Source organism: Euleptes europaea, chromosome 3 (genome assembly GCF_029931775.1).
Source record: "Euleptes europaea isolate rEulEur1 chromosome 3, rEulEur1.hap1, whole genome shotgun sequence".
NCBI classification, from domain to species: domain Eukaryota; kingdom Metazoa; phylum Chordata; class Lepidosauria; order Squamata; family Sphaerodactylidae; genus Euleptes; species Euleptes europaea.
This window is the reverse complement of record NC_079314.1, coordinates 72,015,809-72,159,987: the sequence shown is the minus strand read 5'-3', so window position 1 is coordinate 72,159,987 and position 144,179 is coordinate 72,015,809. Positions and strand designations below refer to the sequence as shown.

At 41.3% G+C, this 144,179-nt stretch overlaps 5 protein-coding genes across 5 annotated transcripts; 2 read left to right on the top strand and 3 right to left on the bottom strand.

Annotated features, from left to right (window-relative positions):
• The first annotated feature begins 3,136 nt into the window (after positions 1-3,136).
• BEST3 (bestrophin 3) lies at positions 3,137-28,207 on the top strand. The gene is made up of 9 exons (XM_056846289.1): positions 3,137-3,301; positions 5,122-5,216; positions 10,591-10,824; positions 13,791-13,945; positions 14,322-14,399; positions 15,225-15,377; positions 22,328-22,408; positions 26,330-26,481; positions 27,261-28,207. Exons 1-9 carry the CDS (start codon positions 3,150-3,152, stop codon positions 28,201-28,203), a joined length of 2,043 nt encoding a protein of 680 aa, XP_056702267.1. The 5' UTR covers positions 3,137-3,149; the 3' UTR covers positions 28,204-28,207.
• A 2,930-nt stretch (positions 28,208-31,137) lies between these two features.
• Positions 31,138-50,792, bottom strand: LOC130474810 (cathepsin E-like). Its single transcript, XM_056846506.1, has 9 exons — positions 50,737-50,792; positions 49,574-49,751; positions 44,601-44,718; positions 41,483-41,601; positions 39,873-40,072; positions 37,803-37,925; positions 36,310-36,454; positions 32,545-32,643; positions 31,138-31,335 (listed from the first exon to the last, which is right to left on the bottom strand). Exons 1-9 carry the CDS (start codon positions 50,790-50,792, stop codon positions 31,138-31,140), a joined length of 1,236 nt encoding a protein of 411 aa, XP_056702484.1.
• Positions 50,793-54,117: 3,325 nt separating this feature from the next.
• Positions 54,118-54,969, top strand: LRRC10 (leucine rich repeat containing 10). The gene has a single exon (XM_056846505.1). The coding sequence runs from the start codon at positions 54,139-54,141 to the stop codon at positions 54,967-54,969; it is 831 nt and encodes a 276-aa protein (XP_056702483.1). The 5' UTR covers positions 54,118-54,138.
• A 4,628-nt stretch (positions 54,970-59,597) lies between these two features.
• Positions 59,598-69,376, bottom strand: CCT2 (chaperonin containing TCP1 subunit 2). The gene is made up of 15 exons (XM_056847061.1): positions 69,292-69,376; positions 69,089-69,154; positions 68,887-68,998; positions 68,377-68,453; positions 66,677-66,789; positions 65,549-65,751; positions 64,749-64,849; positions 64,146-64,273; positions 63,945-64,048; positions 63,359-63,478; positions 62,819-62,947; positions 62,629-62,732; positions 60,485-60,584; positions 59,933-60,074; positions 59,598-59,678 (listed from the first exon to the last, which is right to left on the bottom strand). Exons 1-15 carry the CDS (start codon positions 69,358-69,360, stop codon positions 59,648-59,650), a joined length of 1,599 nt encoding a protein of 532 aa, XP_056703039.1. The 5' UTR covers positions 69,361-69,376; the 3' UTR covers positions 59,598-59,647.
• Positions 69,377-83,953: 14,577 nt separating this feature from the next.
• FRS2 (fibroblast growth factor receptor substrate 2) lies at positions 83,954-131,975 on the bottom strand. The gene is made up of 7 exons (XM_056846256.1): positions 131,944-131,975; positions 96,680-96,780; positions 92,990-93,081; positions 92,297-92,483; positions 86,636-86,797; positions 85,514-85,677; positions 83,954-85,237 (listed from the first exon to the last, which is right to left on the bottom strand). The coding sequence occupies exons 3-7, from the start codon at positions 93,053-93,055 to the stop codon at positions 84,248-84,250; spliced, it is 1,569 nt and encodes a 522-aa protein (XP_056702234.1). The 5' UTR covers positions 93,056-93,081; positions 96,680-96,780; positions 131,944-131,975; the 3' UTR covers positions 83,954-84,247.
• Between the last annotated feature and the right edge of the window lie 12,204 nt (positions 131,976-144,179).

Here is a 144,179-nt window from a genome sequence, read left to right as displayed (position 1 = left end):
CTTGCGATGCAGCACTTCCGAATGTAAACACATTGCAAGGGGCCTTGAGAGTTTGAGTGGTATAAGGCCCCTTGCGAGGCAGCACTTCCGGTTATAGTGACATGCCGCGGTGAGTACACCGGTGTGCACATTTGCCCACCCGCCCTCAGCTGGTTGGCGGGCAGAGGGGTAAATTGCCGGGGGTTTGCCCGCCACCACCGGGCACTTGGCAACCCTAGATTCCTCTGATCTCAGAAGCTGGTAGAAACATGCACTGATCAGGAAAAAGAAAGTGGGTAAGGCAAATATTTTGCAATATTGGTCAAATTTCCCTTAACCAGATTGCACAAGTTTTTCAGCCTTGCAGAGTTGTTTAGGTCATGACCAATGAAACCTACCCTTGAAGCATGAAGCATGCACTACCTCTTCACACATTATAATACACAGATTTAGTCTGGATTCTCACTCTGCATCAGTCATGACACAATTACATGTGAGCTTTGGGTTCTCCTAAATTCTTGCATTGTGGTGCCTGATTTGGACCAGGATCATTGTGCACTTGGAAAAGGGGCTTCCCCGATGCATTTTTGCAGCCTAAACAGTTCTATTGTGCCTGTTGGGGAACCAGCGAACATCTGAGTTTCCCAAAGAGCCCCCTCCAAGAATATGAAGAGGTAGTGCATTGTCAGACCACCAGTGTTTCAAGCCGGGGGTGGGGGGTGGGGGGATGTTGCTATCTTCTTTTGCACCATACAAAGAGCAGAAGAAACAGCCAAATTCAAAAGGTTTGAAGCTAATCATTTCAACGATTCCTCATTCAAACCAAAGGGGTCCTCCTTTAGATAAGCAGTGCAGTGATAATTATAGATTAGAAAAGAGCTAGATCAGCAGCTGCTGCTTGTGTTTGTTCCTGGCTGTAACTGACAGCCGTCAGGAACTTGGCATAAACAGGCTTCCAGAAGTGGAAAGACACGTTAACCCCTGTGCTTGTCAGTCCACTCCTCTGAGAGCTCCGGAGCAATTGAATCCCTGATAGGCCGGGTGCCTAAGGTGAAGAGGGGAACAAAGTGACCTGAATGCTCCTTTGCTAGAACCACTTGAGGTCCATAGAAGACCTACGATCGTCATCTGTGTTTGAATGGCCCAGTCAGAATTGTAGGTGAGTGCATATGGAATTGGAACATAGTTTTATTTTGCTGCACCTGAGTTAATCTCTATCTCATTTTGTAAAATGACATTTAGAATGTACAAATTTAATTTTGACAGATTCTATTTCATGGAAGAGCCTTGTTTATGCTGTTCTGGCAGATTCTGGTCCTTCTGTGCTTAGATATAATTGATGTCCTTCCATTTCTCTATAATTTTTCCATCGCTTATTTGTTACATTTTTATCCCACCTGTTTCCAAAGGAGCTTGAGGTGGTATACATGATCCCCCACTCATTTCATCCCCATAACTCTGTTAGGTAGGTTTGGGTGCAAGCAGCCAAAGCTCAACCAGCAAATTTCATGGATGAGTAAGGGGGGGCTTAAAACTGGGTCCCCCCAAGACACTTTAAACATCACTCCCCAGTGTTAAAAAAAATTAGGTAGATGCCAAGGAAAAAGAAACTACGGTGGGCAGGGATACAATATAAGCGCTGTACACGTGCTCCTAACCTTATGCATCAGCTCATTTAGCATGGCAACTTGCCGATAATGTTTGCATTTGAAAACAAAATTCTGATTGTATATGCATTCTTGGTGACTATTTTTCATAATAAAAACATACTTCTATCAGGAATGACAACCTCTCAAATGCTTTTCAAAAACAGTGCATGACTGTTTCATTAGGGTGGGTTGATTTGGTAATCAGGTCTAAGGTGTGTTTTTATGCTATCTCATGTAATTGATCACTTTTGCTTTTAAATCCTTTGTTCCCTAAACCCTTGAGATGCACTGAGTTACAAACTCAATAAATAAGTGATCCACTGCTAATACTCTTGGGGGGCGGTGTTATGTGGACTGATGCCCAAGGGGCAATCCTGCCATCCATTATGTGTGTCTAAGTCACTTTAGTGTGACTTACACATGAGTAACTAGAATAAGCTTGCAAGCAACTGTGTTAGTCCACAGATGAATTTCAAAAACAAATGTCATGCTACTCCCTTTATTGAGACCAATTAAAATACCACAAAACGCATGCATAAAATACTGTGCAAGCTTTTGAGTTCTTTTCATCAGGCTAGGTGTTCAGAACTAATACAAAAAAAAGAGAAGGGAGAGAAAAAATGTTTATTGCAAAGCCTAAAGTTTGTTATAAGAACTGCACTTCATAGCCTTATTATGTGGTTCCTTATTTATTTATTGAGGTTATGTATTAGCTATTCCTCTGTGACCCAGGCTCCAGTATATTGCCAATAACAGTCAAAGTCATACACTTTCTCACTCTGGAACTCACTTAGCATAGTCATTACTCACAAAATGTTTCACCAAAAGGACCAATTGGTGGGGTGCCTTATATTGAGAACCACCTGTTCCTCCTCCTGCTGAGTCTACCTTGCATGTAGGAAATCACATTCTGAGCACATAAAAAAAAAAAGATCACCAAAACGTATATTGTGGCACAGCTGCTAAGAGATTGGTAGACTGCTTTTACTTGAAGTTGAGTAAGGCTGTGTTGAATACATGAAGCTGGCAGGGGTCAGATCATTGGTCTATCAAGGTCAGTCAACTCTAGCTGACAGCAGCTCTCCAGGATCTCAGACGGAGGTCTATCACATCACCTGCTCTCTGATCCTTTAATCTGGAGACTCCAAGGATTCGACCTGGGACCTTCCGCATTCAAAGCAGATGTTCTACCACTGGACCAAAGCTCCTTCCACATTCTGTGTGCATACTTTGCAAGCAGAATTACTACACACATGGAGAATTTGGTGTCATCAATCTGGGGGGACTGTAATTTTTTATGCCACATGTTTAATATCATATAGCTATGGAGAACAGCTTGAGAAAATGTAAGATGAAATCACAGCAGCGTATTCAAGTGGCCAGTTGTGAATACTATGCTAACCCAGTTCATACTGGCAGCCAATACTATGTATATGTACCAGTCAACAATCTACATAAAATGTGATTGGATTCCTGTTGTGTTTTGGCCTTCTGTTTTTCCAGAAGCAATCATCAGAGAAGATGACAGTCACTTACTCCAGTAAAGTTGCAAATGCTACCTTCTTTGGCTTTCATAGACTGCTTCTCAAATGGAGAGGAAGCATCTACAAACTGCTATACAGGGAATTCCTTCTCTTTGCTAGTCTTTACACAGCAATAAGTATATTATACAGGTACATCTTTTTCACTCTTGTGAAACATGTTGCCCATCTGGTGTCATATGTGATACTCATTGTGATCTCTCCTTGGATTGTGATTGATGTGCCCAAAGTGGTGAGATTTTGTTCAATAACATTTCTACAATAACTCGCTAATCATCTAATATTGCTACCACAGTCAAGCAAATTGTGAATCTACATGAAGCTCTGGGTATGGCGAGTTGTTGTGAGGGTTCTGGCTGCTTCAGAATTGAACGTACACATTAGCAGTGCAATCCTAAGCAGAGTTACATCCTTCTGAGCCCACTGATATCAGTGGACTTAGAAGAGTAGAACTGACCCTAGAAGCTAAAATGACTAAACTGAGGCTATCGTATTTTGGTCACGTCATGAAACGACAAGAGTCATTGGAAAAGACAGTCATGCTAGGAAAAGTTGAGGGCAGCAGGAAAAGAGGAAGACCCAACAAGAGATGGATTGACTCAATAAAGGAAGCCACAGCCTTCAGTTTGCAAGATCTGAGCAAGACTGTCAAAGATAGGACATTTTGGAGGACTTTCATTCATAGGGTCGCCATGAGTCGGAAGCGACTTGACAGCACTTACACACACAGAAGAGTAGAGCTCTGCTTTGGATTGTACTGTGAACCAACTCGGTGGAATGAAGGAGCTATAGCTCATGAGAGAGCTGTCATTGTAGCCACTGCTATGGACACAGTGAGGCACCAAACATCAATAAGAGCTGTGGAGAGGACTTTATCCATTAGAGCAGAGTTGTCAAACTCAATTGTTACGAGGGCCGGATATGACATAAATACCACTTGGTCAGACCAGGCCATGCCTCGCAGCTCCGATAGAGAGTAGGGGAGGGGGTGGCTGGCTCGCGTGGCGGATAAGAGCTCTCAAGGGGCCAGATTTGGCCCATGGGCCTTATATTTGATATCCCTGCATTAGAGCCCTCCCAGCACCTCTAACAAGGCCTATCATTGAGTGTTCTGGAAGCTGTTGATGCCATTTGCTCAGAGAAGCAGCAACAGTAGTGGTGGCAGGAAGATCAACTTCTTATGTTGGGGGTGAACAGCAGCACTCAGTCATCAGCCTGAGTTCATCTGACACAGTAAACAACGCCTGGTATCCCAAAGACAGATAGCTTAAAGAAGACATTTCTTTCTCTTGGCTTTTTCTCAGACCAGCAAAATAACATGGCTCAGAAAGTATCTTCTCCAGTGCTCAGAAATATACTTCAAAGGGTTCCATCATTATCAAAGCAAAGTGTTGTACCTGTCAATTGATTTTATACAGTGAACCACTTTGAGAACTATCAGGGTTGAAAGCAGTATGCAAATACTATAAAATAAACAAGTTGCATTATAAGAAGTGAATGTGTTTGAATCGAGGTTGATATGGATTTGTAGTTTGTGGCAATCACAATTCCCAGTATTACACCCTGCATAGTTTATTGTTCCTGTTCCTCTATTTTTCATAAGGGGATTGCGTAAATGTGCTTCTGTTTTGGATAGTCTGTATTACTAATGCTGTATGGATAGCATACTGGTGTTGAAATGTTGCTATAACACATTGAAATTTTGCTTTTCTAATGATGTTGTTTCTAATGTAGTTTTTATACTACATTTGATTTTGTGTATCATAGGGTTTCCCATTCAATTGTCCGTCTTAGACTTTGTTAGAACAACAAAGCCTATCAGCTTCCTTATCACCTGCTATGTTAGGAGTTAATGCTGCGTTATCCAGGTTTCCCGTATCATATTTTTAACATTTAACCATTTGCTCCTTTTATCAAACTAATTAAAAAGCCTGTATTTTTTTTCCTTGCAGATTTTTTCTTACAGGAAGCCAAAAAAGATACTTTGAAAAACTTTCATTATACTGTGACAAATATGCTGAACAAATCCCAGTAACTTTTGTGCTTGGTAAGCATATGTTCTGTGATGACTAAACCCACAACATACCTCCATTTAGAACTTTTCCACTGACTTTTCTGGAGACTCTGGCCATTTATGCTTGGTTATTAGCTGTGTGATCCCTGCGGAACTTTCCCAGAGCTTCTTTTGTTATTCATGATTTTTCCATCCTTCAGAGGTCACCTTGTGGACATCCAGCACAGTTTCAAGAACTTGTTTTATCGCGAATTTAAATTTTGCCTCGATCTCAAGGTGACACTAAGTGAGGCAATTTCCATGGACTGGCTCAACTGCGGGTTTCTCTTTCCCGCCTGTTTTTGCTTCTCCCGCCCTTATTCAAGCCCTCCCAGAGAAGCCATTTTTGTCTGGAATGTAAAGATCTCAGGAAGGGAGCCGGATCCCACCCCCATAGGCATCCTCGCTCGTTAGTTTCAGCAATGTCTTAACATTTCAGGGAACTAAGAAAATCAAATGAAAGAATCCAGCTGCTGGGCTGTTGACATCTGGACAGGCTGCTGGGCTGGTGAGGCAGCAGCGCCCTTGGGGCAGGAAGTCTCCAGCAGGGAGCCACAGCGGGCTTTCTGTTTGTTTTATGGTGCTATTTTAACGATAAAACGGTTAATTTATTAATGTTTTAGTGATAAAACACTAAAATATTAATAAATTAAGCATTTTATCGTTTTTCAGACCTGGCTCTGGTCTGGTGGAATGCTCTGCCTAGTACCATCAGGGCCCTGTGGGATCTTAAAGAGTTCTGTAGGGCCTTTAAGACAGAGCTTTTCTGCAAGGCCTACAGTTGAGGACAGCCCCGGGTATCATCTTTACTGGCCTCCCTACTCCTTCCCCCTCCCATTTATTATACTGGTATGGATCTGGAGTGTGGCTGTGTGTTATCTCAGCCAGCACAATGAGAATCTGTATGCTATCTCTGTTCTGATTGTTAATTGTTAATTTTAATGATTTTATGCTATAGTGTTTTATATAGTGTTTGTGATTTATTGTATGGTTTTAATTGTTGTTATCCACCCCAAGCCAGCTGTGGCCAGGGAAGGTGGGTTAGAAATGTGAAAAATAAATAAATAAAATGTGAAAAACGAATAAATAAAAGAGCACCGTGAAACAAAAAAAAGTGCCGTGGCGGCTCCCTGCTAGAGACTTCCCACCCCATGGCCGCCGCCACTGCCTGTTCCCCCCCCCGCCCCACCTCATAGGCATCCTCTATGGTGTCCAGGAGTGACAAGGGGTGCTGGGTGACCGCCACTGCAGCTCACCACCTGCCAGGGATGGGCACCCCTTGGCAGCCAACTAATCAGAGTAGCCAATTAATCAGAGTAGGGGGGAGGGACTCTGACGGTCCGCATTTTTGTGGTGGCTTCTTCATTGATAAAATTTACTCCTTCTACTTCTGGAATTTCTTCAGGGCAATAAGCTCCCATTCATAGGGATTTGAAGATTCGGATCAGAAAACCGTGGGGCATTTTTCACGGTAGATTTTGCTTCTGTTTTGCCACGGACTAAAAAAAAACACAATTTAAATGTTTTTTTCATGGCCGCAATTTATCCCTGTCAATCTCGATGTAGTTTTGGTTTTTCATGGGAACAAAGCACGCTGTTTTTGACAACAGTTTGGTCTGTCCCTTTTGCAGGAGGCCTCCCCTTCCAACAGGCTCATTGTTTATGCCTGCCCCCAGCTCCGCCCCAACTCTGCCCAGCAGATTACCTCGTGCGGTTCACCAGCCCCAGCGCAAAAAATAAGCACCAGTCCCTCTGGTCTCCTCCATTTTTCTTCCACCCTCGCTCTGTTCTGCTTTTGGAACAGTTAGATTCCAAATTGGGGGGGGGGGCAGGCAGCGCTTTCCTCAAAGCTTCCCTCTATTTTCTATAGGTGTGGAACCCATTGCCCTTTAATGATAGACAGGATGGGGGGGGCAGGGAATCCATGTGCCCAGAGAAGTGTTTAGCTGAAAGTGGGAATGGCAGGGGGGGGAGGAAAGAAGGCCCCTGGATTGCGCACCGGCCATGATCCGGCCACATTGCATCATGAGAGAGAGGAGGGCTCCTAGCTTGCGCGCCAGCCCCGATCCAGCCAGTGTGCATGGCGGGGGGGGGGAGAGGAAAGAAGGCCCCTGGATTGTGCGCTGGCCATGATCCGGCCACAGTGCATCGAGAGAGAGGAGGGAGATAAGAGCAGGCTGGCCGCCCCTCTTCAGAAGAGTGATGGGAGGGAGTTTTGCCTTGGGTTTTCCGCTCTCAGGATGCACATTTTTTCCATCCGATTTCTCAAAAATCCCCCCTCCCCACTGGGGTACAGGGGCCAACAGCCCCTTCCCTTGAACATCCCCCCCACGGGTCCAGCTGCCCTAGACCGAGCTGCCACCACCACCACCCCCAGCGCGTGAGGAGCACATGGTGTGGCCCCACCAGTCTCCCCCTGGAGCCGTCCATCCGACGTCCCCTCGGCTTGGAGGTGTGGGCCCAGCTCCAAGGCCCATCCCGGGCGAGGGGCGGGGAAGGCGTGCCGCCTGCCCGCCTGCCAGCCTCCGGGACGGAGGGAGAGAAGTGCCAGGACTCTAGGCAGGCAGGCAGGCAGGCAGCAAAAGGGGCGGTATTCTTGTCCGAGCACGAAACTCCCCCAGCCAATCACCATTCTTGGGGGGAGGAGAAAGAAGACGTCACAGGGAGGGACAGCGGAACCGAAGCAAACATTTTTTCATGGGCATCCGAGCAACAAAACGCGCTTCTACTGGAAAGTACGGCTCAGAAGTGGTTTGGTTTGCCGCTGACATAATGCGGCTTTTATACCTCTATCAGGGAAAATCCCGATCTGCAGTGAATAACCAAAATTTGACTCCGACGCAAATCAGTGTTGAAACAGCAGCAAATCTCCGTGAAAAATTCCCCCGTGTGTCTGCAGAGCAGCAAATTCTCCAAAGCACAAATGGCCAGTGTCTCAGGGGAAAACTACCCATAAACTCAGCAAACGCATGCAGGAGAGAATCAGCAGGTGGGACAAGAGGGTACTTGAGCCTTCTTAAATCTTTCTTACAAATGCCTCACAAGGCTAATAGAGGTGGGAATCCCATATTTCCTTGTGTTGTTGAGCTCAAATGTAAAAGGCATATTAGGAACTAGTAATTTGCAGTTAATCATCAGCATTGTTTAATATTAAGATACCCTCTAACCTGAAAGGAAGACCAGGAGTTTCATAAAAAAAAGGGGCATTATCTTACATTTGCAGTTATTTCTTTGATTTATTTATACATTAATAAATTAATACATTATCTATGCCACCTCTTGAAGCAGTTTACAAGTAAAACATTAAATATATCAATTTAAAAATAAATTTTATAGTTTATATCAATATAAAAAGAACAAGCCAATAAAAGCCAGGAACATAAACAGCACAACACTACCCATAAAACTGTTTTCAGACCAGAAACAGACCATTAAAAAGCTGGAAAGGTTTAAAAGAAACCTGAATAAAAGGCTCTGTAAATAGCAGGTGGGACCTGGAAATCCCCCAGAATTACAGCTCATCTCGTGACTACAGAGATCTGTTCCCCTGGAGAAAATGGATGCTTTGGAGAGTGGACTCTGTGGCATTGCACCCCACTGAGCTCCCTCTCCAGATCTCCAGGAGTTTCCCATCCAGGATCTTGCGACTCAACCCCCATCCACTGCCAGTAGCTGGGGGAACCTGGCAACCTTAGTAAAAAGATATGTTTTGGCCTGGTGCCTAAAAGACAATTAAGCAGTCACCAGACAAGCCTCAAAGGGGAGAGCATTCCAAAGACAAGACGCCATCACAGAAAATGCCCACTCAGGATTTAGGTTGTAGTGCAGAGCTAGGAATGTAGCACATTGTGGAGGTTGCACAAATCCTGCCCTGATCTCCCAGTTGTTCATCCTCAAACATATGAAGCAGCAGCTTAGGGCTGGCTGAAGCCACTATGAAACAGCACATACAGCACCCTGACTTAAAGTTCTATGAGACTGCACCAGTCTCATATTGATTGATTCAGCTATGCATCCGATGCATCATGAGTATCAGATGGCTGCTTGGAGTCCTCATGCAATCACAATGCCCATGGTTGCTCTAGGGACTGGAGGTGTCAACACTAGATTGCCTTAGGTTGCTTCCAGACAGGGGTGTGAAAACATGCCCCCAATCGCAGCAGCAGCAACAACAAATGGCATGGGAACCTCCACATACAGCATCCACATACACCCCATTCCCATGCCATTCACTGCTGCTCCCACGTTCACTCACTCCTCCCCTTTTTCCTACTGTTTGCACCTGACAAATGTGCAAGCTCAACAGCAATTCCACCAAGGTCTCCTGAATCCTACAAACCCCCCCCCCTTTCCGCCTCACTTTTCTTTTTCCAACCAAACTGTAGAGGTACAGCACGGTTTGGCAGGGAAAGGAAGAACAAACTCCCTTTAAAGGGCTGGGAGTAGGAACAGCACATGACAGTGAGATTCTGTACGCCATTTTGAGACTGAACTCCAACCCCTTCCCCCTAGCGGCAACAGGGAGAGTGTCTGCATGGACACTACCCCATAGATTTCTTCTTTGATCTGGAGACAGAGGCTTCCCCGCCCTCTGCAGTTAAGGGGAAAGGCCCAGGAACTGCATGAACTCTAACTGAAATCAACATACTGTCATGTGAACATTCTCCCTTTAATACGGGACCTTTCTTCTTTCCATGATGGGAAAATCCCCCCCGAGGAACCAGCCTTAGAGAGTGGCCGTAGCGCCTCCGCGGTGCCTCCAAAGAGGTTTGGCTGCTGCAGCAGGGGGGGTGGAAAGGGGGGGTTAAAAAGGAAAAAAATTAAAGGGGGGAACCCATTGAAAACAGTGATGCTGCGCCATCAAAAAGCTGGTGCAGCACCTCTGTTGCTAAAGGGGGCATTCCCGGGCTGATAGGGGTTAGGAAGCTGCCTACCAGCAGTTCCACCCACCAGAACACCCCAGGAACACCTCCCAGGACACCACCAGGAGGCTGAGCCGGCATCCAAAGGCTGCTCTGCCACGCCAGTTCTGGGGGGCTGGCGCAAGTGGCACTGTTGGTGTCTGTGCCAGTTTGCATCGTGCATGTGGCACGGACGCTGGCATAGGGGTCACAGCGCCTCCTAAGCCCATCCGGCCCTCAGGCTCAGGAATGAGCTGCTAGTTTACATTGTCCCATTTCCTCTTCAAACAGGTCTGTTGTGTCAAAGGTCATTTGGCCTCACAACGGAGCTATAATTACAGAGAGTATTCCAAGATAAAGAAGTTGTAAGTACATATGTATGTTTAACTGGGCACATTATTAGAATACCCACAAGTTTTATCGCAAGAACTGTGAATTATTGTTTTGTTTTGTTTTTTAATCTCCAGGGTTCTATGTTACATTAGTAGTGAACCGATGGTGGAACCAATTTGTCAACTTGCCATGGCCAGACAGAATTATGTTCTTGATCTCCAGTACTATTGAGGGAAGAGATGAATATGGCCGCTTACTTAGAAGAACTTTAATGCGTTATGTGAATTTAACATCCCTCCTCATCTTTCGTTCAGTGAGCACAGCTGTCTACAAAAGGTTTCCAACCACGGACCACATAGTAGAAGCCGGTAATGTCCCTTCTTTTGCATTTATTTCTCCATTCCTGCCCAATTTAGGCGGCAATAACTGAACCATCTTTAATGTGTACAAGTGGGTCAATAAGGCATAGGTTTCTTCACAGATGACCCCATTCTGAGAGATGCTCAACCAGAAAATGGGTGCTTTAGAAAGTTACTCTCACCAGCTACACAGCCATAATAATGACCTAAGATACAGCATTGGTAGACATTAACTCCACAGGCAGATGCAGTTTCTTAAAAGCCTAGATTCAAAATGCTGGGAAACCGTCTGTTTTATTTAAATGGAACCCTACATAATACCATGCCCCATGGCGCCCTAAGCCTAAGGTTGCCAACTGTGAGTTATGAAATTCCTGGAGATTTGACAGTGGAACCTGGGGAGGGCAGGGGTTGTGGAGGAGAGGGATCTCAATGCGGTATAATGCCATAAAGTCCATCTTCCATGCAGCTATTTTTCTCTAGGGAAACTGATTTCTGTAGTCTAGAGATCAGTTGTAATTCCAGGAGCTCTCCAGGACCCACCTGGAGGTTGGCAATCCTACCTAAGCCTTCTGTACCACATTGTTGATTTGGGGGCCAGCAGCAGCCCAGTTCTCCAAAGCATGGCTTTTGCCTTCGTTGTGGACAATAGGTGACCAAGATGGTTTACAGTTCCAGTTAATATAACTTTTGCCAATGGATAGCCTGGGAAATAAGCTGGGGATTTTGAATGGAAAAATGGCTTCCTGCCTCCTGGTGGTACTCTGGGGAAACACATAGTCACACACCATGGCTGTAATTTGGAAAAAAACAAAAACATGGTGGGAGCCTGTTCTATATCTCTGCCTCTCAGCTAATTTGGCCCTTTGTTGTGATTACCTTGTCCCATTGATTTCAGTGGGACTAGAGCTCTAACAAGCTCTTCTGGGGTTTATTTAGGGACAACCAAGATCTGTGTTCTTAATGACCATTCTATTTTCAATCACTGATCTGGGGGGCTTAAACTATCTGAAACACACACACCGTTTAGTCAGGTATGCTGTATAATAAAATTAGCATCTCCTAGCAACAAAAGCTTCACACAGAGCACATGCCTGGTTTTTATGAGGTCATTGGCGGGGTGGTGGTGAGAAATTAATATGAATGGCAGGGGTATTTGACTGTCCCAGAATGCCATGAGATAGCAATGTGATAAAATGTATATGAAGTCCACATTGCATGTTTTTGCTGCTTTTTCATACAATAGAACTCTTTAACCATGCCTTGTTTAAAATTTGAGAGGGCCCTCAAGAATAAGATAAAACTGTTTCAAATAAAATTGTTTCCCAGGTCACCAGCCCCCAAAGATCTTATCTGGTGCAGAGGTTGGCTTGTTAGACTTTGAAAAGGGACACCCAGATTCAAACCTTAATTGATGAAACTCACTAGGTAGGGTTGCCAGCTCTGGGTTGAGAAATACGTGGAGATTTGTGGGGGGGGGGATGGAAGCTGAGGAGGGGAGGGCTTGGGGAGGGGAGGGACTTCAACGTGGTATAAGCCATAGAGTTCATCTTCAAAAACATCAATTTTCTCCTGGTGAATTGATCTCTGTCACCTGGAGTAATCCCAGGAGATCTCCAGCCACCTGGCAGTTGGCAAACCATATTATTGGGTGACTTTTGACTAATCATTCTTTTTCAGCCTAACCAACCTTACAGGGTTACTGGAGTGGGCAAGAGGCCATCCTGAGATTCTTGGACAAAGAGAAGGATAAAATGTAACTGATTAATTTTTCATTAGCTACCCCTGATTTAAGCACTGGTTTAATAAGTATGACTACTTGAAGACCTAGTATGTTCTCATGGGGATGTTAAAAAAGGAAGCTGAAAAGGAGGGTAAAGAGGACCACATCCAGGATGTATAGAAATTATTTAAATCCACCACGATGGAAGCTCAGATGGAATAAATACTACAGATTAGGAATAGTGTTGCCAACATCTAGGTGGCACCTGGAGATCTCCTGCTATTACAATTGATCTCCAGATGACTAAGATCAGTCCCCTTGGAGAAAATGGCTGCTTTGGAGGGTGGACTCTGGCATTGTACTCTGCTGCGATCCCTCCCCTTCCCAAACCCCGCCCTTCCCAGGCTCCACCCCCAAAATCTCCAGGTATTGCCCAGCCCAGAGCTGGCAACCCTAATTAGGAAAGGTACCATCAAATATAAGAAGAGGCCTGTGTGATCAATGACCAAAATCAAAGAAACCGTAAAAGGCGAGAAGGCTCCTTTAAAAAGTGGAACCCTTGCCCAAATGAGGTAGACAATAGGAATCATAGGTTTTGTCAAAATAAATGTAAGTTAATAATAGATTTCCCTATGAGGAAAGGCTAGGCAGTAAGTGTGTGGGGGGTGTTTAAAGAAAGGACAGATGGGGGCATGACAGAGGTTTATAAAATATAGATGGATTTTTAGGGATAGATGGATTTTTTATTACTCTCCCATTGTACTAGAATTCACAGGTACCTAATAAAATGGATGGGCAATAGGTTCAGGACAGACAAAAGGAAGTACTTTTTCACTCAAAGAATAACTAATTTGTGGCTATAAGATATAGTGATAGCTGCTATGTTACTTGGCTTTAAAAAAGGATTAGCCATATTCATACTGGGTAGGTTCATCAATTACTAAATGAAACTTCTGCATTTAGAGGCAGTAACTCTCTCAATATCAATGCTAGGAGTCAACTAAAGGAGGAGGCTTTGGCCTCCATTTCCTATTTGTAGGCCTGGTTGGCCACTGTGAAATAGGATGCTAGACTAGATGGACGGTTGGTCTGATCCCACACAGCTATGTTTATGTTGTTAGTATTTGTGTATATGAATACTTACAAAGCTTCAGAAGATATCCAATCAATGCTCCATAAGCAACTGTTTCAAAGCATGTACTTTCACAAGAAATAAAATAACAGAAGTCAGCTATATTTCTTTTTTAAACAGGTTTTATGACAGCAGAGGAAAGGAAACTATTTGATAATCTTCAATCTCCCCATCTTAAATACTGGGTCCCATTTGTCTGGTTTGGAAATTTAGCATCTAAAGCACGAAAAGATGGAAGAATCAGAGACAGTGTAGATTTACAGACACTGTTGAATGTAAGTAATAAAAAACAGCAGAACATTATGAAAAATACTTGATACCCAAGGCTGGAATGAAAGGCATAGTAGTGGACAAGGACTAGGTAAATCATGGTTCAAACCTCCACCCAGCCACGAAGCTTGCTGGGTAATCCTGGGCCAGTCACTCAGTCAGCCTAACATGCCTCACATGGTTGTTGTTGGGAGGACAAAATGGAGGAGAGGAGAACAATGTTGTAAGCCTCTTTGGGTCCCCATAGAGGAAAAAAGCAGGGTATAAATATCTTTATTAATTAAACCCCATCATGCCATCAGAGCAGATCAGCCAATAATATTAATAAATGTAATTATTTTGGATAATGCATCATACATTTTCTTTTCTTTTTTAATTTAGGAGATGAATAGATACCGGTCATGGTGTAGTCTGCTATTTGGTTATGACTGGGTCGGAATTCCACTAGTGTACACACAGGTACTGGTTGCAAACCTCCATGAATTCCAAAGTTCAAGATACATTTTTGAAAACATCTTGGGTGCTGAGAAATAAAAATTTAAATCAGTATTCAAACATTCAAAGTGATACATGTCTCCCCCTGCCCTTCAAATTCCAAGAGGTTTTTGAGAGGGAAGGGGAATGGAGAACCATTCAGCTGGGCCAAATCACTATTGTCCAACTTTGGAGCTGCCCACCATTTCCCGTGATGCATTTGCCTCAACTAGCATGAGAGTTATGGTTGCCAGGTCCCTCTTCGCCACTGGCGGGAGGTTTTTGGGGCAGAGCCTGAGGAGGGTGGGGTTTGGGGAGGGGAGGGACTTCAACGCCACAAAGTCCAATTGCCAAAGTGGTCATTTTCTCCAGGTGAACTGATATCTATTGGCTGAAGATCAGTTGTAATACCCGGAGATCTCCAGCTAGTACCTGGAGGTTGGCTACCCTAATGAGAATGGATTGCATTGTATGTGGGTAACAGGAGAAACAAGAGATATGAAAAAATCTGTAGCCCTCAAATAAGAGCTATGAGAATCTGCACTAGGCAGGTGCTTAATTGATACCCCCCTCTTTTGTCTTGGGCTGATAAAATAACATCTGTCCTGTTCAAGTTATATTTGATGGCAATCCATTGGGATACATTTGGGGAAAGTATTTTATAATATTAAATATATCTGTTTGCATCATGTTCTGTATAACCACTGTTTATCTTTAAAAATGTTCAAAATGTAATGGCTTTTGGATAAAAGGTGTATTAAATATGGATTTATTAATAGCAGTATTTGAATGTGGTTTTGTTTATTTTAGGTTGTCACACTGGCTGTCTATACCTTCTTCTTTGCATGCCTGATAGGACGTCAGTTTTTGGAGCCTGACCAGAACTATCCAGGTCATGATTTAGATCTTTACATTCCAATCTTCACATTGTTACAGTTTTTCTTCTATGCAGGATGGCTAAAGGTAAAGTGTCTTTGCAATTATAGGTGACTTGGAATTTTTTCATAATTTTGCTCAGAAACCTGATGAATGAAAGTCACCCGAGTAAACAGAAGTAAAAGGGCTCTTAGTTAATGCTGTTGTCTATGTTATTACTGTGATGTATACAGCTGAAATAACATTGAGTTGGATCCTACAAGTGCTTGAGCAAAAGAAGCACATGCGACAGTTCTGAGGGAAAAACAAGGGTGAGGGTTGCCTGATTCCCCTTGCTCGCTGCAGCCCATATGTCACTTCATCCAAGAGCCCTCACCCAACCCTCAACAGAGTTTTTGGGGAAACCAGGAGCCACTGGGAGAAGTAGGAGGCAAGGAAGATCCTGTTGTGCAAATTCTTTCTGCTTACAAAATCATCATCGTGTCTAGTAGCATACCCAATGGACATCAAATGCTCGTCTGCACAGGAATGCCAGGACACCTCTGTACCAACCATGCTTGTTACAAGGGGTTGAACACATTTATACTGCTGATAATGGGCACTACAAAATGTTTGTCATTTGCAGTATTTCTGGTTCACTGCTTTTGTCTCAAGCACTCTGCTTGTGAATTCCAAATGTTTTGTACGCTGTCCAGTATCAGCAGTATAAATGTGTTTCAGTCACTTGTAACCTTGCTTTCCAGACAGCTCACTATCAGCAATATAATTTTTTCCAGCTTTATATATTGCCTATTATCATCACTGCAACTTTGTTTCCTGTTGCATGTCAAACAACGTAACTATGAATGTGTGTACATAAATAGACTTCCTTCCATTCTGCCCAATGGAGAGTTCTGTGAAATGCAAAGCAGGCAGATTCTTGTACCAATCTAAGCCAGGGCTACTTCACATGGTAGAGTCCCCACAGCGGAAGCCACCAGAAATTGCTTCTATGAAATGGTGCTCTGGCCCATGACATTTGTAAACCTTTCACCACATGTGGCAACTCAGTTGCATAGAGAGTCTTCATAACTTGGAGGCCACCAAGAATGTGTGGCACAGGTGTGCAGATTTCATCCAATCCAGAAGAAAACCACAGTGCAGAGTCTGTACAGGTTATGTATTGCCATAGCACTTTTTTCTTGCTTATTCTCAAAAGCAACCAAATGTGTTCTACATTTAGTGAAAATAAAAGAGTATTAGTAAATGCCATAGAGGTGTTCAAGAAGAGGAAGCAGTAATGACTGCCCCTCGATTGCACAAAATGGCCAATTACAACAAGCAAAAATAGTACAGCAAGCTGGATGTTTTCTAATTAATATTGATTGTCAGCTGACTTATTTACTGTTCTTCATCAAGCTTATAATTAGGCTATTAACCCAGTATAAACGCCATATTGATTCTTTTTTCTCCAGTGAATTTGAACTCAATTAATTAAAAGAAAAATTAACTTAAATTAAGAATGACTAAGACGAGCAGGAAGATACATTGAATGGCTTCTGTTAGATCTGTGGATCCAGTTAGCATGACCACTGTTTGTTTTGTAAGCTACCTAGTCATCATCAGCAACAATAGCCCACTTGTCTTGTCAATTTTACGTCAAGTAACAGGGATGAGCTAACCATGATTCTAAATATGCTATAGAGAAGAGTATTGTTAGGGTAAAGATATATCAGATGGTTCAAAATCCAGATCAAGGGTCAACATACATTCAGAAGACTTCACTAGAGTAGGTGAACTAAATATGTTGACCTGTACATACATCGATCCACTGACAAGACTACATAAACATACAGATTCAGCTTGGTTGACTAAATAAGCATTAATAACTGATGGGGGGGAAGTAATAAAATGTACCGGTATGTGTGAATCCACCCTACAAAGTTCTTGCAGTACAAGGCTGTAATAGATAGAGTGGACATGCCTGCAAGGGAGATCATTGTGGTTCAAAAACAAACAAAAATGGGATGTGCGGTTCTTTAAGAAAAGGTGCTAGTGTTCACATTTATTGCCTTTGCTATCACCAATGAGAGACAGTTTTGAGATGCAGGGTTTGGATGAAGAGTGTGGGAACGAGCACAGAGACAGAATGCTCTTTGGTTTCCTGTATGATTTGAGAAATCCATCTCCCTCTGCCTGATTTGCCTCCCAGCAGCAAAAGAAAAGTGGCCCAGGACTCTGAGTGGGACCACTTGTGATTGGTAGTGTTCTTGGTAGTCCAAGGGCATTGACAGGCACTGTGGTATGCTCTCCCCTGAAGGAAATTTAGGGCCAAACTGGATAATACAGCTGAACCAGTTGTATTTTATTTATTTATTTATTTATTTATTTATTCGTACGTCTAACTTGCACTCCCCCGGCCAGGCCGGGCTCAGGGCACGTAACAACATTAAAATTTACAATATTTAAAACAGATGCTGTTTTAGCCAGAATCTGGAAAATGTGGGCCAAACACGTGGGGAGAGTGAGGCCATCTCTGACGGGTGGAAAAGGCATGCATAATCAAAAGGAAGCCCCGAAGCAGTTGGTGGGAGTGACTGTGGGGAAACGTCCCTGCATAAAAAGCCTGTCATTCCCAAGTGCTCTGTGATGCAATTCAGTTTAGGAGCACAGTGGGGAGGAGGAGTTTCTGCCTTCCTGAGCCAAAAAGGCCATGGGGCCATTTGCTTCACTGTGGGGCTGCATGTTTATTGGATTCAGCATGAGGAACCCCACAGCGGGGCAAAAGGAGCCGCTTGCAGCAGTCTCCGCTCAGGAAAGCAGCTCTGGCGGGAAGGCTGCCCATCCTCTCCTCATGCCATGCTCTCAAGCCAAATCAAGCCCCAGAGTGCTTGGAAACTTGAGTTTCCCAATGACACATGTGGACTGCAAGTTGGATCAGGGGAAGTCCCACACAACTTACGTTACATGTACTGTCTAGTTTGACCCTGTTTCAGCAACAGAAAAGGAAATGATTCAAACTGTATGTTACTTATTATTACGTATATGTTTCTAGATTGTGACAAATATACATGCTATGAAGGGGCAGACTTGAAATTTTAACCATAGTTTGGACTTATATCAAGAAAGGTGGAATATCAGTATTGTAAATAAAACAATATATATGCTGGTGGACATTTTAAGAGAGCAATGCTACCAGACAACCTAAATAAGTTTCTAGCATCTCAGAGAGAGCCAGCGTGGAGTAGTGGTTAAGAGTGGCCAGACTCTAATCTGGAGAACCATGTTTGATTCCCTACCCCTCGATATGAGGCCTGCTGGGTAACCTTGGGCCAGACACAGTTCTCTCAGAGCGCTCTCAGCCCCTATCTCACAAAGTGCCTGTTGTGGGGAGAGGAAAGGAAGATGATTGTAAGCTGCTTTGAGGCTCCTTACAGTAGAGCAGGGGTGGGGAACATAATGCGCGGGGGCCATATAAGGCCCACGAAGTCATTTGGTCTGGCCCTTCATGGGTCCTGGCAGATCTCTAGCTCAGAAGGATCTAAGACTGGCGATCCACCCCCTCCTGCAGACAGGAATAGCCTCTGTTCAAGGCGGATGTGAGTTTGTTTTGCCAAAAAAAGGAACCTTATTTCCCCCTTGCAGAAGAGTCATTAGCTATGGAGCTGCTAGGACCGCCCAAGAAACTGTGTTAACCCTTTCCCACCTGAGCCGTGGAGAAACGTATTCCCTCTGTACTACAAGAGGACTGGGGGCAGAAGTGGCGACAATGGAGGGGTTAAAGGGGGCAGGGCCAGAATGCACATGGGGGGGACAGTTCTTAGCCAGTGTGTCCTCATTTCATCCCTGAAGGTGTAGGTAGCAGGAGCCGGCTGTAGAATCCGGCCCCAGCCATGCAGAGCAGGAGCAACTCTGGCATGCGGCTGGACGGCTACACTCGGCTAGTGCAACAGACCATCCTGTGCCACCAGGTGGATGAGTGCGCCACCGATTGGATACCTGCCTGCTTCCCCACGCCAGGGGGGTCATCTGGGCAGCTGCCTTCTTGGGGCTTGGTCGGTATTGCCTTTCCCTTCTCGTTCTTTCCCTTATAAGTCCTGCAAAAGACTCGTAGAGAGGGAAAGTGCCGGATTGGGATGTTACTGGACCGGGCTCCTTCGCCTACAAGCCCCGAGCGGCTTGTCGCTCACTCCGTCTTGTGTTTGCTGCCCTGCCTGAATCTCTTGGGCCCAGCTGGGGACAGCAGAGCTCAAAAGCAAGTCGCTCTACGTGGCAGACACTTGGAGCCGTCTCCGGTCGTACCTCTTGGCTAAATGTTTGACCAAATATAGCAGGCTAATTTTTAAGGTGATAATTTTGTATGGCCCATGAATGATGCTATAAATATCCAAATGGCATTTGTCAGAAAAAAGGTTCCCCACCCCTCCAGTAGAGAAAAGCAGGGTATAAAAACAAACTCTTCTGTTTTATTCTGTCACCCAGTATGACTAACAAAGGCATACAACTTTAAAATCACAAGAGCAGTTGACTTAAATCTAAGATTCTTCATAGAATAATATCCACAGCCCTATATAACTTGGCCATTAAAAAACCAGCATAAAACCACAATATGAGTAACCAGCAGCAGCCCTTCAGGTCTCTGCATAAGAAACAGAAGCACATACCATAGATCCTGGCTGGCAGGATATTCAGTCAAACTGCTAGTTCACTCTGACAGTTTCGACAGCACAGAGACCTTGTCATAGAACAAACAATAGTTTGAATATGTTGTAAGCTGATTTTATATTAAAACAGGTCTAGATATGCTACATAATGAGGTAGTAATTAGGCGACAGAGTACTGAAGTGGTAAAATGGATTTTACAAATTCAGACTACAGATGAGGGATTTAATTCTCCTACATATCATAAAACTAGCACAGTTATATAAAGATAACTCTTTTCCAGATGTGCTAGATATTTTAGGCAGGGAGTCTTTACATGGTGGGGAACTAAAAATGTAATTTTCTCCCACCTGCAGCCTGAAGAGCCTATTCTACCACCTCTGCAACCTTGGTCCATGCACAAGTGGGCCATGCCTTAAGCTTCACTATAATGATATTAAAGTGGACACTTCATAGAACTGCAAGCTTCAAATGGCGCTGCAGAATATGAGAATGTTGTATTTGGGGGGAATTTTTCATCTGTCTCACCAAAGAAAAGGGGTTTAAATGTTCAAATTCACCTTCTCCTTCGTAAGCACAGTAAAACAGACAGTGTGAAATCATTCATTGACTACCAGTCATATATATAGGACAATGGTTCACTCACATGAAGAGCTTTTAATCCTGTTCTATGTTGTCCTGGTTTAGAGTATAATCCTTTTCGTTGTTGCAGCCAAGAATCCCAAAATAGCACTTAATTGTTCTGCGTGGCATTCCTTTTGGAGAATGACACCACGTGCCCCATGACAGGCTAGCCAGACCTCGAGCCAGTGCAAAGTTTCCTCCTGTAGTCACCCATGAATATATCTTTCATATTTCATTTCTCTGGCTGGGTGCTTGTTTGTTCACTGGCATCTGGCAAGCGAGTTGGTTCAAGGAGTCTTGTGGTTCCACTTCTATGTTCAGTGATGTAATTCGACATGAAATCACAGTTCTTCTTAAAACCAGAACCATCCTGGTTTGGCTGGTGAGAAAACCAGATCTAATTCCTCATTCTTTTTTAAAGGTTGCCTCCATTCAGATATAAAGCAGGGAGGTCTATTGTTTAAATTTTAAACAACGTGCAAAAGCCTCTGCCCTCTCCTTCCCAGCCTTTTGTTGTGTTTGATTGCTTTAAGCCCATTTTTCCACAACTAGGCTGGAAAAAAGCATGTTTCAGGCAACAAAACACTGCGAACAAAACACATCTAGTTTGGCTTATCTAGCTACAGATGACAACCATTCACTTCCATGGGAAAAAGTAAACACGTTTGCTCAGGGTCTCCACTGAGAAGAAAGGTATACCTGCTTCCTACTTTTAGTGATCCTCGCCATTGAAAAGCAAACCTGTATCTACCTTCATAGTCCTGCCCCTGCATGTGCAGCAGAATGTGGTTGGTAGGATTCTGTGGTGGTAGAATGCACTGCGCCATTATGGACTGCAAATGCAGGGGGTCACTGTCTTAAAAATGCTCCTTCTGTAAAAAGAAGTCACAGTCAATGGAAATCTAGCATGGCAGAAGTGGACTGGATGAAACTCTCTTTATTGTGCTAGTGTTTTACCTACAGGAAGTTTTGTACATGGGAGAAGCATGCAAAATAGCATTGCCCAACCTACATTTCAGTTAGGGTAGTCCAGTTTATCACATCATTTTGCCATTTATATCAACCAGGAGTTGAATCCAACCAGCTTCTCTGCTGGTGATAAAGGGAGAAGGGATCCCCCATGATAGAATTTGCCAGCCCTGTATTGGGAAATGCCTGAGGATTTGGAGGCAGAACCTGGGGAAGGTGGAGTTTGGGGAGGGGAGGGAACTCAGCAGGGATGTGATGCCATAGGGTCCACCCTCCAAAGCAGACATTTTTCCAGGGGAAATGATCTCTGTAGTCTGGAGGTCACTAGTAATTCTGGGAGATTTCCAGACCCCACCTGGAGGTTGACAGCCCTACTCCCCACCAAAAAAAGGGGGGGAGGAGATGGCTGGATCTCAGCCGTAGGCCAAGTTCCAGGTTGTTTCTTTCTCACACTAGAATGCAATAGAATATATGGAAATGGCTTTGAGACAGAGTGTGAATACCGATGCAATAGTTTATCTACTGTTGCCCGACTCTCATCTTTCATGCCTACTACTGGCAAAATCTCAGTCCAGCTTGTGCCTCCAGCCTGTTCACATGCTTTCTATCCCCCACTCCTGAATGATGCAAGAGATCAGAAATCCACTTTAAGAAATCCATTTAGAGGTGGCACCTAGCAAAAGCACTGCCCTTGCCTTGGGACCACTTGCTATTACCAATCTGCAAGAGTGAAGAATTGATTTTCATTGGTTGCAGCCCTAGACAGTGCACCCATATTTTATTCTGTGTGATTCTGACTACAGGTTGCTGAGCAACTTATCAATCCATTTGGTGAAGATGATGATGATTTCGAAACAAATTGGTGCATTGATAGAAATCTGCAGGTAAGATTACCTTGCTTCCTTTCTTTTGTTATTCAAGTGCTATGGACTTTCTTTTCTGTAACCATGTGACTTCTGAAATGGATCATTATATAAAACACACACAAAAGGTTCCATTTTCTCACCTTGACCATCTTTAATTTACTATAAAATATGTTTTCTATAATTGATAAATATATATTATATAGAATGAAATATATAATCAGAAATTTACTGTCATTTAATTAATTCCTGGTCCTCTGGCGGGAAAACCAAGTCAAATCTAAATCATGTCTGATATCTACTTACCTAGCCTGGTCTTTGAGCACATTATTGACAGAGGATATCCTTCTTGTTTCACTGCTGACTCATGGACATGAGTCAAAGATCTATGATCTCTCAGCTTGGAGGGTTTTATTTTAGATAAAAGCTATCAGGGAGGGGGAGGGAAAGAGAATCAAGGGAGTTTAGCAATCCCCCCCCCATATCATTTCCCCAATTTAAATTGCTCCTTGAAAGCTGCTATTTTTTTCCTGCAGGGCAAATAGCAACTGGGGGCTGCTTTGTATTGAGAAAACAGTGCAGAGGGGAAGGTGTTAAATCCCTTGTGTTCCCCAGCAGAATGTTGCCAACCCAATTCCTGATCCTTGACCTATGGCTGCTTTGATTTAAAAAAAAAACGTGTACAAAATCTTGATCTCTGGTGTCATGTCCAGTTTGACCTTCAGGGTTCAGCATCCAGTCAATGGATTGTATCAGTTACCAACCTGATGTAATTAATCCATTATCTAAAGGATTAATCAAGTTGCATCATCACACCCATGTGTCAGTCTTTACTCTGTGCCATCACTCTACCTACTTTCCAACCCCACCTTATCTTCAAAAATAATTTTGATCTTCATCACATTGATTTTGCTTCCTAACATCATAACTAAACTGAGTGCCGAGTCATTAGAAAAATTGATATAAAATCAGAGAAGTTGGATGAATTTAATTAATTAACCAGAATACCTGTATTTTGTTCTTTACATGGCACATGCCCAAAACAGCCTACACTGACCCCATTAAAACATTTCAAAGACAAAACATACATAGAATAAGAGATACAGCTATAAAGAAGTAGGTAGCAGCTAAAACATAAAAGAGTCAGGAAAGATTATAAAAGCAGGAAAACACAAGAATATCTTGGCTCAAGATCAGGTACAACAGCATCATTATATGATCACCAATAAGGGTAAAAAGCGGGAGGGGGAATATCAACAAAGGTTTCAGAATTGAGACAATGGTTAATAATTTAAAAGTAAAGGTAGTCCCCTGTGTAAGCACCAGGTCGTTATTGGCCCATGGGGTGACATCACATCATGACATTTACTAGGCAGACTGTGTTTACGGAGCTCTTAATTTCAAGTGACTGAAATAGTCACATAACATCATAGAATCACAGAGTTGCTTATTTCACTGTGTCCAGTTAATTGCAACAGCAAAGCTTATGAGATTCTTTTGAGGTTCCAACCACAACAAAGTCATTCTCACTGCAGCTATTAATTCTGAAGCATCTACTGTAGCAAGACATGCTTCTCAGCACATTTCAAAGATGGGAAGATAAATACTGTGATCAAAATAATGTTACTGTCTTTGTAGTCATTGTTACCATAACTACAGACATTAGTGCGTTCATTAAGATGCTTTCCAAGCTATGCTAAGGATTCAGAGTGGGCTACCCCATCATACCTTCCACCATTTCACAGATGAAAATAGGGAAAGTCTGATGACACCCCTGTTTTCACACCAAGGATGATCATCTTCATTAATGCACAAATAAATGCACACACACATAACAAACAGGAGCGCACCCACTGGGTTGTATCCAACCAGCTGTTCTGCTGATGAAAAAGGAAGGAGAAATTATTTTTGACCACCCAAGGTAATCCTGAGATCCATGGGACAAGCATGTACAAAAGCCAGGTGGGATGGGGACTGTGAATGTGGAGGAATTATATGACATAGAGGAAGTACATGATACACCCATAATTGAGAACATAACTACACAATACAGCTGACATATGTCAGGTCACAAGTGCATGACTGGACTCACACTTCAGATGTACTTCAGGAAAACTCACCTAAAGAAGCACCTGTTTGTTTGGCACTGTGAGGGAGTTTGGTGAGCGAGGAAAAGGAGTTTCCTTTTTCCCTCCCATCCCACTTTCACCAGTGGAAAGAGTAGAGGGGCTTTTTGCCCCTTTTCGGGCTCCACGTATCCTTCCTAGAGCATATCATGTCATTCAGCAGTGAGTTGAAAAGCTGACCGGATCCAACCCATTACTTACTACATATTATTGAAGTCTCTTCTCTACCCCTTGTATTCATTTACTCTGCAATTCATTTATATTATATTCTTTCACTCTGCATAGCCTCTTCCGTACTGATTTTGGAAGCAGGTCTGTTAGTAAACTGATCGTAACCATTTCTTTTTATTTCAGAATGTTCAATAGGATGTTTAATCTCGTACAATGGATCTGCTCATGTTTATTATAGATAAGGTGAAAAGAAAAAAGAGGGAGGAATCCCTTCAAACCAACAGAGACAACAAAAGTACAGAAGTCCAGAACAGTGTAACATATAGGTGGGGAAATGTGCAATAAATAATCATAATATAATAATACATAGAATAAATAATAAATAGAATAATAATAATAAATATATTCAAATACTAGCAATGTCAATTGTCACTACTTTCACAGTACATAAATAGAATAAGGCACATAAAAGAAACTGTAGCCTAAGGCCAGGCCCAGCAAGAAATTCCCCACTCTCAGCCTCAGCCCTTGAGAAATTGAGAAGCAGGAGAAAAAATGGCCTGGATACTGTCACTCTAGGAATTTCCCCTAATCTCTATAAGTCTTTACCTTAAAGATTAGCCTCACCCAGAAGTTTCATCACAATCACCCTGGCCAGACACCGCCAACAAAATATTTTGATATTTACCTAGGCAGGGTTGGAAACCCTAGCCCAAACCCTAGCTAGAGGTTACATGTAACATGTGATCACCATGGGGACTTGCAGCACTATGGCAGCTGTGATATCCCTGTGAGAACTCAATTGGCTTGGGGAGCCAATTCAGATTAGAATTGCAGAAAGGGGGAGAGGAGTGTTAGCCTTCCCAGTGCCATTTTTCCAACCCAAATCAGCACCAGGAACATTACTTGCCCCTTGAGAAGCCTGTACATGCAAATTCACACACACACCGATAGAGCATTATCTGCCCCCAGGGGCATTTCAGACAGGGAAAACAGTGCAAGGGGGATTGCTGAAGGCCATCCTTTCCCCGTGCTGCATTCCTAATCTAAACTGGGTTCCTGTGGCACTTCATAACTGAGTTCCTACAGGGACCTCACAGCTGCCATCTAGTTGCAACTCCTGATGCTGTATGGAACCTTCAGCTTAGCTCTAAGACTACAACGCAGAAAGCTCCTTTTAATATGCTTAAGGTCTTGCATGCAACTACTGGAACTGATTTTTCTTCCTTGAACCAGAAGCACAATTTAAACAGCTTCTGAAACTCCGAGATATTTCAAATGAAATTTGATACAGGAACTGCTGTTTAAAGGAATCATCAAAGGCTGTTTGGAGAGTGCTGAATTAGTAATGGTGTCCTCTGGATTGTTCCTAGAGTTGCCAGCCTCCAGGTACTAGCTGGAGATCTCCTGCTATTACAACTGATCTCCAGCCGATAGACATCAGTTCACCTGGAGAAAATGGCCACTCTGGCAATTGGACACTATGGCATTGAAGTCCCTCCTCCCCAAACCTTGACCTCCTCAGGCTCTGCCCAAAAACCTCCTGCCGGTGGCAAGGAGGGACCTGGCAACCCTAATTGTTTCCTAAACATATTATATCTTAAACTATGTTGCAAATATTTCTAATTCATAATCATTATCTTAGGTATCACTTCTGGCTGTTGATGAAATGCATATGAATTTACCAAAAATGAAAAAAGATATTTACTGGGATGATTCTGCAGCCCGCCCTCCATATACACTTGCAGCAGCAGATTACTGCATTCCATCTTTCCTTGGATCTACTATTGAAATGGGGTATGTGATTCTAAAAATTCCTTCCATACATGGACAGAAATGATTCTTCACCAGCCCAGCATATCAGATCATTAACATGCATTCCTATGAAGAAACTTTTGTTAGACTTTAAGGTGCCACTGGACTCCTGATTTATTTGGTGTAGTTTGAAGGAGTTGGCAAAGGCCATATTGAGTGTCATGTTTTCTGGAATGTTTCTGGTTGTTACATCTCAAACTATGTGGCAAACATTCTAATTCATAATCACGATCCTATAAGGTAAAGGTCCCCTGTCCAAGCACCAGGTCATTCCTGACCCATGGGGTGACGTCACATCCCGACATTTACTAGGCAGACTTTGTTTACGGGGTGGTTTGCCAGTGCCATCCCCAGTCATCTTCCCTTTACCCCCAGCAAGCTGGGTCCTCATTTTACCAACCTTGGAAAGATGGAAGGGTGAGTCAACCTTGAGCCAGCTACCTGAAACTGACTCCTGTTGGGATCGAACTCAGGTTGTGAGCAGAGCTTGGACTGCAGTATTGCAGCTTACCACTCTGCACCACGGGGCTCATTCAATCATGATCCTAGGTATCACTTATTCCAGAATAAGCTTTCATGAGTCAGAGCTAACTTCAGCAGATGCATGAAGCAATGTATACATACATACAGTAAGCAAACTTTTTTTCTGCTGTTAATATTCTGATGCTTGGATCAAATCACATTTCATTTATGTTGCAAGTGGCTTCTGTTGGTAAAATAAAGGTCAAAAGTAACAGATGCTTTCCTAATTTATTTTGTAGTCTGGCTGATAGCCAGTTTCTCCGTGGAGACAACTGGATCTATGATGATGATAAACCCAAACGGCAGCATTCTATGCTGAGAAAAGTGAAGAGATTTCTGAGTGTCCGTGAAGAATCCCCCACACCAACCAGGAGGGCCTACCAAAGGCAGTCAAGTGAGAATTCCGTTTTTTTCCCATCTCATGAGATGCGGCACATTGGCAATTTACAAGAAATGCACTCTAGAGCTAGACTTTTAAGCTCACACAATAGGAAAGACAATGAATGGCCTGATAAGCATGCCAGGATGCCTGAAGGCATTGATCTAGGGATCATCAGAGAAACTAGCAAGAATGAACCCACGGAGATATGCTATCAGTCCAGTCTGGATGAGAACGAATCCAAAACGGACTCATCAGTCTCAGAAAATATTTTTATTGTAACAAAGGACAATGAATCCAGATTGGATTCACAAAGAGACAATAACACTAATGTCCTGACAGAAGAGGATTCTGGAAGTCAAAGTGAATCAGACCCTGACTCAAAAGGAATGACATTGATCCTTTGTGGGTCGCACACCACTCCTGCAGATTCTCCAGTGTCTCCTTCAGAAGTGGTTTCACTTCATATGGACCCAGAACCAGAGGATTCATCCACAAGCATAACAGACAGAAAGCCATCGGACTTATTTCAAAGTACAGCATCTGGCAACATCCCAGATAATCAAATATGGAGATTTCCCCATTTTCAGATATCCCCTATGGTATCCAACACAAAAACTGCACCTGTTTTAACAGAGTCTGGAACACCCTTTGGAAAAAGTCACATAAACACTGAAAGCAATCCAATATCTACTCCTGTTGCTATAAATAAATCTGACATCTGCAATTTACTTGAAGAACTAGATACTAAAGAAACTGATATAGTTGAGTTTAGTAATGAGAAAAATAAAGGAAATCTCTGACAAATCAGGAAATACCTATGTCTTTTACTATGGATTCATGGCATTCAGAATATTTATTTTAACATCTCACTTATCCTATCATTCCCTTCTATAATCACAAAGCACATAATGTTATATGTTTTCTGTTTCTGAATTTTGATACAGCAGTTTAGAAATGTTGACGCTTACTGTTACATACTCCCTCAAAGCAGTGGTTCTGTTGTGGGAAAATTCCTCCTTTTCCACAGTTATTAATATTCATTCTGATTCCAACACCTACCCATCAGTCAAAAGTCTAAAGATCAACAACAGTTTCTCAAATGCATCTTGAAGCATTTTTGCTTAGGATGTTCCAGCCTTTCACTTCAAATTAGTTTCTTTCACTACAAAATCGTAGTTTGACATTTTATAAGTTGATAACTGCTCAGAATCAGAGCCAGTTCCTTTCTATCTGATCATCTTTAATTAATTCCTGGATTTTAAAATAGAAAGCAAGCCACAAATCTCTTTTCATGGCCTTCTTCAATGGAAGAAATTCCAGTCTGATTCGAAAATATGTTCAGAAACTTTAGTTGGCTTCATTTTTCTTGGATTATCCTTTGACCTGCCATTCTTATCTTTTTTTTTCCCATTCTCGTTTAGGACCAAAAACCAGAATACCCACGATCAATATCCTGGCTTTTTAATTTTACTAAATGCAGTTATGAGAAAGAACCCCGCTAATCTGATCATAGCAAGCAGGGCAGAAACTGGAGATGTTCCTTCACACTGTTTTCCTGATCTAAATTATCCCCTCAAGATGCTATTTTCTTAGGAGGAAAATACAGGAACATTCATCTTGCCGATATGTTTTTCTTCCTTTTGGGGGAAGGAGCTTTTACAGGGCAATTCTAAACAAAGTTATGCCCTTCTAAGCCCACTGAAATCTATAGTACTAAAAAGGTGTAATTCTGTTTAGGATGGCACTGCAAAACTGAGAACATTATTGGAAAAAAAGAGTAAACAACCACATTCCTCCATGATCAAATTTATCAGGTCCCCACAGCTGCATTAAGTTTAAAAAGTCTGGAGATCAGTCATGACTTTCCCAACTTAATCCTTAATAGTAATTAAAGAATTGTAGAAATCTTCTAGGAAGGAAAAATAATCCTAATAGTTTGTCATGTTATTCTAGCATAAACCTTTGCGGTCTAGGGAGTAAATAACATTTAACATTCCTTCCAGTTCTGTGTGTTGACAATGTTCTACTGTCATCAAAGGGTTAAGAGGACTGTGTCACAGAATAGAATGAGAGCCTACAGCTTTCACTGTTTGGGGGTGGAATACATCTAGGTGCTGACGGTGTGCGTATTTGTTTGCACTGGGGCAGAGAGGCTGGATAAATCAGTTCTCAAAGCTGTAACACCACAAAAGCCTTCTATCCCTAGATATCTCTTTTGGAGTACACCGAGGATCGAGCTCAATCTCTTTACACTCAGGAATTCCATCCCCAAACCAGAGAATCTTCCCAAATTTTATTTAGCAAAACCAAGGGAAGCAAATCGATTCATTAACAAGCTGCTGTTCTGAAGAATGCTGGGCTGAACAGCCACAAAGACTGCGCTAGTTATTTTTCTCTGGCTACCCATTGACAAGATTTATTAATCATTTGTTTATCTGATTCTTTTGAATCTGAATGCAAACATGGTAGGTTGTCAGGCAGCTAAAATAATGAAGCTCTGACTTAAGCATACAATACAGGAAGATAAATGAGAACAGGCTTTTATATAATTTGGGAAGATCTTGTAGCATGCTTTCTTTCTTCTTTAAGTAAGACTGTCCTGTATACAATGATAATTCCTTTTGCTATGCTTCCTGCCTCACCAGAGATCCCAAGTCAAACCAAGCAGCCACACTGGGGAATTCTGTGATGTTGGGACAGAAAGAGGTGTAAATCAGAGTACATAGCAAGGGCAGTATAGCTCCTCACAACCCCTTTGGAGATTTCCACTCCATTACATTGGATTTGCGCCTTTTAAGCCTCACAACAAAGAGCACTTCCTTTGTATAGCTCAGTTAAGGTCTTCCATTCCCCTTTCCCACAGAATAAATTCATAAAGGAACACAGACCAAAGCAAAGTAATTTGCAGCTGGAAACAACCTGGTCAAACAAAGTGAAAACAGGACAATTCCAAAGGCGGTTTTCTTGATCAGTTTTAATTCATGTGTACAGCTGAATATAGAAACAGATCTAACAAGCAAAGAAGACATTGATGAGAAATGCAACGTTTGTGAATTGGTCTAGGATCATGATATTTCTGAACAAGTTTGACCTGGTGAAAAAGATCTTCCCAGAGGGAAAACTCAAATCTGTAGTTGCATATGGGAAGCGGATATAATGTTCATAAATGACTCTTAATTTGGTTTAAGTGATGAGCACGTCCAAAATTTAAATTTAAAACCAACATTAGCCTGAATGTACAGGTTGGTATGTGTGTGTTTTTTTAATTGCCTCTCTTCCATTTTCTATTTTATCAGTTAACAACATGTGCAAGTGTTAAATTCTGGATCAAAAAACATTTTTATCATATGAAAAGTTGCCCTTGCCTGCTCACAACGCAACACAGAAAATTGTTCCAGACAAACCAGCAGTGATGAGAGCAGAACGGGGGTGCAGAAGACACCTCAGTTACACTGAATTCAGTACAACTGACTTCAAAATTGGCTGCATGATTTCATAATTGTTCATTGTTGCAGTTGTTGGTTCAAGAGGTCATTGTTCAAGGAGCTCTGGAGCTTCTAGTCACTGATTTAATCATACATGGACATATCAACTACAAATGCAGAGAAAGAGCACTACAAAAGCGGACTCCAGAAGGTCAAGCCTTCTTAAATTCCCTCTCCCTCAAAAGATTATGTATTACATATAAAGCAAAGTTGAAGGTATCAGGAAAATTTCTATTAATTCATATATTTCTAGATGGTCCAATAACTCTTCAGCAAGTTTCTTTTATGAACAGGTTTCGCAAACCCAACTCTGTCATTTCCACGATCAAAAATACAATAAAAGCTTGACATAAATACATCTCCCAGAATCCACGTTGGTACATTGCCTTTGCCAACTGCCAAAGCCTGAAAACCAGAGATACACACCAGTTCTTCTCTTGTGCCTTCCTGTGGTACAAAAACAAACATTTTACTTTTGTGATTAATTTTCCTGCACTGAGCCAAAACTGGGGGCTTGTGAACATATTTAGCCTGCCCCTTTTGGGTGACATTTCACAAGAATTTGAAATGTGAAGGTGTTTGAAATGTGAAGGGGGAGGGGGAGTCTTGGAAAGAAAAAAGAATTTGTCCCTGATGCTGAGGCAACCGAGTCAACATTTCTTTTCCCAGTCCAATTGTGCATACTTAACTGATTAGGGCAGACTGATTATGAATGTGCATACAGATACACAACCAATTGAATGTAGTACAGTGGCAAAGGACAACACCAAATGCAGATGTTGTCCATCCTATCAATTTCAATGGGATGTACATTTGGATGCACATCTGAATGTGTATCTCCATTCTCATTCTGCCCCAATTAGACACTTGGAATCATGCAAGCTGAAAGTCTTGACATACAGTAGGACTTCCCCTACTGCCATCATGTAGCTGAATCTGATTAGCTAGGTGGTTCTGTGATGACATCATGCTCACTATGTTATCCTTGATTGGCTAGCATCAATCAGGGCCAAATTACATGTTGACATGTGTTGGACACCAGTGCCCGACCCAACTTGTAGAGGAACATTAGAGTGGGGACAATCCTTTAAAAACTGTTAAAAACATATTTATCACCCCACATGGCTCCAAACACTGCAAAGGGGAAGGAGGAGCTTCATGTTTCCCTCCTGCACAATTTTCACCAGCCGAAATGTGCCCTAGGAATGGACACATGGCGCAAGAGGAAGGGGCAAACAGCCCCCTCATGGCGGTTTTTACTGGCAAAATTGTGCAGGAGGGAAGCAGGAAGCCCCTCCTTCCCTCTCACGGCATCTGGAGCTGTGTGAGGCAACATTTATAAAGGTTTTTAAAGGTTAGTCCCAGCTCTATCATTTTTTACAAGCTAGGTCAGGCACCAGTGTCCCAATAAATGTCAAACATACCACATATTTTGACTATGAGTCAATAAAGAAGCCCTAAACATGACTTTAAAACAACAATATTTGGGGTCTGCAGTGAGGCATTTAAATAGAAAGACCACTACACTTTTAGGGGACATTTTTCACCTTTTTAAAAAAACACATTTCAAGTTGAAAAATCACTAAGAAAATTCAGCTTGGAACTAATCTCGGTTGCATTCAGGAGATGGCCAGTTGTGAAAATTTAGATACATACCTTGATTATATACTGCTCTGACGTTAAAGTGAATTCTTTCCCTGAGATGGTAAAGGTTATCTGAGGCAGGCTGGATAGTCTTCTGCAGTCTACAACATACTGAAACACAAACAAATTTGTTCCTTGTCTTGAGGGTTATGTTGCTATTTGAATAAAAGCATCAACCTTATCAAATACACTACTTTTGGGCATTTGGGGAACTCACAGTCAGGGCACTGATAAAGCTGTCCTCTGTGATAAGCCTGTCCTCTGCGGTAGAGAGATTTATAGTGCAGTCCTATGAGCCAGTGAGCTTACGCAAAGAGCATCCCAACATTGGTGCACTGTGCAAGAATGATCTAATCTGTGTAGAGTGCTTTCACTCAGGACCTCACTCTTCAGCACCTGTCTCCCCCCAACACTATTTTTAAAAACCAAATGCTCTCAGGTTTGGGCTCTTGAAAACAGTGGGGGAACAGAACCCCCCACATCACCACACACACAAACTATAGTCCCAAGGTGAATCTGGTCCTGTGGCATTTGTAGCGTGAGCGATTTCTATCATGGTGATGATATCTCCAGGATGTCCCCAGGTATGCTGTATTGCCTAGTTTGGCACTGAAACTCTGGGCAGCACAGCTGTGCCAAGCAAAGTCCGTTGTTCCAATTTAGTATGTACATGGAAGTGGCAGTAAAGGGATAGCCTTCCTACCTTGTTTTAACCTACAGGAGCTGTAGGTGTTGGCACAAAACTGAATGGGCCAGACAGAATTCACAGGCTGGGGATCCCATCACAGTCATACAAGACTTGTATGTTCACCTCTCTTCCTCTCACATGTTGCCACTACATGAGAGCCATGGTATAGTGTTTAAGAGCGGTGGTTTGGAGTGCTGGACTCTAATCGGGAGAACCGGGTTTGATTCCCCACTCCTCCTCGTGAGCTGCGGAGGCTAATCTGGTGAACTAGATTTGTTTCCCCACTCCTACACATGAAGCCATCTGGGTGACCTTGGGCTAGTCACACTCTCTCAGTCCCACCTACCTCACAGGGTGTCTGTTGTGGGGAGGGGAAGGGAAGGTGATTGTAAGCCGGTTTGATTCTTCCTTAAGTAGTAGAGAAAGTCGGCATATAAAAACCAACTCTTCTTCTTCTACTTTGGTTGTGGCCCAAGCAGTGTGCTGAAGGGGTTTTCACTCCCTCCCCCATTGTGGGGGAGGTAGTTGTTAATTTCCTGCATTGTGCAGGGGGTTGGACTAGATGACCCTGGTGGTCCCTTCCAACTCTATGATTCTATGATTGTTATCCTGAACAGAAATGATTCAAAGAAGGAGCTATTTGGCCCATTTCAACACGTCAAGCAACACACACCCCCAAGGTATTTGTTTATGGAATTCACACGTTGGGTCAGGGGTCCAAAACATCTAATACCCTGTGAATTCCATTGACCCTAACAAGAGTGAGTGGAAAGAGCCAGCAAGGCATTCTGGCCCTTCAGAATCAGATCAAGCCAGTTCATAGGGCTAAGATGCCAAATATACAGAGATTGGTGGTTAAAAGAAAAGTCACCAGTGAATATGGATAAACATAAATGGAATGGCTTCTTGAGAGATAGTTTATAACTTCAGAATTCAGTTCCTGGCTTTGTTTTGTTTTTCTGCAAAGCACTTGGAATTTGTGAAATGCACTACAGGTCAAAACTCCAGCACTGAAACATTCTCAAACACATTACTTTTCTTCAAATGATACCCCCAATTTGAAAGCAATTTCAGTGGAACGGGCAATCAGGTCTGTATGCTTAAGGTCACAACAGTCTGAAACATGCCACAAGATGGCAGCATCTTCTTGCACCACAACTACCGGTATATGTGCACTCAAAAGATGTCCATTCTGGAGCACAGAGAACCACTTTCCATTAAATCAAAAGGCTAGCAGGAATTATGAAGCCTACTCAGTCAAATGAGGAAACTAAAAAGGTTGCAGGAAATTGTGAGGAAACAGACTATGTAGAAGCTGAAGGTGGGACTCTTTCTCTTACTGCTGACCAAAAACTTGCTGTCATATCTCTCCAGCAACCAATGCAAGGATGAGCCAGTGATGTAATTGAAGGTCACTGCACACAGGAAAAACATCTCTCCTCCTAGCCTCCATGCTAGCTTCCAATTCATGACCACCCCCAATGATCTGCATCCATCACCACTCTAAGCATGCCTTTGGCCATGCCACTGATAATGTCATTTGTCGAGGATTTGCAGCGGTGTTCCAAAAACCTGAATCCTGCACATGGTGAAATACACCTGAGCAGTTGCCACAGACTGGGAGAGGACATGTGTGGGATTCTGTTATTTTCTCTTATGTATAAAAGAAGCCTATGTAGATGTATCCACACATGTTCATACACTGCTAAATGTTAGGAGGAATGTCTCTACAGATTAAAAACTGGTTAAATGACAGGAAGCAAAGAATAGGAATAAATGGACAGTTCTCATAGTGGAGGGGAGTAAGCAGTGGGGTCCAAGGATCAGTATTGGGGCTGGTACTATTTAATTTGCTCATAAATGATCTGGAACGTGGGGTGACTAGTGTAGTGGCCAAGTTTGCAGATGGCACAAAATTATTTGGGATGGTGAAAACCAAGGATGAATGTGAAGAGCTCCAGGAGGATCTCCACTAACTGGGTGAGTGGGAAACAATGTGGCAGATGAAGATCAATGTTGGTAAGTGTAAGGTGATGCACATTGGAACAAAAAATCCCAACTTCAAGTATAGAGGTCTGAACTTGCTGAGGCTGAGAGGGGGACAGATCTTGGGGTTGTAGTAGATAGATCAATGACAGTGTCAACCCATTGTGCTACAGCAGTGAAAAGGGCAAACATTATGTTGGGGATTATTAGGAAAGGGATTGAAAATGAACGGCCAAGTATGGATCTACGGTGCAGCCTCATTTGGAATACTGTGCGCAGTTCTGGCCACCGTATCTCAAAAAGGACATTGCAGAGCTGGAAAAAGTAAAGAAGAGGGCAATGAAGATGATTGGGGGGTGGATAGGACTGCCAACCTTCAGGAGGTACCTGGAGATCTCCCACTATTACAACTGATCTTCAGATGACAAAGATCCACTCACCTGGAGAAATTGGATGCTTTGGAGGGTGGACATTATGGCATTATACCCTGCTGAGGTTCCTCTCCTTCCTAAACCCACCTTCCCCAGGCTCCACCCCCAAAATCTCCAGGTATTTCCCAACCCAGAACTGCCAACCCTGGAGTTGGAGCACCTTCCCTATGAGGAAAGGCTAAGGAGTCTGGGACTTTTCAGTTTAGAAAAGAGACAACTAAGGGGGGACATGATAGAGGTTTATAAAATTATGCAAGGGTAGAATGAGTTTACAAAGATAACTTTTCTCCCTCTCCCAAAATACTGGAAGTCAAGGGCATCCAATGAAGCTGATTAGACAGATTCATAGAGGATAGGTCTATCACTGGCTACTAGCCATGGTGACTAAAGGGAATCTCCACGTTCAGAGGCAGTAACCCTCTGAATCCCAGTGCCAGGAGGCAACATCAGGGGAAGGCCTCAGCCTTTATGCCCTGTTGTTGGACCTCCAGAAGGACTGTTTGGCCATTGTGTGAGACAGGAGGCTGGGCTAGATGGACCACTGGTTAGATCCAGCAGGGCTTTTCTTATGTTCTTACAGGATGCAACCCAATATGTATCGGTTCATCCATCATTAAATCATCAGATCTTATTTTTCCTGTGATCCCCAGCTCCCTCCACAGGTATGTTTACCTCTCCATACGGGGTCGGTCTGGCTCCAATATACTGCTGCAGTTTGATTATTTCTGTGAGTGGGCCAGTAATGAGAGAAGTACCCGAATCTACAATGGCTTTACAGCCATCCAAACATAGTGCCAGTTGTCCTTGGACTTTCACACTGTATTATGGGGGAAGACAAGAAAGGAATACATAGGAATATACTTTAAATGGGCTGTAAATTTATGGGAAACTGCATTTTTAAAAGCAAGCAAAACTATGCAGTCAACCAAAACATCTTTATTCTTCAAAAATAAACAGGAGTCTTATAGCACTACAAGAACTAACACAGTTTTATTCCAACATATACAAAATAAACAGTGGAATCAAATTGCCTTGGAATGCAGGCAGCACAGGGCAAAACAATCACATAAAAGGCAGAGCTAATCAATAAAAATATAAAGACCAATTACAAGCTATGCTGAGCTAGTTAACACCTGCAAAGGGGCCATGAAATGCAACCATGAAAAATATAAATCTCATCAAGAAAAATACAGACACCAGTTATGCTATCTTAGTTAATACAAGTTATGCAAGGTTATTTATTCCTAGATAAGAATTGTAGGGATTGGGGCAGAAAATCTTCAAGCAAATTTATTGACTGAATTTTTTTTAAGGGCCTGAACTACATAGAGAAAGGGAAAACAAGGGGTTTGTCAATTGCTCCCCTAAAGCTTAGTAGGAGGAAGGAAACTGGAGCGGTGGAAGGGGGTCCTCATCATATAAGCATCACCCAACCCCAAATTTCACTACCACACTGACAGCATCCTTCTAGCTGTTCAAAGGGTTGCCCTCTTTGCAATTTAAATGACTCTTTGGAGGGTGCTAATTAGGATGAGAGGAAACTGTCCTCCAGCACTAATGACTCCTTCTCAAAGGCTCATTAAAGCTGTGTAATGGGCTGCCTCCCTTACCCCCCCCCCAGTGGGGATTGAGGAGACAGCACAATCTCTCATTACAGCACAATCCCTATTCCCAAATCCCTTTTCCCACTGGACTGAAGGGAATTGTCGGGAAACCCATTTGCTTTCCTTCATCTGAACGACTAATGTGGGCACAAGATATTTTTCTGCCAGAGGCCATTCTTGCTGCCACCTCTGCAGCTGCTGCCTCCTCTCCCACTCAGGTGCTGAAGCAGTTGCTTCTCCTCACTATCTCCAGCCCAGCCCTTCTTTCTTCCTAATGGCCACCATTTTGAACCTATTGGAGCTGACAAAGTTCCTGCTGATTTCAGTGATTTGTGACTGAATTCTTTGTCTATTATCACATGGAAGAATTCCTTCTTTCAGGATCTGTTTGTTTCTTCAAATAGTTGGCTGATGCATACATGTAACCTTCTGTTCCTAAACGTACACTCAATTGGAGGTAGGACATGCATATGTCCGTCATTGCTGACATATCTAAATGGGATGAGGATATGCTCCCTTTTCTGCAATCTGACCCCAAGGTTTTTGTTTAAGCAGACTTACTTGTCAACTTCAACTTGCCAGTATTTTTTCTCAGTGACTTCAGCCCAGTGAATGGGCCCTTTGTAGAGAGAATGGTCGATGCCCCCTAGTATCAATTCACCACCATCTTCATTGTCGTCATCACTAAAAACAAAGACCAAGGTCTGAATCCTATGGGAAAAGCTTGTGGAAAGAGTTGGCAAAGCAGACCTTCTCTCTACCTTGCCTTTCTCCTGGCAGCCCTCTGTACATCCTAACAATTCTTTGAGGGAGATCCTTGCAACCAAAATGTTCCATGGCATGGGAAGGGGGCTAGAGTGAGGGCTGAAATTGGGTGAAATCACCACCAACAGTGGAGCAACCTCTCTTTCAGTTGATGAGGGAGAAGGAGGAGGGGAAGCTGCCTGATCCTCCTCCACTGCAGTCCCCTGTGCTGCTGTGTGTTACATTTATGAAGATCCCCAGGCCCTCAGCAATGGAGTTTCAGATCATACTGGGAGTGCTGTGAAAAGGGCATGATGAGCACAAGCCAACCTGCCAACTCCTTCTGTAAGCTTTTCCATAGAATCCAACCCATAATATATACATCAATTGATTAGATACACAAACAAAACATGCAATCATGGTGTCACATGGAACTTAGTAAAAGTGAAATCTACTTTGACCTTCTTAGATATCGATATTAAGTCTTCATGTATTCTAGTAAACAAAATATAATAGATGATTAGAGATGACAAAAGAAACAAAACATTAGCCAGGACAATTAATATTTGGGATTACAGATGGATTTATTTTAAGATTTGAATAGCTAGTCCTGAACAAAATTGGTGATACTGGATGAAATTACAATGGAATGACTTAATTTGTCTGCCAGCACATCAAAGTTATCAAATCCATACCTAGAATGCAACAGTCAGATGACATCAACAGGTATGACAACAACAATGGCAACACATTTTAGTTGGAACTGCATTGTGACCTTTTGTTAAAGACTTACAGAAAATTCTTTAGAGAATATGTCCTTGATCCATAGATTCTAGTGCCCACAGGTAAGTTGCACATGTGCCATAGGAGCTGTGCATAGTCATAGTGACAGTGCTGTTACCTTGTTAGTATAGGGGGTGGGGCATGGATCCAATTTTTCACAACAAGTGACCAGTGCTGCTAGTTGTGATGGAAGATTTGAACAGGGGGATGTAGGACTTTCTATCCCCTGCAGCATCATTTGGGGTTACTAATGGCATCCAGCAAAGTGATCCATGGATGGGAACCAGCTTCCACGCATGGACCACCCGGATGAAAAGTGGAAAAAACAGGCATCATGAAATAAATACAGAATTAAACATATCCTTCCTGATTAAAAGTTTTGTATACAAGGAATGCCTGCAAACAAGGGCTTCCTTTCCTCTTGGGCTCCCTCAGTGAAGTGAATGAGGTGGAACTTTGTGATCAGAGATGCTTGGTTTCAATCAGGGAGGATAGTCTTGAGATACACCTGCCATTGCAAGAAGATCATGACTGAACTTTGGTTTCCCATCCTGCTATAAGTATTTAAACCTCAGTGTGGCCAGAGGCACAAGATTTTGGGCAAGAACTAAAGGGGTCTTGCCCATGACTCACAGCCTGAATGAAATAGCTGGGACTAGCCTGGCAGTTGGAGGTGCTCAGTGTATTTTGTCGTCGTTGTCTGGCTAAATTATATTTTGGCGTTACTTATAAGCCACTTTAAATCCCCAGTGAGGAGAAAAGTGGGATAAAAATGCATAAATAAATTGGAGTCCCTGCCTACATTCAATTTTCATCCTCTGTCAATGTTCTTGCCAACCTCCAGGGTTCTCCCAGAATTATAACTGATCTCCAGACTACGGCTATCAGTTCCCCTAGAGAAAAAGGCAGCTTTGGAGGGTGGACTCCACAGCACCACATCCCTGCTGAGCTCCCTCTCCTCCCCAAACTCCACCCTCCCCAGGGCTCTTTCCCCAAATCTCCAGGAATTCCCCAACCTGGAGGTAGCAACCTTATCGGTCAAGTATTTCCTTTAAAACTATACTGAGAAAACAATAACTGTTCTTTTCACTGCATACTACTGACCGGTTCAAGAAGAACGAAAACAGAGGTTCCTCTAACAGCTCTTGTTTTATCATATTATCAAATACGGGAAGTCCACTCCCAACAGCCAAGGATGGATAGGCCAAGCCCAGGACCCCATCAAACTGGGCATAGACAAAGGTCATGCCAGGCTCAAAGATCGACTCGCCAAAGTCCTGGGCCTCGACGGAAATGTTGCTGATCTGTTCATTTATTTGCCAAAGAGAAACAATTCAAAAGTGAGCAATCACATTGTTGCTTTGTGATAGGTTATTTATATAGTTCAAGGCAATTATTTTTACAATTAATATTGTATTTAAGCTCCAAAGAAATGACAAGCATAATCTATTTTCATGCCAATTCCAACCCAGAAGAGCTGCTCACACAAAAGGGGGTGAGCTCTGCCTGTGCCCCCTTCCAACTGTAGCTTCCCCCCCACCCCCATGCCATATCCCACGCTTTTCTAAAGTGTCCCCTGACTCTGAGTGGCTTTTCAGGGGAAACAAGAGGTTGCAGAAAGGGAAGCCAGTAAAAATCCATTCTGCAGACCACAATTTATTATATTTTGTCCCAGTCATGCTCTAAGGGTCCCAGGACAACATACAACTTTGAAAAGGGGCTTTGTTACTACTGGAAATGAAGGACTATACAATGTCATTTTGTACAGAGCATACCAGTATTCCAGACAGGGGAAGCAGAGCTAGAAACCTAGCTAGTTTCCTCTGTATCCTTCCTGTTGTTGGCTCTGCTGCTTTTTGTTTACTAGGGTTGCCATCTCCAAGATGGGAATTTCCTGGGAATTAAGGAGTGGAGCCTGAGGAGGGACCTCACCAGCATTTAATGCCATAGCATCTACCACCCAAAGCATCCATTTTCTCCAGGAAATTGGTCTCTGCCACCTGGAGATTAAGTATAATTCCCAGAGATCTTCAGGAGGTTGCCCACTGGAGGTTGGCAACTCTATTGTTTACCCAGAATGCTACTCTTAGGGACCTCCTTCCTTCCATCTAACTCCTTCTCTTCCCACTTCGCCTAACTTCCATAATGACAAAATGCGCTCTCAGCTTCTCTCTCTCCATCCTAGCCTAGAAAGATAGCTAGAAAGCTGATTCTTCCTTTCTTATCACAGTATGGAAAGGGCATCCATTTCTTTCCTAAAGCAACTTTGTGTGAACTTTATTCCTAAGGCAGCCCCGCCTCTTCCATTGTATATATCAGCTCTAAGCTTAACAGTTTCTCATAGAACTAACGTAATTCATTCCCTTTCAGATAATCTATTTATCTGAAAGAAGACTATGGTTTTATCCACATATGCCATCAAGAAAAAGATGGGGAGGCGGGATCATAAATTTGCATACAAGTTATAGCTGTCTACATTAACAAAAAAAACCTTTGGTGTATAAACTTTTTGGCCTGTCACATAAGCTGTCTTTCCCCACTTGCTCCAATGGTTGCCATTTCAAGTCACTTTTCACCTGAAAGAAATGGTCATGATTCTGTCCAGCAGTTAAGTCTGAGAATTACTAGTTAATGCCATCACCTGTACTTCCAAGAAACCAACAAGTTACCAAAAGACAGAACAATTGAAAGTAACGATTAAGAGTTTCACTCACCTTTACTGTCTCTTTGGCAGAGAGGCCCATCAGTTGCCCAGTACCATATTGTAAAAAAAAGGGTTGTCCAACATGTACATAGGTTTGAGAAAGAAATGACTTGAAATTTGGACGGTTTCCTGTGAAAACAGAGCCCAACGTGGCATGATTTCCCCCAATGAAAGACGTAACTTTTAGAGGCCTGTGTTTCAAATGCTCCTCACAAAAAGGAAAAGGAGAAATGCAGGTTCAACCTTACCTAGACGCAAACGACACAATGTTTCTTCACTCGTATCTTGGAATGGTGCTGTGGGGAAGGGGGGAGAAGGTCTCCTGCCTCCCCCCCAAGCAGTTTTCTTGCACAAAAACCATGCAGGGGAGTTATTTTGCTGGTCCATGTGCACAGATACTCCTCATGAAGCAACAAAATAACTCTCCCTGCACAGTTTTTGCTCAGAGGAGGGGGGATTCAGTAGACCTTTCTTTTAGGAGCAGTTCCTCACAGCTGCTGCAGATACGAATGAGGCAAATGGATGTGCAAATATCAGCCTCGCTATCATAGTGGACGATGTCTCTTTCATCCCTATTGCCTTTCCATTTCTTTATGCTCATACTATGACTTTAGGACAAAACAGGGACCATTCCAACACATTTGGCACTGTGTCACTTTTTGAAGTGATTCATTGTGTACACACTGGGGAGGTTACATCACAGTCACATCCTAAGATCCTAAGATTCAGATCCTGAATGCTCACCCAATTGCCCTGTAAAATATTTTGCACTGCAGTTAAAATCATCAGGAGAGGGGAATGCCCTTACCAAATGTTTTATACAGCTATGGAGTTCCCATGGGTAACCATTCCACATGTGTGTCCTCATAGATGCCTTCAAAAGTCATCCTGTGATAAACAGCATGTTGGAATTAGTCCCTTGTCCATCACAGCATGCCAAGAACAAAGGACTCCATTTAACCTGGAGGACTCAAGTCAATCCTGGAGTTAAAGGTGGACATTATGTGGAAACTACTTTTACTATTGCAAAAAGATTGATCCAGGAATCTTCCCCACCCACCCGAAGGACAGCATCAAATCTCCTTAACTGAAGCCCTAAAGTAGAATTAAGGATAAATGTATGTAAATTCCTGCCTAAGTTTTACACTCATCTTTGGTAGCTCTGTAGAAGTCCTCACTAAAGGTAAGAATTCCTTATCTATGAGAGTCTTGCAAGAATGAGTGCAATAACAAAGCCAATAAAGAAGATCCGATTAGTATTTAGATTAAATGGATTGGATCCAACCAGCCTTCCTACTGATGAAAAAGGAAGGAAGCATCCTCTTTAATTAAACAAAAAGGCTATGCTGGGAACCATGGGACCTGCATGTAAAAAAGCCATGTGAGATGGGGGCTGTAGTGGAATAGGGTAAAAGTGAGTGAAAAAGTTAGCTGAATCCATCCGCGTATCTATATATCAGATGCTGACTAACAAAATCTGCTTAGCTTACAACTGTACAGAGCCAAACTCCAGCACTTTGTACCAGGTATTTATCTCTGGGCAGAATATAATAGTGGTATTAATGCAGCATTACAGTATTATGAAAACTGGCAACCCTGTAGATCCAAGACAAATGGGAGGATGGGCTGAGTGAGGGGGTGAGTGTTAATGTGACACAGTGACATCATGGGTGCATTCAGACACCACAATAAACTGTGGTTTGTTTAAACCACTGTTTGTGGAACAAACTCTGCTCTGTCTTCCAGCTTAATCTCTCTGTGTGTTAAGTGCCGTCAAGTCGTTTCCGACTCATGGCGACCCTATGAATGAAAGTTCTCCAAAATGTCCTATCTTTGACAGCCTTGTTCAAATCTTGCAAATTGAAGGCTGTGGCTTCCAGCTTAATACAGATTCCATTTTGTTGGTGTGCTCTTTATTTTTTAGGAGGAAGGTAGTGTGGCCTCTCCAGCTGCCTCTGTGGCCAGGTGGCTATGAAGAGTGATACTCCAACTGACACACAGCAGATTACCTCATCCTAAAAAACTAGGCTCAAATTGACACCTAAACACTGAATATTTCAAATTGGATATCTCTTCTATTCAGTCTCCCAGTCAAATTCAACACATCATCTCTCTCTTTTAAGTGCTGTAAATGCTAAATTCCAGGCATGCCATATAACTGTGTAGAACTTCTTATTGAGCAGTAATAATAATAATAATAATAATGATGATGATGATGATGATGAATTTACTTCAGTTGCTCAATAGCAATGACTTCCTGTTTGGGATCACCATTCAGAGAAGTGTGTCTCTCTCCGAGTCACAAAATTATTAAAAGTACCAAGCAAAGTTTTCATTTTCTGCAAATCTGTTACGGAAATGCAAACATGCATTCCCATGCAACATGCACATAGAATTCCTATGGGGGTGGGTTTCCCCTTTCACTTCAGTGTGTGGGACAGCTGCAGGCATGTATTCATGTGTGGAGCTCCAGTGAAGCTGAAATTAGCACATGAAGAAGCTACGTGTTTGCCTCGGAGCTCAAATGCCTGCAAGAGATTACAGAAGCAAGGCAATACATTTTGGTGCAGAATTTGGCAGTTTCTTGATCTCAGTGATAAAAGATGGTTAATATTCAGTCATCTGCTGAAGATACAAACTGAAAGTGAGATGGACAGCACTGGCAGAGATGAGGGCAGCCCCCCCCCCCCACATATACACACACCAGTACCTTCATAGCTCTTCACTCCTTTCCCTGGGTTAGATCCAGACAAACCTTTTCATTAATGGAAACTTTTGTCAATTCCCCCTCCTACTGCAGACCACCTCAGAGTCCCCTATCCCTCAGGTATGGCATTTTGTGGAGGTCAGTGGGCTGTAGTGAAAGGGGAGGGGCATGAAAGTTCTGTTACCACTAATGAAAAACCTAGTCAGGATTCAACCCTCTGGTAAATATTCTGTGCTACCTCCCCATATTGGCTGTCTGTACTCGGTTGGCAAGCTCTTCCATTCCTCCAGTCTATATTTTCACTCCAGTTCTTGAGAACAACACTCCAAAATTGTCTTTCATTTGTGTTTACTCAGGACAGAATTAGTTATAATTGAGGGTTCTGCTGCTTCAAAACATTAAATGATATCATAATTCTTACTGCAAGCCTCGCTGGTACAATAACAGGATGGAACCCAAAAATTGGAGGAGCCAGTGTCAAACACCACGGTGAATGGCTGAGGTGGAGTGCCGATGCTCACAACTCCATAATACTGAGCCTAGAGTGGGAAAAAATCAGTTCAATATTCAGTTCCCTCCCTGCATACAACTGAAGTCAATGCTCATTGCCAGCACAAAGAAAATCACTGGTGCAAGTAATAAATCAATATAAATGTGAAAACTCTGCACAGCTCTATAGATGTGGTCTAACTTGTCTGCACCAAATTTTTAGGTTCAATTTAAACATTCACATTAGAAATATGCACTGATGATTATCAGTTAGACCATCTTGAAATTATCAGGAAAATGGTAAGGTGGATCAGAAAGGTGGATCACTAGCAGTTGTACATGATCAGGCCCTACTGATAAAAGAGAACATTCCAGATTTCAAATGTGGTTTGATCAGCATATAGAGAGGGAAATGCACAAGAAAGAAACATTATTTCCTCAGCATTACCTGATTGAATTACAACCTGCATGGAGATACATGGGACACAACTGTTGACTTCTGATCTCTAGATTATTTTATTGAATCAGGGAACATTAATCTGTGAGAGTGGATTTAACATTACATTATGGGTTGAATGGCAGAGACCCTCTCCCATCAATTGAAGGAATACAATTAAAGAAAATGTATCATTTTGGAACAGCAGGGCAAATCCCTCCTCTCAATCCCCATTCCAAGGATCCTACTTGCTTATTGTCAATGTTTAACTGTCCCCAAATATAGAATACTTTCCTCCAAGGCACTACCATTGGGGGAGTTAGGAGGCAGGTTTTCAGGGGTCTGCCCGACCCAGTCCATAATATCCCTTCCCTTGGCTCCACCCCTCATCGTATGTCGGGCCTGACGATGCCCAGCGCTTGGCTCTCATTCTCGCGACTGCAGCCAAAATTCGCCCCACCCCTTACTTCTTTCGAAGGTGGGCTGGGGCAGTCTGGGGGAGTTAGGAGGCAGGTTTTCAGGGATCCCTTTTTCTGAATGATTTTGTGACTGTAAATCAGGGAACATGGACACTGTTTGGCATTTTTTAATTGAAAGTATGATCTCTCCAGAGACAAATGGATCACAGTATACATCCAGAAGTGGAGACCCTGCTCTAAAGCAAGAAATAGTTGTAAAGCTATTGGGTGATACTGATCCAAATGTAACCCTTGCCTTGGCAAAAAAATTATCTATGGCTTTTAATGATACTCCCTTTTAATTGTATACTTTAGATTTTGTATTTCTGCATGTTTGGTTATTTTTGTATTACTGAATTTCTTGAATTTATTTTGCTAATGACCTGCTGGTCCGCAAGCATAAAGAACAGAAATAAAGGGGAAATAAAGGGATCCCTTCTGTCAATTAGTCAATTTTTTTTCTAGCCCAACCTTTGCAGCTAGAACTGTGACTGTTCATTGGCTACCACTTAGCTCCTTCTTCCATCACGCCTGCAAAGGCAAACACAGTAGCCCATCTGATCAGGATGAGAAAAAAACCCCACTGAAAACCCATTGCCTGTTCATTGAAGCTGGTTGTGAGAGCAGTCCACATCCTCTTGTGGGCCAGAACCCAATAGGCCTCTGACCATCCAGAAGAGGTCTGCAGGTCTATGCTGTGCAGATGCAATGGTGCCAGAAAGTTATTATTTCTTTGCCACCATCACCACCATGGGGCAGGCTTTCAAATGAGCTCTAGCCCCTGCCTTGTCAGATTCATCCCGAGTCTTTCTCCACCATCGCTCTAGCCCATCTCCCCTTGTCTTTTTGTCATCTGTAGCCCATCAGTAAACCATGGGGCTGCCCAGGCTTTTTTGACCTGAGAGAGGGAGCATAAGTGCAATCACGTCAATTGCCCGGGTCATGTCCCCATTCCAGAGGTCACCATGCCATTGACAGGAGTGCCAACATATCAGTAGGAAAATCCCCCTAATGCTGTCTGAAAACCTATTGGATACATTAGGCTATGGGGGTGAATCATCTTAATCATACAACATACAACAAACTTGGCTGCAATCCAGAAGCTGAGGCAACCTGAGTCATCATTTGACTTACTAAAACCATGTAAAGCTTGGCATTTGTATGATTCAACTTCGTTTGTCTTCTACAATATGCATGTGTGCACCTCTAGAATACATGACTTTAACTTAAACCATATAGTTTCAGTTATAAATGAGAAGTTACGGGGCTCATCTTTATCAAGAAATCATTCTTATGCCTTGTTACATGGAAATTATTTCCATGCACAGAGAGAAGTTGTAAGATGTAAGTTGTAAAATGGCAACTGGAGTGGTTGTAGTTAGGAGGATCTCTTCTAGGCCAAGATTAAAACAAACACATTCCTTCATGAGAGATGGGGATCAGTTCTGGAAACTGGAGAATTTTTTCTAAACCCCATTATGATAAGTGGAAATGAGGATGGAATCCTACCAGCTATCCCACCCTGGCAGGAGGGAGAAGGAGCTCCTTTTTGTCATAATAGGGTTTAGAAAGATCCACAGTTCTTTGGGTAATCTGGAGGACCTTTTTAAACACCATTGTTTCAAAAAGGATCCCCTCCCTCCTGCCCAGGTGGAAAAGCTGGTAGGTCCAGCCTGAAGTACAGAAGGGGGTCAAAATACAAAACCACTATCCCTTGGACCACCAGGACAGAAACCCCCTGTTTCCATGTTCCCTTTCAGACTATCCCCCATGCTTTTTAAACTATCCCCCATGCTTTTTAATCTCTATGTAGAGTCCTTAGGACAAATCATTCATAGTTTGGGGGCTGGTATCATCAATATGCTGACAGTACTCAGCTCTATATATTTTCTTATCCAAGTCTCCAGATGCTGCAGTAGAGTTCCTGAATCACTGCCTGGCTGCTGTGGTTAACTGGCTTATAGTGAACAAATTGAAATTAAATTGTGATAAGACAGAGGTAATGTTAGTTGGGAAGATGGAGGTCCTGAAGGTCATTATGCTCCCCTGTTCTGATAGCGTTCAACTGACCCTTGGTGACTCAGTTAAAGGTTTTATTCCTGGAGAAGCAAGTTAATGGAGCTGCAAAAAAGAGTTTCTACCCACTCAGCCTAGCCCATAAAATGGCCCCTTACCATGACACAGCTGACCTGGCCACCTGAATCCGCGCCACAGTAACATTGAGACTAGACTACTATAATGTACTGAACACTGGGCTCCCTTCAAAATCAACCCAGAAACTCCATCTGGTCCAGAACACCACAGCTCGACTGTTAGCGGGAACTAGACAGGGCATTCATGTTACTCCCATTCTGCAGATGCTCCATCAGCTGCGTACTTGTTACTGGGCTCAGGTTAAGGTATTGGCTATCATATACAAAGCCCTACATGGCCTTGGCCCCTCTTATTTGCAGAACAGCCTCTCTTCCTATGCTCCACCTCAACGACTTCGCTCAAGTCAGCAGGGGCAAATGGACAAAATCAACAACTGCCTGTACACGTGCTTTCTCCATTGTGGCTCTTGCCTTGTGGAATGGCTTGCCCAAGGAAATCAGGAAAGCTGTCATTCTCCTGGCTTTCTGAAAACTATGCAAAACTGAACTATTCAAGAGGGCTTTTCTGCACAATAGGGCTGTGAGAAAGGCGGAGCATAAACCAACCAACCAACCAACCAACCAATAAATAAAAGAGCTTAATGCTGTAGAATTCAGGACCATATGTTGTATGAGATTCAGCAGTGTTCATGTGCAAATATGTTTCTATGGTAAATATCAATAAGACTGAGAAATACTGAAACTGCCTAAAGAGCTTCTGCTTCGTGGCTTTGTTGTACTATGTTAACTGTCTGAATGTATTCAGAAGCCAAACAAAAAATACCTTACACCAAGAGCTAATCTGTGCACTAGTGAACTTTGAGGGAAGGACTCAATCAGTTTCCACCTCCATATCAGACTGAGGAGCCGCTCAGCAGCGTCTCACATTCTATTTTAGGAAAGGCCATTTCTGGACCCCGTTGCAGACTATGAAGTGACATTTTGTGCCCAAAGCAAATGCAGTGTTGTCACTATTGATGTCTGGTTGATATTTTCATTGTCTTTCTGGATAATTTATGCTTTGCACATTTCATTGAATCAGCAAAGTCTAAAACAAACACACAACAAAATCACCAGGTCAAAGAGGAGACTGTGGGGCTGCCCCAGGTGTGATTTCCACCCTCCTCTACATGAAGCAAGAGATTATTTCCAGCTTCTAAACAGAAGGGCTGAGCAATCAGGGGAGCAAGTCACTTCTGCAAAGATGCTTCCAGACAGCTTCCCCCCTCCTTTCCAGTCCCCTCTCATCTGAAAGGATGTTGTTTCCCATTTCTTTGTGTTCTTCCACACCAGTAAGGGGAAAGACCAGAAACCTGATTGATATGCACTCAGATCGAATCTCAGTGCCGTCCCCCCACTAAGCCCCACTGTCTTTCTCTTTCACTGTTTACATTTTTAAAAATATAGGATTAAACATTTCCAGATTAAGTTTGTTATTTTTAAGAAACATTAAAAACAAAACAAAAACCCATCTCCTTTTAATCCATTTCCCAGCCCTTGGAACCCCACTTTGTCCAAGGAGTGAATTGACAACCTTAATAGAACATAAATTTACAGCATGATAAAATTGCTTCAGGTGAGTTCAGTACTGTTTTTTCTTGGCATAAAATGGGTGGCAGCCCACCAGCTATCTCTATGTGGACTTTGTTATTCAGATAAAGAAGAATCTGGCTTCATTATCAATTCCAGTAGAAAAATTGTAGGTGCCAATTCTAATTTTGTTTAAGGTTCTTGGATGCTTATTTGGGAAATGGAATGTGGACGTGCCGAGCATACATGTTTGTACAAGCACTCATATCTTCTAAAGTTCATAGCAAAGGGCAGATTCATCAAGCTACTTTGCATTCTTTTCCATTGTATTATGGAAGAACATACTCACATTCATGTAATCATAGAGTTTTTCTGTTGCAAATCCCAATAATGAATAAACATCCGGAGGGTAGCAATGCAGGTATCTCCGTGCAAAAATGTCAAGCTGATGATCTTTCATGAACTGATAGAATTCTCCTCTTGCTCGAAGCTGTTGCTTGATAGATGGAGATCGAACCAGAGGGATCCTGAGGCATAAATACATTTTGGTGTGGCATGCAGTGCTTACCAGATGCCAGGATTTGTACTGTTCTCCTATTTTGAATGTTAATAGGCAAAAGGGAAACAACTCACCACATGTGTCTCCTGCACAAGCCTCACTGAAATGAATGGAAGTCATCCAAGTGCCTGAATGTGGCCTTATATGGTTTTATTCATTTAAGTGGGACTTGTGGTAGAAATGTAAATGTACTTAGTGGATTTTTCCAAATCTTTGGATCTAGGACCATTCTGCAGCAAACCTGTACGTCTTGCAAATACCACAAGTATGTTTAACTATGATTTTGAAGTGGCAGACAGGATGCCTTCACAAAATCTTTTTGTATTAATCCATGCCCTAGTTACAATTAGACTGTCATGTACTGCAGTACACTCGGTGTGGGCCTGCCTTTAAAGATTTCTGAGAAATTGCAGCTGGGTGAGAATACAGCAACTGGTGTATTTGACAGGGGCTAGCCATTAGAAACATGTTTCTCCAATCGTGAAAGCTCTTCCTATAGTTTATAGTTGGTTTCTAAGCACAAATCAAAAGCTGGTATTGACAGTAAATCCATAAACAGCTTAGGACCACTCGCTCGCAGATGAACCTACCCTACAGTGAAGATCATCTGCTTCTCCATACGCCCCTGGCATCAGAAAAGGGTATTTTCTGTGGTGGCACTGTAATGATGGAGTTCCATCTTTCTTTAAATTTGCCTGATGCCTCTGTTAACATCATTGAACCAAGTAAAGTCCATCCTGTTCATCTATGCTTTTAAAAATGTTGGTCCTTTTGATATTTATAGTGTTTTATTGCTAGTTTGGTTTTCCTTGTTTTATTTTGTTTTGCTCTTTTGCTTTGTTTTATTGTAAGTTTCTTTGTATAAAATCTTTGCCGAAAAGCAGAGTAAAAAAAAACTTAAAACAGTAGATACCCCACCAAGAACACTTGAGATACTTGAAGTTCTTTCTTACCTTACTAGAGCCGTGATGGATGGAAGATAAACCAGAACTGCTAATAGGACCTTCATGACTTCAGTTGACTGGAAAGAAAAATAAGGCTGGTTCCCCCCTATAATCTCTTTTATACTTCACTGGATCACAGCCAGCTGCTTGCCAGGTCAATCAATGGTTGGCGGTCAGTAGTTTGGCAGAACATTTTGGAAAGTGCTCTAGAGGTAATTCCTGATTTATGTAAATACTGCAACCCATTATAACATATAACAATAGGGAGATGGAGACCTGAAGTGAAATATAAATCTATCTATCTCTCTACACACACACAAATATACATCATAGACATAGGGCATTTTTATCTTTCCAAGGGCAGAAGAGGGAAATCCAAAGAGACAACAGTTCATATAATTATTTCACCTTGCTCCCTCAGAATGCAAACCTCATCCAATGCTTCAAACATTTGTATTATATCTATTCCACTGTTTTTAAAAGTATAGCTAGAATGCTGGGAAGCAGCAAGTCAGAGGAAAGGAAACAGGGAACAATCAACAATCATAAGATTCTTGTGGCTGGTTTACCCCAGGTAGCAGAATGCAGGTTTGCGTCTTTCGACATTATCTTCTTTGGTGACTATTATTTTAGGCAGCTGCTTCCTCCAGCAAACATAATGCTGTCCTGAACATCAGACATGCTTAATTTGTTCTTATCCCTCCAGGCATCAAACCAGCCTCTGCCTTGCTGACCTCAGCTCTCAAAAGCATCTCTTCTTTAATGAGCGACTTCCTGTTGGACATCCTATGTTGGTGTACCAGTTGCTGGAGGAGTTGCCATCCAGAAATGCCCTGACTGCTTCCACGCCATTGCCCTTTTTGTTTTCTTTGGGGTCATGCCTACATCCCGATTTAGTTCTGAGATATATTTTGCCAGTAGCACAAGCACAGATGATGACTGGTGGGGGTGGGATAATGACATGGCAGAGAGTGTGTGTGCGCTTTTGTGAGTGGGTGTATCTCTAAACCGAGTTCTGTTGGCTTGTTCCTTCTAGCTGTAGAATAAGAGTCCTCAGCTTATATTTCTGGCTATTACTGTTTTTTGTCACATGACATAATGTGGCTATGGTGTCATGTAGCTTCCCATGACATGCTTTCAGCTGAATGGGTACCAATTCTGGAAAGGTTGAAGACTGCTGATCTTGCAGGTACTAAGAGGGCCAAATTATGATGATGTTCCAGGAGAAGAGAAACATGGCTCTTCACTAGCTTGTACTGATGTTGTTCTCAGAAGATATTCTGGGACATTCTTTAATGCCTGGATCTCATTAACTCAGCTCAAAAACTCAGCTCAAAAACATGATATATAGCAATCTAAGGTCATATTAACTTATTTTGATAAACTAGATTAATGATTAAACTGGAAACCAGATCCTCTATCTCATACACTTTATTGTTCAGCACAGTATTTAGGACTGAAGATCTTTGGTGGGTGGGGAAATGAGAGAATAAAAGAAGCATAAAGTAAAACTGCACCCCATAAAATCTATATTTCACATAACAGAAAAATTCTGGTTGCCCAATTTTCCTGATCTTGCCAAGGAATATATATTTACCTGAGGGACGATCACCACAGAGAAGACCGCCAAACAGAAATATGGGGTCAACACCTTTCCTAGTGCCCACCAGGGCAGGGCTGGATGCTTTTACCTGGCAGGGTTTCTGATTCACCACTGGAGATCTGATTGGCTGAGCAGATTTTTTTTAATGTTGCTTTAGGAGCTGTGGCGATAGTTATATTGCTATCAGAACACAGAGATCGCTGATGTCATGTGAAACAGATCACTAATTGTGTACTAGTGTGATTGTTTCTTTTTTATTGTTATGCTGGTCAATGTCCATATTTAATAAACGAATGAGCTTTAGGAGCAGCTGCCACCGCAGCACAACGATCTTCACTGAGTTAAAGAAGGTAAGCAGTGTATATATGCAAGAAACTATTTTAAAACAGTATGCTCGTTTTAAAAGGCATCCTGTTTAAACAGAGTTTCTGCCTGAAATGTTGAAGAGTTACTATTATACGCTCTCTGACATTCTGTGGTTGGGCCTGCCTCCCATGGTGGCCATTTTGTGGTTGTGCCCCCCCATACCAGAATTCCAAAGGCACCCATAGGATGGAAAAGATGGGGGACTCCCACATCAGATGATACAGGTAAAGCACACTCAGCTTTATTTAGCCAGAGGAAATGAGATGAAGTACAGATCAACTATTTCTTACAGACAGACGTGTCCCGCAGTATGACAAAAACATACAAATCATTTTTTTTTAGTTGGCCATGAAATCAGCAACTCTCCTTACTCCATACATCACACAAAGCAACACCTGTTTACCTGGGGGATGCAGACCCAATGATTCCAGCTCCAACTTCAAATTCTTAACTTGATGCTTCCTATCTTGCTATGAAGCAGCTAGTTTTCACTGCCCTGGAATCGGCTAGAGGCTACAGCTAACCACTGTTCTGTTAGCCACAGGTGGTAATATGACAAACTAATATTAAATAGGGCTGACCCCACCATGGTTTTAGAGACACTGCTTTCTCTACATGGTCGATGCACATTTTTGGTAATTAAAGATGTCAAGTTTCCATTTTTGGACTTCTTCCATCACTTTGCCCTACAGTACCACTGGTTTCCTTCTCCCACCTCTGTGCTTACAACCATGCTTTCCCCTTTGCCTCCCTTTTCCATTTATCAGAGCACCTGCTTTCATGCTCCGCCTTTCCATACGGCTGATATAAAACCCTTTCCTGAAGCACCATCCTAATCTCATCTCACCTGCTACTCCTTGGTAACCTAACTCTAACCCCACCAATAACTACCATCCCTGGCCTCTCCCTGGCCTACCTACAAGCCTATCTAAAGACCCTCTCACTTCTAGTTCTGGAAGTACCTAGAGTGTTATTGGTCGTAAATATGCACTTCATGTACGAGATGACATGCTAATTACTGAGCATATGACTGAATTCTCTTGACAATACAGCTACTATTACTAATATAAGGCCACAACATGCACAGTGCCTTAAAAGTGGGGCTTTTTTGTTTGTTATTGAGGGGGGGATTTTGGAAAATATTCCAAATCAACCAGAGTACAATTTTAAAACTTCACAAAGATGGTTTTGCTTCCTTTATGTCTGAGACCTGTCCCAAAGTCAGGTCTCTACTTCTCATCAACAGACACCCCTTCGCTTATCAGAACATTTCAGGGCTCTTGAGATTAATGATTGTTGCTATGTAGACGAGTATATATTATAGCAGGATGGAAGAAGTTGCCAGAACATTACACAGGGTTTTTAAAAAAGGCAGCTTCCCCAACCCACAAGATTTATTCTTGTAGCAACAACAGCCCATTTCGTGTTGTGAAGTTTTCAGGATGGGTAACGTTTTCAGAGCAGCTGTTGCTTTTATTCCTTCTGACAACTGCCAGAAATACCTCCTAGGGGACCTTGAAGAGATGCCAATTGATAAGATGTTGGACCTGAGCAGCAAGCAACTGAGGCGATTTCCTTTGTGTGTTTGTTCTTTCAGGGAGCTGGTCAAGCTGTACCTGAGTGACAACAATCTAAACTATCTACCCCCTGAACTAGAACAGCTTCAGAACCTCCAGATTCTTGCACTGGATTTCAACAACTTTGAAACGCTGCCCTTAGCCGTGTGCAGCCTGAAGCAACTGTGCATTCTCTACCTGGGAAACAACAAACTCTGGGACCTGCCTATGGAGCTCCACCTTCTGCAAAACCTCAAGACGCTATGGATTGAGTCCAACTGCCTGTACCACCTGCCTGATGTGGTGTGTGAACTGAGGCACCTCAAGACCTTGCATGTTGGATCCAACGCACTACGCTCCCTCCCTGGACAGCTCCGGTATCTGCAGGAGCTTCGGACCATCTGGCTCTCAAACAACCTTTTGGCTGATTTCCCACCTGTGCTGCTCCACATGCCCTTTCTGGAAGTTATTGACGTGGACCGCAATGCTATCCGCCACTTCCCCAATCTCAGGCAACTCAGTGGGTTAAAGCTGGTAATCTATGACCACAATCCCTGCAGAAATGCCCCCAAAGTGGCTAAGGGGGTGCATCGGGTAGGGAGGTGGTCTGAAGAGAGCCCCGAGCCTAGGAAAAGATCTGGTCTGGACATGGGGAAGGGAGCTGAGGATATCACTTCCCTTCTGCCTCTGCCTCTCCCCTGCAAATTGTCTGTCTGATTAATGAGCAACATTGCTTTCCTGTTGCTCAAGACTGCAGCAGGGACAGCCTCCCACAGAAAACAGCCGAGCAAGGCTGGGACTTTTGCATCAAAGAACGGCCCTGAGAACTGCACAATTAGGTGCAGTTTTGCTTTTAGAGACCATGATCTTGCATGTGCTTACCTCTACAAACCCTACAGAAATGTAGTAAGTAATGTCAGCAATTATAGAACTGCCTAGGATTAAAGAAATAACCCTTTCAACTTTACTAACACTCCATAGATGGCCACAAAGCTTCTTTGAAAAAAGAAAATCTATCATGAGCAGTAAAAGCAAGTACTCAACAAATGAAGTATCAAGCAAGATAAATCCATCTTGGAGAATTGGATGCCCAGTTGCTTCTCTCTCTCTCTTTTTATACAAGGAAAACCGAAGGTTTAGCACCTGGCATGATTTTAGAGCTGTCTAGAAATGTTTTGAGAACATTATTATTTAAAAAAAATTCATTCTGCAAATATTAACTACCGCAAAAAACAGCTTCCCTCAATTCTGCAGTAGTCTAAATGAGAGCTTTCAAGGCCACTGCAGAATGCTACCAAAGCACAGTTACGGCATCTGTATTTCAGCCTTAAACTGGTTTATTGACCACTTCATTTCACAGGGAAATGTAGGTGTGCGAGTGGATCTAGTCAAGGGTTTCTTTCCAGCACCGTCACCTAACTATGGCTATCTAAATTCTTTTGAGGAAAGCGTGACAGTTAAAGCATTAGGAAAGCAAAATATTATTAGTGTGTATTTACTGTGATTAACAGTCACAATTGCTTTTTATATACCGTTTTGCCATGTATGACAAGATAATTTGCAGTAATTTTTCTTTCCCTTTGGAAATACATCAGGGAAAAAGAAAATCAGTGCATCATAGCATTGTTTTCTGACCCAGGTTATTTTTTTCTGTTTACTGAAAGAAAACTGGCTGTTTCTTTAGGGGCTGTTTACTAACGCACAAGTGACAATGTCCTAAAAGGAGAGAAGTGACTTCTCTGTGTATTTGGCTAAAAAAGTGCAGCCACCGCTAGATGTTTACCTCACAATTTCCAAAAGTATCTTGACTTTTGACAATAAGTAGGCTTACTTGATACAGATTTCACTCACAGGTTTCCCAATTAAGTTGTCTTCACAATAAAATGAATACATTTTTATACAAATATTTGTTCAAGTTATGCCCTGACAAGAATGAACTGTAGTAATTTTCAAGGTATTTAGCACAGCAATGCCACAGTTATTCTGGACTTATTGTAAACATTGTTTTAGTATAGAATGTGTACCTTAATTCTGATCTAGTATAGAACATGTATATTAATTCTTATCTAGTAGCAGCTGTGGTTTATACATAAATTAAACCTGAAGGTGGCCTGACAAATTAATATTATAGCTATATCAACCACCAGTAGAGAGTGGTTTCCACCATTTTCCCCAGAGGAAGATTTCCATCAGGTGAGTCCTCATTTGCAGGCTGAAGTGGTATTATTATGAATGAAAGAAAATAATGTCATTCTTATTCTAAGAATAAATCCAAAATCTAAGCAAAAGCTTATGCAGAAAAGATATCTTCACTGAATGTAGACTGAGAAGTTCCTATGTCACATATTGCTGGGAGCTTACACAGTGCATGAGAAAAAGCCATGCTTCAGCAAAATTGTCTATTCCAGGGGTCCCCAACCTTTTTTAGCCTGCCAGCACCTTTGGAATTCTGATACTATGTGGTGGGTGCAGACACAGAATGGCTTCTGCAGGAGGTGGAGCCAGCCACAAAATGGCTGCTTACCTTCAGTCATATAATGAAGATCCTTGTGCTGTGGTGGCAGCTGCTGCCAAAGCAACATTTTTCATGACGTTCATCTAAGCATACAAATAATACTTTTGCACAACTGTGAAGGCTAAATATGGGTTCCCAATTACAGCACCAGTATTCTGTTTTCTGGAATTTCTGATAACAGCTATAAATACAAGGACTGTAAGAATACATACATTCTGCATACTGTGCATGATTTATATTAAGAGCCCAAGACAGTATGAAAATAAAGACTTAGGAAGCAGAGAGTAGGAATCAATGGTCAGTTCTCACAATGGCGGGATGTGAGCAGTGGGGTGCCTCAGGGATCTGTGTTGGGACCGGTGCTTTTCAACCTGTTCATCAATGACCTGGAGTTGGGGTTAAACAGTGAAGTAGCCAAGTTTGCAGATGACACCAAATTATTTAGGGTGGTTAGGACAAAATCGGACTGTGAAGAGCTCCAGAAGGATCTCTGCGTACTGGAAGAATGGGCATTAAAATGGCAAATGAGATTCAATGTGAGCAAGTGTAAAGTGATGCATATTGGGGCAAAAAAATCCCAACTTCACATATACACTGATGGGATCTGTGCTGGCAGCAACAGACCAAAAAAGGGATCTTGGGGTGGTAGTGCATAGCTCAATGAAGATGTCAACCCAGTGTGCGGCTGCTGTAAAAAACGCAAATTCCATGCTGGCCATAATTAGACGAGGAATAGAGAATAAAACTGCTGATATCATACTGCCCTTGTACAAATCTATGGTGAGACCACTTGGAATACTGTGTACAGTTCTGGTCACCACACCTAAAAAAGGATATTACAGAGCTTGAGAAGGTGCAGAAAAGAGCAACCAAAATGATTAAGGGACTAGAGCAACTGTCCTATGGGGAGTGGTTAGGATGCTTAGGGCTGTTTAGCTTGGAAAGAAGGCGGCTAATGGGAGGCATGATAGAGGTCTATAAAATTAAGCATGGTTTGGAGGGAGTGGACAGGGAGTTTTCCTCCCATAATACTAGAACACAGGGTCATCTAAAGCTGGAGAGCGAGAGATTCAAAACAGATAAAAGGAAATATTTTTTCACACAACGCATAGTTAAATTGTGGAACTCCCTGCCCCAGGATGTGGTGATGGCTGCCAGCTTGGAGGGCTTTAAGAGGGGAGTGGACATATTCATGGAGGAGAGGGGTATTCATGGCTATTAGTTAGAATGGATACTGGTCATGCTGCATACTTATTCTCTCTAGTATCAGAGGAGCATGCCTATTATTTTGGGTGTGGTGGAACACAGGCAGGATGGTGCTGCTGCACTCGTCTTGTTAGTGGCTTCCTAAAGGCACCTGGTTGGCCACTGTGTGAACAGACTACTGGACTTGATGGGCCTTGGTCTGATCCAGAAGGACCTTTCTTATGTTCTTACTTATTCCATTCTCCTGTTTGCGTGAAGTAGACCTCAATGTCAAAGACAGGTAGTACAAATAAGCATACTCCAGGCAGTGATGTCCAGCCCCTGGGCAGCTGCCAGCATGCCCCCCCCCCCCAACACACACACACCAATTTTCCTGCTATAGCTTTCCTGGAACCTTAGAAGGTAAGAGCCAACCAGAACAGGAGGCAGATGCTCTACCTGCATAACACACTATGGTGAGCCCTCTATTCAATCCGAGACACTGCAGAATTACTACTGTTACTGGACATTCTACATGCCTTCCTTACTAAGGTCACAGATACTACACCCTGGGAGATTGGAATAGTCAAGCAGAGACTAGTAAATGTGTCCATTTTCATGTTTAATTTGCACATTTCTTTTTATCATTTTCTATTTATCATTACATTTCTATTTTATCCCATCCTTTATCAGATGAGCTCAGGGCAGAGTACATTGTTCTCTGCCCTTTCCTTGTATTCCCAGAAGACCAATCAGTTAATTTCATCATTCAGTGGAGATATGAACTTGGACCTTCCAGTCCTAAAGCGCTAATCACTATGCCACACTGCACTATACTAGGCAAATCAAAACGGAATGACGTGGTTTAAAGGCATCAGCAATGTTAGAGAATATTCAAGTGAATCAACACTGAAGGGAACAGCTGATGAAGCTTGGTCCATAATACTTCCCAAAGTGACAGTAAAAACCTATGCTAGGATTCAGATGTGTTTTTGGGTTTGAGAAGCTGGAACTCTGATTTTCAATTGTTTCTTGCATTCCCTGTGATCTGCTACTCCTTCATTATACATAACCTGTGAGATTCATAAGCTACTCTCCAAGTTCAGTGAAAAATGCGAAGGCAGCATCTGATAGTTGACTGCAGCCTACAAGCACTTATCCCACCTCACTTTGGTTATGGTACAAGAGGTTGTATAAATTTTGCTCCAACACTCATAGGGCTACCTCTCTAGGAATTTGCAAGAAAATAATACACCATGTGGAAATTATCATTTTTTCTTGAAAAATATGGGCATCTCAGCCAGATTTAACAGCAATTGTATTATCTTAATTGTAATGATGCATTTTAGGAATTCAAAGTAAACAGTGGTTGTGTGACCAGCTGTCTGTGCATCTTCCTCTTATTCAATTTCTAACAATTTCTACAAAAAACACATACTTAGAGGTACCATATTAAGGAAAGAAGTCAATTAATATATTTGAAATTTTTATTACAGAGTACTAACCAAGAAATTGAGGAGAGATATTGATGTTGTCCAACTGAAATGAATTGGTCTTTGAAATAATATAAGTTAAATCAACAAAAGAATAATCACAGGCCAGTGCTAGATATGCTGACTCTTTACTCCAAAAAAATTACACGATGAAGTACTGTGTAATGTTGTGGTCCACATGGTCTTACTGACTGCAGAATACTTAACATGGGTAACGGTCTGGTACTCGTTTCCTGAAAGAAAAGCCGGAATTTAGTACATGGACGTTGAAGAAGAAAACTGTCTTCCACATATTTGCTAAACATTCTCACGACTGAGAGCCTACAATGTAGATTCTGAGCAAATAATCTTAGCTGGCAGCACTGAGCGTACAACTAGAAAATCAAATCACAAATGTCTATATAGTTATGAGACATCTGGTACGATATCTTTTAAAGCAATTATTCTTTCTGCTATAGCTTAAAAGTGTTATCTTATAAGGCTGTACCTTGGAGCTGCTTTGATGATGTCATCCACACGGAGAATCACTTCCGCTGCTTCTGCGGCACTCAGCAGCACTTGTCGCTTCACTTGGAAGCTTTCAATTACTCCCAGACTTCCCATGTCTCCAATGGTACCCTCCTTCATGTCTTCAACAGATTAGAATAGTGATAATTAGCTGCCCAATAAGCACTTGATATACATTTTCCACTTCACATGTTCTTTACCTCTTTTAAAAGTCCTGCATAAGTTGTTTGGGGCAATAGTATTTAATGGAATCTAGTCAATTAGTAAGTCTTGATTCTGCATAGTTTTGACAGTTGTCAAAATATTGTCGAAGGCTTTCACGGTCAGAGTTCATTGGTTCTCATAGGTTATCCGGGCTGTGTAGAATACCACGACCACGGTTACACAGCCCGGATAACCTACGAGAACCAATTTGCCAGTTGTCGTTGGACAGACCCTATATCACAAGACATTTTCTACACTCATGCCTAAAAAGCCCCAGAAACACAAAAGCATAAATTTCACTGTAGAATCGATCTGTAAAAATCCTCACCAAGTCCATAGGTATTTTTCCCTTCGATGTGAGCAGCTCGCAGCTGGGCAACTAGATCTGCACTGTCATAGCCAGCGTTATCGGCTATGATGGTTGGGAGCTAATAAAATAAGAAGGTTATTAAAGAGCTTCTGAAGGAACATGCAGGTCATTTACAATTTTTTAAATATGAAAAATAGTCAAAAATCTTCTCATTTTACATGCTTTTCTATCCATAATACACATTTTCAGACCCACTGGGTTTTCTGTGAGAGGGGAAGGGGCAGGGAACAGGGCTATAACTAACATTTTTTTTAAGTATAACTTAGGATGAAGGTTTTTAAAAAAAAACACCCAAAGAACTACAAACTAGTCAGCTAAATCAGAAAAAAAGAAATTTAAAATATTCTCCTAAATATGAAACTCAGGCATCTTGGAAAAACTCAATTGATTGTGACTGGTCTCTTGCCATGCTCACTGGCTAGCTCCCTCCTCTCGCTCATGCAGAAAGCATGACTATAGGCTCCATAATTTTAAAAGCATTCAATCAAACCAGTATTCTTAAATTTCGGTTTAATCCTTCTGAAAGCAGGTAAGGAGGGAGGGAACACACAAAACAGGCACAGCAACAAGCCAGGCTTGTGCCTGTTATGAACAGGGGTTTGCTCGCAACGTCTGAATGCCACCACAGCATGTTCACAATTTTGATTACTCGGGTAAACAGCATTACTATTAGAAGCCAACAACAAGCAAAATTCTGCTGTTTGAGGAACAAAACATTCTCGCCTCTTCCCTACCGTGGCCTGTCTGCCTCAGAAAGTCACTTCTGTATGGCCAGATTTGATGCGTGGGGGAATGTGGGGGCGGGGGGGGGGGGAACAACATCAGCGATCAGGACATCATCTTCCTACTGTCTTCTCATGTGAAGTATTCCTGTAGCTCCACTGCTGTGCTATCCTACATACGGCAAGCATATTTTCATTCGCCGGTACTGCCTCCCCACACTCAGATAGTAATTAGTATTGTGGTTCTTGAAAAAATGCCACATTTTGCAGCAGGAAGGGAAAGTGAGGGAAGCTGGCTGCCAGCCTGAAGCATCCAAGCTGAGAGTTTCTCTCACTCCTGCAACAGGTGTTTAAAGCCAGGGCTCTTGGCCAATGGCTTTGGCTTGATGGATTCATCTGGTGGACAACCACTCAGGGTCTCATCTACTTTTGGGTCTTTGGTTTTTTATTTTGTGATGTAAATTTATTAAAAAGTGTGTTTTTGTACATCATTTGGCTCCCCATCAGGGAGAAAGGTAGGATTTAAATATACTAAAATAAATAAGTGCAATGACCACAGTGATTTACATAAAGTTATTTCCAGACATACATTACTTTGCTACAGAACATACTTCACCAATACTCTGTGTGTGTGTGTATCTGACAATCCCTCAGCTTACTTAATAGAACAGAAACAACTGTATAAACAGGCAGTCAGTGCAAACAGTAGAAAAGAAACTGAAGACCACAGTCAAATATAAACAGTCAATGGTGATTTGGCTACAATCACTTATCTCACAAGGCACAAATGGCTGAGTTTCTGTTACTATATAAATTTAATAATATAACCAATGACTTAAAAATGGATACCAGAATACTGCAAAGAGCGTGTGTGTGTAAAGTGCCGTCAAGTCGCAGCCGACTTATGGCGACCCCTTTTGGGGTTTTCATGGCAAGAGACTAACAGAGGTGGTTTGCCAGTGCCTTCCTCTGCACAGCAACCCTGGTATTCCTTGGTGGTCTCCCATCCAAATACTAACCAGGGCTGACCCTGCTTAGCTTTTGAGATCTGACGAGATCAGGCTAGCCTGGGCCATCCAGGTCAGCTTAGGCACTAGCAAAAGACAGAATTTTAGCAGTGTTTTTAAAGAATGCAGATGTGGAAACAAAATAGCAGCAACTAAGACAACACCACAGGTCTAAATAGGAACGGCCAAGATTGTTAATGAGGGACTCACAGACGAAAAACATGGCATGAACTACAAACTTGGAAGTGAGAAAAAAAATCAACAATCCAATTACATTAACCAATAACACAGCAGAAAGCTAAAATTTATGTAAACCACCTGGCCTAGTTTAGTTCTATAGACTTGCTCAATAATTAACTGAACACTAACTTACCATTCTCAGGGCCTTAGCAAAAGACTCCATTGCAACAGACTCTTTGCCTGGTGTTCTGTTTGCTAGCTCTGTGACAGCATTAGCCATTAACATCTCAGAGCAGCCTATAAGAAGAAACCAGAAACGTTAACAAGCAAGCAACAATTAAAGATATTTACATTTCCTTATTAAAAGAAGGTTGGATATTCACCTCCACCATATACTGTTCTAGTATCTTTTACAGTCTGGGCAAGAACACAGAGCGCATCATGTAAAGATCTTTCTGCTTCATCTATGATCTGTTGAGTAGCACCACGCAGAACTATGGTACAAGCTTCACCTAGAGTCAAGATTACAAAACAGCAACAAATGAAATAAATTTCTAGTTAGATCGACCGCTCAGAAATTTTAGTGTCCCAGTATCTACAATGACCCAATTCAAATGTTATTCTTGCTGCATAGTTGGTGTCCCACAATGACTGGGTTTTCCATTTGTTCTGAAAATATGAGAAACACTGCCTCATGGATTGCCTCCATCATGTAACAGAGCCCCATGTCCACCCCCACTCTTAAATTAGCTGATTCTGTCATGGAGAAATATCTACACAACCTGGCCAACCCGTAAGGGAAGAGGTGGAACTTCAAGAATTCACAGTGGATTTGTGATGAACTCCTTCCAATGGAAGGAGATCTTGGTCTTCCCTTCTCACCCCAGCAACCCAGATGAAGCCACCCCAGTGGCACAACCTACCCATAGCAACTCCAGAGAAATGAATAAGTTTGTCTTCACCAATCATGACTTCTTCAATAAGACTGCAGGTCCCTAGCTTCACTAGCTCTGGGTGATCAAAAGTTGAAGCAATTTCACCACCTGTGAATATAAGTTCATATAGCTTTTGATGAGTATGAAACTTCTAAAAATTTGATTCTTTGTAGGATAAAAAAATTATTTCCCTCAGTACGATAAAAAGTATGGCTTTGATCCATGGAGAGTTTTCACCAATTCTCTCCACCAGTACATGGAACTGCACTCTGTTAAACAATAGGAAGAGTAGGAAAACCACACTGCATGAGTGGAACTTGAAGTTATCTGGATTCAAGTCTGTGTCTCTTCAGTCTTAGGACACAGCCCAGTGCATTCAGTTAACAGACAAGCTGAAGGAACACTATTGCTCAAGTCATTAAACCTCTAGATGCACACAACCTTCAAATACTACATTTTGCAGCAATTTCATCCACTGTCCTTGCAGCAATTTCTCAACTTAATGTCTGCAAATATAAAGGTAAGATTCAACAATGTGCCGTTCAATACAAATTCTTGTAATTTTTCATGGTACCTGTAACAAGAGCCAAGCGTTCAACTCCAGCAAAATCTGCATGTTCAATAGCCATAACACCCGCAGCGGCAAACAACTGTTCTGGGTAGTTATAGATCAACTGCCTGCAATTAAAATGTATGGATTATAATGTGGCAGCAAGCAAGCTTATTTCTAAATTTTCTCTCTTTACAGAAAGTTTTCATAAAGGAACACACATACCTGTTAATAAAACAATTTATTCCATGTTTCAGAATACGTTCAACCTTCTCCTTCATTTTCTCTTTTTCAGCTTGTTCTATTTCTGCCACCTTTGCTGTAGAATCCACTCGTACACGGGAGCCAAATATCTAAATCCAAGAACAGGTAACAATATTCATTAATTTTTTTATACACTCACACTACATAAATAAAATACATGAACACATGCAGCTGCCTTCTACTGAATCAGACCCTTGATCCTTCAAGGTCAGTACTGTCTATTCAGATTGGCAGCAGCTCTCCAGTGTCTCAGGTAGTGGGGTCTGTCTCATCACCTACTGCCTGGTCCTTTTAACTGGAGATGCTGGGGGATTGAACCTAGGACCTTCTGCATGGCAAGCAGATGCTCTATCACTAAACCACAGCCCCTCTCCTCTTATAGTAATTTAATGTGTTATTTTGTGCTAGTATTTTAATTGTTTATATTGTTTTACTTGCATGTAAACTCTCTTGAGCTGCTTCAGTGGAAAAGAATAAAAATATGTAATTTCTGGTGTACTTATGTATCACGCTCTGGTAGATCAAGATGGATTACACTGAAGTACCCACCCCCCAATCACTTACCTTAATTTTATCAGTATCCATGCCAGTATTTGCAATAAGTATCTTTGCATTTTCAATTCTTTTTGGCTGGTTTACTCCAATTTTTTTATCCAACAGAAAACCTGAAATGGCAGACAGACTTACTTTACAATAAGGCCATTAGAAGGTATGGATTCTCATAAAAGTTTGAAAACCAGTGTTAGAGTTTCCATTTTGCAATTACTTATATAACATGCATTTAGAAGATAAATCAAAACAGGAAACGTTTCCTAACCCACTGCCTGAAAGAACATTAAATAGGTTTTAGACCATAAGAAATTAAAATGCATATACTCTAGAAAAAGCCTCCCAGTGAAAGAATAAGACTTGATAGAGTTACCCTTCAACTGCATAAATGTAAAAATGGATTTGCTGGAAAGGGCGATGCATTAAATTATGTATATAGTCCTTCAAGTTAAAACCATTTAGCAAGTGTTGCAAAGAAGACACTTCTAATAGAAACGGAATTCTAGATATGTTTCACAGCCAGGGGAATTAAGAGCATTCTCTTCATGGAATATATCATGTTGGGAGTGATCTTGCAAGTAATTTGTCTTTATACTTCTTTAGTGACAAACTTGCTATTACAAAGAAAGACGATGGGGCAGGGGAAGAGCACACTCCTAACATCTCCAATTAAAGGATCTCTGTTCTGACTCTGTATGAAGTAGCTTCATACATTCACATTAGTTTACTACAATAAACAGTGACAAGGTTTGCATAGATGCCTCTTGCTCTCACAAGCAGTCCACTGAAATGCTTGTCAATAAGTGAAATAATACCTTCATCCAAATAAGAGTCTATCATGCTTCCTCCTAGCTTCCTGATGACATGAATAGCTTCCAGGTTCCCAGATCCCTTCAGTCTAAGGACAGCATCCACTGCAAGTTTTGCAAAATGTTCTTTATGATGAGTAAGTAGTTTTGAAGACAGTGTTGTTTCTGCGATGTTCATTAGATCCTTATGAAACTGGACTTCGTTAGCACTGAAAAGCAAGAAAAAAATATCAACTTAGAATACATTTTATTTAAAAAGTGGCCACTCATCAAGCTATACATGTAAACAACAAGGTGTCTGAGTCTCCAAGAACAGATACCCCTGCGACCAAGCCAGCCATTCCCAAAGCTTGGAGAAACTTCAACACAATGCAAAAAGCTAGGTTGGAAGCAAACAATACAAATTTGCGTGCACTCCCTCTCTCTCATACACCGAACTTACATATACTTAAAAGGCTAACGTCTGCCCCTAAAATCTTCAGATGGACTTTATAGCATTACACTATATACATTCCAGAGAAAAGAATTTAAAGTAATGTCTTATACACAGGCAGGCAACAGTATCATGCTCTTTTCTGAGAAACCATGCTTTTCCTTGCAAACATGAAAGACTTCAGTAGCTTGTCAGTTAACAGAAGTCAGTAAGCAGTGCAAGAGGCCATTAATATATCTAAGTCGTATGCTGGTAACTAAATAACACAATGTATTGCAGGACGGTGTTCTCAAATATTGAGCTTTCCAGAACGCCACAAGGTCTATGCATCACTGGCAACAGGCTTTGTCTCTTTAACAAAACTCTTTTTTCTGTCCTATTTACCAAGGTTCAAATTCTGACATATGCCAAACTTTTGAAATTTAAGATAATATTATCCTATATACTGTCTGACTTTCTACAAAGCTCTCAAGTGTCTACTGCAGATTTTGTAATGTTTTATCCGCCAAACATTTAACACTCATAAAGCAATTATTTCACACCTATATGATCTCAAGTAATACAAAATTCCATCTTTCCGGAATGCAAGTAGCAGTCAGCTCTTAATGCTGCTTGCCTCCCAGGTACAGATGTAAAACATCTACGCATAAGCATGGCAGCTAAAGACAAAAAAAAGCCACAAGTCTGAAACACCAACTAACCCATGATCCACTGCAGATTTCACCAAGGCTTCTCTTGCTGCTTTTGTGGCTTCTCTCCAACCAGCAATGATGGTTTGAGGATGAATCTTTCTTGCAACCAGTAATTCTGCCTCCTATTAACAAACATATTCGGTTTACTTTAATACCTACAACTTGTTCTTCAACAAGTGTATATCATTTCACGGCATATGAAGTTTTGTGAGACTATCTGCTCAAATGCCATAATAACAAAGAGAAATCCATATTTACAAGTCTGACAAACAGAACATGTGAAGAGTTTAGGGGTATATTTGGATTCAGCCTTGCTGCTTAAGATACAGGATGACAGTGTGGCAAAAAGTTGCTTATCTTAATTACATCTGCAAAAATTCCAAAAACCTATCCTTTCTAGACTCTGCTAATCGAGCTATATTCATCTAAAGTTTTTATATGTAATGTTTATAAATGCGCTCTATGTGGGGCTAGGAGCCCCGTGGCGCAGAGTGTTAAGCTGCAGTACTGCAGTCAAAAGCTCTGCTCACGACCTGAGTTCGATCCTGACAGAAGTTGGTTTCTGGTAGCCGGCTCAGCCTTCCATCCTTCCGAGGTCGGTCAAATGAGTACCCAGCTTGCTGGGGGTAAAGGGAAGATGACTGGGGAAGGCACTGGCAAACCACCCCGTAAACAAAGTCTGCCTTGGAAACGTCGGGATGTGACGTCACCCCATGGGTCAGGAATGACCCGGTGCTTGCACAGGGGACCTTTACCTTTTACCTTTATGTGGGGCTGCTTTATTTAGTACAAAATGCACCAGATCTCTTGACTAGGACAACCCATTATGAACATATTATATAACACCCATGAACATATTAAGCCCTACACCCTTCACCAATTGCCTATTTGCTTCCAGATTTAACTCAAGGACCTTACTTTTAAAGCCCTCATGACCTGGGATTCACACCTGAAAGATCACCTCTCCCTATATGTATCTGTACATCAGGTGCACTACCTCTCATCAGAATGTTCTTGTTCTGCCATCAAGCTCTTCTTTGGCTTGATCACGGGTTTTTAATGATACGACTCAAACCCTTTTGGAAAAGCCTCTCAGAAGAAGTCAGGAGGCCATCATTATCAATGCTCAGAAAAGCACGTAACAGTTAAAAACCACCTTTTTAAAAGTTTCACTGGAGAAAATACATATTGTTTATTAAGGCTAAGGTTATACTTGTCTGGACTGACTAAGTGGTTATTGCAAATTTTGCTGCTGTAAATTGTTTTAACTTTAATTATATGCTTTAGAGCACACATTTTATAAGCCTCCTTGAGCACAGAGAAAAAATGTGTGTAAATGTTTTATTAATAAACATTACATATTTAGGATTGTCCCTGAAAATGGACCGGACGTTTGGAATAATCTAAATTATTTATTTCAAGTATATAATGCATACCGATTTATATTTTGCAATATAACAGATTTTTATTTAGTAGTGCATTTTAGCAGAAAATTTTCCACTTAAGCTGTACAGTACCCATTTGTACTGAACAGAAGAAGAAACTAACTATTTTAAATTTAGGAATAAAAACATGGAGAATAAAATAACTTTCAGCACATTAGACCATTCTCTATATTATATCAACATAATGTATAAATATATTAGGATAATTTCATTAAGTGCTTAATTTCAAGATACGATTAGAAATATCATTAAGTATTTTATTACCCTCAGTAGTTCAGCAGCTAGAACAGTTACCGAAGTAGTCCCATCACCAACTTCATCATCTTGAACCTTGGACATATCTGTAAGGAGAATGTTATCTTATAAGCTTTATTACTGAAATATCATACACCACTAAAAATTCTAGACAGAAGCTGAATCAGAAACAGAATTCCTTTGCCTTTTATAGACTGGTACAATGCCAAACTACAGGCAGGGGCTGTGCAATTTATTTTACAAGTGCCCTGGACATGTCCTTTCCTCAACCCAACCCTCTCCTCTCATGAGCATCAGGCAAGTAACTTTGTAAAGCAAGTACAAATTGACTTAACAGTCATAATGTTGAGCTTTTTCTTGGCACAGAATATCAATTAATTTTGGTGCAGAGATAAAGTATGATTTAGTGGGTAAAGTGCCAGAGCCGGACTGTATTTGTTTCATTAGAGACAAACTATAAATAATAAAAATCAATCTCAATGCAAAAGAAATGCTTATAATATATTTTGTCAAACATACCAACCAAAACCTTGGCAGCAGGGTTGTCAACTCCAATAGCTTTTAAGATGGTTGCGCCATCATTGGTTACTGTCACTGTGCCATCTCTCCCAGTACTGAGAAGAATCTTGTCCTGTACAATCCAAGTTTGGGGGATTATTAAATATTTGACAGCGATAATAGTGACAAAGCCAACGTATTTCAGAATTTAGAAATATCTTACCATTCCTTTAGGCCCCAAAGTGCTCTTAACTAGGTCTCCAATGGCAATAGCCCCAACGAAAGATGACTAGAACAACAATAAAAACAACAACTAGTTTTACAAAGTATAGTAACTAGAATGGTCTCAAGCTTGCACCTATTAAAAATTAAATGTGGTTAAGTCTTACTCACTGATGCTGGAATTATACTTATTACTGAACTCACCAGTCGGGCTGTCTCGGCTTTCTCTTCATCAGCACCAGCTTTGAAAATGTTCACAGGTGCTAGGGACATGGATGCCTGAAATAATGGTAATCATAGCAAAATTTACCATAGCATAAAGAACTATGCATTTCACAGTATCATTGCTACATGAATTTTGCAGTACCTACTGCCTTCATTTTACGGTGATGTATTCTTAAACGTACAACTAAGTTTACCAGGCTCAACTGGGAGCATATATCTGAGTGAATTACATCTTACCCACACCTTTTTAAAGCTGTAACAAATCTTATTTTAGCCTCAATTGTATCACCCATTCCCTATTGTAATTACACTATTCCTTAATATATAGTAAATATATAGAATACAAACCAGCTTTTTCAATGCTTTCCTTACTACCATTCCTTCCCCCATGGCTTTTGCCTTGCAGGTCCCATGAACCCATGCAAATAGAACCCCACGCTTTTTAGGAGTATAAAAGTTGGTTGGATCCAACTCACAAACCAGATGTCTTTGTCCTGTCTTGCAAAGCTGCCTATTAAATTTAGAGTTTTCACCTGCAGCAGGTACTGGTTAAAAGGCGGATCTAGATAATTTTAAATGGATCTTGATGAATTCATGATTTACATTGAAACAAAATGGATCCTCATGAATTCATATGATTTTTATACTGAAACAAAATTAAAATCATGGATACACTACTTCGTGGTGCTGCCATGGCACAAAAACATGGATCCAAAGCACGGATCCTCATGGGTCCTTGGGATTTTTACATTTGGTCACCTTAAATTCATATCAAATCACATATCATATCCATGGCCACAGACCGCACCACAAAAATAATATATCCACTACTTCGTGGCCCCACCACAGTGCAAAAAACTTGATTCAAACGAATGCATTCTCAGGATTTCACCATCAAATCACATATCATCTCCATGACTACAGATAGCACCACAAAAATCAAGGATCCACCACTCTGTGGTGCCGCCATTGTGCAAAAACATAGTTCTGAAGCACGGATTCTCATGGATCGTCAAGATTTTTTGCATTGGAACACCCTAAACTTACCATAAAATTACATATCATGGCCACTGATTACACCAGAAAAATCACAGATTCACTGCTTTGTGGCACCGCCACAGTTCAAAACAGTAGCACCACAGAACAGATCCTCATGGTTCCTGAGAATTTTTGTATCTGGTCACCCCATATTTAAAGTCCCATCACATATGGACTTGATAAGTAATTTTACAGTGAATTTGGGGTGACCCTGATGATCCATGGTTTGGATTTGTGTTTTTGCATCATTACAGTACCACGAAGCAATGGACTGATGAATTCTGTGGTGCAATCCATGGCCATGGATGTGATAAATGATTTGATGGAGTTTTCCCTGACATCACTTTGAAATCACGGGGATCTGTTCTTTGGATCTATGTTTTTGAGCCATAATGGTACCGCAAAGCGGTGGAACCATGATTTCTATTGTGTGATCTGTGACCATGGATGTGGTGAGTGATTTGGTGGTCAGTTTGGAGTAAAAGGCAAAGGTAAGCATCAGGTCATTACTGATCCATGGGGCGACGTCGCATCACAGCATTTACTAGGCAGACTATGTTTACGGGGTGGTTTGACATTGCCTACCCCAGTCATCCACATTTTTATCCCCAGAAAACTAGGTACTCATTTTACCATCCCTGGAAGGATGGAAGACTGAGGCAGCTTTGAACCGGCTACCTAAAACTGATGTCGGTCAGGATTGACCTCAGGTGGTAAGCAGAGTTTGGGGTAACCCAATGCAAAAATCCTCAGTATCCATGAAGATCCATGCCTTGAAACTGACCATCAAATCACATATCCTCTTCATGGCCTCACATGGCAGCACAAAAAACACAGACTGATTGTTTTGTGTCACTGCCACAGTGCAAAAGTATAGTTCCAAAGTACAGAGCTTCATTATTTTTGTGTACGTTGTGTACACCAAACTGACCATCAAACCAAATATCCTGTTCATGGCCACTGATTGGACCACAAAACCCACAGATTTACTACTTTGTGGCACAGTCATGGCACAAAAACATGAATCCAAAGCAGGGATCCTCATAAATTTATGTGGTTTTTATGTGGGGTTACTCCAAACTCACCACCAAATCACTCATCACATTCGTGGCTACAGACGACACTACAGAAATCACAGAATAAAGCCACTGCTTTGTGGAGCCAAAAACACACATCCGAAGCATGGATACTCATGATTTCAAAATGAAGTCATGCAAAACTCACCATCGAATTATTTATCACATCCATGGCCACAGACTGCACCATAAAATCAATGCATCCATTGCTTTTTGGATGCCACAGAACAGGGAATCCATGTGTTTTGCGATTCAGTCCATTTACATTGAGATGATATGTGAATTTACAGTCAGTTTTTGTGGTCCTAACTCTGCTTAGGATTGTACTCAGACATGTGAAAGCCTGGGGAGGGGTAGCCACAAAAATTCAGACCTGTCCTCAGTTTCCCTGCAATTTTTTTCACTGGAAATTTTGGGCAGTGCTAGGGAAAACTTTTTTATGAAATATTATTCTTTTAAATGAGTTGGGATGCTTTTTTAAGACTGGGTTTTACCAATACATAACCTATAGAAGCTTTCCAGCCCTATTATTTTTTCTTTTGAATTTAGTGAAATTTGCTAAAAATAATTTAGTACACTCTAATTTATTTCTATTTTACTGATTATTTAAAACCTATTTTTTTAAATTCTATAAATACTCCAATTAATACAATTTTATATGCCAAGTTATAAACTATGTATAATCTGCCTTGAGTGAGTCCCTGTGGAAAAAATGGACTATAACAAATGTAAATAAATAAAAATAAATTATGTTGCTATTGTTAAAAGAGCCAAATAAGATTAGATTTGATATTTTAATTTTTCCCATAATTTTGGAGGGCTTTTTTCTGGACTTTCCCCCCCCCCTAGGGCTTCTACACTTCCAAAAATTTACATATATAACCGTATTGTCAGTTTCATGGGTGGAACTAAATGTAGAGCCTGTTTCCGAGATCCAGTTCAACAAGGAAGCCATTTATGCCCCTGAAAAATATATGGGGGTGGGGAGGAGGACAAGAGAGACCAAGAGATCAAATCCATTCACATACATTAATCCTTTTCATCTTTACAACAACCCTGTAAAGTGGGCCAATATTACCCTCAGTGACAGGTGGTTGAACTGAGGCTAGCAGCGGTATCCATTTAGTCGCAATGCTGTACAATCTAAGGGACTGCAGGAATAGGCGAGGAGAGGCAGAGGGCCGAAGGCAGCCCAGCGCGTCCGCCGCTTTTACTTCCAGGACCAGCCGCACGTGGAGGCGCAGCCGGCCACGGACTAAACGAGGAGAGGGGGAAAGAACAGCAGCGCAGGCACGTCAGGCACCGTCGGAGAAGCTTCAAGATCCAGGCATGTCCTCCACAGAGAAGCAAGAAAGGCTTGCGGGCTGCAGCACCGACTGTGTCTGAGGGGCGTGTTGGCGCCGCCATTATACCACCCCTACTCTTTCCCCTTCCTCCACCGCCCGAGTCGAACAATTCTGGAAGCTTCGACCGCTACGAAGCCCTCCGCCAACACCCCGAAAAAGGAGACAAGCAACGGCTCCAGAACCCATCGGAAGGCTCGAACTCGCCCCGCCACCCGACTCACCATGGCGGCGGCGATGATCTCCGAGCCTCTCCTCGAGCCTTTCCAACAGTCTCGTGCCCGGTCTTACGGCAGCGCGCGGTACCACACGGCCTCCCTCAACGGACGGCGGAAGTGACGCTTCCCGACGGCGCCTCTGATCCGCCGGAGGAATCGCTTTAGACGTACAAAATGTTGCATGCTGGGAGATGTATTTTCTCCGGTATTAATAATATAGTAAAAGGACTCAGTCCTCGATACAATTTAAAGGGAGTTTTGTGGTACGCTAAATATCTCGTGGGTTAGAGTTGACTTTTTCAGGTATAATGCCTGGGTCCGCACTTTTTACAGCCAGGTGTTAACTAGCTGAGCATAACAAATGTTCTCTTTTTGTATTGCTCCTTAACTCTTCTGCTTCATACATGCCACTGGTTGTATCTCATAATGTAGGCTAAAATCCACAAAAAACTTATTTTGAAATAAAATGTTAGACTTTAAGGTGCGATATAGAGTTGCAGGCTGGAGGGTTGGGGTGGAATGCGATGCTTTAAAGTCCACCTTTCAAAGTTGCCACATCCTCCAGATGAACTAGTCTTTGCAGTGTGATTATCAGTTGTCATTTTAGGAGAACTCCAGGCCCCACCTTGAGGTTAGTAACCCTAACAAGACTTTTGTTTTTTGTTGCAGCAAACTAAATAGAGCTACCACTCTGGAGTTAGTACAGCGACAACAGTTTCGCCCTCATTGTCTTTCCCTTATTATGTCTTTTCTGAAAATGTGTTCGCATCCCTATTTTTAACCTGACAATTATCTGGAACCATTAAAAATGGTTGTTAGATATTGTAGATATTGTATAGCTGCTAACAAAGCCATCTAGGTGGAGTGATAGGTCTTGAGCAAACATAAAAACAGTACACTCAGTTTTATTTCTGCTTGCGCCTTACTGACTCCAATCCATTATTCATTGTTTATTCTTCTTTGGCGACTGGGTAAAAGTCGGATTCAGATTATTTTAAATGGATGCTCACTAATTCATATGATTTTTTTTCATTTAAACAAAATAAAACCATTGCCATATTGTAGATCATGTTTTAGTCTACAAGCAGCACCAATAAATCACGCATCCATTGCTTCATGGCACTATGATGGTGCAAAAATGTAATTCCAAAGCATGGATCCTCATGATTTCTGCATTAACTCACCCTAAATTCACCATCAAATGACAGATCATGTCCATAGCCACAGACTGCACAGCAAAAATAATAGATCCACTGCTTTGTGGAACTACCACAGCACAAAAACATGATTCCAAAGCACAAATCCTCATAGATCCTCCTATTTTTTAGTTAGACCATTCCAAATTTACCATCAAATTAGGTATTGCATCCATAGCCACAGATTACATAACAAAAGTCATGGATCCGTTGCTCTGCGTCACCACCACAGTGGGGGGGAAATGAGTTCTAAAGCTCAGATCCTCAGGATTTTTTGCATTGGGTCACCCCAAATTCACTATCCAATTACATATTGTGTCCTTTGACACAGATTACACCAGAAAAATCACAAATCCACTGCTTCGTGGCACTGCTACAGTGTAAAAATGTGGTTCTGAATCACGGATCCTCATGTATTCTCAGGATTTTTGCAGTAGGTCACTCCAAACTCACCACCAAATCACTCATCGTATCTGTAACCACAGACTGTACCACAAAAATCATAGATGCACCACTTTGTGGTGCCATCATGGAGCAAAGTATGGATCCAAAGCACTAATCCTCATGAATTCATATGATTTTTATGTGGGGCTACCCCAAACTCACCACCAAATCACTCATCATACCCATAGCCACAGATTGCACCACAGAAATCACAGATGTATCACTTTGTGGCACAACCAGGGCATAAAAACCTGGATCCTAAGGACAGAGCCTCATGGTTTTACATCCATGGTGACATATTGCACTACAAAAAGCATGGGTTCACCTCTTCCCGACACTTCCATGGCTCAAAAACAGTGATCCAAAGCACTGGATCCTCATGGATCCTTGGGAATTCTATGTGGGCTCACTCAAAACTCATTAGGAAATCACACATTACACCCATGCCCACATAATGAACCACAAAAACACAGATCTTTGTGGCACTGTCATGGAGCAAACACTGCATTAAATACTTGGAACCTCATGTATCCTTATGATTTGTAAATGAACTCCACCAAATTAAATTCTAAGATCACACATATCATTAATGTCCATGGAGTGATCTACAACAACAACAGATCTAACATTTCATGGTTTCATAACAGTGTGAAAACTACATTAAAATGTATGGAGCCTCATGTTTTTTATATGGAGTCTCATCAAATTCACTCTGATATCATAGTGTGATATCACTCTGATATTATATCTGTATGTTAATATCCAAGGAAGGGACTCGAAAAAACAGAGACATGGTTCTTTATGGGATAATCATGGCAGAACAATTGCATTTGAAAATGTGTTGTCATTGAGTCGTGTGATTTTTATATGGAAAACACAGAAATCACTCTTGTCTTCTCATAATGTGACCAAAGTACGATAGCCTCAGTTTACTCATTTTAGCTTCTAGGGTCAGTTCAGGCCTGACTTGATCTAAAACCCACTGATTAGTTTTTTTGGCAGTCCACGGTATCCGTAACACTCTCCTCCAACACCACATTTCAAAGGAATCAGCTTTCTTCATTGTCCAGCTTTCACACCCATACATTGTAATAAGAAATACATTATTATAATAAACTTGTATAATTCAAAGAAATGTATAAACCAGCTTCAACATCCAGGCCACGACAGCCAGTAAAAGTGTAATGCGTGTGCTGCATTAAAAATGTTTAAATAGGTTCAACTGCAAGAACTCAAAAAGACAAAACAAACACTAGATCAGAAAACCAAGAAACACTGCACACGCTTACATAGTAAAAATCAATATTTTATTGCCATGCTACAATTCTTATGAAGCTGGCACTGGTGAGGGGACAATGTTGTCAATATTACATAACACATTTTAAAATGGAAATCTGGTAAGCTCAATGACAATGCAAGCCAAAATTAAATGGTAGTACATGGTGGTTGAAAATAAAAACATACTATGCATAGTACAATATAATTTTGTCTTAAAAGGAAGCTTGGAATGTTCAACAAGAACTGAGGGGGGAAGGGAAATGCAAACAGTTTGAGAGATTTGTGTGTGAGAGATTTGGCAATGGTAATACCCAACTCTTTAGACTTTTTTTTATAAAATAAACTCTAAAAAGCTACCTTTATACAAAGTTGCTATATTGATGCCTTTATGTAGGAAAACATTTTTATAATGCAAAATTAGGACATACAACAACTTTACAGAATTTTACAATGTAATGACAAAGTAACAAACACATACAGTTTTGGCTTTTATAGAAATGTGTATTTATGCATTTCATAAATGCATTTGTGGCACACTGGTGATTACTGGACTATTGTTGTCTGTTTTCATGCTAAGACTTGAGATCAGTTGTACCGTAACTTCAGAACCACAGTGTGGTTAAAGAGGCAAACAATGTTTCAGAAGACGTGGCTGTAGATGATGCTACAATGGAATGAAATCTTATGCTTAAAAAAATTATTTAAAAAAAGAAAGGCACCATACTTGCTGGTTGGGACACACCATATTATGGTATATGTTACACACACTATTTCCTTTTGCAAAAATGGAAGCATTTCCTATACATTCAGTAGCAATCAATGTCTTACAACCAAGACAACTGCCTGCGTTCAAGGTTTGGCAAATATCAGGGAAAATACAGAATTAGTACCATATATATGCATTTTATATAATATATTTTATATATTTATATATATTGCATTGAAAATTAACAGGGAGTTAAGGTTGTTGACACCCATTATTAAAAACAAAAGCAAAGTATACAGAAATTCCTGAGTGAAGGGACGTCTCCATTTAAAAAATTTGTTTCACACAGAGAAAAGGCCTTAAAAAAATCAATGCACTTAAGAAAAGCAAAATTCAGACAGTAATCTCATTCTGCCAATTAATAAAATTAAAACGATCATTTGTGAAGTCTACCAACCACATCATATTGTTTGACAGATATTTCATACTCTCTTCTAACAGAACATGCAGGCTATACATTGGAAGACTTTACTTTTCTGCCTTAGGGAGAGAACTGAGATCCAAGTGATTGACTGGGGTAAACACTACTCTTACTTCTATTCAAATAACTCCCTTCTTCACAAGCACAAAGGAAAATGGTAGTACTAGTCCTGGTTTGTGGCTAATTTTATAACATTAAAGGAGTCATCAGACTGTCCTAATATTGCTCAAGGCTCATCCTATGCCCTTGAGACACTTCAAGCAGGCCAACAAGGGCATGTTTATGCTTTAGTTAGAATGCTATCTAGGCTGTTCGTAAACTGTAGATCTGGCCCTATGTCACAAACTCTTCTGTGGTAGGTTTCAAAACCAGGGAATCAAGGAAAGATGCCTTTCTTGTGGCAGCTCCTTTACGAACATATAAGTCTACTCTCTGCCACGAAACCTAACCATCCAATTGCTAATGATGGTCATATTTTCCTATTTATATGAAAAAGGTACAATGTAATGGATATAGTAAAAACATGTACTTTATGAAATATATAATTTACCAACAGGAAAACAGTATAAGTACTTTAAATGCCCTTTGCAAATATACTGTTAAAAGTAAACACACACTGTGTGAACTATAAAGGCAATGCTGTATTAAATTTAAATCTACTTCCACACAAAATACTGTGTTAATATGGAATAAAGTGTATTAGGATAGCAGCCTAATAACAATAAAAACCATGGCCATACTTCAAGAGCAATAACTATGAAGACCTTTTAATATTTGTGGCCAGAGCCATTCTGCACATTGGATTATCTCGGTTAATGCTGGCCTGTATTATCAGAAAGAAGAGATGTAGGACTGAAAAACAATGTAAAATGAAGTTATCACTTGTTTGTACATATACCATGAAACAGATATCAGAAACCTTAACTCCATATTAACATCATTCTTTTCTGTAGGAATTTCCTTAAGGATTTCTTGGGCCCTATGGGATACGAAGCACATTGTTTGCAAAGGAGAACAGAATGCCTGCACCTTTAACAAGTTTAAGAGATGAGATTGACAGGTGAGAAAAGCTGAACCTAAAATCCCCACTTCTTTGCAATTACTGAAGATACAAAAGCTCTCTCTCCTTTTGTATTCAAGAATGCCAGCAAAATTAGAACTTAAATACAGTCTCTGATTCTTCTGTTACCATGGAAATACCGTGAGATATCACTATGCTACTATTCACAAAGAAAGTAAGAACCTAGAATTGAAGTTACTAATGATTTATGAATTAACAATTAAAACTCCTTATTGCCTAGCTGTAGTGGTGGAAAAGAACAGTATTACAAAGTTGAAATGTTTGTCTAGCCAATATTGCTAATTCGGAAGTATGCAAATATAATTCAGGGCTTCATTATTTTCTTTTAAAAGAAAGCCTTATGTTTTAGATTTAAAGGGATGGGCATCTGCTTGAGTCTTTTGTGGATAGACAGAATAAGTCTAAAATCCTATCAGAATTCACAATTGGCGACTGTAGAATGAGATCCCTCCCATATAATACTGCTTAGGTCTAGTCTATTACCAGTTTGTACATAAAGACATACATATTTTTAGTTAGAAAAACAATCCATAGTACAGTAGAAGCATCAATACTAGTGACAAATCGAAGTCCAGGCTACTCATGTCCATACTGTCAGTATGATAAACTACATGCAACCTGAACTCTTAGGCTTTATCTGCACCAAACCTTAAAAAAATTCATTTTACTTTCCCTTCCTGACCCAGAAATACATTTTGACAAGTTTCCTGTATGTGCGTACTCCCCCACTCTTGGAATTTATGCACTCTTAGTCACACACATTCTACCTTCGGCAGTGTTTGAGAGTCCTTTAAGTCTAATGGAAGAAAAAGATACAGGAAAGGGGGAAGTAACACACACATGTGTGTGTGACAACGTTGAACCTGGAATATTGGTGATTCATGGGATTATGAAATATAAGCTGAAAACCTGGCTGTTTGCAGCCAAAATGCATTAGGTATATAAGTGAATGGGTACAATAGTGCAAATTCATTGAAAATTAGTGAAAGAAAAGGAAAGACAGAAAGACCGTGAATGAGGAGGAGAGGTGGCTATGAACAGAGACAACATAAAAGATTCAATCCACAATCCAATGTTGAAAAACACTTGCACCTTTTCAAATGTATGATTTTGTGCAAGAAAACCACGCTCTCTTCTCTGCACAAGTATCAGTGACACACTGTGAAAAAATATTAGTGAAGCAAACACAGCCTTTGCTGTAGTTTGTTCCAAAGTAATCTGCCCTCCAGTGATACTACCAGGGTGGCCAGCTCCGGGTTGGGAAATTCCTAGTGATTTGGGGTGGAGCTTGGGGAGGGCAGAGTATAACATCATGGAGTCCACCTTCCAAACCAGGCATTTTCTCCAGGGGAACTGATCTTTGTAGTTTAGAGATAAGTTTTAATTCCAGGGGCTCCCCAGACCCCACCTAGACATTGCCAAGCCTAGATACTACCCCAGTTTAGCCTCTGCATTTTCATGTGACAGTTTATTCAGCTTCACTGTAGAATTATAACAGCAAGCAGTATCATCTTCACATTTTGTTAGGATGTTATTCAATTGAATTTATGAGGTCACTGAAGCCAACAAGGCCCCTTCCCCCACCCCCGGTTTGGGTGATGGATTGTAAGGCTGTGCATTACCCAGTAGAGAATCTGGTAACCTGAGCATCAGTGCCAACTCATTTTTTTCCTGTTTAAAGCCCGTTTGTGGCAGACGTTTAGAAATATATCAATACTTGATGAATCTCTGAAGCAGGGGTCTGTAGGACTTCCTGTAATGAAAGAACAGGATTCCAGTAGCATAATTTAATTTTATTTGTGGGAGGGGATGCAGCTCAGTTGTAGAACATCTGATTGGCATGCAGAAGGTCCTAGGTTCAGTCCCTGGTGTCTCCAGTTGAAAGGACCAAGCAGTAGGTGATGTGAAAGAACCTCTGCCCGAGGCCCTGGAGAGCCACTGCCAGCCTGAGTAGACAATACTAAGTGTGATGGACCAACGGTCTGATTCAGTATAAGGCAGCTTCGTGCATGTATTTCAGCCCTTCTTCCAATCTGCTACTAATTGCCCTGTTCTAGTTTTCTTTGAGAGAACATACAATGTAAGATCAATATACAGATATGTTTGCAAGATGTAATATGATTCGGGCTGGCAACATAATACAGCCCTGAGGATGATATCTATGATTTTATACAGATGGCTTGCAGGATAGCATAGCATATCCCTGTTATTAATCCTGATGAGGTTTTTTTCTTGTGAATGTGATAACCTGTCACAGAGGCTCTGATACTTTTTTATAAAAACCTACAAAATTATATCATAAAGACCTCAAATGAGTAAATATTAGCACACATTTTTACCTTTTTATGATAATGAAATAAAGATTCTCTGACTACTAAAGTTATAACAGAAAGGAGCCAGAGAGACTGCATGCATTCTTTCAGGGCATCATATGGATGAACAGTATTGCCATTTTTTCACAGGATTTTGTGAATTTCTTCCTTATGCTGGTTATTTCCCCTCAAAGTATTTGGTGCTTTCCTCCTATGTACATCTGCAAGTCCAATGCAAATATTAATACTAATGACAAAGTAAAAGGAGCCCTAGATCTGCAGATGATGAACCTCTTGCCACAGCTTTGATGAGTCTCCAATAAAGTGCGTAACTTGTGATTTCATAGCAGCTAATTAGATAAATAATCTGATTCTACTGAAAAGACAGGGAAGAAGCTATGAAATCATCTTTAGCCAATCGAAAATCAGAAAGGAAAGAACCATTCTTATTTCTTTCCAATATACATGCAAACAGGTGGTGTTCAGGTTCAAAAGAAGCAAAGACAAGTTAAGACATTTCCTGGGGAAACTAATGAAACAGAGGATTTGCATAGATAAATAAAATGGTAGCCACATCCTCCTACCTAGCCTACTCTAGTGTACACTTGCAATATCCATTTACTTAAGCAAGATCCTGGCCCTGAACATCACGGAGAATTGGCAGTCATGGCACAGCTTGCTATAGTACAGGTGAAGAGACTTTTGTATTTTTAAGATATTTTCTTTGCTGTTGGTTTGAGTGTCAGTAGTCCCTTGCATCCTTGGTCATTCTTTTTTTAATACCCAAACTTCCCCCACAGATGGATAGAAAATATAGGGTTTTAATGTTCTCTCAATATTTGGCAATGGACTATTCCTTTTATTATTTCTACTTGCAAAAGATTATAGTTAGCAGTATATCTGACGTATTCTATATAATATGATCAGGGAGCAAGTTCAGGCAGTATAAAGGCTCGTCACCTATTATGGAAACAAAGGCCAGAAGTTTACAAGTGAATAGAAAAGTAGCTTTTCTAGGAGGCTCTCCAATTTTGTTTTTTCTCAACTGCTGCAGAAAGACAGCTTAAAAATGGGGGGATCTGCTGCACATAGTTTTATTCAGTACTCAAGGATATGTATCCCAGATTATTTAAAATTATTTATTTATTTGCTGTCAAGTTGCAGCCAACTTACGGCAACCCCTAGTGGAGTTTTCAAGGCAAAAGAAGTTCAGAGGTGGTTTGCCATCACCTGCCTCCATGTAGCAACCCTGGACTTCCTTGACAGTCTCCCATCCAAATACTAACCAAGGCTGACCCCTCTTAGCTTCTGAGATCTGACAAGATTGGGCTAGCCTGAGCTATTCAGGTCATGGTCACAATAATTTACAATACCTAGTACTTCCTTGACAGTTGAAGGTTCAGTTTGGCTTTGTTATTTGGAGCCTTGTGCTGAACCAGCAGCCCTACATGCTGTATCATAAAACTGAGGGATTTTTGAACAGAACACCAGGAAAGATCAGCAGATGCTTGATGTATAGGGAATATTCAGCAGTAGTAAAGGTATAAGCCATTGACAGAAATATTCTTTTCAGGGATTCTGTGTACTGTTAGCAGCTACTCAGGTATCAAGACTTGCTGTGCCAACAAGCATGATGCTCAAGATACTGCTAGCAGCCCAGCTTCAGAAAGGAGGACATTATTGCAACACTGCAAGGAGTTTTTACTGGCATCCTGGACAGATGTGCTGATGCAGATGGAAGAGGACCAGGCTCTCTGTCTCACAAAAGCCAAGAGTGCTATTTACAGAATATGCTTCAGTACACCACATGATGTATTCAAATCCAGCTTTAAAACTATGTCACTGACCTGTAATTATTTGCCTCTAGAAGAAACCAAGGCATGAAAGCTCATACCAGTTATTTTTTAAGGTGCCACAGCACTGCTTAACCTCAACTACTGATAATTAGTCTTTCCTTGTGCAGTCAATAAAAAAGATCTTCCTGTTAGCGACAATATTACCAACAGGCCCTCAAAAAGCTTTTCCATGGCAATGTGGAAATTGAACAAGATGAAATGCACATAATATTTTGAACACAGGCTATATACAAAAGTAATAGTTGCAATCTAGACACTGTACAGACACACAAATGAAAAGTGAGGAAAGGAAGAGTAAAGTAAAACTTAAAGGATCTCACTATAGATACAACGTAATTGTGAACTACATCACAAATGTTTTCTTAATATCTGTACAAGTGTACAGAAAAACTTGAAGCTGCCACTTGAAAATCTGTAGTGGGCCTAACACAAGGCTGATTTCAAATTCTGATGAAAGGGAATACTGTTGTGATGTCTCACATGCCAACAGTGACAAGCTCTTTTCTCAAAATTGCCAAAAAATAGTCTAGCAGAAGCACATGGGCTGAGATCAACACCTGAGCAAATTTTTCCCCCTTATGTATGCGTGGGAGCAGGGCAAGGGATTGCTTGTTTTTTCTTCCAGTTGCAAGGAATTATTTATTTTTATTTCTTTAATATTCCACCTTTCTTTCATCATGGTACTCCAGGCGGTATAAATAGGATTCCAAAGATCTCCCACCCATGCATTGATCAGACTCTTAGTATCAACCAAGGTTACAGCGTCATGTGTGCTATATCCTGGGCGATTACCCTGATCTTCAGGAGTAACTTTAAGGGGTAGAAAGGGGTGGGAAACAGAGAACACCCATTGTACATGCAGAACATTGCACATGAGACTTTGGATTCCAGCTAAAGAACTTCTAGCCCTTCAGCACAGTACAAACTCTATTTTTTTTTTGCCAGCCATGCCAACTTGCCAAAAAGTAGAATTTATCCAGATGTATCCCATTTTCCTCTGGATTGGATACCTGCTTCACATTAATCACTGCTCATTTCAATCTTATAGAGACAAAGAAACAAAACTGCAGCATGGACTATTTCTGAAATGCAAACTGCAACAGAATATGTCCCTCAAACAGTAGCTGCTGCATTTATTGTTGGTGGTTTTAAAGTGCATCTGGTCATTAATTCATGAAGTGTTTAAAACTGTGCTAAATGATCCTTGTATGTTTAAAATGTTGCTGATTTCATCAGTTTTTCTCCCTCTCAAGCCAGTCACTCTGAGAAATGGCACCATATACACTATTAATTTTTTAAATTTACTACTTGGCTTTATAAAGAGTTGCACTCTTCAGTACTGTGACAAGCTATCTGGAGGGCTTTAGAGAATGACAGTTGCTGTCAATTCTTTCCTATCAACTAAAGTTCTGGTTTCTGCCAGAGTAATTCAGTCCGAGACTTCTGAATAGAGGAATTTGTACTGTTTTTTGATTCAATTAAAAAAGACCAGATAATTTCTCATTTATGCCACAGGATGTTCAACTGGAAGATGTGAGTCTATGAAACACTATAGTTGTCTGCTAACAATGCAAGTTTTAGGAGGCATAAAAAGTCATGCCTTTAGGTTCTTCAGGCACATGACCGGTTTGTCAAAATTGGCACGTTAATCCAACTCTCAGTCAATAAAATAGGCACTATAAAAGATGGCAATGCTGTCCAAAAGCTGTTACTACAAATGTACAATGAAGAAGTGTTATTTAATACTCTACCTTAAATTCCCTTTCGTTAAACAAGCACATGAAATATTAAGAAAAAAATCTATTGAATCTATGAAAGGTGATATTTAAAAATCAAAATGGAGCACTCATTCATTTAAAAAAAAACTTCACAAAGGTGCAAACAATTTAACTAATGCTTTCCAGGCTCACATAGGCAAGTCAGTACTGTTATGTCTAGTTTTCCGAGAAGTACCGTCGTCTCGTGGCAGTGCTTTCTGCAAGCTTGACATAGCAGCTGTTCTTTCAATGTCTATCACAGCATACAGCTCTGTGCGCCTAGTTGGAGTCTGTGGAAGAGGAGTGGTAGGAGTTTTGGGGGTCTGAGGGTTATCAGAGTCACTGCCACCTTCCAGATCAACCTGTATATAGTTGAGCTGCCTGTGTTCTGAACTCGGACGCCTAATATCAAAATTAAAGACCGTAGGGGTACAGTCCCGCCGTCTTGCATATTCTACTTTGTGAGCACTTGATGGCACTGTTACGTTTTCTGTATTGACATAATTATGCATGGGATCTAAGTTGTTGTGGTAGCCATTCAGAGAAGGGGTCTTTGGTCCTAAACTGTCATCATCCTCTTTACTTAGCTTGTGGGCTTCCCAAACAGGAGGCAAAGATGGCAAATTTTCATAATTCAGCAACGCAGTTCTCCTTTGAGCTGAATTGTTGATATTCTGGGTATCAGAGGTACTGGATGATATGAGACGACCTCTCCTGAGCCCTGGAGCGCTAGGTATAGACAATCTATTTACATTTTCGTATGCTAGTTTATTACCAGAAGAGGCTTCTTTACGTTCATCACTGTCGTATCCAGTGTCCCATTCGCTGTTACTACTCCCACTAGCTTGAGTGCTGCTCGCACTAGTCTCAGTACTGTTCCCACTAGCTTGAGTACTGTTCCCACTTGATTCCAGTTTTTCTTTTTCCATTAATTGTCTCTGGACAGGTGTTGGGCCCAAAATAAATTTAACTCCTTCAGGTTCCAGTACAACCTGGGCATCTCCGTCCTCAGAACAATTTTCTTCTTCCTTTGCCTTGCTTGATTCTGCATTAGAAACCCTTCGTTCCAGAGGTGTACGCACACTCGGCCTGTTTTTTCTTTCCTCCTGTACACCAGTGGTATTCACATATGTATGGACCTGCAAAGGACAGATTGAAGTGTCAGCTGTGGTATCACTCGACTCCTTATGATTTGCCTTACTCCCTTTACTGCTCATGGCCAATGACCACATAATTTTGTCATGTCCTAAAGCAGTCCATGTTGACACGTACATATGCTTGCACATGAAACCATTTTCATAGCACACCACAGAACATAAGAGTAAAACTCAGTACAAATATGTATCATGGTAACACTGGCCATGAACATAAGAATTCGATTAAAACGTAAAAAATTGAAGCTCAACATTCCTTACCTGCTCCTCTGCTACGAGCAAAGGATGTGTTGACTCTTCACCTACTGAAGGAAGACGTGCACTCCCTACAGAGGGGTGCCTGCTGGAGGGATGGGATGAAGCATCTCCATAGGAGGGATATCTTGGATACCCATTAGGTAAACTCTGACCACTCAATCCAGGTGCTGATTAGAGAGAAAACCAAGTTATCCTATTGGTATGAAATGTTGTTTTTCTTTGAAAAATGTTTCATAAAAACATATATTAAACATTAGGTCATTATAGGTTTTGATGGTAAATTAAGGGAAGACAGAAAGGTGCTGTAGGAAGGCTCCTTACTCAACAGTTGGGAACCACAGGATCCAATCTCCAGAGAACAATGAAAATAAGAAAGCCCAGAACATTTTTATCCTGAAAGGTACTTTCTTCTGCACCGAATCAAGATTAATTAAGGCTGCATCATACTTTTACACAGTAAAGCTAAAACGCAAATGCACTGTTATCCTATACAGCACCAAAATTTGAAATTTTTAAAACAAAAAATACGTAAGATTTAAGTTTAATCTCCCTTATTTTTTCTAACAGAGGGTAGTCCAGCATCATAAAATCCTGGAGGAATGAACCTTTTCAACGTCATTTTTACTTCCAAATTACTATTTGTTTTCTTCTCACTTCCCATGTGCACTATGATCTCCTAAATTACAATAAGGTAAGAAATCAAGAGAAATTTGCACAGTCACTAATGAACGTCTCCTGATCCAGACTTAAAAAAGCAAGGATTCCATGATCACCACAAAATTCATTAAAACGTCCCAAAATAACATTTTTCCAAGCAGATATCATACTACTATAATTAATAATAATGCCTTAAACCATTTCAGTGACTTCAAAAGAGATTTTTCATTTTTTCTTTCTGTAGGGGGATGATGAATTGGAGGAGCGAGATGTCCCCTCATTGTTATTTCTTTTTTTCACCTATCTGGGACTTCATATCTCTAGCCTCTTTCCTATATCATTATGTATGAGTCTTCACCACACATGGGAAAATTCACAAGAAATATTAATAATGGAAACTGATGAGGTAAGATTTTGTTTGGACTTTAGCAGGTCAAAATTAAACCTGGTAACAGGAGAAAAACTTACTGGTAGGTGTTCGGGGAGTTCGGGGAACTTCCATCTCTGTTTGATGATGCTGGTTCCTTTCTACTACCGGCTCTTCAACCACATTTATGCTGTTATTCTGCATGATCTCTTGCAACATGTTAAATAATTCTTCAGCCCGGGCACACTTGAATGCAAATATTCCTACAACAACAAATTATACATTAGATAGTTTTAATAAGGAAAAAGGACATTTTCCATTTTAAAAATGGCTGGAGTCCTTTTAAGTGCATACCTGTGAAAGAAAGAGCATCAAATTAACCACAAAGTTAAACCTTAAAAAAAGTTTTTAAACCTTTATGCACACATTTAAACAAAGGGTAAAGTGGGTGTTTGGTATGCACTTCAGGAAAGAAAAGTTTCTTGGTAAGCAGTAGCCTGTGTAGGAACAGAGTTTTGGTGTAGCAAAGATATGCTTTTAAAGTTTCTGCTCAATTACCAACACAAAGCCAAAAAAGTTGACATAGAATTCCTGCACAAGTAAGTAAGAAGGGTTTGACACAGGGAGTAGGCCCGGATTAATGTAAGGGTTTAGGATAAAGCATTCTAAAACGGATCTGGGTGAAACAGACCAAGCCAGTTTGGTTTTGGTCTGGTGGATAGACACAGCAACAAAGTAGCCAATACCATAGATTCTCCTGTAGTATTGTTCAACTTTGCCTTTCAACAGCAGAGGGAGACCAACTTACCATCGTCGACAGAGAACCCATGGAGTTGTAGCTTTGGATTTTTCTTCCATTGAAAGCATGAAGTTAAAGTTGACATTCTTGTTAACAAGTGTGTGTGCCTTTGCTGAACTTCAGCTTATCTAACATGCTAGAACTACTGCACCTACTCTATTTCAGACCATGCAACCAGGAGCACAGAAAAGGGGCAAGCAGTAAATAGGCAATAAACGAGAATCCTCTGATTCTAGTTTATTGCCTAATTGTCAATTGTAATGACAGGAATGTTCTAGGAAGTAGCAGTTAGGTCAGTTTTATACATACATTTATAATATTCCTAATTTTAGCACAGTGATTCTTCATCACCCTACAGCTTCATTTGGTCTATACTGCCAGTCCACAATTCTCTTATCCTAAAATATGATATTTCAATATATGCTAATGCTTCAGATTAAGAGGCTGTTGATTGTAGTCTTGGTCATTCTATAAAAAGGCCCATGTTTTTCATGTCTAGCTTTTGTAACATATGGCACCATTTTCCAACCCTTTCTACTCTAAGGTACCACTGTCCACATAGCCATTTTATCTTAGGAACCCCCCAAGTGTCTATCTTGAAACCAATGTACACTGCAGAGGATTATGGAGTAAGTACTAGGGCAGAGTTTTTGCTAAGTACTAGCCAAGCATGGACCAAGTATATGTCCTACAACACATACAAATACCCTTGTTACTGTGAATTTTAGGGAATGATTAAAAAGGTCTCTTCACAAGTTGAGAATCACCATCTTGGTAGACAAAGCACATGGTAATTAAGACAGCAATTCAGGAGAAATGTAAGCCTTTTAAACTACAGGGCAACTAATAATACTATAAATTTGTTAGAAGCAAATTCCAAGAAACAGACTTCCACCCATGTTTATGATGCCACACTGATTTCTCAGCTGTAGGTACCTGGACCTAGGGAACAGAAAGCCCATAAAGGAAAAACTAGATTTGTATCCAACAGTATTAATGAACCCCACATTGTGAAAAAGGAAACAATGTGTATACTGAACTGATTGGAAAGGTGCTCAACAACTCCCTAGCAATTCTTTGTATCTCCTCAGAGTGAGTGAGGCAGAATTGAAATGTGCAGAATGTTTAATTGCAACTGTATACAGACTAAAATATCAGTGCAACTTTTGTGGCTTTTCACAGGAATTTGTGCCTTTTTTTGGCAAACACCCTTTCTTCCTTAGTGACCTCCTTAGGGAGGCCTACTCCATGTTTAAAGAAAATTGATTCTGATTTGACCTCCACCAGCAGAGACGACATTTTGCAGCTACTTGTGGTGAGCTGAATATGCACATCTGACATGTAGCGGAGACTGGACTAACAGCAGCTATTGTACCTAATAATATTATTTTTTTAAGTAAATCAACACACACAAACCTCACAGAAGGGAAAGCTTTACACAAAAGACTGGAGATTAAGATAATATTTGGTAATTATACCAGACAAGCCATACATTTCAGTCACATTTAGTCATTTTATGGGGAAAAATTACATCTGAAATGCTGATAAGTATATGCTTCCAAGTATACACACTTGTTTTCAAACATTAAGTAAAAAAACTAATGAGTCACTGAAGGACTGGATAAAGATTCCTCTCGATACAGCTTTATTCTGACATTTTTCAGCCACAAAAATGTCATCAATAATGTTATTACATTTTTAAGGTTATAAAGTGTGTACATTCGGCATTACCCACACAAGAATATTGGAGAAAGGTTATAAAAGCAATTTTCTAATATCCTCCACTGCAACACCTATGCTCATCTTAACAAAGTCTTCTAAAAGTCCCAGCCAGTAAATGCATATCAGCAGCAGCATCTACCTGAGCATTCTCTGTGGTAGCTCCCCTTTTGTAAAAACGGCCTGCATGACATGATCAGGAAGGCTCCTACACTTCTATAGGTCTGCAGAATGTGTAAAACTGATTTGTTCATGAGGGTATTTTTATAAAGACAATAAGACAGTAATAAAATAGAACTGTTCAGGATGACTTCTTTCCTTTTTTTACAGAGAGACTACGGAAATACTTTATGGCACTGTTCACTGTATTGTTTGCTGATGTCTGTAATCCAATTTTTGGATTGCTTATGATATACCATGTCATATACTATTTCATTGCATTGTTTTCCAGTTCTCTAACCCAATTTTATTCCATTGTTTACTGTGACTTATACTGTCCTGTTGCACTGTCTTTAAATTTTCTAATCCACCTTGAGTCTCAGCAAGAAAGGTAGACTATAAATAAAGTAAATAAATAACATGGATCAGACAAAGAGTCTGGCATCTTGTTTCCAACCAGTTAGGTGAGTCAGGAAAGCCAACAAGCAGGGCATGAAGACTACTGCTGTTCTTCAGGGCTGCTCCTTCTCCCCCACCCCCATCAAATGGCATTTATAGGCCTACTGCCCCTGAAGACAGAGATTCTATTTAGCCATTATGGCTAACAGCTTCTAATAGACCAATCATTCATTCATCTTATGTTCTTTTAAAGCTATCTAAACAAATGGCCGCTAAACACGTTAGCCATTCCATGCTGAGAAGGTGTTCCAGCCTGTTGATCAGCCATTTTAATCTGCCGCAGCAAACACAAAACAGGAGCATGACACCTTAAAGATCAACACATTGTTATTCTAAATTTCACAAGACTTCATGAACAGCCCAGTTTGTCAGAAGCATAAGCATATATGGACAAGTGGTCTCTAGTCCCTCAAAGTGTATGTATTTGTCTTTAAGGTGTCACAAGACTATAGACTCCTATAGGTTTTTGATAGTTCTGGATTGCCATTTCTGTATTTGCTTTTCCCATTTAATAATATCCTTTCTAAGATGAAGCTAACAGTACTGTACCAAGTATATGAATACCAAAATGGCTGCCCCTATACAATAATGCTAATTTTATTTTCAAATTCCTTTCAACAACCACTGATGCAGGAGACTGACCTTTTCACTGTCTGTACACTGAGCTGATAATTTGATTGAACTATTCTTCATAACCTAACAGCTGGATAATCATGGCCAGGTCAATCCTCACCAGTGTAAGTGTGAGGTTAGTTTTCTGCTCCACTATGCATTGGTTTTTATTTGCCACTTTTACAATGTCTATTTATTCAGTTTGAAGCAATCATACAGGAGCTCTTCACTGTCTTCATGTGTTTTCACCATCTTGAAAAATGTAACATAATCTCTAAACCTGGCCACTTCACTACTCACACAGAATTCCAAATCAACTGGGAGTGGGTTAAATGGTGCTGCCACCAAAACAGATCCTTGGAGGAACCCACCATTTATCTCCCTTCATTGGGAAAACTGTCCATTTTTCCCCAACTCCCTTGAAGAGAGAGGACATCTAGACAACACCTTACATAGTGCAAAACAATGCAGAGTTACAAAAGGATGGCATGGCAGTCAGTTACTCAAGACCAAGAATTCTACTAAGATACTATAAGCTCTTTGTATAACCCTGAGCAGATCTTTTTCATGCATTGTGTGTATTCTTCTAGGCCAGAGGTCTCAAAACTGCGGCTCTAGAGCCGCATGCGGCTCTTTGGCCCATTGAGTGCGGCTCTCCGAACTTAGTTCAGAGCCCCTGCTCTTGCGCCTGCTCGCGCCGGCAGCCGGGCTGCAGAGCTGGTGAGCCTGAGAGAGAGCGAGAGCGGGCGTGCTGTCTGCCCCCACCCCCGCCGTGGAGAATGGCCGGGTCCCCCTTTCCCTTGCCCTCAATGGTTGGGAGGCTAAAGCCTCCCCTCTAGCCGCGCGATTGCTGGGTGGGCGGCTCGGAGGTTCCTGGGCCCCCCCCCACCTATCAGCTGTTGGGCAGGGCGGGCTTCCTTTGGTAGACCTGGCCTCCGGCTGAGTCCCATTGGGAGGCCATGTCTACCCACTGGCTTTCTTGGCGGTAGACCTGGACTCCGAGGAGGGGGGAAAAGTCCCCCTTCAGAGGCCAGGTCTACCAATTGGCTTCTATGGGCCTCCGGAGACAAGGTCTACTGTCAAGAAAGCCAATGGGTAGACCTGGCCTCCCAATGGGACTCAGCCGGAGGCCGGGTCCACCAATAGGCTTTTATGGCGGTAGACCACGCCTCCAGACGAGGACTCCGGACGGGGAGGGGGAAATGGCAGGGACTTACAATTTAATTTTTATCAATAAATAAGATCACTATTAAGTATGATGCCCTGACCTGGATGGCCCAGGCTAGCCTGATCTCGTCAGATCTCAGAAGCTAAGCAGGGTCAGCTCTGGTTAGTATTTGGATGGGAGACCACCAAGGAATACCAGGGTTGCTGTGCAGAGGAAGGCACTGGCAAACCACCTCTGTTAGTCTGTTGCCATGAAAACCCCAAAAAGGGGTAGCCATAAGTCGGCTGCGACTTGACGGCACTTTACACACACACACACACACATTAAGTATGATATCAAGTTTTATTCAGTGTGACTATAGTTTAATTAAGACTTAAAACTTTAATTAAAGTTTATTAAGTTAATAAACAGTGTACCTACCTATATAGTTTAAATAATTTGGCTCTCAAAAGAAATCTCAATTGTTGTACTGTTGATATTTGGCTCTTTTGACTAATGAGTTTGCCGACCCCTGTTCTAGGCCACTAAAACATGTGCTATAATAAACACTAGTCAGCATTTCAATAGAATTACCAAATGAGAATTCAGCACTGTAGGCTTTCTATTTGATTATTTCAATAAACCTTCACTGTTACAAGATCCCTTTCAGAAATACAAGAACTAGGCTAAATTTCATGAACTTAATTTTAATCAGAAAATTTACATTGCTTATAACTTATAGGTAGATGGATCTTATAAATTAGGCTATTTTAAGTCCTCTAAAACAGAACAAACACAGCCAATAAACTCTTTCTTTGCACTAGAATTTCGCTTACAGATTTATGATATGAGAGGCTTCATACATACCTGGTCCAGTTTGACATCTTCGGCCACTTTCAAAAGAGAACAGGTTGGAATCATAGCCATACCGGCGCAGACAAAGGTAATGCCACTTGACAGAATCTCGTTTACGGGTATACAAGATTAGTTCTGTGTCAGTAAGTTCCATTATACCAGAACCCAATTCATTACCATCATCATCCACATTAATAACCTATAAAATATTCAAAAAAACACAGCATTAACTGCTTGCATATTTAAAGGTAAATATTTAAAGGTCAATCATTTCGCAGTTACTTAAAAGTAGTTAACTAAAACCATGTATCCTATGAAATTCAACTGTACAAAGGTTTTTAACTGAAGTATCAGCACTATTCCTGGAGACAGAGAGGAGAAAGTTATCCATATAATTTATCACTGTTCATGAAATGGCCACTGTGTGAACAGACTGCTGGACTTGATGGGCCTTGGTCTGATCCAGCAGGGCCTTTCTTATGTTCTTAAATGGCATCACGGCTCTGTTTTAAAACTGTGGTAAAGCAGTATCGGCGGATTTTATTTTCTCTCTATAGTGTCCATGAGTGTACAGGCCACATATACTACAGAAGAAAACTGAAATCTACCATGGAAATCCCTATAAATCCTTAGCATTCTTCTTCCCTGCCATTGCAAAACAGAACTGAGACCATCAAAGCAACAAAATCCTACACAGAATTTTACCTTGAATTTGTTCCGATGGTTATCTGGGACATTTTCTTTATCTGGACAGCTACAACAGCTACCCATGACTTTTTCAGAAGACCATGTGATTGCTACAGCCAAAGCAAAGAAAACAATTCTAAGAAAGTGATGAAAATGATCTGTGCAAATAGCAGTTTAATATTAAAAATAAAAATGGCAAAGGCAGAATTACGCAGCAATGTGGAGTTTACAAACAAAAGAGCTGTTACTTAAATTTTTGTTGTACTGACTTACACTTTATGACAAATTAAATTTAGCTGTTTAAACACATTTTTTTTAATGTTCAGAGTAAACTGAATGATTGTAGAATGAATAATGGGTTGGATCCAGAGGTAATTTCTTTCAGTGGAAGGGATTTCTGTCAGTGGAACAGGACTTGCTTGCCACTCCAACTGCTGGCCAATACTTATTTATTTATTAAGGAACAGAGCTTGCAGTTAAAATAAATTACCAACATAGAAACAAACAACCCATTAAAACAAGCTCAGGGACATAAGAACAGAACAAAACTATCCATAAAACAGACCTCAGATCAGAAGCAGACCATAAGTCAGCTGGAAAGATAATTAAAAGCCTGGGTAACAAGAAATGTTTTGGCCTGGCACCTAAAAGATGGTAAGGTGGGGGCCAGGAGAGTCTCAAGTGGGAGGGCATTCCAAAGGCAAAGTACTGCAACTGAAAATGCCCTCTGTACTGCAACCCACCTCCCCTCTCAAGGCAGGGAAACAGAGAGCAGAGCTTGGGAGGCATAACTGGTGAGCTGGACAGTACAGGGCGAGACAGTCCTTCAGCTACCCTGACCCTAAACCATTTAGTAGCTTAAAGGAGAGAACCAGTACTTTGAATTGTGCCCAGAAACAGTAAAACAGCCAGTGGAGATCTTTTAGCACATGGCTGATACAACCCTGTAACCAACGCCTGACAAATAGCATGGCTGTCACATTTTATACCAAATGAAGTTTCTGGACTATTTTCAAAGGCAACCTAATGTACAGCATATTACAGTAATACAACTTAAGAGTGATCAGAGCATGGATCACCATAGCCAGATCACACTTTTTGAGGCACAGCCATAGCTGGCATATCAGCCAATGCTAATAAAAGGGCTAAGTGCCACAGAAGAGATCTTAGTCTCCAACCTTGCAGCATCTCCAAGTTATGAACCTGCTCCTTCAGGGGACCTTCTTCCAGACAGACTGTCTTCATAATCCATGAACAGATTCTATCTCGACTGGATTAAATTTCAGTCCCATTACTTTCTCCAGGTACCTAATTAGAACTGCCACAGACCCACTCAGTTGTTAGGGAGAATTAAAGTTTAGTGTCATTCGCATATTGGTGACCAATTATTTCAAGCCTTATATAACCTCTACCTGCAGTTTCATGTAGAACTCAGCACAGAGCTCAGCAGTAGAACCCCAGCACCACCTTCTGGAATTAGCTGGTCAAGTAAGTGCAAAACCAGCTTAGCACAGAGCCCCCCTCCAACTACCGTATTTTTCGCTCCATAGGACACACCTTTCCATAGTTTTTAGAGGAGGAAAACAAGAAAAAATCTTGTTTTCCTCCTCTAAAAACTTGTCTTATGGAGCGAATGCCGGCTGGGCTCGTGCGCGTCGGGACAGTGCGAGCTGGCGTTCCCCGCCCCGACGGCCAGCTGGGAGGCGGGCGGGGCCGCACAGAGCGAGCCGGCGCACGCGCCCTGCCGGCTCTGTGCGGCCCCGCCCGCCTCCCAGCTGGTTGTCGGGACGGGGAACGCCGGCTCGCGCCGTCCCGACGTGCATGCGCCCAGCCGGTTCTGTGCGCCCACCCCACCTCCCAGCTGGTGGGGTGCACAGAGCCGGCTGGGCGCATGCGCATCTGACGGTGTGAGCCGGCGTTCCCTGCCCCGACGGCCAGCTGGGAGGTGGGCGGGGCGCACAGTGCCGGCGGGGCACGTGCGCGTTGGGACGGCGCGAGCCGGCGTTCCCCGCCCCGACGGCCAGCCGGCATTCACTCCATAAGATGCACGGACATTTCCCCTCACTTTTGAGGAGGAAAAAAGTGCGTCTTATGGAGCGAAAAATACGGTAATCTATGCAGAAGGATACCATGGGTGATAGTACTGAAAGTGGACGAGAGGTCCAGAAGAATCAGAAGAGATGATGAAGAAGAGGAGTTGGTTTTTATATGCCAACTTTCTCTACCACTTAAGGAAGGAAGGATCAAATCACCTTCCCTTCCTCTCCCCACAACAGACACCCTGTGAGGTAGGTGGGGCTGAGAGAGTGTGACTAGCCCAAGGTCACCCAGCTGGCTTCATGTGGAGGAGTGGGGAAACAAATCCAGTTCACCAGATTAGCCTCTGCCGCTCATGTGGAGGACTGGGGAATCAAACCCGGTCCTCCAGATCAGAGTCCACTGCTCTCAAACCACCACTCTTAACCACTACACCACGCTGGCTCCGTCGGTTTCCTGGGGAAGGTCATCAGTCAGAGAAACCAAGGCTGTTTCTGTCCCAAACCCAGGCCTGAATCCATGCTGAAATGGAGCACCCTGCCCAAGAATGGAACGTTAGCCACCTTCCAGTAGTTATTTAGGTCATCTGGGTCCAGATATACCATCTTCTGGAGGGGCCTCACAACTGGTTCATTCAAAGATGTAGGAAATATATGCCCTCCCAGAAAAGCATTTATTGCCTCCTGGATTCACTCTTTCAACCCAGCCTGGCACAATATTATTAGCCATGAGTGGCAAGGGGCAAGCCTAGAAGTGGGTGGCCTACCACTTCTGAGCAGTTTGTTCACTTCATCAGGCCTCAAACAAAAAGTTATCCATACAATGACTGGACTGCGCTTCAGTAGCATCTTGACATTGAACTGAACCAACAATCGAATCTACGTCACTGCAGATGTGAGCAATTTATCCACAAAATGCATTGCAAAGGAGTCTTATATATTTTCCAGGCCAACATCACCCGGGCCTGGAATAAGAGTACCATCACAACCTGGAAGAGCTCTGCTGGACTGGACTGTGCAGATGCAATGGTGGCAAAGAAGTGCACTTGCTGTTTTGCCATCACCCCACAAAGCAGGCAGGATAATGCACTTTCATTTGTGTTCGGTCACATTTGCTTTGCGTTTTCTTCCACTTGTGTTCTAACCATCTGTCAACTGTTTTATCATCCTAAACCAAGGGACAATGTTTGGCTTCATGGAAGGAAGGGGAGATGGTACACAAGAGTAATCGTGTCCTCTAGAGGCCAGGGGATCTTAAGGAGCAGCATCAGGGGCAATCTGGTGATCTGCGGTGGGAGAATTGGCAAAAAATTGCCCCCATTTTTCTGTTAACAGAAATTTACTGATGGTTCCAACCCACTGGTTACCCATTTCCAAACTATTACATGGTCGGGTTGATAGAAGGGTAAGTAAGTAGCTTAAAAGCACCACATAGTGACATGACACTATCAGGCACTGATGGCTTTCACTAGAAGAATCCCCAAGAAAGTCTTTTCTCCCCTAGGGAAATAATTATCTAAAAGGGAGCTCTAAATGAACTGTGCAAGGGTCCTCCCCCCCAGCTACTTTCAGGAAGAAAACATAATTAATGACCCTGATATTATAGCTATCCTTCGATTCAAGAAAATATTTTAGAAACAAGCAAAGAACACCTGCCTAAAGTGAAACTCACCTAGATTTGGCCATTAATATTCCTAGCCTCTGATGCAGCATCAGTACTTCTGTCATACTTCAAAACATCATGTTGTTCTTCTCCCCAAACTGCCACTTGACCTAGAAACCAAGATTTAAAAATTAGTGGCTTAAAGTATTTTAAGCATGAAACTGGCTGTGAAGCTAAAACAGGATAAAGAGATGTTGACATAGGTAAGTGAGCAAGCCTATGTTGGCCACTGAGGTGTTGCCTACCAATAAAGACTGTTGTTTATTTGAGGGTGGTGCCTGACCTCCCTTTATGTAAATAAGCAAGAACAGACAGATCAATACAATGTGGGCACAGGACATTCGCAGCTGCGACAGATTTTTCCCCAACTAGCACATTTCATAATCAAATGCTTATTCCATAGAGAAGATATATTCTGGCTGTTCTTTACATTTTAGTATTCTGCTAGGTTTGTTATTTGCTACTTGCCTGAAGCAGATAGCAGCTCCCACCAGACAAGAATTGGAGGAGGCAACTAAAGGAGCCAAATCACACAGGTCGCCAGCTCCACACTGTATGCAAGCCTTGATTGTGTGGCTGTGGCACATCAAATAGTTTTATTTATTTATTTAAAACGTGCATTTATCACCTCTCCATTAAAAATGTACAAGACATGTTTGACAATCAGTTGAACAAAACAATATAGTATCAGTATGAACAACAGAATGTTAAACATAATAGCTAAACTAATTTAAGTTTACACACGTGGCTGATCTATTACGGGGTGTGCATATTGATAGGCTGAATTTTTTAAAACCCTGAAAAATAATTTTTTGGGAGTTCAGATGGGGGGCACATCCATGCCACCCACCTTCTCCAGACTTCAGAGAAGGTGGGTAGCATGGATAGGAATCCCCCTATCCATGCTGCTTGTTGGGTCAGGCCTCCATGTGGAGGCTCAATCCAGCAAGTAGCATGGAGAGGAAGGCAGGCGAGTTCATATCCCAGCTCCCCGCAGGCTCCATGGAGTCTGTCAACGCTACTTGCTGGTCAGAGCCCACAGGCAGTGAGGATTGGAATGCCCATCTTCTTATTGCAGCAGGGTGGCTAAACTGAAGGCTGGGCTCACTCGCAGCGAGTCCAGCCTTCAGTTTAGTGTCCCCGTGGTATTTTCCGGGTTCGAGTTTATTAACCTGAATTTTTTTTTTAATCTGGGTTTTCCAAGATTTTTTGAAAATTTCCAGGTTTAATAAACTTGAACCCAAAAAGTACTGGAAAATTTTTTGGTGCACACCCCTCCTATAATCTCTTCACATCACGTAAAAAATGGATATGTGCAAGTATGTTGACTCAGAGTAGCACAGTGATTGCTGCTGCCACTTCCCCAGGCTCAAAGGAAGCAGCATCATAAACCTGTGATGCAGATCCTACCCCATGCAATCCAGTCTCTGACGAAGGGAGCTTTGACTCCCAAAGTCTTGTTCGTCTCCAAGAGGCCACTGGAATCGAATCTAGCTGTACCCCATCCAATCACTCCACTGAACAAAGTTTGAACAAAGCTCCTGGGAGGATGGCTGGATCCACCCCATATTTATACATATTATCCTGTGGGGTGAACATAATTTGACTACTATTTTTCTGTGGAGGTGGGAGCCTCCATGTGCAAAGGAAGAAGTGGTGGCAGATACAGGTAAGAAGACTGGAGGGAAGGAATAGGAAAATGGACAAACCTGGAGCAAGTGATCAATTCCTCACGTTAATAAGCTGACAGACACAGTACATTTGTTGTTAAAACTGCTTTGTTTACTTGTTGGATTTTAAACATCAAGAATCTGCTGAACAGACCCTTGTTCCTTTCAAATAGCAGTTAACTGTGCATGTATTTGTATCTACACATAGAAGTTAATGTCGCAGCAGGCCAGTGTCCTATTATATATTACGTGCACACATTCACTCTAGAGGACAATATATTTTTTAGAGAAGGCAAAAAGTCCCTTAGACTAAACACTTTAAAGGCAACTTATGTCATACCACTACACAGCCCTTAAACTCCTGTGGGTGAAACAGTATGCTCCGACAAAATGAAAGCCTTTTGATAATACAAGTCTAGTTTTTCATGCAAACAGCAGCCCCCTTTCGTGGTGTCTCCAAGAAAGCTAGGAATCACGAATGGTCAACCAGAGCTCTGTTGAACATTTTTATTTCTGCATCAGTGTCAGTTATTGAGCCCCACCTTCATTTGTGCAATCTAGTCTGTTTCTTTTTAAACAAATGCATGGGTCAGTTCTTCTCAGTGTCACGCAAGTGAAAACTGAGTAGCTCTACTGAAGTCTGTAGAACATATAAATTAACACAGCCCATGTGTGTTGAATTAATAAGATCAGAACCTGTCTCTTATTATACAGTCACTGTTATGACTAAGAAATGTCTTGTTTGGAAAACTGCTTAATTATATCTCTTGCTTAAAGCATTACTTTTTCTTAAAGTAAAAAATTCACTGCCAGTGGGCATTTCTTTCATCTTGCATAATTAAATTGCACTGGGAAGGCTCAACTGGTATTCTCTAAGCTTACACATACAGTTCTGATTGTTTTTTACACAGCTCACACATCCTACCTCTCTACTCTAGAGCACAGTCTTAAAGAGCATTCCATACAGAAGAATATCTAATTTTTTGTTGCCCTCTGAGACTGAAATGAAACTTCACAGCAAAATCTAATTTTCATTGCCGACTTCTTCTAAAGATTTGTGGAAACAAACTATTCAGCTTCATCTGTTGCACAGCATACAAAAGTTATGGGGTAACAACAGCAGAGACAGTGATCACAGATTTTAACAGCAACTAAAGTAAATGTTCATGGATGAACAGAGTAATAAGACAGACTGAAAACTGCATATGCTTCTGCAGTGTATCCCTCGATATTAAAGTCCTCAGATTTGAGGAATTCCTGTATCTACTGCTATACTCTACAAATGAAATCAGCATAGGGGCAATCTTGAACCACAAGTTGTAAATCATCTAATGATTTCTCTCAGACTTGAACTAGACATAGAAGATGTCAAAGCTAGAAACTGTGTTCCCTAGACAGTCATTTAGGAAACAATACCAATTTTAAAGCTAGCACCATTTCATCTCCATTATAAAACCGGGAATGTTATTTGAAAACGTTTTGTGTGTTTTTAAATGGTTTGTTTTTTTTATATTGTGGTTTTTAACTCTAAGCTACCTTGAGCAGGCTTCTGAAGAGGTGGCACAGAAATATTCTAAATAAATAAATACAAATAAATAGAAAAATAAATAAATAAAACTGGTGTCTTTTTTTCAAAGTAAGAATCACGGTAATCAAACAGTGAACTGACTCATCCCTGTACAGATGGCAAATGCAGCAAAAGCAGGGCACCCAGAGACAAAATGAGGGCCACAACATACTGCAGGGACTTCCCAAGTATCCACAGAAACATGACTTTGAAAATTAACCAAAACCAAAAAAATCTGATTAGAACTAAATTACCCTCCAAAAGGGATAGACAACAGGTAGCAGCAGTTAGAGGAGGAAGAAGAGTTGGTTTTTATAATCTGGTTTTCTCTACCTTTAAGGAGACTCAAACTGGCTTAAAATCTTCTTCCCTTCCTCTCCCCACAACAGACACCTTGTGAGGTAGGTGAGGCTGAGAGAGTTCGGAGACAACTGTGACTAGCCAAGCAGGCTTCTTGCGGAAGGGGGGAAAATCAAACCCAGTTTGCCAGATTAGAGTCCACTGCTCCTAACCACTTACACCATGCTGGCTCTCTAAGTGAGGAAGATCACCAGTCTGTTCAAGTCCTTGAAAGCTCATAGAATGCTTGAGAAGATACTGGAGCAGGGATTTCCAAATTATCCCTCTTTCCTATTATTCCTTTTGGGTCCTCAATAGGTCCACATTCTATTTAGAGTGGGAGGAGCTTTTAAACCCTGCTCTGTTGTAATGTGTGTTGTATACAGTAAAAAGATAAAGGTCCCCTGTGCAAGCACCGGGTCATTCCTGACCCATGGGTACAGTAAAGTGATAATAAAAACATGGAATGGTGGGTATTAGGAAGAAGTCTTGCTGAAATGATACAGTTAACTGTCCAAAAAAGACTGTCAACATGGTGTCTGAGGACTACAACTGACAGTTCATGATTTAAGTGCAGCCACTGGACAACATGCCATCTTTTGGTGAAGAGACTCCGAATTTTATTTAAAAAGAGAAATTTCAGCTTCCATTAAATAACGTCTTGCTTCTTGAAGTTGTAATACCTTGAGAATGTGTAGCCACATACATTATAGGATCAAACAGAAGAGCAAGCTTTATGGTAATAAAACTGGTATCAATATTCTTACTGGGTTGACAATGTGAAAGAATTCTACTGTCTTAAGGGTTTTTTTTTTACCATCAAGTCACAGATGACTTATGGCGATCTCAAAGGGTTTTCAAGGCAAGAGACTTCAGAGGTGGTCTGCCATTGCCTACCTCTCCATCACGACCCTAATATTCCTTGGAGTTCTGCCATCCAAACACTTGCCAGGGTCAACTCTGCTTAGCTTCTGAGAATCTGATGAGATCAGGCTAGCCTAGGGCTATCCAGGTCAGGGCTGTCTTAAACTGGCAGGAGGAAATCATGCCTAGTGTTAAGAGCTTCCAGAATCTAAGTCAAGCTCATTGTCAAGGTCCTGGTTCCATCCCAAATCCTAGTGCATGCACAACACTCCACATGTAACATAAACATACACAGACTAGTGATGTTACGTTGCCTATCAGTGCATACCAGTTTGAAGAGGAATTTGGACAAGTGTAATACGGTACTGATGAGGCAGATATGTAAGTGGGCAAATATATTGAACTGAGCATTGCTGGTTGCTGACTAAACTCAAAGTGCTATATAATTACTGGACTTCAGAGATTCTAGCCTAGCATGGTTAATACTTTCCTGGTACTTCCCTTAATTTTTTTAAGTCTCAGCAATTTTCCAGCTAAATTACTGCAAGATTTACATGAAGCAAATTAGTGTGCAAACTTTCATTTTACAATTCTCTTGGCTACCCCTGAATTACATGCAATTGAGTGATAATTTTGGTTCATATTCAAAAGTATTCCACAAAGCTGAAAAATCCCAGGCAACTGGTTGCTAGGGCTGCTAAAGACTGGAAGTAGTTTTTTCTGCCCTACCAGTGCCATAACTGACTTGCTGAATCAGATCAAAATTCTCTTAGTACCATCTGTTTGTCTAGTACCGTATTTTTCGCTCCATAAGACGCACTTTTTTCCTCCTCAAAAGTGAGGGAAAATGTCCGTGCGTCTTATGGAGCGAATGCCGGCTGGGAGCGTGCACGTCGGGACGGCGCGAGCCAGCGTTCCCCGCCCCGACGGCCTGCTGGGAGGTGGGCGGGGCTGCACAGAGCGAGCCGGCACACGCGCCCAGCTGGCTCTGTGCGGCCCCGTCAGCCTCCCAGCTGGCCGTCCAGGCGGGGAACACCGGCTCGTGCCGTCCCGACACGCACACGCCCCGCTGGCTCTGTGCGCCCCGCCCGCCTCCCAGCTGGCTGTTGGGGCAGCGCCGGCTCACACTGGGAGGTGGGCGGGGCGCACAGAGCCGGCTGGGCGCGTGCGCGTCCGGACGGTGCGAGCCGACGTTTCCTGCCCCGACGGCCAGCTGGGAGGCGGGCGGGGCCGCACAGAGCCGGCTGGGCGCGTGTGCCGGCTCGCTCTGTGCGGCCCCGCCCGCCTCCCAGCTGGCCGTCGGGGTGGAGAACGCCGGCTTGCGCCGTCCCGACGCGCACCCGCCCAGCCAGCACTCGCTCCATAAGACAAGTTTTTAGAGGAGGAAAACAAGATTTTTGCGTCTTATGGAAAGGTGCGTCCTATGGAGCAAAAAATACGGTAATTAAAGGTATGCAGTCCTTAAGTATCAAGACTTCATTTAACTACCATGGTCAACAGTCACTCATAGCTTTATCTTCCAATAATTTGCCTATTCCTTTTTACAAGGCCATTTTCACATGGGCTATTTGCCCCAGGTTCAATGCTACTGGGAAGTGGGTTCCCCCCACCCATTTCTCCACAGCATCATGGTGCATTTGTGCACCTCCTGACGTTTCTCTGGCTTTTCTTCAATCCCTTCCAAGCTACTTTGCTGCAGAGTTTTGGGAAACACTGCAGCAAAGCCTGGGTGGCTGCTATTTAGGTGGGGAAGTTGAGATTTTTCTGGTCCCTCTGACAAGGCAGTCATTTTCCCTGAACTGTCCCCACAGTAAAAAAAAAAAACCCACACACACACACCCTTTTTGCTGCTGGGATGTAAAGGGAAACAGAACCTTGGTTACTCACCAAGAGGGTTCCTTCTTCTCTGAGGTAAAGAGGGCATCTTATAGGTTGGGTTATTCCCGCCCACTGCTCAGGGAGGGAGGATCTCTTTTTCCCACTTCCTCTCTCAGCATGGGAAAACCCCTGAAGCTCAATTTGATTACTTCCAGAGCTAGAATTAAGACAGGAAGGATGTAACATACATACATCAATAACAAGAGCGCAAAGGAATGAACAAAACACAACTCCGTTCAATGAAGTGGAGCATCTGGGCCACTTTCACACCCTCGACGCCAATGTGAAATCGAAGGGAAGAGCTCTGGATTGAAAATGATGGTCCATATAGGAGAATCAAAGGAACTTGCAATGTCCTTTAAGAATCGGAATGTGCAGGTACGCTTCCGTAAGGTCTATTGATGTCATGAAGACCCCTGGCATTAGTGCTTTCATGATGGACCGCAGGGTTTCGTATTACAGACCTGTTGACATATTTTAAATCTAGAATGGCTCTACAATCCATTCTTCTTGGGGACAGTGAAGAAGATGGAGTACATGCCTCAGCGTTGCTCCCATGATGGAACAGGTTCTATTGGCCAGTGTTCTTAGATACTTTCCCTCCTTGATGGACCTGGGAGAAGCAATAAACTGGTCTGGGGGATGATTGGTGAACTCTAGAATAACCTTGGTGGGCTACTGATGCAAAACCTCCCTGCAGGTAGTGGATTGCTCCTCCCCATGCCTGGGCCTTGCCATGGCAGGCTGTGGGGGAGAACTTGCTGGAAAGTAATGGGAGCCCCAGGAGAAGAATGGTGGAAATCTGGAACGAATATACTGTAGTCCCTCCCTCAGTGCCATTTTGACCATCTCCATTAGTTCTGAAAACAAGATGGCCACTTGATCACAATCTCAGGGGAGGGGGAAGGTGGCTGTACATAACCCCCTGGATGCTCCATCAATGGCAACTGGTATGTTGGGATCTCCTCTGGAGGACTTGGCTCAGCATCGCAGCCTTGTATGGCTGAACTGGTGGCTGCTGGGTCCATTGCTGTAGTTAGGGCTCTTTTGCACCGTTTTTTCTCTGCACATTTTGGCACGTCTGTTTTAGCACCTCTCCTTTTTCCCGTGCTGCTGTCTCTCTGCCTCTTTCCTCTGGTTCCTCTATTTCCCACACTGTTTTTGTGGCCGACACAAGGTTTGGATCCGCATCCTCTTTGGAGAGAAATCCATCTCCGCTGAGGCCTTCCCTAACCTCCGAAGCATCCATAGGGGACTGGGGGGTGGGGGCGCAAAAGATAAGCGCTCACAAGTAAGCAAAAAAGGAAGAAAAGTTTTGGAGTTACATTGAAGCGAGAAGAGTTAAGACTGCTGCGGGGGGTCAGAAAAGGAAAAGAAAAGGCTCAGAAAAGGTGAAAATGGCAAAAGGCTAAGGAGAGCTCTACTCCCTATCTAGGCAGGAAACGAGCTGAGCTCCAGGGGTTTTCCTGCGCTGAGACAGGAAGTGGAAAAAAGATCCTGCCTCCTGAGCAGTGGGCAGGAATAACCCAAGGTTCAAGATGCCCTCAGACTGAGAAGGCACATCTTCACAATGAAAGGAAGTAGAGATGTACTTAAAAAAAATATATATTAAGCAAACCTGATACAGAGATAGTTATATCATTAAATGCCCCGGCGGTGCAAGTAGGGGAATGGCCACTGCCAGGGGACTGGGGCAGGGAAACCACGAAGAAACTGTATCAACAGCAACAAGGATACTACAAAAGCTTGTCCCCACTTGGAAAATATCAAAGTCATGTGCTTTCAGGTCATCTTACAGTAATTAATTCTGTAAGTTAATTGTGTGCCATGTGATACAGTCTGTCTTTGTACATGTCTTAAACGCAATGTCAAACGTCACTAGAAACCCCTGAATTCTATCACTATCACATTTTTCTTCCAAGAACATTAACTTTAAATACCGTACAATTTCCAAGTTTTAAACATTTCAAAATAAAAAAAAGATGGTTGTTCTTTTAGTTCTAGCCTAACTTGTAAAAGAACTTAATGTCCAATCTATAAAGGGCTGAATTGCAATTAATGTCTAATCTATAAATTGCAAGCACTAAGCCTACCTCAGCATGTTCAAATATTAGTTCAACAGAGAACACACAATTCCACATTTTAGACATTAGGAATTCTGTTCAAATAACATTGCAATTACATCTTCACCTTTAACACGAAGCAGAAAGATGCTTCAAGAGCCATTCACTGGGCCAACAAAGCACTTTTTATACTGCCTTCTCTTCCTCACTCACACTCTCCAACTCTGACACAAAAGAAACTCTGACATAAAACAGAGGAAATAACTTCCCAAGGGCCAAACCAGAAATTACCTGGGAATGCATGATGAGGAGGATCCTACAGTTATTTAAAAGCTGCTTTGGTGGCCTCAATTCAAATGAAGGCCAAGGAGAAGATGGCAATCTAGAAAATAACATGCAGAGAAAAACCCCTTCATTCCTCCAGTACCACAGCCCTGATGTGAACCATACCCATCACAGCTGCTTTTAACCTTTAAAACAGCTAGGGGGAATCCTAATCATGGATCTCCTGCATCAGATCTATTGGACCTTAGGGCTCCCAAATAATTCTGCATAAAAGAAAGGAAAAATAAGTTAAACAACTTACTCTGTTGCTCTAATTGATTGTATTGTGCTTTTAAATAAGTATTTTACTAGATTGTTTAAATTTATAATCCTATTGGAAGTCACTCCAGAAGCCTTTGGCTCAGGGCAGTGTTAAAAAAAAACAGTAGTCTACCTTAACAATGCACTAAAGAACCAAGACTTTCGCTCAATGAACAGAACAAACCTACTAGAACAGTACTAGATTGCCATTGTAAACCCTTCTTGTTAGAAGAGGCAGATAAAAGAGAAGGGGAAAGAAAAGAAAAAATAACCCATGCAGAATTAGCTCATTTAAGCTTTTAACACTTGTATATGTTATAATTTTCTTGTACTGGCATGCAAAGAAATTAATGCATGATGCAGAAATTCTCAAATACTGAAAGGACTCTACAAAGTAAGGTTTTACTAAGCTTCAGACATTAAGTGCCACAGCTGCTGCTTTCAGAACATGAAAGAGACTACATTCAGTTTGGAAGTTTATGAACACATTCTTCAAATACCAGTAATATTAAAGGTCTCAGAAGAGGCAAGACCTTGTTCCCCAGTCTTAACATCACAGTTTAATCCTTCAAACAGCTGATAAAAAACTGCATTTAGATGGACTTGACAGCTTAAGAACAAAAATACAACATTCTGAAGCAAGTTAAATTCCTGTAACATCTTACACAGATAAGGTCTGGACCCTTGCAGAATCATTTCACAATATCTCCAGCAAAAATTAAAATCGCAGTTGACTAGGCAATATTCAGCAACTTTTCAAGTGATTATTCAACTTATTTACATAAATTCTGTATCAGTCGCACAGGTCACAAACTTCCCATGTAATGGATCTTTTTACCATTTGTTACTCTAAAACAGTGGTTCCCAACCTTTTTTTGACCAGGGACCACTAGGACTTTTTTGTTCGGTGCAGGGACCCCAAGGTTCAAAATAAAAATTCCGAGAATTTGAAAATAAACTTTAATCATAACTGTTAGTTAAACATTAAGCTTAGAATAATATTTGAATATATATTTTTCTAATAGAGAACTTTTAATTGAAAATATTAATTTATTATGGGTTTATAACTTTGTTTCGCGGACCTTAATTTAGTTCTCGCGGACCCCTGGTTGGGAACCAGTGCTCTAAAAACTGAAAACAACAAACATACATGAAGCTGCCATAAGAGACCACTGATTTATCAAAGTCAGTACTGTCTACTCTGACTGGCAGCAACTCTCCAGGGTCTCAGGCAGAAGTCTGTTATGTCACCTATTACCTGATCCTTTTAAGTGGAGATACTGGGCTTTGAACCTGGGACCTTCTGCATGCCAAGCAGATGCTCTGCCACTAAGCCCCACTTATCCTAGATCTGATCTGTATATAACACTTAAATGTCTGTTAACACAGTATTCTCTTCAGCTGTGGAAGCATGGTTTTGCAAAGAATTTTGAATAGCATCTCTTTTTTTGGAACACACCCTTCGGTATCAAATTTATGTTTACATCTAACACAGTTATAGCAACAACAACAACAAATTCCACAAGATTTGCAGGTGGCAACAGTTATTGAATATATACATGGGGTTAGATCCTGACTAGATTTCCATGGGCATGGGGGGAGGGTGATTTTTGCCAAGTCCCCCCTTCTGCAGCAGCCTAAATCACCTCCTCCAAATGCTGCTCCTGAGGGATGGGGGACTCCCAGGAATACCTTGGGGGGGGCGGAAATTGGAGGTTTCCCATAGGAGAGTTGGCAAAAGTCACCCCTCCTCCTTGCGCCAATGAAAAGGTAGACAAGATCAAAACCATTTTGTAGCAACACCTGATGTAATTAAGTCTACAAGCTCAACAGCAATAGTCTTTCCAAGTGCTTTAATTTTTTCTGCATACTACTTACTTAATAATTAGGTTCCCAGAACTCCAAGTGCTTAACCATGTACACTGTTGTTTCTTCAGTCTTAACTGATCGGTTCAAGACAGAAGCAGTCACTGACTGCCTTTCTGGATTCCTCAGATTACCATCCATGATGCCTTTCCAATATGAATTAGATACATAAATCCTTCATAGATATCTTACTCACATCCCAGTATTTTGAAAACTGCTAATTTTAATTACCAGCAATCCTGTGCATCCATCCCCCATGAGGAAGTCATGCTGTATATCCATTATATCCTCTTAATCCTTGCTTTCCAAGCTTAAATACAGGAATAAACACAGAAGTTTATTATTTTATGGTATCACTTTTCAGCCCTAAACTGTTTCCTGAATTCACTACAGCCTTGATCAAGTCAGATTTAGTCTTGCTTTTTTATAAGAAAAAGGGAAATGAGACAAATATCCATTTTACAGTTTCTCTAACATGTCATTAATCATGTAGAAATTAAATAATTTGGAAAACTGGAATGGTAATGTGCACAGAGCTAAATATATCAATGCAGCTAGATGTACAATGCCATCAAAAGCAGAGTTATGCCCTTCTGAGCTTACAGACTTCTATGCACTTGGAAGGGTGTCACTCTGCATAGGATGGCACTGTTAGAATATTATCTGAAGATAGATTTGAATGTTCCTTTTCAATATGAAATGCAAGTCATGAAAATCCTGAAGTTGAAGATAGCCATCATTTCTGCAACTGTATATTAAGCATAACTGATTCAAACGTAGCAGTGAATCTGCCACACTATGCCTCAAAATCAGAATAAGGGGAGTTTTCATAGTATGTTCTAAGTGGTTTGGCTCCTAAGAAAATGAAGTAATTGGAAGCCCCACACAAGCTTCAACAGAATTGTAAATTGCTACACACCGCCCACATAGCTTTGAGTGCTTGAGTGTCTATGATTAGGAAGGCTGATGCATGATCACATCAAATTCCTTCCCTCAACTCACAGATCAAAAACTTGCCCTCTCAGCTACATTCTTCTTTAAACAGCCACCGTTACCCTGGCAACTCTAGGCTGCTGACACAGACAGCTGGTCCATTTAAAGTTGGCCCTAGCTGGCAACTAAAATGTTTGTTCAAACAGATGGGAACAGTCTCTCTCAATTCCCCAAGCCACACACAGGAGTTCCTTCTACTTTCAAACCTGATTATCATTTTTGTAAAATTTATATAGTGTATGTACTTCAATATCAGCATATACCCACAGAGAGAAAAATTCTTCACGCACACACCCTTTTTGTTTGACAATGCATGCTGAAAGTAAACATTTTAACTACTTAAGTCCGAAGAACAAGGAGAGGAGGAAGAGGGGAGAAAGCATTTTTAATTAGTGTTTTTAAGTACATGCAATGGAAGCAATCTGGGTTAAATCCAAAGAAACATGATTGGAGTTCCACTCATGGGACATATCCTTCCCACTTCCTGTCTTCTGCACCCACTATCCATGCCATCCAAAAAGCTGTTTGTAAAACCAAGAGATCATCCAGAACAGGATGGATGCAGAGGGAAATGAGGGATCACTGGACAAGTGGAACATTCATAAAAACAATGGACCACTCATTCATGCAAGGCCACCTGAGGACCCAAGAGGCTTTATTGTGGCATAAGCTTTCATGTGCTCCAACTCATGGCTTATGCTGTAAGATATTCATCAGTCTTTAAGGTGCCACCAGACAATGTTGTTTTGGCTGCTAACATCATCATGTTGGTCTTTGCTGTAGGTATGCTTCATTAGCTATAAACCCATATGTATATTAAAGATAAATAAGAAACCTTTACCTAGCCTAACCTAGGCTTCCTTCAGACATCATTACAAAGGCTTGCTTGTGATGGGCATAAACAAAGTTTGTTGCTATGCTCATGGGCTCGCCTCACGCACAGAGCACGATGCAAGGCATCAACGTTTAGAAAGCCCTAAATGAAGCCACAATGTGTGAAAGCATGCACATGGGTGAACCGGAGCTTGTTTCCTCCCCACAAACCAGGGTTCAAAGGATTGCACACCAAAGAGTAGGAGGTAGGTCATCATGGACAGCTGCATTCTGAGAAGTTGTTTTAGTCATAGGACCCCTTGATTGACAGGGAGTTTGAATGGAATTCAAAGGATGGCGATTAGAAAACTGACAGTTGGGAACAGACAGCTGAATTAGAGCTGTTAATGGGCAGAGTTGGAGACAGCGAAGTGAGCTGCAAGCTGTCTGTAAAGGATTCTCTTCTGGCATGAGAGGAACACACTGGTTTAGGATCAGGAAGGATCCATAACCAGTTACAAAGGGAAATAGCTCTAGCGTTGAGAGGGTGATCCCTAAGTGTTTAATGGGAAATAATTCTAGTGAAATGAGTGATCCCAGGCCAGTTTCAAAAAGAAAACTAGGAAATTGTGTTTATGTTCCTAACTCCTCCAACTTAAGAACTACTGTTTGAAGAAGCTTATATTTATGAAACAAATAATGACTGCCAAGAGAAATCAATCTCAGTATTTAATAAAAGTATCAACACTTGTCTGTGAATCACCTTAGTTACATCTTGAATTACCAAAATAACTCCTGTATATAACCATATTAAGTTATATAAACTGCAACACCCAGTTTGGGAATTACTAACCTAACCTATTAGAAAGTTTGATTAATCTGTGCACAATTAAAAGTTAAACCAAACCAGACAGGTCTCTCCTAGACCAACAGTGGAGTACCAATACTCTTATACCCAGCATCCCTCTTCTTGACTTTCTGCAGTGTTACCCTTGTCACCCTTGTATGCATCAAAGCACAATGTTTCAGTTCCTACCACCCTTCTTGGATATACCTGTCCATCTCTTGTAGCTCATTCTGCTTCATTTTCTGTTCACTCACCTTCCAAATTCCCTCCTCCCCACAATATTGCTCATACACATACAGCCCCTTTTCAACACACACTCTCACTGAGCCATTTCCTCTGCAACCTGAGGAAATCATAACCCCCCTTCTCCTTTACAGTGAAGTGAGACCTACAATTCAGAAATCCTTGTTTACAGACCTACTGGCTTGTGTTCATTTATCCGCTGTACACTGATTTCCTGCATTCCCTCTCTGTTAGGACAGTCCTTTCTGACTCCTATGAGTCATTCTGGGAGTTCACAGAACCTGCAAAGAAACAGCTGCACCCCTTCCTCACTGCATTTCTATTCTGCTGCACAGATTCTATAACCTCAGGAATTATCCTTCCAGGGGCTGGAAGGAGCTGCTGGAGTGGCTAGGAACACAAAAACTCCAGGCATGCATGGTTGTATTCAGGCCATTATGCTTATCCATTCAAAACTTTCTGCACTGCCCTGCAAGCTCTCATTTGAGAACCACTGTGCCTTAGTAAAGTGAAGGGGGACCATAACTTGGGCAGCACCCACATCCAGCAAAACAAACTCCATGTACTCAGCAGCTTCTGTTAAGAAACAGGATTTATATGAGATAGGCAAGGCTCTGATAATCTTAGGCTGGTCATTGATTTGATTGTTTTAAACCTGATCAAGTTGCCATTCTGTCACTTGATGCTGAAAAAGCTTTTGACAAAAATACTGGAAATGTATCTTTGCTACACTGACTACATTTTTTCCTAATGGATTTTTAAAGTGGATTAGAATTCTCTATTCCTCTCTCAGATCCAGGGTGCTGACTAATGGCATATATTCTACATCATTTCCTCTTGAGAGGGGTACCAGACAGGGCTGGCTTCTTTCTCCTCTTATTTTTGATCTGTGTCTGGAAACTAGCTTGTGCCATCAGACAAAATAGTAATATGCATTGCCTTGTACATAACTCTTTGAAATTTAAAATTATTTCTTATGTATATGATCTTCTATTCTTTGTTTTGGAACCTTCCATTCCTGCATTAATGAATATGAGTAATATCTTTGGAGACTTGTCTGGATATTCAACCAACTGGGCAAAATCTGACAGGACTATGATGATGAGTTTTTGTAATTTTCTAAGGTGAGGTTTAGATATGACTCATCAACTTCTGTTGAACGGCAGTATTTACAGTTGCAACATATGTTGGAATCTAAATATGGCCCTGCGGCATGACGTGTCCCAGAGTCCCCTGTACTCCTGGAAACTCTAATTGAATCAATGCAGAAAATGAAACCTATATTTGTTTACAAATACCTATAATATTTGTTCACAAATACCTATAATATTTGGTTACAAATATTTGATGTTAATAAAGATGATATGCAGATTCTTAGGAATGAATGGAATAAGGAGCTATATCGGCTTTTTTGCCAAAGCAAAGAGATATGGCCTTAAAGTTTATACCCACTCTCTCTGCGGAACCTAAGTGTGGAGTTGTTCAGGAAAAAATATGTTTAGGATACACTGGACACCACAGCAACTCTTTAGAAAAGGACGGAGTAAAATGTAACTGTTGGTGTTGTAATCACAGGACGCGTCCCTTTAACATGTGCATTGGGCATATCCAGTCATTTGGTTTTTTCTGGGAGGAAGTTATTACTTATATCAGTTTTGTATTAGAATGTTCAATGGTTTTTGAGGATGCTTATGTACTTGTAAACTATCTGCCTGTCTCTTGGGAGACTAAACAATGGTCAACAAAAATAGACCCTCGGTGCTCTTACTACAGCCAAAATGCTCTTATTACAACATTGTAGAGATAAATGTCCACCTCCAGTAAATCAATGGATTGAGGATCTTAGAACTTTATCATTATTTGAACGTATGACATATAGATATTTGGAAATATTTCATAAAAATGTGTGTCAATCTGCCACCACTGTTGTTAGATTTTTGTCTCTACTTTATATATGCCTTTTAAAAACATTTTTATTTAGTTGCTGGTTTTTGAGGTTTTTTCCTTTTTTTGAAAGAAATAAAAAATACTTTAAAAAGAAACAGAAGCTTGCCCTACTCACTCCTGCTATTTGATAAGCTTATTTTGGAATTCAGCTCGTGACATAGTACAAACTTTTATCACCGTTGAATTTTAAAAATTAAGACATGCCCCTTTGTGTACATACAAACAAATCCCTGGGATTGGTTCTAGCAAACATTATACCCACCATGTGCTATACAGTTTATTTTGATAATCTTCATGACAGAAACCATATCTTTAAAAAAGGGAAAAGGAGTTTCTAATGCTTTGCAATTTTATTGTTCACAGTACAAGGCCTGTCACTTTTTTCTGATTTAGCTAGTGCAGCAATTTAACATCAGGTGGGGCCATAATATCTCCTTTCTAGTTAGCAGCATGCATTTATAAGTGGTCCTGGTAGCTTAAACAGGGCAATTTGCAAATCTAACAGCTCATTCCTGAGCCTTGCAGCCAGGGACAACACAGCTGAGGCGCCACCAGGGCATCTCCAAAGAGGTATCCCAGCTGCCACAAGGCTTAAAAAGCATTTTAAAAAGTTTTAAAAGGAAAAACCTGGTGCAGCAACGCTGTTGTTCAAGGGGGCATCCCCAGGCTGGAGGGGCTTTGGAAGCTGACTACCATCAGCTCCACCCCAGGGAACAAGCCTCCACGTTGGCGCCACATCTCTCTTCTGGAATTTTAGGTTCTGGAGAGACTGTGGCATCGAAGGAGAAACATGTAGCTCCATGGCGCTGATGGAACTGTCCCCACAGCCAGCGTAAGTGCCTCTTATTCTGCCTCCAGACCACAAGAGTTTCAAGTATAAGCTTTTGAGACTCAAAGCTCCCTTTGTCAGACACCAATAGTATTGTCTAACTCAAAGGGTTCTCAATGTAGTACCCACCAACACTTTTCCTGGTGCCCACCAAATGTTTTTAGAAAGTGGATGGGGCTCTTTCCCAGCAGAACTTCTGATTACCCACTGAAGATTGTATTGACTGTGCAGATTAAAATAACTCTTTTTAAGTGGCACCTGCCACCACAGTGTAGGTTTACTCTTTCTCACTCCTCTTTCCCAGTGTATTTTTTTTAATTGCCTCTCTTCTTCCCACACTTGGGCTTCCTCTGTGTCGTTGACTCTGCCTCCTCACAGCTCTCACAGCTATTTTGTGGCTTGACTCCGCCTCCTGCTGCAGCCATTTCTGGTACTACTTATCACCTTGCTTCAGAATTCCAAAGGTGCCCATAGGTTCAGGAAGGCTGGGGACCCACGGTCTAGCCCATGCAGAGAAAAATCTTCAGGAAAACATATTTGATGGGTATCACCACAAAGACACAATTAGTTATTGCCCAGGTGTACAGCATGAGGCCCACCAACACCTGCAGCTCCTTCCATCAATTCAGTGACTCAGAAGGCATTGCTGGCCTCCTTGCTCCTTTTGGTTTCAGCTTTGAATAGAGGCCAGCTCAGCAGTGTCGATAAAGCAGCACGGCAAGAGGCAACTCTTAGGGAAGCTGCTGAGAGGCAATGCGTCCTGGGACTTTTCCCCCCTTTAAAAAACTAACAAAGGAGGGAGCCATATTTCAGATAGTGAAACTGAGAGCTGGTTGAAGGGTTAAATCCCCTCTCCCCTTTCTGTACAACCATTAGGCAAATTGAATGAGCCTGAAATGTATCTATGGAATGAGGAGCAGATCTTCATATTGCCTGTTTGTGCCTTAAGTGTTGCTAAATCCCCATTATTATAAACCTTGAACAAGATAGGATGATGACATGGGGTGATGTCATACTGTTCATAATGCAGCCCCCTTAGTTCCAAACAAGGTCAATTCTGGCCCAAGTAACTCTTTGACTTGTACACCCCTGGCTTATGGTATGCCCCACTGAATCCAGCTTCATCTGGATTGTTTAAGCAACTCCTGGGTGATTTACAAACTTCCCTATGCATACAACTTCCACTGACATGCACCAGATAGCCAGAGATGTATTACATTTCATAACAAGTAGCTGCATGACAGGTTAAACTTGTTCGCATTCAAGCAACTGCATGGAGCACCAGAACAGCAGGGGCTGGCAAATCAAGAGGAGACAACAGCAGAAATGCACCGCCACTTGTATCTGCCACCTCTATCAAAGGCAGGGGGCAGAGGAAGGTGTTTCCTTTGCAGCCACCTTGTATGCTGCAACATACAGCAGACAGGATAGCAACAATGGAGAAGACATGCATTCCTCTCTTCATGTCTGCTGCCACCTTGGATAGCCTCACCTCAAGTGGTTGCTACCTCTGTGCATCCTGTGCAGCCCACCCTGAAGGCATTTCCTTTGCAGCACATGTCTTCTCTCCCATCTGCTGTCTTGAATCCAACCAAGGCTTCAGAGGACAGCATTTCCTCAGGTCTTGCTGGAGAAGGGCAGCACGGGAGGAAAGCATCTGGAGGGGTTCACTGGCTTAATCCATCTCTGAGAACACAGGCCAATCCAAAAAGCAAGCTTCTTCATCCAAGTAATACTAGGAAATTCTTCATTACTGCATGGACTGTTAAATTTTTGCTTTGTCTTACATTGTTAAAACATGGGAACCTTGCCAGAAAAGACACTGCTAGTTGAGACACTAAAAACATTCTGTTCTCTATTTATCTGTTTTTAAAAAAATGTGAAATGTTTTTAAAAAACCATCCAGGGAATATTCTGCTTACCTATCAAGAGGTAATCACCATGCTGGGGGTATTAATAGCTTACAGTACTGGCATACTCACCTTGACAGCTAATACTATTGCAGAAAAAGCAAGCAGGCAGTAATTAGAATTGGGTGTGACTGAAACATGTCAAGATTAGTACTGAGTCAAAGAGATACAATGGTTATTGCAGGAATAGCTACTTGGAGCAAAGTGCAGAAAGAAGTAGTGACAGATTTACACTTTTATTTCACTTAAACTCTTGCCAAAGGAAGAAAAGAGGCAGTCAGAGACAAGTCACCTGCTCTCTTATCAATGACCTACTTAATCTTGCTGCATATGACAGTAACTCTTCACCCTCCACCTTGATATTTGTGCCACTAATGGCAGGTGCTTTTATTACAGCCTCTCTAGTGCTGGCGTTCCTAGAAAGGCAGCAGATGCTTTAAAGCTTACCTAGATCACTTAGGTGATACACTGGGGTTTCAGATGATTTATCTTCAACTGTAAGACTCTTTATGCTGGCAAGCAGAGCTGTCTCAGGATGTTGTGTCAAGATAAAGTACTTCTTCCTCTTGTCCTTTTTGGTAGGGTGGTGGTGGCAATATCTAGTTTAGCTGAACTACAATTTTGCTAAACTGGTAACTGGGTCTCTTCTGTTGCTGGACAATTTCCCAATGGATAACTCCCTGGCTGGCCAGCAGAAAACAAACTTAAAAGTTCCTTCAGGATAGGCAAGGGGCCACACACTCACACGCTTCCTCCAGAAGCCCAGGCAGCTTCTCCACAAGCAAAGGGCAGGATGAAAGCACTTTACAGAAAGATAAGGTTACCAAAAAACTGAGATCAAATCTCCCATTTCAACTCTTATAGCTTCTAATATTTTCATGTGATATTCTAAGTATGGCTATATATACATTTGGACACCATTCTTGAATCATAAGATCACCACATTTAAATAATCATTAAGTAGAAATTCTTGATTCTGTATCTAGACTTCCAAGGCTACCTACCATGTCTGAAAAACAATCAGAGTAGAACATAAAGGTCTTCACACAGATTCTATATAGTTGATTTAGGATCAAGGCAATTTCATTGTACCCAATCCTTTAAATTCAATCTGGAAAATTATTTCTGTTTTAGGCATAAATTTAATTTGCTTAGAAGTCAGGACCAGATTATTCAGGCACCACAGTCACAGTTAAGCAAGCTTGAAAGTGGTTTAAATTTAAAATATAAACCTACACTAGAAATTTTACCAGACTCCCCACTCCTTTCTGCCCCCAGCTTGCAATGCTTTCAAATTTCATACAGAATTACCATTTGTTTCTACCAATCCATAACAGTATTGCACATGTGCAATAAACACAACTACATCTCACTCAAGGGCAAAATAAGTAGGCCAAGATTAGGAAAGAGGAACTGTCAGACCTACTAACCAAGGATGCTTCTGAACTCTCTCTATACTGTCCAGAGCCTACCAAAGAATCAGGGTACAAAGATTTATGTACAAGACAGCAACAAAGTTATTGGGTGACTTATGAATATTAGAAAAAGTGGGTAACATAAGCAGTATTATGTGCAGAACACTAGGGCATGCCAGTGCACTAAAACAATTGTGTAGGGTGCATACTTATTATAGATTTTGAGATCTTCTGTGTGGCTCTTCCTAATAAAAGGCTTGCAATGTCCAGTGTTTGAGCTGCAGATGATTAACATGTTATGATCAACGTGTTTATTATCAGTAACACTGTACAGTTAGTTTCACAAGGGGCATTTCTGATAGTGGCTTTTTGTTGCTATCTTACTCTGAAATTTGATATAGTTTGGCTCTTCAATTGTAACAGGCTGCAGACCCCTGGCTCTCAGAAGCAGCAAGACAATTTTTTTTCTCTTGCAGCCTTTGGTTTTATAGTTTATCCCACACTATCCATCAACTATCCTATCCATCAATTAAGAGACCATGAAGATATCAACTGCAGAACAGCTGAATTCCTTCTCACTCTGGTCTTGCAACAGGCATGAATAGGCACTTACCATACCAATTTCCACTTTAGCCTGTATTTGATGAAAGTAACAGAAAAATCTATCTTTGTCATAGCTGGCTCAAAGTGATACTCCAGCCTGTTTGCAAACAAGTAAACGCAAACTGCTAAGACCTACAGCACCAGCACAAATTGTGGTTCAGGAAAATTAACCGTGCCTCATTTCTCATTACTTATTCACTTGCCTTCTCAGTCACATTAACTACAGAGCTATCCCATCCAGTACACCCACACTCAACAAAGGGGGGGTTCCCTCCCTCGCTTATCTGCTTAAACTATTGATCATGCCAAGTGTGTGAAAGGTTAACTTTGTAGCAGACATGCAAGAAACAACTTGTCTTGAACAAACAGAACTTCTCAGGGTACCTACAGTGAAGACAATTACAGGCTCTGCAGAAAACATTAACAATGTACACACCAAGGAAAATTAACGAAGTACCCATGTCCTGGCTCTTTTCCATAAAAGTGTTTTATGTTGCTGAACTAGTATTCTGAAGTTGTTTTACAGATCTGGGGAGGGGGGAAATGTCTCAGTATTCACATGATATGAAGTAGTAGTAAGAACAGAATGAAAATTATTATTAAAGGGGAGAATAAATAGCTCTCCGTGGCACAGAAATCCACCCCACAAAAATATTTATGCGTAAGGAAGTTTCAATACACAAAGCATGCCAGTTTTAAAATGCCTCCACAATTATGTGAACTATGATTGTTCATTTTTTCAGGTTAATTTTGCATCCACTGAAATGCAGAAGAGAAAGCACTGTGCTTGCAGCTGTGAATGTTAACCAGTTTCTTTCTTTTTTCATTTGGATTCTTTCGCAATAATCCAACATATCTATTTTATAGGTTAAGTGCACTGACAAAGACTACCAAACAATCACCTGCAGGTCCCTTTGATAACATGCTGTTTTAAGTCTAAAGAGTCTTTTATGTGGTCTAGAAATGGTAAGGACTATTAGTAAAGATTATTATTTTTGACTCAAAATATAAAATTAAATAGAAATTCCGACAAAGAAACACCATACACAGATTTAATGGTGCCAAAGCAAATTAAGACTGCATATTTATCAGCTGCACAAAATCAGACTCAGTACCTATATAGAGAACTGAAGAACATCTTTTGTGCACCCGCTCTGTGTGTGTGTGTGTGTGTGTGTGTGTGTGTGTGTGTGTGTGTGTGTGAAAAAAAGTGGGTCTTTTCTATGGAAGGCCACGACAGAAACTGTATAAAAAGAAATCATACATTCAAAGCTGACAGCTTTAACAAATGTAACCCTTACCTCTGTTTTCAAAGATTAAACATTTCACACACACCCTCACAATTTCTCTTTTTCATCTGAGCTAGATGAGACAGTGAGTCTGGAGCCACTAACTGGTTGGATGAGGCTAACAAACTCCATTCAGATAAGATGTTGCGACTGTTTGTGGGAACTCTGCCTGTCCAGGGGGGTGGTGTTCAGCCTGATAGGATGGGGCTGCACTTTCTGTTAAAGAAGCAAAACTGCAGTTTCAGAATACTTGCACATTCAGCTTGGACTCTGTATATTCACATGGCACCTATGACATCCCCTATCCTAAAAAAAAGAAAATGGGGCCGAGTCCCAGAAAATTTACGTGTGTGTGTAAATTAGTGTCAGGGCATATGCACCATGAAGTACACATTTCCCAGCGCTGATTTCCCCCTCCCCAAACTGGCCCACACAACACAGATAGAATACAATGATACTTGTAATCCTGCACTATACTGCTCAGGCTCATAGTGAGATAAGTGGCTGCATTCACACTTAACCCTAAACCCCAGCAGTCAGTGCTCAAGGGCAATTTCACTGGGACACCAAACTGCCAAGATCCAGACCTAAGTGAGAAAGCTGAAGCTTGGCAGTGCTGTACTACTGCACTTTGGGAAAGACTTCTAGACGTTATCCCTGCCCAGTCTTCATGATTCCGTATGATTCCTCAGCTTGTTCTTCTTTATACTCCCCAATGCCCATATTTTTGAATTTGATGAAGAAGGAAATACTTAATTGCTTTTCCTTTTAACAATGCCTGGGGACTTTTCCTTATTAAATTTGAAGTTCACTGTAATATAATGCTGTTCCTTCAAGATAAAAAACACATTTTAAAATACATTAACAGTACAATCCTATGCAGAGTTACTTCTGTCTGAGCCCATCAATTTCAATGGGCTTAGACAACAATGAGCTTAAACTCTGCATAGGACTGTACTGCTAATCGACCATGAAGCCAGACAATCAACCAAAAATCTCATCAGCTAACAAGCATATACAATATTTGAGCCATATAATGTCTACAGTCAAAAGAACTCCCTTAAGCAACCCAGTAATGGCTTGCTTGAATAAAATGTTCTTTTACTGATTGAAGAATGTGTGGACAGAGGCAAGGAAAGTACATAATGGCCAAATTATAATCCAAATGGAGAAAAGAGCAGACTGATCGGTGACTGGCTGTAGTTTTAGCAGCCAGGGAGTTCCCCAGCCACAGTGAGGGCTGTAGCTTCAGTAATCTCCCATGCAGCTGCAGGGGCACAGCAGGCTGCCAAAGGTGGGCAGGGCTAAGTAAGCGGCATTTATCCTGATCAGTCTTTGCAGCAAACCCCAGAAAAGTTGAATGGCACAATAACACCAGGAAACAGTTGCAGCACCATATCTGGGCTGGCAATGCTGCAACCATGGCTGTGAAATTCTCAAACTATTTTACTGTGCAACTCTTCAATATTCTACTACTTGCACGGGAATTTGATATTTTTCATAATATTTATTGGTGGCTGACAAAATTGTCAAAACTGAATTACCAACTGGCTGAGAGAACACATTGTGGAAGTTAAAAGGGAAAAAAATCTTCCAATGGTAGCAAATAAGTTGTATTAGTAAGCAGGTCTAACTTGAGTGAATTTTAGGAAAGGAAAACATATGGGCTCCATTGAATACTAATTTGAACAGTAACAACGGATAATGGGCTAGTCAGCTAGTTCCTATCTTAAAAGTATATTCACAGGTGTCTGAAGTGCTACTGTAACAAAATGCAGGTGATGGAAATGGAAGAGATGCTGGAGCAAATCGAGATGTGCTTTTCTTTTTAAACACATAACAAGAAATAAAATAAAAAAGAAGTAAAAATTCCTTCTTTTGTTTTCTACAAAAGAGCTACTTGCATCTAACAGCTACTGAGTTTTATTCCAGCAGTCTTCAAACATCACAACCACTAACTGTCCTAAACACCTCCATACTGTTTCTAGATGTTAAAGCATGCAGTAATGAAAATGGGCTTTGTGGGGGGAAATATGCAAACATTAACAGCACTTTCATAGTGAAGATACTGAGAGACTGAGCACAACATTCATTGGCACTGACTCAAGTGAGAACCTTTCAAATAGCAATTAAGGAAGCTCAAATACCCTATTCCAATGATATTCACTCCTCTTTTGTTCCCTAGTCAGCCCTAATTTTTGGATTTTCCATTTTAGTTTGTCGTGGTGTTTTCAAAGCATTCTTTTGCAATGTTTACATGTTTAACTTTTCCACCTCCTAGAAAAGGTCAAGAAAATCTAAGACCTTTTGCAGCCAAATTTCTTTAATTGGTATAATATAAAGCCCACTTGAGAAATGTTTTTGGCAGAGTATCCTAAACTCTTAGTTGCTAAAAAAAAAAAGGCCTCAAATACAGTGTCTTATTTATCCCTCCCTACTAGGAAGGTTTAATATCTTTCAGTATATAAAAGGTCACATTATTTTCAGTTTCTGGTCTAAGTCCAAATTTTGTCATTTTCAGTGGCTAGCATTTGTATACACTAGTGATGGAGAAGCTCAACATTTAAGGCTCAATGCAACCATGATAAAAATCAAGCTGAATGTGTGTTTTAAAGAAATAAAGTCAACTAACATTGAACTTATGAAGTAATCTAGTACTTGAAAAACTGGATTTCACTAAACAAACCATTAAACCTATACATTAAAAAAGCTGGCTAAAAGTAAAAGACTGAATTTTTGATTTGCACAGCTGAATAATGCAGCCAATTGAAACAGACCAGAAATTATATACATTTCCACCACCATCCTAAACAAGTTTACTTAAAAGTAAATCCCATGGATTCAGTGAAACTTCCTAGAATTCATAGATTAAGACTTGACCCTAAACTATACAAAAATAGCTAATAAATACACAGCAGCTACAGAATCAATTGACAATTACATCATAAGGAGAAGTGCAAGACCTATTTTTTAAAAGATTTGATTTAGTTTAGATTTCAAATTTGAAATTTTGGATGCCATGAGGCCCTTGCATTTGGATATATATATTTATGGCCATACATCGCATTTTAGTAATCCTGAGCAGGGACTCAGCCCTCTATCAGAAGCCATCCAACTTTAGTATGCCATCATTTGCAATACATGGCTTGATTCATGTCTCATTACTTATTTTTTGCACACACATAAAATCTCAGGCTACTGGTGAGGTGATCACCTGAAAATGTTAGTTTTAAAGAGAGAGACTGATACTCATGCAGGCTTGATGCTGGCTTCTAACACTTGAAATATTTCCCAGTCTTGATATATTCTCCCCTAGTTGTTATGCAGAACAGTAAACAATATTTCAAATTCCTAACCGACAGTATGCATTCATCCGAGAACTACAGAGGATAAAACTTTTTTTCGGTTGGGAAGGAAGAAGGAACAGGGGAAAGAAGTTCAGGAAGATGCTAAGTTCAAAGAAAAGAGCCACAGACAAAAATACAGAACAGGATACAGGAACAGAATTAATATGGATGTCAGGCAGAGAAGACACATGTTAAAAAATTAAACAGTTGTGAGAATAAAGAGGAAGAGAATGTGGGGACAAAGGGGACAGAACTGCAACACAAGTGTGAGGCAGTGAGGTGAGGGGTGACACTTCTTCATTCAGCAACATGTACTCCAGGATACGGCAGAAGAGAATGCTGCTATGGTCTGCTTTGTGTTGTTCCACAGTGCAGCAAATCAGCCTCTCCACACACAAACACCCCTCATAGTGTGGCATTGTGCTTTCCTAGTTAAGCTTTTCTTAATGTGCTCAAGAGTTATGTGAACATGGGAAGATGCTTTATACTACTGGTCAATCTAGCTCAGCACTGTCTACTGTGGCACCCATTTTCCAGCGCTTCAGACAGAGCAAGGGCTTTTGCAATTTATACTTCCATGATCCTTTAGGATGCAAAGGATCTGAACCTGGGACATTTTGCGCATGAAGCACTGAGCCAAAAAGGAATTTAGACAGGTGCCAGCCAAGACTTGAATTCCAGTCACAACATGGGCAACTTTATATGATACCTGTGAATCACTCCTGTAGCTGTGTTATTACTACTACAGCATGAAACGTCTCCCACCTAATAATAACGCTTTCCACAGCTACTGATTATTCTTGGTGAGCAATTTGTCACTTACTGCCTGTACAAAAAAAAATGCATTTTTGTTACTTTTTTTGCTTAATGTTATTGATCTGTTTTTGCTCTTTTGTTAATAATTGCAAGCGTTGGGTTTTATTTTTTTAAGCAGAAACATAGGGCACAAAATGTTTTCAGTACCCAAGGTCCAACTTCGTTAGAACTACCAATCATGTCTGGAAAGGACAAATTAGTAAAGCCTCAGAGTGGAAGAATTCAATATCCAGCTACAGAGCAGCCAGACACTTGGTATTTTTCCAGCTTGGTAAATACTCAATTATAATTTAACTAAAGGATGGTCTATGTGCAATCTATAGTCAAACACAATCCCCTGCTTACTACCCCCTATATTGTCTCAAACCTGAGGATACTACCAAATGTTTAGCCTGAAAAAATAACAGCTTGCTACCCTCACTGTGGAGGACTGAACTAAGTTTGCTATCATTGTATGCTACAAATATTACTAAATATTTATGCCTACTGGTTAAGGCTGCATATGCTATATTACCATCAAGTGTTTTATTTTTATAGGTTTCATCTTCTGTCTGCTGAGTAGTAATGCTCTGATGGCCCTTCTGGTGGCCATGCATTATTTTAAAAACTCGAAGTCACAGCAGGAAAAGAGTAACAGGGACACCTAGAGTGGACAGTAGTTTTTACTTAAGCTTTTGAAAAGTAAACAATCTACTACTAAGTTTAACTGTCACAAAGCTCTGTTGATTATTTAGGTTTATCACATGTTAGCGTGGTTCAATATCCAGCACATCAATTTCTGGCCATTACCATGCCACTCAATTGTTCCATGAGCAAAATAGCTGTCCACACATAAAGTTGGTAAACGAGGGAAGAGGAGAGGGGTTTCTGTTCAGTCAGCTTATCTTAAACTATTACTGTAACACTAAAACTTTTCCTCTGCATCAGATAAATCCCTCAGGTGAAATCTTTGGTAAGCCACAAATGCATGACAAAATCCTTATTTTAATTGCAGCAATTAATAAGGAGGCAGAGGAGGAGGTAGAGTTGGTTTTTATATGCCCACTTTCTCTACCTTTTTTAAGGAGAATCAAACCAGCTTACAATTGCCTTCCCTTCCTCTCCCCACAACAAACACCTTGTGAGGTAGCTGGGGCTGAGAGAGTTCGCAGAGAACTGTGACTATTCCAAGGTCACCCAGCTGGCTTCATGTGTAGGAGTGGGGGAACCAACCCAGTTCACCAGATTAGAGTCCACTGCTCATGTGGAGGAGCAAGGAATCAAAACCGGTTCTCCAGATTAGAGTTCGCTGCTCTTATCCACTGCACCATGCTGGCTCCCTACAATATAACATTTTCACATCCCATACAGGAACCTGTTTTAACAATTCCCATGTGGACATCACCTTTTTAAAAAGAACAGAAGCATTCAAAATACAGTAGAATTATGTAGTAAGATTGTCAATGCTCAAAAATGAAAGAGGTTTGAAACCTCCTATTCTATTGAAACATCTTATACATCAACTGGATTTGGCATTTAAAATATTTCTATGCCACTTTTCATCATTAAATAAACTCAAGGCAGTTTACATGTAACAAAATCATATTATACACTTTGAGCCACAAACCAGTCAACTATAAACTTTCCAAATATAAAAGGTGATAGTATAAGATCTTTAGAATCTACCATTAAGAAACTCTCTACATGTTAAACCTGTTAAACACTCTCTGGAACACTCATGGTGAAGTGCTACAATATTGTTCACCCAGTAAATTGTCCTAAACAGTACTGTAGCAGGTATTATTGTTGCTTCCCACCACTACGATTTGCTCTTTTAAGGGACAAAAAGGACAGTGTTGAGGAATATAGGAAATACAATCACTGACCCCAATGAGTAATACAATAGGTTGGATCCAGATTATCCTGGGTGCAAGTAGAAACCGTGGATCCATGATTGTCTCAAATTTATCATTAGAGCTGCAGCCTCCTGACTAGCATCCAACTTTCCAAGTAGCACAGGAGACTGAAGATGGACAAGGGGAGACAGGAAAGATTTGTTCTGTGAGCAAATCTTGTGAGTTTTTTTAAACCCAAACTTATTTTATTTATGCAGCCATTTTATTTTATTTATTTTATAGTCCCTCTTTCTCACAGAGACTCAAGAAGGATTACAAAGTATATTAGAAGTATTAGAAATATGTTAAACAATGCAGAAAATGGTATTACATAAATCTAAAATCAAAGCAGAGAGAGTAGGATAATACATACAGCAATTATGTACATGATGCTTGACAGAGTAAAAGATGACAGATTTTTGCCTTGAGGAACTTATGTAAAGTTTTACATAAAGGGAAACAAAGAGAGAAGGGGTGGGAAGGTGGTTGGGACACCAAGGAAGATCATGTTTATTTCACAAGTAAGGCTAATGTCAAACCAAAGATGCAACAGCTACCAAACCTATATATTCATGGCAAAAATAAATGCTTGCATAGCACTTCAGACAAATGTAGTAAATGCAACTTCCTACATGGAAATGAAGTCTATTTATGAAAACCTGATCTTGTGAAGAGGCCCTAATTACAAAAGCAAAGCCTGCTATACCTGCTCAAATGAATGTATCTTTGTAATACAGATTATATTATTTATATGTCTAAATTTAGCAAACCTCAAGGCCATAATTTGTTACGACAAGTTCAGGGCAACAAGATTAGAATCACAGAGTTGGAAGGGGCCATACAGGCCATCTAGTACAATCCCCTGCTCAATGCAGGATCAGGCTAGAGCATCCCTGACAAGTGTTTGTCCAGCCTCTGCTTAAAGACTGCCAGCGAGGGGTATCTTACTACCTCCCTAGGTAGCTAGTTCCACTGTCAAACAACTGTTATTGCAAAAAGTTTTTTTCTAATATCCAGCTGGTACCTTTCCGCCCACAATTTAAACCCGTTTCCTCTTCTGCAAACAGGAACAGTTCCCTGTCCTCCTCTAAGTGACAGCCCTTCAAATACTTAAAAGAGAGCAATCATGTCCCCCCTCAACCTCCTCTTCTCCAGACTAAACACTCCCAACTCCCTCAGCCTTTCCTCATAGGCTTAGTCTCCAGGCCCTTGATCATCCTCGTCGCTCTCCTCTGCACCCACTCGATTCTGTCCACATCTATTTTAAAGTGAGGCCTCCAGAACTGCACACAATACTCCAGGTGTGGCCTGACCAATCCAGAGTACAACGGAACTATGACATCTTGTAATTTGGATGTTATGCCTCTATTGATGCACCCCAAGATCGCATTAGCATTTTTTGTCACTGCATCATATTGGCTGCTCATATTTAACTTACAGTCCACCCGTACCCTAAGATCTTGTTCACACACACTGCTACCCAGAAGTGTATCCCCCATCCAGTATGCATGTCCCTCATTTTTGTTACCCAGATGTAGACCTTGGCACTTATCATTGTTGAATTGCATCTTGTTCACATCCACCCACTTTTCCAGTGGAAATTTTAAATTGTGGTCTTTTATGTGTTTTTTATATAGTTTATTTATATCGTAAGCCACTTTGAGTTCTGTAAGGTAGAAAAGCAGCTAATAAATGTTTTAAATAAATATGTTTCAGTAATTCAAATATTGAACATGATACTCAACTTAAGTACATTTAATTTAAAATATAAAACAGAATGGTTTAACTAAAAAGCATTTCAATTATGAACTCTCATATAAATCCACAATAAAATAAAATGTGAACTGTGTAATCTTAATCAGGTTTACTTAGAAACCTAGTGCAGTGAATTCTATGGGACTTACTCCAAGGAAAGTGTTCTTAAGTGTAAATTATAAATACATTAATAGGTGAAATGGGACAGTATATATGTATAATTTGTTTTATAAAGACATTTTTTTATAAATCATGTGAAAAACCTGAATGAGAAGCAATTTGAGTCCAACCTGTCAAACTGAAGACAACAAGAATTTTGAGTTAGGAGCCAGCGAATTGTAGTGGTTAAGAGCAGCTGTCTCTAATCTGGAGAACCAGTTAGATTCCCCACTCTTCCACATGAAGCCTGCTGGATGACCTTGGGCTAATCACAGTTCTAACTCTCTTAGGCCCACCTACCTCAAAAGGTGCCTGTTGGGGGGGGGGGAGGCAATTGTAAGACACTTTGAGAATCTTTACAGTAGAGAAAAACAGGGTGTGAAAACCAACTATTCTTCTTTAATAACAACTAATTTCTCAAAGAGACGGTCACCATGATCTCATCATTTTGGTTAGTTAATCATCCTGGCAAATAAAACAGCCTTTTTTTTTTTAGATAACCTGAAAGTCTGGACTAAGTCTTCATCTAACATTCCTACATTCACTATGAGCTACTTAAAATCATGCATTCTCAGAATGTTTAAGATTAGTTCTGTAGTTCTCAAAACTGAAGCAACTGTTGGCATTAGAAAACTTGTTAAAAGTATTCTTTAGCTCCTGAATTTTTCTGCACACTCGACACTCCTGATTTTCTTGGCAGTCAATCCACAAGCACTGGAATTGGTTGGCTCATGGTTCTTCAGCACGTTTGTACTCCCTCTGTGTTTTCACAGTTGTGGAGTCAGTTTATTCCCCCCTCCCCACATGTGCCATTAATAATCAGGATTTTCAAGGGAGGGTGCTGTCATCATCAGTGGTGTCATTGGTGGTGTCACAGCACCCCCTTTTAATCTTTTATGCATTCTTATATTGATAAATCAATATACTATTGTAATGATAGGTTTAGCAAGTTCTCTGAATTCCCAGCTTTCATTTAGAAAAAACAAAAAGTCTCTAGTTCCTTCCCTTGTGATGATATAAAGAAAAAGGCATAGCTTCACAATGGAAAGGACTAAAGACTTATTTTTTTTAAATGAAAGCTGGGAATACAGAGAACCTGCTAATTCAGAGAATCTGCTAAACCTATCATTACAACACTATTTTAATACACTGATATTTTAGTGCCTTTAAAAAAAAATCAAAAATAAAACCACTCTTCTCTGGGGGGGGGAGTAGTTTGATGATGATGACAGTTACATCATTGAAAAGTGGGCTGGAGCTGGGTGGGCTAGACAAAGAAAACCAACAGAAACATTATGCACAAGAAAAAGGGCAACTCAAAATCAGCTTCCAGAAAAAGACTGGGGTAACAGTAGTCTCACAAGAATCAATAAGAAAAAAAAACAGGGAAAAAAGAAAAAGCAATAAACAAAAAAAGCAAAAACTAAAGGCAAAAAAATGCACGCGTAAATCAGAGGACCAGAACCAATGAAGAAAAAAACATGAGGAAAAGCCCTTTCAGAAAGGGAAAGATTTAACTAAGCCTGGCAGTTGTCTCTCAAGCCACATTATCTATCTCACAAAGGAGAACTATCAGAACAATTAAGGGACATAGGTGCTCTCTATGCCCACTGGTAACTGACTGATTTATTCATCACTGTTCTGCAACAACTAACCTCTCTCACATTCTAAAAACAATGAGACTCTATAATCATATCATGTACTGTAACAGTGTTTCCTGCCTTTTCAAGGGATGTAGAGCCATTCAGTAATTAATTTCTTCATTAAAAAACCTGCCGTTAATTGTTTTCAGAGATTCTGGTTTGCAAGAAGAATCCTGATGACCAAAATTAAATATATAATGTTCTTTGAGCAATGGATCTCTGAAGAAACTGCTACAAAGCCGTACTAAAATGTCACTGTACTGTGGCTTACACTTTCAGCCTCAATAAGGTAATGCTTTTGTATTCTTAATATTTCTCACAATACATAAAATATCATGGGGGTGAGATTCAACCAACACATTTAATTGAAATGCACAATTGTAATAATATTCAGCTCTTTTTATAACACCTGCACCTCTTTTTATATCACTAATCCAACATTCAGGCTAAATTAGCCCCCACCCAACTCCTAGGAGACAGTTGCTACTATACCATCTAAAATGCCAGCTGATATTTATTGCTCATTTTAATGATACGATAACTACACATGAATAATGTGGTGTAAGGGTAAGTCATCTGCCCTACACTGTGGCTTGATCATATTACCAGAAATTCTAGGAGAGAATAGCAACACCCTCAGCCTCCATCCTCTCTCAGACAGAACTCTGTTGCTTTAGCCCCATGGCAAGTTGTTTGGAAGAAAAGGCAGAATCACTATCTTTGACATACATGCTACTCAGGCCATAGCCTTTTTAAAAAGCCTGACTGAACGGCTGCATTGACCTCAACAGCATCCATACTCCCAGGAATTCCATCAGCAGTTTTTGGCATCAGTTTGAAACCTGTTAGCCTTAAAGCCTAAAATTTTCACATTAAATTCATTATCAGAATGATTTCATGTGTTATTCTGATATTGCGGTTCAAGAGATAACATAGTCATAATCCCTGATTAATATTGTTACATATAATCATAACTGGTGAACAAGGCCACATGGTTGTGAAAACAGATCATTATTTAAAACACTAATTAGTAAGATCAGTGGCCAACAAGTTATCCAATAGGGTTATCAGAAAATGCCCTATGCAAAGGGAATGTCATACTGCCCTCTGAATGTTACTGGAACTTCGGGGGGAAATGGTACCATGTGTTTTCAGCAGTTACAGCAAAACCACATTCAGATGTTAAAACCAAAAAGCAGAGGTTAGTTAATCTTGGGCCCAAACCTGGCAAATTGCGATACTTGTGGGCTACTCCTTATGCCAGGGCTTGAAAAATTCCAGGTGACAAGTCGCCATGGTGCCTACGATTTTCAGTAGTGATTTCATTTAAGTGCCTTGCAGTAAAAGTACAAACTTATCATTTCACATCAAAATATGTTTTGCTGTATGACAAAAATACATGTGCATGAAGCTCTTGCCATTGCTTGTTTATATGAACTTTACACAATTCAGTGGTGGTAGATGAATTCATGGTTTAACCAGTTGCTTTCTAGACTGGCTCAAATATTCAATTAAACAGAGCTTTCTAAAGCAAAACAGAGCTTTCTAAAGCAATAACAAAGTTATAAGAAATTGGGCAGAAGTTAGGTTATAGGTAGGTGCAAATGTTTTGTTGTGGTAATGACAAATATGGATACCCTATGTTTATATACTACAACAATTTTGTCACAGCTGTAATAAAATTATGAGACATTGTGACGAGTTTAGAATTAGGTTTTGTGGTAGCAATAATTTGTCAAGGCCTGCCCATGCCACATGTTTGGAGCATGATCCAAGTTGTCCTGCTTTTGGAAGTCTTTGACCTATCTCCAATTGACCTAACTCCAATTTATTAGAATTTAGCTCTATTCAGACGTCATGCTTGTTCAGGACATCTGAATAGAGCCCAATTCTAATGTTACTGAAACATCCTCTAATACATGCCAAAGCTCACTTCTCCCCTCCCATGAAAATTCATATCTAGAAAGCCATACTATCTTGATTCATAAAGAACATCAGAAATCAAACACATTTCACCAGTCCAAAAGAGAGACAAAGACCTCTCTCATGTTATCAGCACAGGAATCCAGCTGTCTCAAATAAGGCTAATGTGGGGAAATGTTCTTTAAAGACTTACAAGATTTCCAAAAGGGCCACAACAGATAATGTCCTCAACTCCCATGAATCAGTATGCACCTCCCTAAATGATGGGAGAAATGGTCCACCTGTTCTATACTGCTAACCAGAGAGCTGCAGTGAAGAAACACAGTTCTGGTAGAAGAAAGACCACACACAGCTAAAGCAGAGTTGTGGTCCTGAACCAGTATTTAGAAGCCATAGCCAAATGAATGGTAACAAACAAGCTGGCACTGAATCAAAACAAGATGAAGAAGGTGCTGGTAAGAAAGCCAATGTGTTTTTTTTTGAGAACCTGGATAACTGATAATGTGATTGTCCTTGTCAAAGCAAGTAAAACAGCTTGGGTTTTTTAGACCCAGGCTTGCTTTTTGAAGAAAAGGTGACTGTGGTTGCTAAACATGCTTTATTACATCTCCATCTTGTACATAAAGTCTCACCCCTTCCTACATAGCTTGCTGTGGTCATCCATGAATCAATAACATTTACATTTGACTACTACAAAAATATCTGTGTGAAGCTGCTGCCTGAAGACAAGTAAGAAGTTTTAGTTGGTGCAGGATGATCAGTCTGTGTTACAGCAGCTTAACTGGCTATCCATTTACTTCTGGGTTCTATTAAGGCATAAACTTTTAAAAATCTATTGCCTGGGACCCACAGATCTCTGAAACACATACCTTAAGTCAAAACTACCACTGTCAAAATTGTGGGTGTAAAAAACAGGGTCTTTTGGGTGGTTATGCCTGCCCTATGGAACCAGATCCTATAGGTTTGGGATGTCACTATTTAGTTTTCCATAAACATTGCAAAACTTTTTTTTTAAGCAAGGTTCTAAACAGTGGGCACAGGGACTTAATTAGGATAGCCATTTCTAAATGACTTTTTTGTTTTTGTAAGATACTGATTATGTTTAAATGCTACTTGGATCCGACGAGCTGAATTTTTATTGGAATACATCTTTTGCCATACTGCGAGCCACCTCTAGCACAAGGAAAAGGCAGCACTTAAACAAACAAATACTGATCTAGAAGGATGAATGGGCACATTCCTAAATCCACAAACTGCAAAGTAAGCTGTTACCAAACCAGACCCCACAAAACAGGAACAAGGCAAACCCCCTTTCCACTCAAGGCTCTTAACCTTCACGCTCAAAAGAAGAAGAAAAAACACCTACAAAGTAGGCTCACTTCTTTTTTAAAACACAGAAGATATACCGGACCGTCAAGAAAAGAGGAGTGGTCTTTTGAATGTTTAGCTACCCTAGGAGACCGTTGTCAACAAGAAACGCGCCCTGCCAGGCCCCGCCAAGGGAGGAAGACGCCCCTTCCCCCAGCAAGAGAAGCGCTCGACGTCAACAAACGTGGCGAGGCAGCCGCCGAGGCAAACCCTCCGCTGACATTTCAGCAGCCACTTAAGCCAAGGGAGCTGCCCAGCCGAAACCGCAGTCAGGGCGGACGTTTCTTCGCGCCAGCCTTCCACGGAGACCTCGTAGGCTCCGCACGCCGAGGCACGGCTCCCCTCCCACGCCCGTTCCAGCCTCGCTTCTTCTACCGAACTCGCCCCGGGGACCCGCTCGAACGGCCGGCCGCTTTCCCTCCGCCGGGACCCCCTCTACGATCGCTGCTGGGGGAGGGAGCGGGAGCCCCCCGCTCCCCCTCCGCCGCCGACAGTCCCCGGCTCGCCGCCCCTCCCGACCCAAACGAGAGCGGCTCTCCCAACCCGGAGGCTCCCGGGCCAGGCCGAGGAAGCGACCGCGGAGCGAAGGGAACCCCCGAAGGGAGCGGAGGCGCCGGGGAGAGAGCTGCGGGGGGCGGCGGCGGCGCCAGGAGAGATCCGCACTCACTTTCTTCATGAGGCCAAACCGCCTGCGGGGGGCCGGAGACAGCAGCCCCCAGTCCTCGCCTGCCTGGTCGTCGTGGTCTAACCGGAGCGCCCGTCCCAAGAGCGGCAGCCAGGCCTCGCTCTGGGCCGGACTCTGCCCAGGACAACTTCCGAGGCCAGGCGGGCAACTCCTTCCGGAGCAGGGGAGGGGAGCTCGGCGAGCGCCGGTCTCCCTCGCGACGGGGCTCCTCGCTCGTTCGCCCTGCCCAGCAGGAGGGAGGGGAAGAGGCAGGCAGCCACCCGCCGCCGAGGCCTCGCCTCCGGGGGCGCCGCCTTTCGCCGTTGCCACGCAACGCCTGAGATTTGTGTGGGGATTTTCACCGTTTTGAAATCACAGCATTGGGGTTGGGGGAGAGAGGAAAGGGACGGCTTTCGTGGGAGGAGGGAAAGGCGGTCCGAACTGGAGTGGCGCGTCACCAGCAGGCGCTTTTAAAGCAACAGGCTTAGGCTCGCGGGCAAAAGCCGGTTATGCGCGAGAAAGAGCGCTGATGGCGTTCGGGGACCGGGTCTCCGCGGCCGGCCAGCGCTCGGTTTACAAAGGGCCTTGAAGGCGCGAAGCTGCATTTCCCCTTCATATTTTACAACAACAAACTCTCCACCGAAAGCTCAGCGGGCGACGTCGTTTTAGCCCCCTGTACGTACGCAAGAACTTTTAAAAAATGCCGGCTAAATTATATACCCTGTTTAAAACATGTAGGCTAAGAGATGTGTGGAAAATCTGAGCCAATCGCTAAGATACTCGGGTTTCCCTTAAAATTGGCGCGCCACGCACTATCCAGATGTATTGTCCGCTTCATTCGTGGCTTCTGGATAATTAAATGCCATTGCATACAGATCCAATGCACAGTGGTGTTTATCTCCAAGCGCACAATCCCGTCGGTGCAGCTCTAAGGATACTTCTCTGGGAGCATAGTTTCTCCCTCCATTTTATTCCCCACAACAACCACCTGAGGTAGATCACGACGGGTAGCCATGTTAGTCAATAGCAGTAGAAAAGAGCAAGAGTCCAGTAGCACCTTAAAGACTAACAAAATTTCTGGCAGGGTATGAGCTTTGAGCCACAGCTCATTTCTTCAGTATTTGAAGGTCTCTGACACCTTCTTTGGGAGTTTATGTAATCTGATTATTTGCAATGCAAATCAAGAGCAATGTGAATGTTTGCTTTTAATGTTCAAACACTAAGACATTATTTCACAATTTTTCTTGTTTGCTGTATGTTTCCAGTTCCCAAATTGTTTTACCCTCCTCTCATTCATAAGGTCTAGGGTTAGAGGCACAGGGCTCTTCCATGGCACATAGTTCATCAGTTTTCTCCCTTAAAAATGTTGTTTGGCTATGCTGTAATCACATCCAGGTCAGATTATGGTAATACACTCTGCATAGGTCTGCCTTTGAAAATGGTCTGGAAACTTCAATTGGTCCGTAATGTGGCAGTCAGATTATTTGTTGGGAGCTAGATACAGGGATCATATCACCCTGCGCTGAAAGAGCTACACTGGCTGCCCAAGAGTTTCCAGGCACAATTCAAGGTACTGATTCTTACTTTTAAGACCCTAAATGGCTAAGGGTTAGGGTAATGGACTTCCTCCAACTGTACTGTCCACCCCACCAGTGCAGATCATCTGTACCCCTTCCTGCAGAGGTGAGGGGGTGGCGACTAGAAACACTGTCTTTCCAGTGGTAGTGCCTTGCCTTTGGAATGCCTCCCTCCCTAAGGCTCACTTGGGGCTTGCCTTACTTTCCTTTAGAGGCCAGGGCAGAACACATTTAACCAAGGGGCATTATCATGTTTACCTGTTTTGAGCTTGGTTTCTGGCCTGAGGCCTGTTTCCATGATATCGTTTTAGGCTAATCAGTGTTTGTTTTATGCCCTGACTTGTTTTTAATGGCTTGGCTTGTTTTTAATGGCCTTGTTTTATTATTTCACTTGTAAATAGGGTTGTCAACCACCAGGTAGTAGCTGGAGATCTCCTGCTATTACAACTGATCTCCAGCTGATAGAAATCAGTTCACCAGGAGAAAATGGCTACTTTGGCAATTGGACTCTATAGCATTGAGGTCCCCCCTCCCCAAACCCCTCCCCAAAAACCTCCCACCGGTTGCAAAGAGGGACCTGGCAACCTTACTTGTAAACGTCTTGAGAGGCATTTTCTAAATAAATAAAGCATTTGAAGTTGCCAAAGAAAGACATGTAGAAGAAGAGTTGGTTTTTATAGTCCACTTTTCTCTACCTTTAAATAGTCTCAAAGAGGCTTACTGTCACCTTTCTTCCCCCCCCCCCCACTACAGGGACCTTGTGAGGTAGGTGGGGCTGAGAGAGTTCTGAGAGAACTGTGACTAGTCTACTGTAGCAATGGAAATGTAGTCAGGTTTCAGTTTCAAGAAACATCCGGTGAAACTTCAGAGTTTTAATATTAATATGATTTTGGTTCATCCAATTTATTGAAGGACATATAAAATTAATGCCATTCAAAATTACATAGGTGTGTTCATTTAATACTATCTACAATCTGGAAATAAAATCTAACACTTAATCAGAAGTTAATTTCAAATTTATCAGCTAGGATTTTGGTTAATCTCCTCACAAAATTCTTATTTTTAAAACAACAAGAATAATTACTTCAATTAATTGTGCCACATCTAATTTCATATAACATTTATAATACAAATCTCAGCACCACTTATTTTTGCTGTTGCTATTTTTAAAGATTTTAAAGTACGTTTTCTTAAATTTGAATTGATTCAAGTAATCTGCCTGTTGTCTTATATTTTGATCCTCATAGTTTACTCAGAAGTAAATTCAGTGACATCAGAAGGACTTAGTCCCAAGTAAGTATGCTCAGCACTGCAGCCTTAAATTGCTCATGTATGTGAGTCTGTGTGGTTGGGGCCTACATTAGCTTCCCTTTCTCCCAAGGCATCTCAATCTTGACCTGTCATGCCCCTATTATTCCAGTCCTTGCACTCTTATAAGAAAGAACTGCTATTGTGTGGTGCTTTTGTGATGGAGATTAGACTGCATAGACTACATATTTTCACCTGTGACCCATATTGTTTTAGAAAGTAGCCAGCTCTGTAGTCTAAAGAGCAGTCAAGCAGCATAACTTGTTTTTACACAGTGGAATATATCTGTTAAATAAATTGTTCCTTATTCTTTCCCATGTTCTCTTTTAGTTCACTGGAGTAAACCTCATTCTTCACCAGATAATTTCCCACAATCCTTGTGGGAGCATTTTTGAGAGAGGCACTTTTGTAACTGAAAAACATTCTGGACCCCACACATCTCTGACTTTTTAGTCAGATGCTTTCCTCTGCCAGGACAGTCACTACCAAAAATACAACCACACATGGTAACCTTCCATACCTAAAATTCACCATAGCACAAAAATCGTGAGCGTTTTATTCTTTATACTGAGCAGGCTACTTTCATACTGTCATTTACCACATGATAAACTGTACCATATTCTGAGCTGTAATAATAATTTAAGGGATCACATTGCAGGGAAAACTGGCTCTCTGCTATGAAAAGCTCCAACATTACTCAAGGGTAAGAGCTTTGTTGTTGTTTTCTCCCAGAGCTCTACTACATCATGTATTTAGTGTAATGAGTGCACATTAAGAAACATTTTATGATTTCACTTCTTCAAAGATTTGTGGACATTCTTTTACCATCTTGTAATCTAACTGGGATTCCTTTATGTCTTATAAAATTAAAACAATACAGAATATTAACAATAAATGTGCAACAACAAGATGCAAGTTGTAATGAAAGATGAGTTTGTTCTTTCACCTTGGAATATACCACTCACACAGCAGACCAAAAATAATACTTGCAACCTTTTAATAGTAACATTGGTGCATATTTACTTTCACAGTTACAAAGGGCTTTGATAATAAAAGCATGAGACAAGGACCTCCCAGATGAAATTTGGCAAGAGAAGACCTATCTGTATTATAAGAGATTGACTCTTATAATGCAGTATTTATAAACACCTTTTTTCCTGAAACTTACATTAAAAGCTTGACAAAGTTGCATATAGTATGCAAGAAAAGTGCTGTTAAAATTAGCCTTCATGTACCAAGATTCAAAACAGGCTTGTTCTTTTACATGGAAAAACCTTCCCCAAGCTGAGGGATCCATTTAATAGTCCCTTGTGATCGAAATCTGCTTCCTTATGGAAAAAAATTATGTTTTGCAAATAATATGAGATGATAATGCCCTCCAACCTTACCTATATTCACTTGGAAGTACTGATACTGATTTGAATTTATTATACTTAGATATTAATATTTGCCCATAACTAGCCAATGTTACTTACATGTTTAGTTGTGTCATCTTTTGCTGAATATTATCCTCAGGAATTATTTCGACAAATTACATACAAAGACTGGAATCCAAACAAATATATACTAGACTAGTATGCTGAAAGCTGGTTTGTGCTTATGTTTCTTAAACAGAAGACAATGCCACTTAAAAATTTCCTTTGAAACCAAGACTTGCAAAAGCAATTTGCCATATGACAAGAGTGTTGGTTAAGAGTCTCAAAGCAAAGTTCCCCCCAAGAAATCATCCATCCGAGGAAAATGCTGTCACTTGACACTTCAGTAACATTACTGGTTTCTAAGATTAATGTGTACTGCTGGTGTTAAAATTACTACGTAGGTACAAAGTGGAATCAGTGTACCTGGCATTCAGACCTGGCATTCAGACAGTGGTGTAGTGGTTAGGAGTGGTGGACTCTAACCTAGAGAACCAGGCGTGATTCCCCACTCTTCTACATGAAGCTAACTGGGTGAGCTTGGGCTAATCACAGTTCTCTCTGAACTCTCTCAGCCACACCTACCTCACAAGGTGACTGTTGTGGGGAGAGGAAGGAAAGGAGATTGTAAACTGGTTTGATTCTCTTTAAAAGGTAGAGAAAGTTGGCATATAAAAACTTACTCTTCTTCTTCATCATCTTCATCCCTGCAAGGGAACCCCTACCTTGGGAGAGAAGCCATTTAGGTGTGGTAGCATTCTTCCTATTCACTTCTATATAGAGTTAGCTTGGGCTTCAAGACTAGTGAGATTGAAAACTGGTGCCAAAAACTGCTTACTGAATTCCTGGGGGCAGTGATGTAGGTGGGACATTAAGGACAAATTATTCCCTTTTGTTATGCTCTTAAGTGGCCACCAAGTTTGTTAGGAAAATCCTAGACTAGGTCCATTGAAACTAATTGATACCACCAAACTCTTCATGGTATTATTGCAGAGATTTATAAACCAGTTGATAGATGTTAGCTGGAGCATTGAGAGTGTTATATAAATAACAGAAAACCTTTTTTCCTAAATCTGTTCAACATATTTATTTCAGCCATAAACCATGGCACCCCATCACACAGTCAATATATCAGTCAAATAGCAGTCAAAATGGAACTCTCTTTTCCCTATGGCATAGAGCAAGAATTTCTCTCAATTGGTTCTTGTAGGTTATCTGGGCTGTGTAACCGTGGTCTTGGTATTTTCTTTCCTGACGTTTCGCCAGCAGCTGTGGCAGGCATCTTCAGAGGAGTAACACTGAAGGACAGTGTCTCTCAGTGTCAAGTGTGTAGGAAGAGTAATATATAGTCAGAAAGGGGTTGGGTTGAGCTGAATCATTGTCCTGCAAAAAGTATCAAAGGTAATGTGCTAATCATTGTCCTGTAAGTATCAAGATAATGTGCTAATGAGGGTGTGGTATGTTAATATGGAACCATTGTATCCTGAAGTGATCTGTTAATGTGTGAAATCCAAAGCTAATCTGCATGGCTTTTGTGGACTGTAGTCTTTGTTAGTCTGGAGGTTTTCAGGACAGGAAGCCAAGCCTTATTCATTCTTAAACTCTCTTCTTTTCTGTTAAAGTTGTGCTGATGTTTATGAATTTCAATGGCTTCTCTGTGCAATCTGACAAAATAGTTGGTAGAATTGTCCAGTCTTTCAGTGCCTTGGAATAAGACCCTGTGTCCTGTTTGTGTCAGTCCATGTTCAGCCACTGGACAATTCTACCAACTATTTTGTCAACCCCTTTCTGGCGAAACGTCAGGAAAGAAAATACCAAGACCACGGTTACACAGCCCGGATAACCTACAAGAACCTATGAACTCTGACCGTGAAAGCCTTTGACAATAATTTCTCTCAAGTTTGGTAAAATTATTTATTTAAAACAGCACCTAATATAATAATGATCCTCTGGTCCTGGAGATAATAAGTATGCATCATGACTAGTATCAGTTTTTACTAGTAGCCATGAATACCCCTCTCCTCCATGAACATGTCCACTCCCCTCTTAAAGCCTTCCAGGTTGGCAGCCATCACCACATCCTGGGGCAATTTAACTATGTGTTGTGTGATGAAATACTTCCTTTTATTTGTTTTGAATCTTTCACCCTCCAGCTTCAAGAGATGACCCTGCATTCTAGTATTATGAGGGAGAAAAGCTTCTCCCTGTCCACTCTCTCTGTACTATGCCCTTCTATTTGCTTGACAATTCTATCTTTAATCATGCTTTCCATCAATTTACCTGGAACAGACGTTAAGCTAACTGGCTTGTAATTTCCTGGGTCTCCCCGGAACCTTTTTTAATAAATGGGTATTACATTGGCCATTCTCCAGTCCTCTGGTACAGAGGCTGGTCTAAGGGACATGTTACATATCATTGTTAGAAGTTCAGCAGTTTCCCATTTGAGTTCTTGAAGAACTCTAGGATGAATACCATCCGGGCCCTGTGACTTGTTAGTTTGCAGTTTGTCTAGATGTTCAAGGACTTCCTGCCTTGTTACCACTATTTGCCCCAGTTCCTCATTCTCCCCTCCCCAAAACATCTGTTCAGGAGAAGAATCTGCCCTATATCTTCAACGGTAAAGACAGATGAGAAGATAATAAATAACCCCATATCATTTAATGTGGCAATGAATGTCACTAAATACAGTACTTGGAAGAAAGTGGGCATACTTCCATATTATATGTTTATAGTTGGGATTAGAATGAAAACAATGAAGTACCAAGGTTCAGCGGACACAATTAATTTTCTTTCCTCTGTTATGATGTGGAATTGCCTAGTATATGTTTGTTAAAATCCTCGAACCCACTATTCCTGGCTGTTCTTAACATGTTTTACCAGACTATAACCTTGTACCAATTTCAGTTAATTTTCACTGAAACTTTAGACTACTTCTCTGTGAATAGTTGTTATTTACCCTATATTCACACCAAACCTCTATGACTTCAAGTCCTCCTTCCCCCTTGTAATATTCCCCATATGAAGAGCTTGTAAGATGATCTTCCCTTCAAGTATCTGAAGAAGTGAGCTGTGACTCACAAAAGCTCATATTGAAATGTTATTAGTCTTTACCAACATTCAAGGTACCATTATGCTTGTCTTTTATTTACTACAATAGACTAAAGTGGCTATCCCCTTGCATTCCAGGCTAAATAAACAATAAATGGGATTTAGTAGCACCTTCCCACTGATGTGCTCCCCCATTCTCATAGAGTCCAATGAGAGCAATGAGGGCAGGAGATTAGTTTGATTACAGCTTGCTGTCAGGCCTGTATCTCAGTTGCTTTCGTTTTCCCACTGACCAGACTCAAGGACTGTTATGCATACCTAAACTCCTTTGAAGCTGTGAGAACCACAGCGCTGTTTGTGTTCTGTAATCTCTTGCTTTTTTCATGCTTTTATATTACCAAGTGCAAGCCAGCAAGCTCCATTGCTGTCACCTTTTCTTTGTGCTCTGTTAACCTATATGACCAGTAAAAATCAACTTCTTTGGACCTGACTGTCTCTGATGTGGTTTCTGGTTCAGATTGGGCCAAGGGCTTACACTTGCTTTATTGGCCAAGAAGTCATAACTGGGTGAGCCCGGATACAGACAAACAGCTCTGCAATCCTGTCACCCCGAGGCAGGGCAAATGCAAGAGGTTTTATAGACGTTTGACATTCCAATACAACTATACATTTTCTCAACATCCGATTTTAGCTTGTCAATGCAACGTCATTAGTTTCTACAGCGCCTGCGTGAGCCTTGCTATATTAATGAATGGAGCCTGTTTCCTTGAGAAAGTTCACAGCATTCTCTTTGCAGAGCAAAGCGAAAGTTACTGAAGGGGAGGGGAAGCCTTTGGAATGTGTGTGCGTACGTGCTTGGTGCTAAAGGAAAGGGGGGCCACTGGGAAGCGGCTTCTGTGGTTTTGCTTGTAAGCAGCTCATGCGTGTAGCTTGCGTGTATGTCTGAATGTGATGCAGGTATGATTACTCAGGAGCAACACCACCTACAAACAAGTAATTTACATGGCCCAGCTCAGCCACATACGAAGCAGAAAAATGCCAGTAAACCAGTGCCAAAGATAGCTGCCTTGGCAACTGTTTAGCAATCTCTGAACCACCATCTTGATTTAAAAATTTTCAGAACCCCAGACCTTCCGCCCCCCACACTGGCACCCATCACATGCCAGACAGCCCCCTTTCAAAGTGCATCTCATTTTGCATGTGCCCATGGAGGCCTTCATCCTCTAACGTACTTAACATAATGCAGTGAGAACTGTATCAGTTATACTTTAAAAGTAATGTAAGGAAAATATTTTTCATCTGTATCTGACCTGCATGGTCAAATCACAGAAGGCAGCAGATTCAACAGGGTCACAGCTCAAAAGGCCAGACCCAAGTTCTAATCAAAATCACCTCTTGATTGGAAAGGGCTTTGTGCTAGAGTCAGCAAACAAAAATCCTTATTGGTTAATATTTTCTAGCCAGTGGCTAGCTGAATAAAAGTGGGAAAAGCCTAGAAAGCCACCCAGAACTGCTCCCAGAAATAAAAGCCCCCCCCCAAAGTGTCATACAACACCTGAACTTTCAAAATTCAATTGAAAACTGCTATTGGCTATTATTGTCTGTGGACGCCAAGGGGCATCTCCCTACCTGTGACATATTTCTTTGCATTGGAAAACAGTGTGAAAATCAGTTCAATTTTATACCTGAACTATGATGACTGTATTAGGATCGCTCCCTTGATGCCATACAGCCCATTGGAGTTTCTAGGGTTGAGCTACTGGGTTTTAGCAAATAATCAGCATGTTTTCTGGCTATTACTCTGACATCTGGAAGCTGGGTGACTGCACAGTCCCTTCTCCCAGTTTTTGAAAGAGGGAGAAGCTGAAAGACTCACACAGCCCCCCCCCGGGGGGTCACTGCCCCCCCCATAGGAGAAAACCAGTGCTATACTATGAAACTGAGGACCCAGTTCTGCACTAGTAAAGATTGTCCCTCAAACTGATAATTGGATTCATAAGCCTGAGCCTATTCATTTCTAGATCCATGAAGTAATTTAAGGATGAATCCTCATAGGATCTCATTAAACACTTTATTGTAACCAACTATGGAAATTAGCTGCTCTTCATGAGCAATTCATGTTAACAGCTTTTTTCCTTAAAACTGAATTGCCTTGATGTTTAAAATTTTATTTTCTTTCACTAACAATGATCAGCAGCAAAGTCCCAGTATGTTATTATCATTTTGAGATTTTTCAGTGTACAGTAAAATCTTAACCGTAGAAACTATTTTATTACCGATCTTGTGGGAACATTCCCATTCCTTGCCAAAAGTTCAATTAATATTAATGAAAAACAGAAAGCAGTTTTGCACACAACTGCCACCTGGTGTACAATGTATGTCCCACATATTTAAAGTGTGCTCACTATGTAGCTTCAATAAAGTAGATTATACCATAGTCTTAATTCTTAAAAATATAACTGCTTTTAAGAAGATAAATGTTGATCTATTCAGCTTTAGTAACGTGGCTTACATACAATGCAAATTAACAGTGAAATCCTAAGCAGGTCTACTCAAGATCCTACTGAAGTCTACTAAATGAAGCTTATTCCCAGGCAAGGGTTCTTAGGATTGAACTGTATCAAGCAGAAAAGATAATGTCTGCCACATAAGAGGGCAAAGAAACTGATTAAAAACAATTTGAACCTACATGATAGCATCACTGTACATTTCATTTTACTGAATTTCTTCCCATTTCAGTAACACCAATTTATGAGATATTATTAATTTGGAAGAACTGCTTGATCTTTCAACTTGGTATAATCAACACTGCATCACCACACTCCAGGTACACTAGAGAGAATAATTAATCAACTGGGATCTAAGGATAATGAATGCCTCTGGTTCCTTTTCTCCCACTTGAAAGTTTGTGTTCTAACAAAAGGTATTTTTTTCCCTAGTGTCCTCATTTTGGGCTATTTTCTTCCATGTTTAGGAATGTTGGGGAAGGCTATAATTAGAAGCTGGTGAGATAAACTGCACAGAAGATCTTACTTGTGAAGACCCTGTATCCATGGGTACAGCATCACAAGAAAAATGGCACAAGAATGGTAAGAAGTGTATGGTGTTAAAACAATATATAGACCAAGACCTACAAACTCCTTTTCTGACATGCCAAGTGTGCCTATGGAAGGCTGTATGCAATTATGAAAATGGTTCATAATGCTTTGGGGCATCAATATATCACATTCTCAGTATGGCGCCATCTGTAGATAACTTAAACACAGAGACTAGAGCCATGAATGGACAAGACACATCTTTCTACAAACTTCAGAAAACCCCTCAAAATAACAGAAGCAATGCCTGTATCTTTCAGAAATACATGGCCTCAGTGGTCATTGCTACCGCCAGCCTTCCAGCCTTGGTTTCTGTCAGTAAAAAGCTGCGGGAGAGGACAGGACCCTTTACAGCTCTTGCAAACTGTTATTTATGTACTCCTTATCTATAGTATGAGGCAGTAAGTGAGGTGTTAACAGGTCATGGCAATTATACACTTATTTTAAAACAAAAATTGTGAATTACCTGAAGTCAGATGTAAAATAGAAACATATGCCTAATAAAATCAGCTAGCAATGAACACCCTTCAAATATGGACAATTCTTCTGGACTTGAAGAAGCTATGCAAAGCTGCCTTCCATACATTTCTTGGCAGCCCATTATAGGACAAAGGTGCCTTTGCTGTAGATGTTCACACCTGTCAAATAGAGGCACAGCTAGGTGGAGCTTAGCAGACCTAATTTGCACTCATTCAGGGAAAGGCAGTCCTCAAGATCATGAATGACCTTATTTAGAAACATTTTTAACTGAGCCAGGAAGCAAATTGGACATCGTAGATGTTGCTTTAAAATAGGCTGAACAGTCTTCCCAAAAGGTGTGTGATTGCATTTCTTTCCATCTGAAGTTTCCAAGTTATCTTTAAGAGCAGATCCATCCATGTAGAACCAAATCCAGAAGGGAGAAACATTTACAAATTAGATGTAAATGGAAGAAAGCATTTCTAGTAAACACAAGGCTGGATCCAGATAGGATCTGCTGGATCCCTTGGAACAGCAATATGTTAGTCCCTTCCAGAGCATCCGCCTTACAAATCATCTCCATCTGTTTAGAGTAAGAAGAAGAAGAGTTGGTTTTTATATGCCGACTTTCTCTACCACTTAAGAGAGACTCAAACCGGCTTTCAATCACCTTCCCCTCCCCTCAACAGACACCCTGTGGGGTAGGTGAGGCTGAGAAAGCTCTAACAGAGCTGTAACTTCCCCAAGGTCACCTAGCTGACTTCATGTGTAGGAGTGGGGAGACAAATCCAGCTCACCAGATTAGCCTCCACTGCTCATGTGGAGGAGTGGGGAATCAAACCCAGTTCTCCAGATTTACCACTCCAAACCAGAGTTTTAGCTTGTTTGCCCTTATCACTTGATCAAGCATTCAGACATTGATTGAGGACATACAAAGTCATAACTAGGCGTTCATTACTGAAGTGCATATAGCTGAGCATCATCAGTATACAGCGAGGACACTAGACTCTGAATCTTCAGATGTTCTTATTCAGTGGCTTAATATGAATGCTAATCAGCACACATGTTAAAACTGAGCCTTGAGAGATTCCATAAACTAGGAGTTAGGAAGATGATTCCACCTCCACAATCAAAACTGCCCCCCAACAAACAGAAAAGACCAAAAGCATAAGAGTACTGAATCAAAAGTCCCTGTCCTATGCTGTACAGTTCAAGAAGATGGAATGGTGGATAGACAGATCTAACAGAACATATACAAGTTACATGTCGGTCTGCTGGTGCTTACTTTGATATTTATACCCATCTGTTCTCCCCAACAGGGATTCAAAGTGTCTACA

Excerpts from the sequence above, each read along its gene's own strand:
- FRS2 (XM_056846256.1), bottom strand. The coding sequence starts at position 93,055 with ATGGGTAGCTGTTGTAGCTGTCCAGATAAAGAAAATGTCCCAGATAAC. Across the intron at positions 92,484-92,989 it reads ACCATCGGAACAAATTCAAG|GTTATTAATGTGGATGATGA; the intron begins GTAAAATTCTGT and ends AATATTTTATAG. Across the intron at positions 85,238-85,513 it reads TGCTCGTAGCAGAGGAGCAG|GTCCATACATATGTGAATAC; the intron begins GTAAGGAATGTT and ends TGTCCTTTGCAG.
- LRRC10 (XM_056846505.1), top strand. The coding sequence starts at position 54,139 with ATGGGTAACGTTTTCAGAGCAGCTGTTGCTTTTATTCCTTCTGACAAC.
- BEST3 (XM_056846289.1), top strand. The coding sequence starts at position 3,150 with ATGACAGTCACTTACTCCAGTAAAGTTGCAAATGCTACCTTCTTTGGC. Across the intron at positions 10,825-13,790 it reads GGACCACATAGTAGAAGCCG|GTTTTATGACAGCAGAGGAA; the intron begins GTAATGTCCCTT and ends TTTTTTAAACAG. Across the intron at positions 14,400-15,224 it reads TTCCACTAGTGTACACACAG|GTTGTCACACTGGCTGTCTA; the intron begins GTACTGGTTGCA and ends TGTTTATTTTAG.
- CCT2 (XM_056847061.1), bottom strand. The coding sequence starts at position 69,360 with ATGTCCCTAGCACCTGTGAACATTTTCAAAGCTGGTGCTGATGAAGAG. Across the intron at positions 63,479-63,944 it reads ACGCTTGGCTCTTGTTACAG|GTGGTGAAATTGCTTCAACT; the intron begins GTACCATGAAAA and ends TTATATTCACAG. Across the intron at positions 60,585-62,628 it reads TTGCTAAGGCCCTGAGAATG|CTCCCAACCATCATAGCCGA; the intron begins GTAAGTTAGTGT and ends TTATTTTATTAG.
- LOC130474810 (XM_056846506.1), bottom strand. The coding sequence starts at position 50,792 with ATGAAGGTCCTATTAGCAGTTCTGGTTTATCTTCCATCCATCACGGCT. Across the intron at positions 36,455-37,802 it reads TGGCAAGTTGAAGTTGACAA|TGTGAAAGTCCAAGGACAAC; the intron begins GTAAGTCTGCTT and ends CCCATAATACAG. Across the intron at positions 32,644-36,309 it reads GACCGACCCCGTATGGAGAG|TATGTTGTAGACTGCAGAAG; the intron begins GTAAACATACCT and ends TTTGTGTTTCAG.